Source organism: Tachypleus tridentatus, chromosome 8, assembly GCF_004210375.1.
Source record: "Tachypleus tridentatus isolate NWPU-2018 chromosome 8, ASM421037v1, whole genome shotgun sequence".
Taxonomy (NCBI): Eukaryota; Metazoa; Arthropoda; class Merostomata; order Xiphosura; family Limulidae; genus Tachypleus; species Tachypleus tridentatus.
In genome coordinates, this window is record NC_134832.1 from 24,551,286 (window position 1) to 24,695,464 (window position 144,179).

General features: G+C 33.0%; 2 protein-coding genes and 1 long non-coding RNA gene across 9 annotated transcripts in view; 2 read left to right on the top strand and 1 right to left on the bottom strand.

Moving 5' to 3' along the window:
- The first annotated feature begins 15,055 nt into the window (after positions 1 to 15,055).
- LOC143258690 (hyccin-like) lies at positions 15,056 to 92,013 on the top strand. 6 transcript variants are annotated; one of them, XM_076518111.1, is made up of 13 exons: positions 35,288 to 35,392; positions 40,083 to 40,163; positions 41,183 to 41,290; positions 43,315 to 43,449; positions 44,050 to 44,094; positions 45,390 to 45,470; positions 64,436 to 64,557; positions 65,888 to 65,983; positions 67,377 to 67,535; positions 69,693 to 69,780; positions 82,321 to 82,480; positions 84,171 to 84,694; positions 91,821 to 92,013. In XM_076518111.1, exons 2-13 carry the CDS (start codon positions 40,122 to 40,124, stop codon positions 91,860 to 91,862), a joined length of 1,602 nt encoding a protein of 533 aa, XP_076374226.1. In that variant the 5' UTR covers positions 35,288 to 35,392; positions 40,083 to 40,121; the 3' UTR covers positions 91,863 to 92,013. The 6 variants fall into 6 exon arrangements, with proteins under 6 accessions (XP_076374222.1, XP_076374226.1, XP_076374221.1 ...); XM_076518107.1 differs by lacking the exons at positions 35,288 to 35,392; positions 91,821 to 92,013 and adding an exon at positions 15,056 to 15,211 and having other exon boundaries at positions 84,171 to 87,708; XM_076518106.1 differs by lacking the exon at positions 91,821 to 92,013 and having other exon boundaries at positions 84,171 to 87,708.
- On the bottom strand, positions 88,453 to 109,610 carry LOC143258691 (uncharacterized). Its single transcript, XR_013032457.1, has 3 exons — positions 109,416 to 109,610; positions 109,014 to 109,077; positions 88,453 to 106,425 (listed from the first exon to the last, which is right to left on the bottom strand). It is a non-coding gene; the product is annotated as an uncharacterized LOC143258691 (long non-coding RNA).
- Positions 109,611 to 142,012: 32,402 nt separating this feature from the next.
- The window catches only part of LOC143224112 (uncharacterized), a 10,486-nt gene continuing 8,319 nt past the window's right edge, over positions 142,013 to 144,179 (top strand). For both annotated transcript variants that reach the window (XM_076452570.1, XM_076452569.1), the window contains exon 1: positions 142,013 to 142,169. The gene's annotated coding sequence lies outside the window, so the exon portion shown is untranslated. The remainder of the gene's footprint in view (positions 142,170 to 144,179) is intronic.

Sequence of the window (144,179 nt, forward strand, 5' to 3'; positions counted from 1 at the left end):
GGGTTTTAAATCTACCAACTAATTCTGGCCATGTTGCCAATTATTCTTTCCACCAGACAGTTGACAAATGTACACCATATTCTAAAGCCACTACTTTCCTGTTCTACCATTTCGTTGTCATACAGATAACGTTCAGATCTTAAGATAAAACAGAGGTTGAGACTTGACAGGTCATACATGGTCTGACTTGAATAATATTTTGGTGCCTCAAACTATTATTTTGTTCTAAGCTAATGTAACCACTATGGTTTATGCTAGTATATAAACCAACGGACATGCTTAAGACTGCTTTGTGAAGTAACTAATACCATGCATATGTAGCGATTGTCTTTTAGAGTTTATAGGACTAAACCAGCAATATATAGAGCTATTCTCTCTAAAGAATAACAAACTATTCATTTGTTCACACCAGCACAAGACATACTGACTAATTCGTAACCAGAAAACTGATATGTAACACCATAATGTTCTCCAGGTTTTGTGACATGCAAAATCTAGAAAATGTCATGCCACAGAGCCTTGGAGACCACCATCTTCAATACACTTTGAGTGTTTTTTTCTCGGTAATTAATAAACAATGCTAGCAATCCTAATTGCACTTACAGTTACGACAGAAAGTGTTCGTAACCCTGCGTCATGAGTAGTTTTTTCCTCATAACTTACAAAGTATCGCGATTAGGATAATGAAAATATAGTATATCATAAATATTATACTAACACAGATCTACGTAAATTTTTAGGTTAATTGAACGACAAATAAACTGTTTATAAATAAATAACCAAACATAGGAGAGGCAGAAAGTGTTCGTGCGTCTACTTTAAAGGTCAGTTGTGTAGCCTTTCAGTTGAATTACTTGGCGCAATCTTTCCTCATAGCTCTCCATGATCGTTTGACAGTACTCGACTGGTATTTTCTTCCATTCTTTTTTACAGAAGGCCTCCAACTCTTGCAAGTTTTTCGGATGACGCTGATGAGTCCTGGTTTTCAACTCATACCAAACTTTTTCAATTGGATTGAGATCGGGTGACTGTGATGGCCACTTATATGGTTATTCTGCAACTAGAATTGCACATATTTCGATGTGTGCTTAGGATCATTGTCGTGCTGGAAGATCCAACAACGCCCAAGCCGCAAGTTTCGAGCATCATTCTTGATATAAGTGTCTAATATATCAACGTACTCTTCTTCTTTCAGGATTCCGTTGACGCAGTGAAGGCTGCTTACACCAGAAGAGCTGATGAAACCCCATAGCATGATCGAGTCACCTCCGTGTTTAACCGTAGGGACGGTGTTCTTTGGAAGATTTCGTTCCCCTTTCTTACGGAAAATATAGCGAACATCATTGTGGCCGAAAAGCTCGATTTTAGTCTCGTCTGATCAAAGAATACTCTTCCAATAGGTAAATGGTTTATCTACATGCTTTCTTGGATACCTCAATTGTGCTTGTAAATGAACAGGCTTTAAATATGGAGTTCTACGAGGACAGCATACTTTGAATTGAAAAGAGCGTGACATGTTCGTAACTGTAGAGGTGCTTACTTCAACCCCAGTTTCCCTTACTAGTTTCTGTATGTCATTACGTGTTAAAAGAGGGTTCCTACTAACTTCTCTGAGAACCTTCCTCTTGATTCTCTCTAGAAATTTAATGGGGCGTCCGGAACGAGGTAGGTTAGCAGTTGATCCTGCAAGCTTAAACTTGGCAATTATGTTTCGAACAGTAGATTTTGGCACATTAAGTTGCATAGCAATATCGGAAATAGACACACGAGACTTGTATTTTACAATAATTCGGTTTTTTAAATCACTGGACAGTTGTTTCCTGTTCGCCATGATGACCAAGCAGATAATGACGGAGACGGCGCTAAATTGCCGGAAGTAAATTTTTTGCTTGCTAAATTGCAATAATTATGAACCTAGTGTTTAGTTATGTAATGGTATAATGTAGTTTATTCGCCAAACTAAACAAAATTTTTACGAGAATATCAGTTTTTTCACACGTTCTGAACTGTACGAACACTTTCTGCTCTTCCTATTTTTGGTTATTTGTTTATAAACAGTTTAGTTGTTGTTTAATATATATAAAAATTGATGTAGATGTGTGTTGGTATAATATTTATAATATACTACACTTCTATTAGCCTAATCGTGATACTTTTTAAGTTATGGGCAAAAAACTACTCGGGACGCAGGGGTACGAACACTTTCTGTCGTAAGTGTATAAGTTATAATTGGTTGCATGAATCCCTGCTTTGCTTTTAGCCTGCATTGTGTATATTGCACCTGACTCTATAGCAGAACGTGAGATAAGAGTTTCAGTATCTATCCTCGGCAAAACCGTTGATTTTAAGATTTATTATTTTTATTTTATGAACAACACAGTTGTGATTGTAACTTCCACATGGTATCCAGAGTCAGAGCATTTCCTGAAAAAGCAAAGTCTCACCATGTAGCGAGATAATCCATTTGCATTTCTATGCTGTAGGTCTGGATAAAGAAATACGACCAAACATGTTCTTGCTATGTTTTTAGCCATTGCGCAATCCTCTTCTACAGATTTTTAGAGCTCATTTATCACTTCAGTGAACCATGATCTACTGATACGATAAATTTCCTAAGATACAAGTAGTGATAAAAGTGCTTTACGAAGACCAACACTGCAAGCAGTTCTTTCTTTACCATGCAGCACCAAGCTTCAGAAGCTGTTAATGTACAACTTGTATATGTGATAAGCGTGTTACTCTGTTATATCACTGTAAAAACACTGCTTCATTTCCTTTATCACTGATAAAACTCACAGTCCTGGTGAGAGTATGTCACGATTTTATCATTCACAAAAGCTATTTTAAGGAATTGGAAAGCTTGGTCATACTCTTCACTGTAATCAAACTCTGCTTCCAATTTTCTCAGGGATTAAAAAGGATGTGTTATCATTAAGAATTTGGAATTCAACTTGTTAACAATACAGAGCAAAACCGAGAAACTGTAAATGTGCAGTTAATCCCATTATTTGTTGGTAAAAGAGTAGCTCAAGACTTGGAGCTGAGTGGTGATGATTATCTGCCTTCCGTCTTGTTGTACACTATTACATTAGAAACGGCTAACGCATATGGCTTTCGTGTAGCTTTGCGCGAAATTAAAAAAGAAACAAACACAGTATCATAGTACCAAAATATCTCGGAAAAAACGACTTGCGTGAGGATTATTTAATTTGGCCTGCTCGTTGGAGGTTCAGAGAATATCATATTACAAAGTATAACGATCTCTCCAAGCCACAACTGTGATAATTTAGAAAACAAACTTCACATGAATAGTTCGATAAGTAAAAGCAAATTTTATTTACAAAAATACAAGTACAATACAATGACAAAAAGGGCAAGTGTTTATTTACGGATGTCTAGGCATTAGTGGAATTGTAACAGGTAGTGGACAGACCAAGGTTCTGTCAAAACATGTGGTATCTTCCTTGGCTAACTATTGTCATAGAAACTGTTATTACATAACCGTTACTAAAATATTTTGTTTTGAAAAATAATTAGGTTAGGGGAGCTTATCTAGAGTCCTGGTACAATTTTGGGAATTCAGACTGAGGGAAATCTCTCATTCAGGGGAGGGTTTATTTTTATTGTTTATTTTGAATTTCGCGCAAAGCCACTCGAGGGCTATCTGCGCTCAGGGGAGGGAAATCAAACCAGGAGAATAAATAGGAAAAATGTGTTGGAGAAAATATTTATTAAATTAGAAATTTAAATCAAAATTGGGAGATTTTATGTTTTCTTTAATTATATTCTAAGATATATTTAGATAATTTTACCTATTTCAACAGTGTGTGATGTAGTAGTCAATTGCAAATGCTTTAGTTTTAATCATAACTACCTCATTCGAAGTTAGAACAAGCAAACATTCGAATATAAGGAGTAATTTTATAACTGCGTAGTGGCATACTTGTGATTTCACATTAGAAGTATATTAACCCTATCAGGACCGCACAGGTGACCTTGTGTGACTTAAGATTATTTTGTTCTCATACCTAAATATATAAATTCATTGCATGAAATTTGGTACACACATCCTATAACCCCCAAGTGGCAGAGTGGTATGTCTGCAGACTTATAACGTTAAAAACCGGGTTTCGATGTCCGTGATGAACAGAGCACACATAGCCCATTGTGTAGTTTTGTGCTTACTTTAAAGCAACAATAACAACGCATTCAATATAATAGCTTTTGTGTTTACAAAATAATAATTTGCTTTAGTATTTGGGTTATATTTTAAGTTGTGAATTTTTAGACATTTTCTTGTGAAATGCTTTTTCTTATAAACAAAATATTTAATTTCGTCTTAGAGATTTTTGGTTTTGGTTATCGCGTGCCTGAAATTTCATACATGTATATATCAAAACATTTTTCGTTAAAACTATATTTTTTTTTTCGAGTTTGTTCTAGTGACAGTATAAAAATTTTCTCGTCTATGGACTTACAATGCTATAAACCGGGTTTCCATACCAGTAGTGGGCAGAGCATAGATAATCCTTTGTGTAGCTTTGTGCTTAACTTCAAATAAATATAAATATAATCTGAAGTATCTGAAAATATGTGATGGACATTTGAGATCCATAGATAAGTGGCTTTTGTTAACCATTTTAAAGGTTTTAGTCACTTCATCTCAAAACACCAAAAATGCAAATTATTTTGCATCTGGGCATCAAAATCCTAGGTAAATTTAACAAAATGTATTTTACATTAGGTTGGACTTGCTTCAATGCTTCTCTGTAAAAAATGAGTTACAAAAGCCCACATCTTGATGTCCAGTATTTCAGTGAGTGGCACATCCAACTTTTATAAGATATCCACATAGTCTCTACCGGCTTGGCTCAAAATCAATAGGCTTCTTCCTATAGAAAAGTTGCTTGTCTATACTAACTCTCATGATGGTTTGTTGAGACACTTTAGACATTTTATGGTGACAAAAAAAAAATCGAAGATATTCTTTGTGAATTTTGGGCTGGGTTCAAAATCAATAGACTTCTTCACACAGGATTATCAATTATCCATATTGAATATTTCATCTAGAAGGGTCCAAGAATTTCGGATTCCCTATCATTAGTTTCAATGCTCTCAGTTTCCCTTTCCCAACAAAAGAGCTAACCGGCTCACACCCAATGCATGAAAAAAGCCTATTTCTGTTTTGCAAACATCGCTTCCTAATGTGTTAGCTAGTTTCGTGATGATCTTCAACCCTGTCTCAAGAAGATCCTGTTGTTGATGCTCTAGCTCATCGCTATGCAAATAATGAAGACATCAGTGTCATTTGGTACAATAACTACAGTCGGAAAGTTATCTGCAGCGTGCTACAATACGACAGGAAACACGCGTCTTTATCTTCTTGGCGAGTTATCAGCACGTTAGTCCCACTCCACTTATTTAAAATATCCTACAAGGTAGGAAAACGTGACTGTAAATTCTCGTCAAACTTAATGGCATACTATTATTACTCTGAATACTGCAAAAGCCATGAGCTACGATGTTTTAGACAGAAATGTAACAATTGTACATTTTTGTTATTAGAATATTTTTCATAGCACCCTCCTTAAAATTTCAGTATAATTAATTGATCTTACTTGTGCATATTGTGCATCAACATGCACATTACTTACTCTTCCACGTGATTCGGTATGATTTGCTTTGGCAGTTCTCAGCGTCTGTCTTACATTGCCTGGTTTACAGTTTATTGGCGATATGCAGGCTGATTTAGATATACATTACGCAAAACTACCAGAAGGGAAGAAAAACGTTTTTGGACAAGGTTTGGCAACATTTGAGTACATAAAAATCAGCAGGACAGCGCGTTGGTATACCATTTAACTTCAAAATAAAAAGACGAATATGAAAATCACACATCACAATATTTATCATATTTCTGGGTTTTGTATTTGTACATACATCCACCGAAACATAATGCACACTGCAGAGAGAAAAATGAATATTACATACAAGTAACTATACACACGACACAGCATATGTTGAGTACGCAAGACTGTTTAGTGTAAGAGTTATTCCTTAGTTTATTTAGTTATGAGGGTCGCGGGATCGCATCCCCATCGCGCCAAACATGCTCGCCCTTTCAGCCGTGGGGGCGTTATAATGTGACGGTCAATCCCACTAGTCGTTGGTAAAAGAGTAGCCCAAGAGTTGGCGGTGGGTGGTGATGACTAGCTGCCTTTCCTCTAGTCTTACACTGCTAAATTAGGGACGGCTAGCACAGATAGCCCTCGAGTAGCTTTGTGCGAAATTCAAAAAACAAACAAACAAACATTTAGTTATGTAATATTTAATTATTATTTAGTTTTCATAACAGGACTGTTAAAAGTAATTATTTTAAAGGCTATAGTTATGTTAATAAAAGTGAATTGTTCATTTTGTTATGCACTTTAAGCGAAAGAGAAAAGTCCATAGATTGTTTCTGATTAAACAAAATATAGATGGAACACTTTTTAATTCAAAAACAAACAAACAAACTACAGGCCTCACTCTAGCCTAATCCGGCTTTGATTAGGCAGTATTGTCAAATACATTTGGGTCACGAAATCCATGTGTCAGCGCTTCTACAGTAAGCCAATATAAAGATCTATATAATGGTTTGTCAATATAAGGTTAACAGTTAAAGTATTACAGTAAAACCTGTCGGAGGCGGAATCGCACGGGACCGAGTAAAATTTCCGGTTTAGACACAGTGAACATACATTTCCTTAATCATATATAATTTTTGAGTGGAACGTTACACTTACTTAACTCAAGGGAAGTGAGACATTTGTGAATAAAGTTGTTACACTGTTTACGCCATATTTATTAGAATAAGAACAGACACAAACATTCAAAATATACATAAGTACACAGAATCTTAATCATATTTATTTGAAGAAAGTGTTCAATTTCAACTGTTTCGTTTTTTAATTGGCTTTCTCATGCGGTTAAAAGAGAATGCCAATTTTACGGCATTTTCATGAAGTTCATTTTTTCTCTTCATTGTTGCATACGATCTGATAGCGTTAATATAATTTAACACTTGCGATGAAGTAGGAATTTCTATTTCCTCACTATCTTTTCCATTTTGTTCATCTCATCTTCTGAATCTCTCACACTGTTACCATCTTGCGATTCTATTATAGATTTTAAATCAATTTCATCAATTTCTGTTAAAACATTCTTGTCAACGTTCACAAAACTTTCCGCGTTCTCAGAATCATCTGCATCAATATTCTCAATCAGAGTTTCGATTTTACTGGAATCGTCAAAACAAACAACTTCTCCACAATCTCCGCCATTATCAAGAATAAATCCATAGTTCGAAAGCACTTTATTACGCATTTTTAGCATTCAAATGCTAAAATGAAATGTTTCTATTAAATTTTCCCTATTAAATGCTAAGAAGGTTTTTTATTTTTATTTTGCCTTTTCTTATTGTCATCTTTCGAAGCTCTACTCAAATAAGTGGTTGAGTCTAACAACGCAACATGCATATTTTTCTTTATGTTCATTGGCCTTAAGATTTTGCTAGCAGTGTATGTTTTTCGAAAGCACCAGCGTACTTCTGGGTCAATTGAAATGTCTGGAACCTCGCTTTAATGTTTATAAAGCGACGCGTCAAGAGACAGTATCTATTGTTGGTTTACTACAGTTAGTATACTATAAATCTCGGAAGCTATAATTGTGATTAACGTTTACCAATCGTGAAACAACAGATATTTGACGAGGAACATTTATAGATTTCGAACATTACAAACCGTTTAGTTTCAGCAGATTACCATCAGACCTTAGTATTTCTATGAAGCTATTATATAACTTCAGTAGCGAAATCCCGACGTGCAATAAGTGGAGATGTAGAGCTAGCTAGTTCTCTGTTAAGAATTGTACCAATATCAACTCGAAATTAGTTCACACTTCAAGAACCGTCGATAAAATATTAAGTTCCAGACCAGTTAAAAGTATTCTTTGTAAATTTGTAAAACTTTTGTATATAAAATAATTATTTGTAATAACCGTTATTATAAATTGTATTATTGTTTATATATTAAAACATATTTGTTTTAAGAAAGAAAACTGTGTATCAGTCTGGTTGGTGAACATTACAAATTTGATAAATCTCTAAAGGCTCGTCTAAGATAAATAATAATAGGTTATAACAAGCAGTAGGATTAGATATTATTTCTCTTAAATTGCTTGGATACATTGAAGATATCTGTATCTTTGATTCTTCATTCTCAAAGGATTTGGATTTTGTTCAAGCAATGAGTTAAATTATTGCTGACAACGTAAGGAACAGTATTCAATATTTTGGACATATTGTATCAACTGCTTGTGTTGTGCAAATTGTTATTTTGTACAAGTGTTTAATCATTTGTGAGCTTATAAAATTCTTTGATAACTTGACATACATCACATAAATCGAAAAAATATATACAAGTCATCCAAACACAAAATCTGAAAATTTCGAGGTAAGGTTAGAGGAAGAAATGCGACAATGTGTTATAAAGTATTGCGTAGCTCATTTTGGCATTTCTCTTTCACTCTTTCACACATACACATAAAAGTATGCTTATACTTGCAAATACATATTGTTTGCTAAGTATCCATGTTACTCTTATCAGCTGATATACAAAGATAAAAGTGATTGAAAAAGCTAAAGTCAAGGAGAGAGGGAGAAGAAATTAAAGAAAGTAACAGCTAACACTAATAAGCTAACAGATTTACGAACTTCATCTTCTGCTTCCGAAACTCTCGCCAATCAACACAATGGAAACAACAATGTAGATATAAAATCTTTGAATGCCAATGATTGCCAACCTCATCAAGTTGAATTATGTCCCTACCAAAGGAATAAATCAATTATTGCAATGGTAATGAAGATACTAACCTATTATTTACGTTTAAAAGTAGGATTTAGAATCAAGTTCCTCACGAAATGAGATATTTTGTTTGTACATTGGAGATTATATCTTGCCAGTAAGTCGAAGCTGACTTCAGTGCATCTATGAAATCGGTTCCAAAATACAAGTATAAACATCAATGCTTAAAGATATTTATCACAAGCAATTGAATGGAGAAAAGGTTAAGAAGATACTGGTTTTGCTACTAACCATCGAAGGTTAACGTCTTATGTGCTATATACAAATTGTTATTAACAGCAGTTGAAACTTCTTTGCTAAGAATAGCTGTTTATTCTAGCTAGAAATATGCTGCAAATGACTTTGGTCGGCAAGAAACAAATTCGCTGCATGAAAGTTGCTTGTGAAAACTTAATGGATGAATGGACAAGACTCTAATAAAGCAAATGGAGTCAGAGAAATAATATACTGGCACCAGGTTTTAAGGCATATCTTCTCAGTCATAAAGTTTCTATTATCCAGCGGGCTACCATTCAGAAGAAGAGATAAAGTGGTTTATTTGGTGCCTAACAGCAATTACTTAGGAATACTGGAGCTATAAGCTGAGTATGGTATATTTCCACATAAACACATTAGAAAACGTAAAAAATAAGAGAAAACGTAATTTTCCTATTTATGCTCAACTGTTTGTGAAGAATTCGTAGACATCTTGCACAAAGAAGTTCTTACCAAAGTTACAAAGGAAATTAAAACATCCAAGCCTCATTTAATGTCTGTTGGTTCTACTTTAGACATATCCCATACAGATAACCTGGCTATAATTTTTAGATACTTTTCAGACGATGGACTTACGGAGAGATTTGTCACATTCTTGCACATAAACAACCATACAGGATAAAAGATTTTTTTGGACAATTTTACGATAATATGAGCAGAAAATATGTTGGCATGTAAATCTTGATCAAAAAGAAGAATCACTTTCGTAAACTTTGTTTCCCGTTATGCTCTGTTTCCCCATTTTCTTTAAACAATACATTATGGACCGCTATAGTGAAACTTGTATATTATTTGCCTTTTTGTGTTTTACTGAGCTTCAACACATTTGTGCTGGACCCTACATGATGTGCTTGAAAAATTAAGGTCTCCAATGACAAAGAGTACTCAGTTGGATTAAATCTGAGCCTTAAAGTGCAGTTTTTAATTTGCTAAGATCTTTCAAGACATTTGTGCATAAATTACCTGAATAAGAGATAAAAGGGCAAACGACTTGTTGAGATTATGTTGCTCAGTATAAAATTTGGACTTTCTTAACAATAACTGAAGCAATGTCAATTGCACCAGACAATAGAATAGTTGCATGAGTAAACGTCAGTTACGAATTTGGATTATATGAAACTTACAGCTCATGTCTTTACTACAAAAAGAGTTAGGAAGACAGTAGTTTAACCATGTACAGATGACACGGCGTAATACTACTGGTGGGCATACTATGTATGTATCGGTGTGACCTGAGCGTGTTTATGTGTTTGTGAACGTGCACGTGAATGCATAAGTTGTTGAGATTATGTATATGTGGATTTTTATTATAATTATGCTTTGTTGTCAAACGCAAATTTTTTTGTCTTAGAATACTACTTTTCCCACTGAAAAAAACCATCAAATATTGTTAATTAATTTTAGATGAGTCTTTTCAATTTGTGGGTATTGTTTCCATTGTCTCGAAAAGTAAAATATATTTTGAGTTGTTTTCTTTTAAATTAGTCTTTAGTCGCAATCATAATAGACCTGGTGGTGAAATGTAGCTGCAGGCCCATCTGGCTCTTAATCTGCCCCTGCAAAAGACATGTTACATATGAAAAAGAATGTGGTAGTTACATGTATTCATACCACAGGCGCTATAAATATGTTGTTACGAATAACGAAACATTCCTCAACTTGGAGATCTTGTAGTTAAGATCATCTTTTCACTGACATACTAAATATAAATAAAGATCGTGTCTATGATGTTTGGCAATAAACGTCAACAGCAAACAAAAGAAACATGATCCAGTCCATTTATTTTAAAATAATGTATTAAAACAAGTCAACTGTACATAAAATGTTCATTACAGTCTTGGTTATCATGGATGTATCCACAGCTTTAAAAAAATTTTCTTTAAGGAACCATTCTGAGCTGTTTTATTATGATTCTATGCAGGTTGATGATGCTTTGAAGTTTACCATTGAATATTCATCATCCACTGAGATTGATATTTATTACTAACATATAACACAAAACAAACATGTTCTCCATCATAGTATTCGTGCCATTTTGTTTTTAAGAAGACAAAGCTTGACATTTCATGGCAATATCGAAGATGTAAATTCTTCCTAAAATTCTGGTAATTCTCTGACCTTTCTGACACATTGAAAGCTTATTACTATCATCCCACAGGAAAAAATGTATATATTTATCTAACTATTCACATAGTGAATATCTTAGGATATAATTTAATTCGAGTAAACATAGGTGATGAAGTAAAAAAAAAAGCAGATTTCTGCTCTGTTCTTGTTGACGAAGTATTTACTCATTATGTGGAGCCTTTCAATGGCATAACTGTATGTTGTATTAGCAGTAAATGAATTGCGTAGTCAACGATATGATTCAGCATCCAGCATGGATGGCAAAAGAAATGGTTTGTTTGTTATGCACCAAATTACACAAAGGTCTATCTGGGCTGTGCTTACACCGGCTTTGGAAACCCGGTTTTTAATAGTATTAGTCCGCAGACATACCACTGTGTTCCCAAAGGAATTGTATCCAAAAACAAATTTGAGACATGCGAAGCAAGGCTTTTTACACTCATTGTTTAGATCGCTCGTTTAATATTGTTATTATTATTTCATGTTTAAGTTCCACCAATACGAAATTGTGTCAATGAAAAACAAATAACTGCTTGGATTCAGTCTTAATCTAAATATTTGGATGTTAGATTACACTAATGTTCATTTTTAATACGAGTGTATTATTTATTTTATATTGTGCGATCGTTCAAGAAAGTTGTTTTTAGAAGCGATAAATATCTGAGTTTTGCTTATGTAACTGTTTACTGATCATTTTGTTGCGTCATTCATTTGTTGTGAATTGATTCTATGTCACTCGAACTTTGTGAATTTTTCTCGTTGCAATTTTCTCGTAAGTATTGTCATCATAAAATCCTGTAATTTGAAGATCCTTCTAGGCTTTAGTCAGGCAAAACAAATGTATAGACGACCAAGTTAATGGAAGTTAAATTACTGAAAGTGAAGTTAGAATGTGTGTCAGTTTAGCTGTAACAGGTGATTTATAAAGTGAGTTTCACAGCTTGTATTTCACAAACAGATATAGAGAAGAACATATATCTCTTAAAAGTGTATTCTAGTATAATTTAATCTAAATGTTTTGAATATATATTATTTAAAACAAGTGAATTGTGTGCTGTCCGTTTATTGCTGAAATTTATGGTCAACCAGTCACGAAACCAACTATAGAGAATCGTGGCCCTATAAAACATGACTTTTAAGGTGATCTATCAAATGGACAATTTAAAATTAGTGATGTCAAACTTAGATGGTCCTTTTGCAGCTTTGTGTGGAGAACTGAAACAATCACACATAGAAGTAATAATTCTTAATGCTGAAAGCAAAACCGCTTAGGGAAAATTGTTTCCTGCAGTAAAACATATTGTATGTTGTGACTTATTCAATACTTTACGTATATATTTTGCCAAGCAATCGTTAAATTTGTGTTTTCCTATAATAAATCTCAACTGTATTTTCACTAGCTATCAGTTGAAATAAAAATTTGTTTTATATACACACAACTTTTTATATTTAGCATTTGTAAAATAATAACAAAGAAGGTATATAATTTCATCTATTGATATTTTAAAAGAAAATGCATGTATATGTATAATAAATATATTACAAGTATTTGTGCGAGCAATTTCGTCCTTATCTTTATAACTACGTAAACGCAAACTATTCACATGTGGGTATAGATAACACATACTTTCCTGTAGTTATTGTTTAGAATAAAAAAAGAAACTACATTTTCTCCCAAAATACTTTAAGAATCGATGGTGCATTAAAGATATTAAGTTAAATATATTCAGCTGCTTTTGCTTTTGAATTTCCAAAAATTATAAACATGACATTATAACCTATCATTCTGAAAAGGGTTCACTTACCAAATTTTTATCGGATTAAGAGTTGTATCGAGTTTATCGCCATCTCCAAAGTGTTTTATCTTATAGAAATGACCAAAACATTTATTTGGAGACATTATAGGTTAAAATATAAATTCTAAATCAACATATTACATTAAAAAAAAAAAGAAATAAGAGGGAAGCGAAAGTTACCAAGACACATGGTAGAATGTCATGCGTGCGAAATAACCTACAGGACACACTGTGTGTCATTATTAATAGGAATGATAATTTGTCAATTTTCCACTTTTTATAGCTTGGGCTGTGATAATCTAAACTATCGCATATTTTCAGTCGATGTGCTTTACAGGACCCTTAACTCACACACCAAATTTATTTCAATGTTATCCATTAAGAAATACACCAGATATAAAATTTCTCTAATTTCGATTGAATTTCGTCCTTTTTGTTTTCTTTGTCCGGCAAGTATGAAAACTTTATTTGATAAAAAACATACTTAACTTTTAAGGACTTTTTCTCCAAATTTGGTACAATAATAGATATTTACAATCTGCAATTAAGTGCTCGATTTGATTTAAATAAAAGCCACATGTACATAGTTATTTAATAAAAACTCAAGATTTTGACTAACATTTTTGCGCACGTGTGCCTTTGCAAAAAGAATCACACGAGTTATGGGTCTAAAATATTTATTACAGTTTTTAATAAAAGTAAAAGTGGAACTTTTTTTTGGTTTTTTTGTCATTCAGATTAAAGTTAGCTAATTTATAGCAGCACAACTATAGGATGAAAGCATGTGCAGATAATGATTAACCCAAGCAAACTAGATAGCAGTTTCTAGCTCAAATCTTCAAAAGAACCATACAGGTTGATGGTTATTATTCATTATTTATTTTCAATTTTTAGGTAAATTTGACTAATTTTTTTCGAAATTCTCCTAATAAAAGAGTCTTTAGCATCATGTGATATTAGTTAAAACAATCAGCGTAAATAATGATGGTTGATACACCTGTATATGGGTGATGTCAAGAAATTGTTAATTTAGTTTCCATGGCGTTACTATAAAGTAAATTATTAACACTGTGTTAGAGAGGAAAAAATACCATCGTATATTTTAAAGACTCTGGTCAGTTCTGTAAAATAGGGGTCTGTTCTGAATAGCAAGGTTGCGATCCTAAAACTAATGTTTGTTGCTACCGAGAGTCACTTTTTTTAGTTGTTTGGGTTTGTTGGTGTGTATTAACAAAATATCATGTTATCTTATGAAAAACACCTTAGCTGTGAAAAAAAAAAATGATATAAGTGTACTACCAGTTTGTCCGCTAATTTTAATTTCATTTCTTTAAATCGCGTATCCCCCAAGTAGCATAGCGGAATGTCTTCGGATTCACAATGCTAGAAACTGGGTTTTGATACCTGTGATGGGCAGACCACAGATAGATCATTGCATAGCTTTGTGCTTAATTACAAACAATAATATTCACCTTTAAGAGGAATGCTGGATCCTATTTTTGGCCTCATCTTTTTTCACACCTAAGGCGTTTTTCATTAGATTGTGTACAATAAAAATATGTATTAGCTAGATATAAATAACTTCAACATACTATTAATATTTGAAAACAGAAAAATAATTAACCTAACTATACTCATGTTACTAAAGTCCATAAATATGTTTGAAAAAAAGAACATATTTAGAAAAATAAACCAACAAAAACTTATGGCTTTCTACCAGATAAAGTTTGTATATGCTAATTTTGATGGAAGATATAGGAAACAAACTTTAAAATGAAAGCTGTAAAAGTCAAATTCACCATAATTAATTGTTTAATGCTTGAAACGTTTAGGTTATTTTTTCACCCATTGTTCAAGCCATTTTCTTCCGCCCAACAAAAGATACATGCCGCTAGAGGCTAGTCTATCTACGCGTATGATTATCGATCGTTTGCTATCGATTAGCACAAGGAAGGTTACAATGAGCGTGACTGTCTTGTAAACGGCAATGATATGGGTAACGTGATCTTGACATTGGTTCCTTACTTTAGCCTTTTTTTGACTTACAAAGTTCTAGAGCAGTGAGGTCTTATAGATATTTGGTAGCAGTGATAACTACATAAGAAGATTTCAGCTTACAATTTACAAATTGTAAGTATTAGATCATATGATTTCACGTAACCTTCCGAAAGTTGAAACTTGAAAAATGTTTTTGTTTTAATGTGATCAAAATGTTGCGACCTTTCTGACGGAAAGGTCATAATTAACTGATTTTTCACTTTGAATTTCATCCTGAGTACCATAATATTCAGATTAATCTATTCAAAATTATTTAACATTTTTTTCCAATAGAAGTATTTATACACTATCAACCGTTTCTATCGTGTAACCTGAAGGATATCGACATTTGACCCAATTTGCTATTCCACTAGTTCAAGCACCTTTAGTCTTTTGAATTGTATGATAGCGATGAATATAATCAAGTATTTTGAGATACAATTTATAGTTTTTAAGTGGTGATGTATATGTGAAAATGTATACCGATAAATAACTACTTTTAGAAGTGAGTATTTTGACATTGAGACAGATGTAAGGTTATAGGAAAAAATAGACATGAATAAGGAAATTTAAAAATATATTTAAAACGGAATTAGGTCACATTGATGTTTGTTTCGCTGTTTTAGGTGTGCTGTTTCTTATAGCAAAGGCACATCGGGCTATCTGTTGTGTCCACGGAGGGGAATCGAACCCCTGGTGTTAGCGTCATGAATCTGTATATTTATTGCTGTCTCAAGGGGAGACAGTTTTTTGATAATATTAACGATTTGCAGTAAATGAATATGACGATAATTTGCACTTTTTAATTTGCAAAGTGAACTGGATTTTCTGATTGCTAATTGTATGTTATATTTCATATGTTAATATATATGTAATGTACAGTAGTAATAATAATAAATTATTGTTTGAATTGATTCACTGGTTTAAATAGCGAACTGGGTTTTACAGTTCGACGTGTTTCACAACATGAAAAAGAAAAGAGACTGGTTACAACATCAATTACTATTTAGCACAACTGAGTTAAAATGTCTGTCTTAAAATAATTGTTCTGAACCAGATTTTCTAAACCAAATACCGCTTAATTCCCAAAATACAGCTTTCAATTAAGTTACAAAAATTTTATAACCGTTTGTAACTACAAATGAAGAAATGATTCTTTCTCGTATAAAATTACTTATTTCTCTAATTAATAATTAATTATGGGTTTATAAATGGTCTAGTTTATTTTTCTTGTGCAGATTACTTCTCCAAATTACTTCTCTTTCATACTTTTATTTTAGAGAATATCTGAATATAGTTGACGAATTTTAAAAGCTCTTAATTATTATTTTATTTTTCTTTGATTTTGATTGATTTTCGTTTTTTGTTTTCGCAATTCCCTTGACTAATATTGTTTCGACCTTTTGTCTTATAATCACCGTCTATACCCAGAATCTTTTAAACACAAGTCTTATGCGAGACTAATTGTTGTAAAATGAATAAAACCATTAAGTTTAAATATTAAGAGTACTGATTTTTTTACTTAGCAGTATAACTTTTATCACTTGTTAAAAAACAAAAAACGACCAGATCGTCACGAGGAAATAGTTCCTCATAAAATTGAGGTTTCGATCGGGATTTGTCTAATGGTCTAGTGTACAGGACTGTGTAAAAAGAGGTTAGATTTTTCTTGACGAGAAACCCACTTGAAATAAAAATGTATCTCAGAACGGCTAGTATGGGTATTCACAATTTTACTGTTAAAGCAGAGAACAACGTTTCGACCTTCGTAGGTCAGCTTCAGGTTAAGAAAGAGAGAGTTTGCAACTCGTACCTGAGACATGTGCTCGACCACGGACAGTTGAAAAGTCTTTTTGTTAACTTTAAGATAACCCAGGAAGGTCGAAACTCTGCTTTAACAGTATAAGGTAAAAGGTTTACGCCGCGATACCACTGAATTAACTCTGCATTTTTAGCTGCGAGTGCGTTAAAAGAGTGATAGGCAATCTTCATACTTGAACTAAAGCCAGACAAAGCTCTTTTTTTTGCATAAGATATTGTATGGTTAGTCTTTCCCAAACGACGTAATTTAATAATGTAGAACAAGAAAACTTTCGTATCTGATGCTTTTGAAGGCTCTATATATATTTTAAAAATGCTATGTACGTATTTTCGATTGAATGTCTCTTGGTTTTATACCATAAGGTGTAGTTACAAACTCATTATTGGAAAAAGCCAGGTGTTAAAATGTGTGAAATACAAAAATTTCGAGCGAAACAAATATGAATTGTCAGTTTTTGTTTAATAAATAAATAAGTTTATACGCAAAATGAATTTATATTGGGGTAAATAGGTGTACTTTTTAATAAGAAAGATGCTTTGTTGTGTTTATAATTTTTCAGACGTGCAGTTAAACTTAAATCAATATTACTTTGATTACTGTGGCCTGATATTTGTCTAAACATTAATGCTTATTATTACATTGAGACTCAGATTCATAAATCCTTTTATTATACTTGGGCTGTATCTTATTATATTTGATTTTTTACAGATGAATTACTTATAGTTCAAGCCTTTTTAACATCTTTCTCTCTCTCTCTCTCTCTCTGTGTGTGTGTACACCACACACACACACACACAATTTATTAAAATATGAAGGTGTTTGTACAGCTGTAGAATAACACACAATTTTTAGCAAGTTTTATTACCGAATTTATATATTCCGGAATCGTTATGTTTAACATAAACGTTCTCGAAGTTTGTACAGATATATATAAATCAGAATAGTAGTTATTAATTCAGCCAGTCGCTTTGCCGTTATCATTTTAATCCTGAAATCAAAATAAAAACACAAAGAATCATGTAATTAATAGTCAAGATTTGTGCTAAAATTGAAGACAACTTTTTCAAAGCCGTAATAGACTAACAATGAAGGCCTAACTTACGCTTATCAACCCCCTCCCACCTCATAATTGTATGATTATATTACGTGAATATATGACATTCTTTTATATTTTGTTCATCTGAAGAACTAGCTGCTAACAAAGTACAATTTCCTTGCATGAGACCTGCCCGAAGGCTCGGCACGGCCAGGTGATTAGGGCACTCGACTCGTAATCTCAGAGTAACGGGTTCGATTCCCTGTTACATCAAACATGCTCGCCCTTTTAGCCGTGGGGGCGTTATAATGTGACGGTCAATCTCACTATTCGTTGGCAAATGAGTAGCCCAAGAGTTGTGGCGGTGGGTGGTGGTGACTAACTGCCTTCCCTCTAGTTTTATACTGCAAAATTAGAGACGGCTAGCCCAGATAGCCCTCGTGTAGTTTTGCACGAAATTGAAAAACAAACAAACAAACATGACTTGCTCGTACATTCTACTTCTAGCAGAAATCCGAGCTTCTCAGGTCTTTTTATTAGAAAGCTCACGTCATGGGAAGTATCGTGTGGCTGCTGAAGCCTTAGTTTTGTTCCTGTTATATACTATTCTTAAAAGTGCTAATGCTTCATCGTAAACAGTTCACTAATCTCATTCCTGGAAGAGGATCTTTTAAAGCTTGCAATCCTCACAAATACTTAAACTGGTATCGATGCACAAATTAAAACCTATCTATCCAGCTATAATGATTTGTTTGTTTTTAAGACCTGTTCTTCCTATATTAACGCTGAGTCTCTCTATTTTACCATCTACGTCTGCTTTTATATATTTTCCCTCTTTATATATAATATATGTAATTGTAGTATGTTTGTTTTGAATTTCGCACAAAGATACACAAGGGCTATTTGCGCTACCTGTTCCTAGTTTAGCAGTAAAAGACTCGAGGGAAGGCAACTAGTCATCACCGCCGTCTCTTGGACTACTTTTTTTTCTCCAACGAATAGTGAAATTTACCGTCGCGTTATAACGCCCCCACGGCTGAAATGGCGAGCATGTCTGGTGAGACGAGGATTCGAACTCACGACCTTCAGGTTACGAGTCGAGCGCCATATCCACCTGGCTATGCGGGGCCAATAGTTTTCGTCCTAATCTATGCTGAGTAATAAATTAATCATTTAAACGTTAAACAAAACACTTTTTAATTTCAGTAACTAATATATAATGTATACATGTAGAATTGACTATTGAATATATTATGTATGATAATTTTGGTCTAATTGGTTATATTTAGAAGTTTGTAAACGTTTGTCAATTATTATAAAATTATTATAGCAACTAATGTTAAGTGTGTATATGACAATAACTAAATCGTATAATTCATTTTACTAAAAATTTTAGTCATTTGGTTCTTGGACTAACTATGTAGTATTGTGAAATGTTTGTTCATTCTCCATGAGTTGTAATCTTATTCAAATGTTAACGTTAAATAACGTTTTTGAAAACTTATTATAATCATGTCACTTATTGTATAATAGCAATTAATAATGTGAATATTGTGATATTATTCAAAAATTACACTAATATTTTAAACATTGTTCATATAAGGAAATCAACCCTTTTAAACTCATGTAAGATTAAGTAACGTAAAAATATTTTGTTATAAACTTGTGAAGGTAATTTGTGTAATAAACGTTTTATTGACGATGTAAAATGTATAAGGTATAGATTTTAATTATTGCATGATATCGCCCCTTTTCGGGTAATTTAAACATATAGTCATGTATTGTACGTGTCAGATTGAGTAAAATAGTCATTTTAGAACAGGAAATGAGTAAGTTTAATTATCGTATTATCCCTATAGGGATAATTAATGATAAGGAAATGTAATGTACCTTTTAGGATTCCGCCTTTGTAAAACGTGTTAATTATTTTATTGTATAAAGTCAAAGTTTTAAACATTGTATCATATTTTCCTTTGTCGGATGATATTAACTACAAATATGTATTGTGTGTGTGGTGAAATGCATACAATTATTATCAAGTTACGTCAAATAAGACAGGAAATTTAATTAACTAATAAATGAGCATTAAGCATTTGTTATGACGAATTAATTATAAATGAATTAGTTAAACCTATGTTTAGGATATATTGATTATAAATTATTTAATTAACTAATATAAATTATCTAATTAATCAGTGTTGAGAGTCATTTTTAGACCGAATTAATTACAAATGAATTAGTACTAAACGTATTTTTTATGAAAATTTCATTAATTAATTTTATTGTTTAGACATGCATTTGTGTGAGTCATGGCGACCTAAAACACGCTGTTACTTTTATGGTACTATTACGTAATCATCCATTATGACCGCCTGTCTGATATCGAATTCTAATTTCAGCCTTCCATAAGGAAGTTTGTACCCTCTGGTGACACTTTACTAAACTATGACATCATGGTCGCTTTTCTTGCTTTAACAGACGTTATGTAGGTCAGTTATTATTTATCCTCCGACATACCCCCAACAATCCCAGAAAGAGTTAAGACAACGTTTTGCAACTGACTTTCTGCCTGGATTTAATTCAAAGAACAGTTGCACTCTTTTCTTTTCAACAATGTGTTCAATATACTTCTACTTGGCCTCTGATGTAACACAGTGAGGAGGTCACTTTAAACTATTTTATTTTAGAAATCTCTGTATAATGTTTAAACAGTTGTGTAAATCTTTCAGGAAAATGATAAATTTAACAAATTTGTTATTTATGGTTACACTCTACTGCTTTTTCACCTCTTCTGTAGCCTATAAAAACCAATAAAGCTCTCTGATCGTCCGAGTGATTGCACGGTGGTGATATTCTTAAATCGACAGACATTTTGCATGGAGAGAAAATAAATTTTCCGTTACTTCTCGGAGGTAATACTCGAAGATAAATATTCCTCGGGGCTAAAACTTTAATAACTTCAAACTAATTATTTCAAGTAGAAAATTTGTAGCTATAATTTTTGGATGTCCAAGTAGTTATTTACAATATCTTAGTCTATGGATAAAAAGATGTGACATCTATAATAATTGAGTTTATCTCCTTTTACGTTGTATAAAATTCTTATAACATTAAGTTTTCCTCCATAGAAGGAGTCTTGAACATCCATGTGAGGAACTATTGTGTGGTCCCTAGGGAAATTCATTAAATCAGTGTCATTAATTTTCATTTGTTTGAATGAATGCTCCTATATTGTTAAGGCTTTGTATGCTAGACGTTCGAGTTATTTTTGTCTTTCAATAGTATGATTTCGTATAAACCACGTTGGTTTATTTAAAACTATAGTTTTAGTGGCAGTCACAACCATGGTAATAGCATTTGTAAAATTTTTAGATTGTTTTGTTCTATACAGAAGTCATCTACCCCATAATTCGGGATATGTTTCTCACATTCATTAAGTGTATGTTTAATTTTAACCCCCTGAGATTTTTGTACGTAGTCTAATCCTTGAATACGTACTTGACTGTAGTTGTTCGTCATAAAATATTCATGGTTAGGTATTACAACTATAAACCATGGTAGTATAAACCTACATCTGGAAACAGACATGCAGACAGCAGCGATTGTTGTACACCTAAATGGATATATGTCACAAATTGTAAGAAACTCTTCCTTGAACTGGAGATACCACAATCTAAGTAAGTCTATATCAGATCGGCAGGATCTAAGGAAGAAAATAAGAAATGATAAATATAACATTTAACAAAATATAATTAATAAGAATCAACAATGATAGTATTTTTAATTTTTTATACATCTCTTCTTGGGAATCAACAATGTACATTTTTTTCTCGTCACTAACAGTGCCAATCCAGGAGCTTTTGTCTTACGAATTCTGACATGGTTTTTGAAGAGATAAGTTCTCAATATTTTTGATTTGACTGGATGTTAAAAAGATGAGGGAAATATTTTTTCTGCAGCTTTTTCAACCTATATGTTTTTGAGAAAAACTACAAAAGACACGGGTATAAAATTATAAGTGTCAATTATCTTATTCTGAGATTTTGCTGGTCATGGTCATAATTTTTCTACCATTTTCAGTAATCTCAGGTTCCATCCTTTGACAAATAAGATAATTCAGTATAAAGTGACTGTCAAAACCTTTCATATTATGTGCTATCACTGTACAATTTTTGTTCTTTCAAAAATAAGAACTTACAGAATTCGTCACATGAATTATACTGTTTTATTACTGTTAAAACCAGGAACCACAAAGTAGTTAACCTCGTGAATTCCATTTTTCGGATCTGTTTGAAAATCAAAAATAAATATTTATTTGACGGATCTTTGACATCTTTGTCCTGGAGAAAACCTAAATGGTTGTTTAAGAGGTGTGATTAACATTTTAGACAAATGTTTTTAATACAATGATGAAATTCAGAATTCCGTTTTTCCTGGCTATAATGATAAAGCAATTCTTGTGCTGGTAAAATTTATCACACGAAGATCTCGTTTGTCTTCCATTCTTTGATTTACGTCGATCGTAATATTCTAGAGATTTACATATTTTTTTTACAATCAGAATAGACAGTAAATTGACCTTTCAAACATTCATTATAATAACAAATGTATAAATGTATAAAGTACTTTGAATAAACATGTTTATTTCAACTATCAAATTCTTTTTCGCATTCTGAACAATAACAAATTACCCCACGGAAACCCTTAATTGACGTTATTATGTCGAAATGGTCATCGTGATACTGTAAACAGATTTTCTCTGAGCATGAAGAATCTTTATATATTACACAGTTAAAGTTTTCCAACGAAACTATATGTATTTACACATTTAAATAAGTTAAAATGTACTAATATTTTCTATGCCGTGTGGTTCTTCTGGGACATTATCCAAAGAATGTAATTCTTTAGCCAGATTACTTTAGTCAGTAGTAGTTTTCGTTCATCTGTCATATAATCATATTTTTGATTTTTCTGAGATATGCTAAAGCCAAAACTATTATTTTAGCACGAGAAAGGTCGTTGTTGTTAATTATATAAATAACTGATTCTTTTCTTCAGTCTGTCAAGACTAATTTGATAATTTGCATCTGGTGCTACTTATTGGTAATTCTAATGTTGTAACTTCAACTTTAAATGATCCACCAAGTGATTCATCTTTTTTTTTACCATCAGTTACTTTTTCGACTGTAATTAAAATAATCTCCGGTGTGAAAATATCCTTATTTCGTAAATATGTGCTTTTTGGTTTATCGAAATAGTTTGAATAAACACGTACTCTTACTTTATCATTACTGTTTATATGTTTAATTGTATCTTGTAGTATGTTTTGAACAAATTGACTCTTAGGAGAAAAGAGTGAGAAATGGTCGTATGATATATTTATAGTGTACAAAATATTTGTAAATTCTTGTTTTAGGATTAAGTTAAACACTGTAAGTAGTATAAGCTACGTTATACTTTGACTTTTCTACTCAGGATAAATTGTCTTATTTCTGAGGACGTTTAGCAGATACCTGTAAAGGACAGATCATATTACTAAATGTAATTTGTGAAAAAAGAAATAGTTTCTGATATGTGAATTATAAGTTGTAAAATATTATATTGCCTTGCATGCTAGACGATTTCTTGACACTTTGGAAAGTCCGTTTATTTTCGTCAGTGGGTCTGTAAAATAAATTAGTGTTTAATCAATGTAAAACGTATGAAATAATCTTATAGTTCTTCAGTCTCTTGAACAGATAAAGGTGACATTAGAGAAGTAAATTATGTTTAATTGTTAGCACACGTTTTTCTAATTCGTTGAGATATTCAATTCTGATTGGTAGTGGGACCATCTCCCAAATAAATGTTTTTGTAACAGTGTTTATTTGGTATACGCTTCATTTAGTTCAGAAATATGTTGTATAGTCTATAACGTTAAATATCTATAAAACCGAGATTTTGGAGGATATTGATATCACAGATATTGCTGTTAGCCAGTTACAAACCACAACAGGCCTTGGAGAATGCAGTTTGGTTTTGGGTAACAACTTTTTTCTGCATGGGATAGCAGTAATAGCAAGACACAGTTCTGTTATCGTCTCCATTAGTCAATACGAAGGTAGTATTAAGCTTTAAATGTGATGGATTTGCGTATACTTTCTGATAAACTGCGTGTTTGAACAAAGTTTTGGTAACACCAATATCCTCCCAAATCTTGACTTCATATGCCTTTTGACTTTATAGACATGTAACAAGCTCAATTCAACCATGTAAAAAGGTGTAGTCTACCAATACATCTTCAGACATAAACACAATGCTACCTCCTCTAGATTAATAGTTCAGTTTTACTTTGGGCTCTGCCAGTTTACCAGACCAGAAGCAGTGACAGCTGTAGTTTATTAACAATCCTCTGGGTTTACAGCAGGATGTGGACAATTGCGATTTGTGTTAAACTGTCCACAATTAAAACAAATGTTCCATCTCTACTCGGACGTATGTCTCTAGGAATTTTCCTGGTGCAATTAAATGCTACTTTAACAGTACTAGGACTTGGGGTTGTTGGTTTTAAGAGACATTGCTACCTCAAAAACACATATTTCAGAAGGCTGTACTACAGTTATTACTGTAATTGGCTGCTTTTTATTCAGAACTTACTTGACGTAAAGACTGTCAAATTTATCCCACAAAAACATATTCAGTGTTGTTGTATTAATTTATTTGGCAAACCTTTATTAAATACCTAAAAAAAAAAGAACTTGCTCAGACGTGAACTTACATTTCAGTGCAGGTGAAATAGGCTACCTGATAAATAATTGCTTTCTAATCATTATAGGATTTTGTTCTACGACTTGGTTTGCATACAAATAATTAGTGACATTAAATGAGCTATGCTAACTAGGAGAATCGTTATTAGTTATAATCTATATAAACAGTTTGTCATGAACAGAATTTAATACTAATAATTTTTCTTTGGTGACACTTGTAATATATTAGTCACTGGTGACAATAAACATTGATAGAGTTTACTTGCAGTGATTAGCGAAAAACATGGTGTCTGGAAATATCTCCTCACGTATTTCCAGGATAGTTTGGTTTTGAATCAATGTATCAATGATACAGAGTCTGAAAAATGATTTTAACAGAAAGTTGAGAGTAAGTGCGTTGCATTAAAACTATTTGATTCGTTGGTGAGTTAATAAATTCCTGTAGGAATTGTAACGACTCAATATCTACTTTTGTTTCACCTTAATAAATATTTAGAAAATGCATGTAATGTAGATTGTGAAAGTCTCATCTATTCTCTAAATTTGTAGAAGATTCTCGAGCGTAAGAATCAAGAATGTACAATATCTGTATGTAAAATACTAGTAATCGTCAGCATTATTGCCAGCTGAATTTTCAAAAATCTCGCTTAATGAGAATAAAAGGTAGCCATCGCAACAAACGGCGAGACAGTTTTAATACTGTTGGCCTACTGTAGTCTCGGAGGCTATAAGTGTGATAAATGCTTATTAATCGGAAAACTACAGGTATTTGATCCAGTTTATGGATTTCGAAAATTATAAATTGATCAACCTCAGAGAATTAATTTGGGACGTTGGCAATTTCACAAAAACATAATGTATTCTTTTCGGTGAAAAGTGAGCTTGTAAACGGCATAAGTCCAGTAAAGAATAGAGCTAGCTAGCTTTCCCGTCAAGAGAAGTGCAACTGCATATCAACATAGAATGAATTTGTTCTCTGTAAATCGTCGATAAAAGATTCAGTTAATTTGCTCTCTGTGAATCGTCGATAGAAGATTCAGTTCCCGACCAGATAAAAGACTTAGTATTGTCTTTAAGTTTGTTAAACTGTTTTATATAAATCATTATTTGTAATAACAATTATTATAAATTGTTTTGTTTGTATAATAAAATATGCTTATGTTAAGAAAATTCTGTGTATCAATATTGTTGGTAAACATAATAAATTTTATACATATTGAGATTCAATTAACTTCTAAATTCAAATTCCAATTTTCGGTTATTAGAAATCGTAATATGTAACTTACACAACATGATAAATCGAAAACTCGTCTGAGATAAATTTTAATACATAACGTAATAAACTGGGGACTCGTGTTTAAGATTTGAATCAGAGACAAAATGCATTCTAAATTGAAATTCAAATCTTAATTCAATTTATATTTATCGGTGCCAACAAAATTTGATCATGTCTGATTATCAAGGTTTTCCTGAATTACCCTTCCTCAAACAACTAGAAAAATAAAACAAAAGCGAACTGCTCAAAACTGTCAAAATTTTAGAATTAGAAGTTATGAAATCAATGAGAAGAAAATGAAAAAAGCGTATTATTTATATACTGGTTGATGGGTCCAGCATGGTCAGATGGTTAATAAACATTCTTTGTAATCCTAAAATATATTTTTATTTTTAATAACACATTTTTATATTTCTTGCAAATGCTAAACTCTTGTAATTTTAAAGAATACATCTTAAATATAAGCCCTGCAAGTTCAGTCATTGTTATTCTATGTTTTCATTTTACCCAAAACGTTCACCCAACGTGGCCAGGTAGTTAGGGCACACGACTCGCAATCTGAGGGTCGTGGATTCGAATCCCTGTCGCATCAAAAATGCTCGCCTTTTGAGCCGTAGGGGTGTTGTGATGTACAGTTGGTAAGAGTGGCCCAAGAGTTCGCGATGGGTGGTGATGAATAATTGCCTTCCCCCTAGTCTTACACTGCTAAATTAGAAACAGCTAGCGCAGATAGCTCTCGTGATGATGATTTGTTGTTTGAGGAATTAAAATCAAGGGAACACTGTAGTATATCGATTAGCCAATCAGAGTTGAGTGATAAAGATAAATTAGAAATCCAGTTAATACTCAAACAAATCGAGCTTGAACAAGCCTGTATCGAAGCCGACAAAGAAGAGAGGCTGAAAAAATGGCAGTAAAGCTCATCTCCAATCGACCAAGGCAAAATGACACCTTTTAACTCAATTATACTAAAGTATCATCATTTATTGAAAGTGAAGTTGATAAAATTTCCAACATTTTGAGAAAGTTGCTTGAATCAAGGAATGGCCCACCGAAAAAATGCTCATTATTATCACAGTATGGTAAAGCGGAAGGAGCTAATGCCACTTTTTCTCTAAAAGACTGTAAGGATTATGACAAGGATAAAGTAGCTGTTCCCAAATTATATGAGTTAGTACCGATTGCTTTTCGCCAAAGGTTTCGAGGTTATCTCAAACAAGATAATCAAACTTTTATGCAATTCGCCTACGAAAAAAAAAAAAGAGGCTTATTTTGATCAATTGTGTAATTTTTTGTATAGTAGCAACAATTTTAATAAACTAAGACAATTATGTTTAATTGAGGAAGTTAAACGTTGTACAAGTGACCATAAAAACTTATTTGGATTGAAATAAAGTTGAAACATTCAGGAAGAAACTGCTCTTTTCAATGATTACACTTTAACCCGTAAAACCATTTTTCATAAAAAGAATTTCCTACCATTTCGGCAAAAAAACCTGTATCTGTTCACTCCAATAAATTTAAGAATTCTAAGTAATCCAGCTTCTCTAGTTCGAAATCTTATTACAGATTGGGATAAAACTTCATCAAAATCATCAACATCAAGGCCTGTCTGTCGTTTCTGTAAAAACCTGGTCACTGTTATGTCCAATTTTAGAGTTTGAAAAATAAAAAAAAGACAACACCCAGTGTGTTGACTGCATATGGATGTAGTTTCACAAGATTACCCAATGTTGTTGATTTGGCCATTGATATAAAGGCTGATGCAAATATGGAAGAATTTTTATATATACGATGTCTGTTCAAAAAATACGCGGACTGTTTGAATTGCGCGGCTCCAGTTGGTTCCAGGGGAATCCGCTTGGTGTCGCTAGGTTTGCACAGATCAGCTGATTACGACACCATTTCCCGATTGCAGATATCTTCATTTGTGTATTAGCTACGCGGTTTTAAGTGAAGTGCGATTTTTTTCGTTTGGCGGATTTCAGAATGAATGACCTGAAGGAGCAACGACTTGCTTGAAATTTTGTGTTAAACTTGGAAAATCTGCGACTGAAACTTTTGCTATACTTAACACGGCTTACGGTGATGTTGCTATGAAGCGTACGGTATGTTTCAAGTGGCATGAACGTTTAAAGGATGGTCGACAGTCCATTGAAGATGATGAGCGTCCTGGACGTCCTTCCACGTCAACTAACGACCCACACGTCGACAAAATCAACACCTTGGTGCGGGCAAATCGACGTCTGACTGTCAGGGAGCTTGCTGAAGAGTGTGGGATATCAGTTGGATCTTGTTACGAGATTTTGACCGAAAAATTGAAGATGCACCGCGTTGCTGCGAAATTTGTGCCTCAGAACTCGTGAGTTTTTGGCCAAACACTCGATCACTGTTCTTCCCCACCCCCCCCTACTCACCTGACCTTGCTCCTTGCGATTGTTTCTTGTTCCCCAAACTCAAAAGACCCTTGAAAGGAAGAAGATTTGAGACGATTCCCGAGATTAAGGCAAATGCGACGAAGGAGCTGGAGGACATTACAAAAGAAGCGTACCAGGACTGTTTCAACAAGTGGAAACACCGTTGGGATAAGTGTGTGCGTTGGGTAGGAGAGTACTTTGAAGGGGTCCCAGACCTGTAACTTCTAAATAAAGTACATTTTGTTTTATGACGTCAGTCCGCGTATTTTTTGAACAGCCCTCGTATATATATATATATATATATATATTTGGTTCTGTGTCTTTGACAAATTACACTGCTGTCCAATACCCATACATATTTTATATGATACTGGGGCCACTCAATATTGTTGTTAGAAGGAACACTGCCTTTAGATTCAAGTTCTCTTACTGGTGGGAGTGTTATTGCTCAGGGTATTTAGGAAGACTTTGTTAATATTCATGTTCATAACACTTACTTGGTATCAAACCAGTTGTTGTTGGAGAAAGACCTACTTTACCAATTAAGGGTGAATCATTATTGTGAGAAAACGATTTGGCTGGGGGAAAAGTTGTTGCCAGACCTAAGATGGTTAGTGAACTGATCACTCTTACATTTAAGAAGGATGTTGAGAATAATCCGGAAGTGTTTCCCTCGTGTGCTGTGGCTTGAGCGCAATCTGATAAATTAAGCCAAAAACAAATAATAGACTTTCATCCAGAGAACAGTATTTTCGATTTGTCTCAAACATTTTTTGGGATATAATGAGGATCTTGTGAATAACTGTCCCACTAACAATTCTTTAGAAAGTGAAACTGATAAACATTTAATGTATTATTCACAAGGTGTATGTATGTATGCCATATTGGTTGAAAATTGTCTAATGCCAATTATGTATTTAGAAATACATGTAACGTATATTGCTAAATGTGAATTGCGAAAGTCCCGCCTGTTCTCAAGATTTTCGAGCATAAGAATCAACAATGTATGGTGTGTGTATATAAAGTACCAGTGATTGCCTGTATTATTACTAGCTTAATTTTCAAAAGTCTCGCCTAATGAGTATAAAATAGTTTACTATTGTTGATCTGTTACAGTCAGTACGTTTTTAGTCTTGTTGGCAAATATCACAAATGTGATATATATTGATATTCAAATAACTTATAATTTCCAATTCCATTTTCCGGTTATTTGTAATTGTAATACGTAACGTAATATATCGAAAACTTCCCAAGATAAATTATAATACGTAACACACACCAACATGCAGCAAAGCACTGTACATCCAACGGGTGCCTTCCAGTAGCCTCTCACAAGCCTTCAGATCTTTTTATTTCATCAACAGCCATCTGTTCCTTTAAACATAAATCTTTTGTTTTCGAAATAGCTTTTATAAATTAATGAATTATAATACGCATTATAAGGTATCAATGGTTTACAGGAATGCAGAGAAATTCCATAATAACATATCCTGTTCGTAATAAGCTAGTCTACCCCATACGCGAAGTTGAAGTATGAGTCTAATAGCTAAGTTATCAAACCATAATAATGAGATATTGAACTGTTTGTAATTATCTGCCCACCACGGGTATCTAAACCTAATTTTAATGTTGTAATCCTGTAGACATACCGCTGTGTCACTGGGGGGAGGCGATATTTAACAGGATTTATTAAACAGAGTTCAAATGTACAAGGCTCGACTTACGAAATGTGAAGATTGATACAGATTTGTAAATGAAAATAACTGATTATTTACATAAACGATTGCATGTAATATCTCTAGACTAAAAAATATTTCTGTTTACAAAATTAACTACTTATGTAGAAACTGAATTTGGAGATGTTTAATTATGTTACAGAATGAAAATTAAAACTTTGTAGACGCCCTTTTCTATTTTGCTAGTTTCCTCCTGCATTTCTTCAAATTTGTTGTCATATTCCCTGTATACATTTCTTTAGCTTCGTCGATCTTGTCTGCAATATATTTTTTATTTTAAAACTTAATATATCATGTCTCTTTCTTTTAACACGTTTCTGTAAATTCCTTCTTGCTTTTCTTGTGTCTTCCTTCATAGCCTTCTTTTCCTTTATTGTAAATTTCTTTTGTTTTATACCCCTTTCTTATCGATCTTATATTTTATACATCTTTTTTATTGTTCTTTATGATTTCCTGTAAAGTTCTTCTTGGTTTTCTTTTAAATTTCTGTGTCACTCTTTCCGACCTTTAATTTTTTTTTTCTTTTGATCTCCCTCATTTTACTCTTTTGAACAGCAGTATCTTTAACCCGTTAAAAGTTAGTCAAATTATATTTCATTTTCATCAAGATATCCCAATTCTGACATTAAATGTTGTGATGGTTACTTTTTGTTGGTAATTTCTATTAAATTATCTCGCGAAAATGATTCAAAGTGCAGTCCATTTAAAAATCACAAATTCATTTGTTTCTTCGATAATGCTTTTACAAGCTTCTTTCACTTGTACAGTATTATAACTATGCAGACCTAATTAGTCTATAATTGAAGAAAAAAACATCAATTTGTACAAACTATATCAATATGCACGATTCTACAAACATAAGTACGCTGAGTGATTCACTCTACAGGTTTACTTACCTATTTAAAATCTTCTCAAAATCTTTTTAACTAACTTTCAATTCTCTTTTTTATCTCTATCAAATCTTTCGACGCTTCACAGAATTTTGTATTTATAATCTACATTTACACAAGGTATTACTAGGACTTGTTTTATCTTCATATCATTCACCCTCTTGTGAATATGTGAATTAAACAAATTGCAATATTGCATATTTAAAAACGGCTGGTATGTGTAGAGAAAGCACTATTACAGGAGCGAACAACGTTTCGACCTTCTTCGGTCATCATCAGATTCACAAAGAAAGAAAGGGTTACTGACCGGTAGCTGACCACATGTTTGAAGGCGATTCTGTAATTGAGTTTAAGAATGTAGAAAACGTGCTTAGATGTTGGATATATTTATTAATATAGAAATAAAGATGTTCATTTGTATTGGTTTATTTTGGGCTTCAGTTGTTGTTTTAGTAAGACTTCTTTGTTTATTTAGTATTTGGGTGTTTTAGTGCCAATAATTCAAAGTTCAATCCACTCTGGGATAGCAAATTAGTTTTATTCCTTACAGTTTCTACAGATTTATATACTGTTATAAATTTTAGGCCTATGTTTATAAATAACATTTAAACGTAAGTACTACGTAAACTGTGCTCTAATTAACATAAGAAATAATATCTCTTGAACAATTTCACAATTGCTCAATCAAGTAACTGCGTACATACGATGAAAATTATAGGAACTATAGAACTAACTAACTAAGTTAGCTAACAGCTAACTTAAAACATTGAAAATAAAGCCAACAACAGTGACTCATTTTTGAATTGTGAAGTTCTTGAGTAATTTCAATACAAAAATAAATCTATAATAAAATGTTCAATCACAGTCTTTTTTGTGGTTTTCTCTTGCAAGACTCGTGATAAACAGATGAGTTGATTTATTGTACCTTGTCATGAATGGTTATCCTGTTGTTAGAGGAGATCTTTCTAAGTGGGCGACCGAATAAAGTCACTAGCTTCTCCATCTTTGATGACATTATGTAGTTTGAATTTCCACTGACAAATTCTTCTATGGTATTTCTAAATTGGTCACTCTAAATAGTCTAATACAAACGTACACTGACCCCTTATTCAACCTCTTTGATGCTTCCCCACTTCTTCACTTTGGATTTCATTAATTTTGGGTACTATACTCTTGAATTTGGCAATGCACTTTTGTACTTTGCTGATGTCCTTCTGTATTTCTGTAAACTTATTGTTCTTGCAATCCATCTATATATCCCTTATACTTTCATCAATATTGTTTTTAATTAGATTTATTTTTATTTCAATGTTTCTTTGAGTTCAGTTAATGGTGTCAGTCAGTTTACTTTAACGTTTTGCAACCCCCTTTTTGGTGGATTGTGAGAAAACCAGGGGTACTCAGAAACATTACTTTCTCATCATTTCCGCAAGCAAGATTAGGTTATGTGTTTATGCGTTATGGTTTCTTGTCTGAATTTCATTATTTGTTTATACACACTTAGAGTGTCGGTACTCTTTAACTCCATTGAAGTTTAATATTTGCCCACGATACTTAGATTTTTAAAGCTTTACTACATCTGGTGTTGTTACAAGATAAATTGATTGATTTGTTATTTTTTATCACACTATTTGACTCAAATTATATTTGTACTGGAGGTAGTTATCACGTGTTGTGAAATATACTTAACCAACTTAGTTTAACTCTCGCAGGCATTGAGACGTTCTGCACAGTTATCGAAGTTGTTCCAAAATATAAATACCTAACGTCTTATGTGAGCAGTCGAGGCAAGAAATGTAATTCATTTGGTTGCTTTAAATACACTGCATTTCCTTTATACAGTCACGACAGAAAGTGTTTGTACCCCTGCGTCCCGAGTAGTTTTTTGCTCAAACGTTAAAAAGTATCACGATTAGGCTAATAGACGTTTGTTATATTATAAATATTATACTAACACACATTTACATAAATTTGTATGTATATTAAACAACAAATAAACTGTTTATAAACAAATAACCAAAAATAGGAAGAGCAGAAAGTGTTCGTACAGCTCAGAACGTGTGAAAAAACTAATATTCTCGTAAAAATTTTGTTTAGTTTGGCGAATAAACTACATTATACCATTACAGAACTAGACACTGGGTTCATAATTATTGCAATTTAGCAAGCACAAATTTACTTCCGGCAATTTAGCGCCGTCTCCGTCATTATCTGCTTGGTCATCATGGCGAACAGGAAACAACTGTCCAGTGTATCACTGTAGTGTTTCTCTTAACGCTGTGTATTAGATGTAAATATTGGTTTTATGGTATTTATATTTTGAAACTTTGTTTTGTTTTACCTTAATTCATTTTATGAATTTTACTAAATTCACCTTAATTTTAACTTTTTACTGGATGTTTGGCGCAGATAGCCTCGTTGCTTTATGCCATAAAACACCGAATCAACCAATCGACCTTTCTAGGTCATCTTCAGTTAAGAAAGGGGGAGTTTGCAAGTGACCGTTGCCGGACATATGTCTTATGGACGAGAGTATAAACGGGTTCGGGTATGTAGGGGGCGTAGCAGTTTGATGTTAGGTTATTAATTAGTATAGGTATAAAGGTGTTTCTTTATATTGGTTTTAGCTGCTGTATAAATAGGGCTTCTTTGATTTTGTGTTTGTTTATATTTGTTTATCTACTTAGTATCTGGGAGTTTTCTATGGTTGTGCTATGTTTATTTGAGTTGCAGTGTTGAAACATGTGTGAAGGTGTTTTTCTGTGTTCTTTGAATCTAGTTTCCATTTTATTGTTTTGTTTCTCCAATATAAAGATTGTGGCTGTTGTTGCATTGTATTTTATAAATTATTTTGGTGTTGTGCTTTACAGTGTAGTTTTTACACAGTGTGGACTTTATTTTTGTACCTAGTTTATGAATAAGTTTGGTGTTTACTGGAATGTTGTGTTTTGTTATAAATGTTTTTACAAAGGTTGGTTATAGTGTTGCTGATGTCAGGAACATATGATATGCAGCAGTACGAGGTTTTGTAGTTTGTTGTGTCTTGGGATTTATTGTTGTTGGTCTAGTGTGTGCGTGTAATTTTTCCACTGTTTTTTTTTTTTAAAAGAAATTTGATGTTAATGAAGGAACACCTTTGTATCTATACTGATCAATAACCTAAGATCCAAATGCATCGCCCCCTACAATCCCGTACCCGTTTATACTTTCGTCTATAAAACATGTGTCCGGAAACGGTCACTTGCAAACTCTTTCTTAGTGATGTCGAGAAAACCCACTTGTAGAGAAATATATATGCAGAAACGGCTCGTTTGGGTTGAGAAAATATTTTACATAGAAGAGCGAACAACGTTTCGACCTTCTTCGGTCATCGTCAGGTTCACAAAGGTCAGGTTCTTTCTTAGCTTGAAGATGACCAAGGAAGGTCGAAACGCTGTTTTCTGCTTTACTCAACCCAAAAGAGCCGTTTTTACATAATTATTTTTCTTGACATCACTGAGTCAATACCCTACCAGCCGTTCTGAAATACATTTTTATTTCAAGCGGGTTTCTCGTCATCAAAAATAAGCAATGATGTCATGTTTAGTCTTAGTAAGGAAATAAAAACAAATAAACTAAATGGAGATTGAAGTAGATAATCTAATACTACTATGTTCAAAATAAAATTATTTTGAAATATTGGTTACTAGCTGCTAATCATTCGGCATGGCCTTTATTCAATTTACGTAACTGATGGCGTGCGGCACTCGTAAGGCCGACTCGGAGGGTCGCGGGTTCGCGCCCGAGTCGCGCTAAACATGCTCGCCCTCCCAGCCGTGGGGGTGTATAATGTGATGGTCAATCCCACTATTCGTTGGTAAAAGAGTAGCCCAAGAGTTGGCGGTGGGTGGTGATGACTAGCTGCCTTCCCTATAGTCTTACACTGCTAAATTAGGGACGGCTAGCACAGATAGCCCTCGAGTAGCTTTGTGGGAAATTCCCAAACAAGCAAACAAACAAAGCATCCAATATAATTATTTTACGTATTGCTATCTAACCTATTGTATGATCTTATTTAAAATAGTAGCAATTCTGAGATATATTTTCGTATATTTGTTATTTGTATTATCAGTGGTATTTTATGTCCGTTCGCTTTACTTCACTACACAGCTTAATTAATCTAAATATGTAAATAATGTTATATTAGTTCTATAATGTTCTATATTTTTAACGGCATTTTCGATATTTTGTTGGTAGTAATATTACGTAAACCCCTAAGAAGTTTTAAAAAAAGAAACAAAGCGCCATCTATTAATGAGTCAAGTTTTTTTCTTTCTTTATACTGGTTGGAAATTTTGTTTTTATATTTGAGGTATGTTACGTTAATATTTTGTGACAGTGTGACTCATAATTTAAGAAATATATGTAGCTAACATTTATAAAACGGATAAAGAGTAGAGTTTAGAGTTTTAAATTGAAATATACTTAATCGTTGTAGTTTTCAACAACAGTTAACTTTAATTTCCTGTTTATAAATTAGGTAGTAAATGTGTTAATGTTTCTTGTAATAAAGTTTAATTTTATCAATAGTTTCTGAACTTTAACTATGTAAACAAAATAGGTAATAGCTACTTTACCTCTTAACCTCCACGTAGTTTAATTTGTGTAAGAGGATAAATCTTATGTATTGTTTAGTGATTTTTAAGGTGAAACTGAAAATCCAAGATATAATGTAATACACTGACTCAATACGAGTATGAATTCAGATTATGTTCCACAGTGTGCGACGCAGAGTTGTTGTATCATTTGTACTGTTGTATTTTGTACTGACTTGTAGTAGAGACTACCACCCTTATGTCATGGCTTACCTGAACTATTTCGATATTACTTACTAATTTTTGATAACAGCAAAGGATATATTATGGTTTAATGATCTAAAAAGGTTATATATTCTAAGCTTAATTTTTATATATTGAACTGTTAGGTTCTGAAGTTAGTTTTTATTAATATTTTCTGCTCTTTAAATTATTTAGCACAAACCATTAAAAACCTCGATTTTATCCTATTTTATTGTCAATGACCTTAAAAGAATCTATGAAATGAGGAGAGAACATCTCAAAATGTTTCTCATATTACATCAAAAAACAATGTTTTTACTCAGTGTTGTTTTCATCCCTTTAATCTGCTCATAATTACACATGTAGCTAGATTATGTATTACATATGTTTTGCATTTATTTAATACTAAAGGTCATGAATAGAGGAAAACCTTTTTTTTATTATTAAGTCAGTAAAATAACGTATACTAATGATATAGATAACAAGGAAGCATTTAATCTTCTAAGACCTTCCCTATGTAGCTATACACAAGAAATAATTAAAACTGTATTATTTTAGAGAATTTTGATACATGTTTTAAACTCTTGTAAAGTAAGTGATTATGGCAGCTTATTTAATAACCCAACCACTCAGTTAGAAAAATAAAACTGTCACAACTGATTATTAATGTGTCTTTTCAAATTTTAAAATTGTATATTCTAATCTTATTGTTTTCAAAATGTAACACAATGAAATAGAGGCCTGTATCGCCCAAATTATCTTGTCAGTTGCAGCAAGATGACCTTTTATTATTTTTTTGCTCAGGAGAAAAATAAGAACTCTTAACATAGTTCTACAAGATAATCTTTTCATCCAAGTATCCATCTTTTGATCACTTTAAATAAATATACTTTCTTAGATAAGAATATCAAAAGTGTAAACATTAATATAAGCAGAGATGTTGCTTTGAAGAGCTTTGAATCTTTTAAGCACTTAGTGATACTTTTGAATCCAAATGAAGCTTAATTAATTACTTATGTAAAGAAATGATTATCTCTTTTAACATGTAATAAGTTTGTTTATAAATACATCAAAAAATTGTGTTAGTTTTGTTACTTCCATCAAACACTGCATAGATGGTTTGAGTGACTTGTATATTGCAGTATCATTAATGTGAATAAGAAAAGTAAAACTGTGAGCAGTGATCCCAGAGGCACTCCACTTGCTACAAGGAACAGTTTGACTGTACTTCATTAATATGTAACATTTTTTGTATGTGATATCAAGCCATCTTATAATACAATTTACTTGTCATATTTTTCCCATCCTTACATTTTTATAAGAAAGTAACAGAATAGATAATTACTTTTACTGTGAAGTAAATTACTTTGAGCATATAATCTATGAAATTACCTTAATCTCTAATGTAGGTTTTTTTTTTTTCGAAAAGAAATTGATCAACCTTTAATTGAAATTACCCAACAGTAAGGCACATTTTATGTACTGAGGATATATGAACACAATACATGTATGAAGTTATGTTTAATTACTATTTGTTTGGGAAATTGTTCCTCACCATTTTGAGTAACTCCAAACACAGTGTGATTTATTTTAATATATGATCATTATTTGAATATACATCTTAAAAATTCTTTGGGATAAATATATAATATAGGTGGTTTTTTTAATGTATAAACTAGATCATCTTTTACTTATAATTAACTATTTTAACTTGGTACAAAGTGATTGAATCCTATAAGGTTTTACTCATATTATGCAAGTTATCACCAAACCACTGTAACAATAGAAAAAGAAAGTAGTTGGTTTAATAACATGAATAGAGTTAAGACAACAAGGTTACCATATAAAGTTCATTAGATCTGATAATAAAAAAGAATTTAGAGAAAGAGAAAAATTTTGTTCCAGTGATATAAACATAAAAGTAAAAGGATGCATTTTGGAATGTATAGAATGAAATGAGTAAACAGCTAAATTGTGAATATATATATATATATATTTGTTGAGGAATCACAGACTAATGGATTGAGAGATTAAAATGTAGTAGTTCCTTATTTTAAGATAATTCAAACTGCTTTTTTATTAAGTCAGTGATAGTACTAAAGAAATGCTGTATGTGCAGTGATTTTTCTTTATTTAACAAACAGAATTAAGAACTTGCAATTTGTATTGAGTAATGATTAGGAGTTTAGTGAAAATATATTTCATGAAACTTAGCATATTTGCTTCTGTGAGATTTGACACATTTGTGAGACTCTATACATCTTTCTATTCATATTAAACCTGGTATATATGTTAATGCTTTGTAATCAAACTTTTATACTGATTTGATTTTATTCTAAAAGGAAAGTTTGGTAGTTGTGTATTGTATATTTGAACCATTTAAGAGAAATGTTTTCAGAGAGAAGGAAATAAAAGTATACTGTCATGAGCTACTCACAGAATCCAAAGTGCCTTCCCATAGAATTAAGGATAATTCCAAAAGATTAATCAACTTATTGTCATTTGAAAAAGGAAGATGTTTTGGAAACTGCTGTTAGTTTTCATCAAATATTGTAGATATGGTTTAATTACAAAAGAGTGAAAATATACATTATTTTATTTGTGCTTCTATTAGTGTAAAGTGTTTATAAAAATGTTTTGTATATTATGTAATATACATGTTAGTCAAAAATGAAAAATGTTTATCATGGAATTTATTGATTGACAGATTATCTGTTACAGATGAAAATTATTTAATACAACATGTATTGAGCACATAAGACCAAGTTTCTGCCGTAATTAATGTGTCATGACAAGTTTGCTATGACATGGTAATTGTTGAAAATGTGCATTTTGTGTTGTATTGCCCAAATATTAAGAAGTGTGTCATAATACATTATAGAGTAGTATTTACAGAGTTGTAGGAGGTATTATTGTTGTTTTTTCTTATAATTTAGATAGATGAGCACAGGGAAACATAAATTAATCTGGAGTAATAATATGCACATTACAGTCACTACTGTTTGTAATGTTTCAAAACTTGAATATTCAAAATAGTGGATATTTGTTTACCAAGAATTGGATTTTATTAAACAGAGTTTGTGTGAACTTAAAAAGTCTTAAATTATTTTTAAATATTATTAAGGCCTTGAAGAGTCTTAAATATGTTGCTGAATGTCTTTAAAAATCTTAAATCAGCTATAGGCTAAAAAATGTTCATGCTGTCAGTAGATATATAAAATATCAATTATAATATGGTATGTATGTCTATTGAGAGCATGAATATTCTGTTTTGGCCTATGAATCAGTCACCTTGACAACTTTTTTAAAACTGTTGAACTACTAATATCTGGCATGCACACCCATGTAAGCTAGGATATGCAATGGATGTAATACAAATGGTGATTCTGTGTTTGTGTTAAGTATCTCATTCTATTAAGCTCAACATCAACTTTGAAAGGCTGTAGCATTTCATATAAACCAATACAATGATGCATGCTTAGTAACAAATGATGGGAGAATAACAACTATTGCAAGAGGTTGAAGCAAGATGAAACTTATTGTGTAGTGTGTGTAAAGTTCAAATTTGGAACAGTAAGTTTAAAGGCACTTGGTTCTCATACCATATCTGGCATGTCCAGTGCAACTGTGTCTACATGTTATAGTGCTAAGAAAACAATACATCAGTTACCAGGACAATAGAGGAGATATCTAACTCTAAACATTTGGAAGTAGAACTGGAAAATAAGATTGAAAAAGTTGAAGCATTTACTATAGACTTTAAACTCATAGAAAACAATCTGAAAAAGTAGGATTATTTAGACTTTAAACTTCTACCAAAAAACTGTATATGTATCTATGTGCAAGGCAGAAAGACGAAGAGTAACAAAACATCATGTTGGTAGATAAGAAACACAGTTTTGTTAAATACATTGGTAAACACATTAAAAGTTCAAATAAATAACTTTAATTAATGGAAAGTTACTTTATTATAAATATTTTAATTATTTCCAGTTTACTGGGAAAATAGGTCTGTCTGAAAAATTGCAATATCTTGATATGTTATTCTCATAAATGCCTAAATATAAAATAATGGCTTAAAGTTTCTAGCCCTAACATTTCCTTTAAATTAATGATTAAAAAAGAAAAGCAACATTATGTGCAGTATTATTAAAAATTCAGTTTTTTAAAATTAAAATGAAAAAATGAACTGTTTTCCTTTAGTGAAATTGATTTATTTTTCAGTTAAGATCTTCTTGTTAAACAAATAATGTTTCCTATGGAATGACGGATCTTATTGTTCGGGAATGGATAGGAGAATACCAGGTAAGTTTTATGAATATTGTAATTTTGTATACAAAATAGTGTTGCTTCATAATGAATAAGTACTTTAATGAGCATTTTATTTAAATGATTTTAGATAAAAAAATGTGTGCAAATTAACCATTTTGTAGAATTATTTTCTAAAGTGATAAGTTGTCTTAATACATGTAAACATTCTTAAAATAAAGTTTAATAGTAAAGAATTGTGTGAATGAAAAGAAATTATATAAAATGACATAATTATATTCTTTTTTTTTACACTTTTAAGGAAGTTGCTAAATATAGAGTAATTTTTAGAGCACAAGATGATTTTACTGAATTTTTAAATATCACTATATATTCTGAAAATGTTTTGAAGATGCAGAAATTGTAAAATGTATCTTGTGAATGAAAATGGCATAACATGGTCATTCAGATTAAATATTTGCAAATGCTTCATCTACTAATAAATATAATGTCATCTGATTGACCACACTGAAGACCAGTTACTGGTCAGTATTGGTCTATTCAGTGAAAGCTGTCTGAAAATAGTATTGTACATTGTATGTGAACCATAATGCCAGGTTTTTTTAATTGTGTGATGAAAGTTTTCATTATGTAGTCACTATATTTAGCAAGCATACACATTCAATCATCTGAATGTAGTTAAAAAGTGATTAACTATTTTATACCAAATTTCTTTTTATCAAAATACAAGTATTATGTTTCAGATCTAGCAAATAATCTGTGGACATCCTATAATACATTGAAGGAAGCATTTAAAATCTATTAAAAATTCTTTATTTTCATGTTTATTCCTTTCTTTTGTTCAAAACTAGCCAAAACACCTTGGAAACTAGTGTGCATATATGATATAAGTGAAAATATAGAAGAATAAGAAGTAGAAATGAAAATTTCAAGGATATTTCTATATTTATGAAGGTAAAAGCAACCTTGGAATAGGAAAATAGCACGCACACATGGAAGAATGAGATTTTGCTGGGATAATTGTTGTAGTCACAATAATATTGTTTTATTTGCAGGCACTAAGTTCATCAGAAGTTCACAGTTTTGCTGCTACCATAAGAGAAAATACAGAATTGATTCAGGCTGTTTTTACAGTTTTGGAAGAAAAGAAATATCATGTGGAGGTAATTTAACAGATAATGAAATATGTTCACAATAAGTAATATACAAATCTTGTATATCTATCATATTTTTACTGCAGATACATTTTACTTAAAAATTAAATTCAGCCTTATCTTGGATTTTTTAAATATGAAAATAACTTATTTGAAAAGAGTATTATATACTGTTATGTGATTTAATGGCAAGATGGATGTCACACAGTGTTGTTGTTTATGGCATATTCATAACATTTTCAAAAGAAAATTGTATTTGCTTTACATCGTAAATGTTTATTATTTTATTTTGTGTTGTATTCAGTAATAGTTTATTTTTATTTTGAGAGGTTCGATGTGTAATTGCCCACTGTCTTGTGTGATATATTCTTATCTAATAACTCAACCCAAGTGTTGTATTACTGGTCTTTTTATTAAATAGCAAATGCTACGTAATAAGCGGCCATCAACTATAACGAAGAAAAATAGCAATTGAAAGTATACAATATGATAAAACGTTTTAGTAGTATGATACACGACTTGAGCTGGTTAGCAAGAACAACATATCTTCCTATAGCTTATATCTAAAACACATAAAGGCCACATAAGACATACCAAAGTGCAGTAGACATAAATGCAGAATTTAATTGAAAATATGTCAATTTTTGAAGAATTCAGAATAGCATTGACACATACTTTCTCAGATTACTGTTCATTGAAGACAAAAGTATCATTTACAAACAAAATTGCAAATTCTATTATTAGATCCAAACCAATGGGGTGAATTGGGAAAATTCCCACAAAAATCAATATTTTTGTTTGTGATCAACAAAACTTAAACAGTTGCTTACTGATCTTGGGGTGAATTCAGTCATAATTTTAATACAAAAAACAGGGACAATCCAAATCTTGAAAGTTTCTCGTGTCTGCTTTCTGGAGGTGACAATATTTCTTGTAATATTCTCAATCTCATGTGGATCTGATCCAGCATATGGACACTCAACTCCTTTATACAATACTGTAGCACTACGCACAGCATTTGAATCGGTTTACAATCGGGATCTAACACTCATACATGAAAATACGTTCAAAGGATTATATCATTGATTAAACAGTAAGCCATAGAACATTGTTTATATTCAGATAAAACTGCATATAATGAAATCCAAAGTTATAACTAGTACTATTTTTAAATGCACAAGATTCTCATTCCACAAGAGTGATTTGGCTAGGGCTGCTTCTAACTGATACAAATTATCATTTGGAGCTGAAGATGCATGAAACATTGCACAATACAAAATAGATAAATAGTGTTAAGCAAAACTTTCATCAAAAACTTCACATGATTATTAAATCATGCTAAGTTCACTGTGTTGTCATATTACCAAGATAAATTCCATATCTCTGTTTAAAGTAAAGGTTTTTTTTTTCCAAATTTCATCCTGGTATACCCAGTTTTACATTTTTTTTATACAGAATCACTTTAAACCTTGTATTAAAACCATTTCAAGAAAAAATAAATCAAATCTGTTTGAAATTTAATTTCAAAAGGGTTATTTTGATTTGGAAATTTTGTTAAAAACTAAATATTATGTGTTCCAAATAAGGGGGAGTTTAATCTTGCCTGGAAGCAAGCACTGAAAATGTTTTTAATTTTTTATTTAAATTTAGCTTTATCAATTTACATTAACATTGTTCTTTCAAAACCATTTTTATGATTGCAGTAGTCACCACTTTCAGTTATTAATTGCAAAAAGTACCACATATCTGACAAATACTTGTTAGTACCATAAGGCCTGATCTTTTAAGTTTTGTTAAATCACACCAAGTAACATTGTTTTTGATAACTAAGTGTTACAAAATGACAAGATATTAATTATAAAATATTTTGTAGGAGAAAGTTACTGTAATAGGGCTTTGTCTGGAAAAGAGCAAACTGTTTAGTAGTTGTTTGTCATTTGCTTATAAATTCTGAGAATTGCAATTGGTTTGATTTTAGTAAAACAATACACATTACGCATAATGAATGTAAGAGATTTTGTTATTTTATGTAGTTTCTGGAGCAGGTCTGCCATCAACTGTTTAGTTTCTACAGGTCAAGAGAAGAAGAGCTACAGAGATTTACTCTGCAGTATATTCCTACTATTATTGGTGTCTACCTTTGTGCTGTAGCTAAAGCTGAACGTGTGGTAGGTGCACATTTATATTAGCAATTACAAACAACATCTGAACTTAAGTACAAAATTTGGAGAGGTCCTTGAAATCCTGAAGATATTTGTTTTTTTGCTGAAATTCTATGATTCAATTCCTCATCACTGTAATAATGTTTTTTAAGAAGTCATGATTAAGCAATGTTACAGAGTTCTTTTTTCTAGAATTTACTGTATTCTTGTGTCATATGTAATGTCTGAATTATTGACTTGTGGAAAACTTATCCTCTTAAATATCTGTATATGTGATAATTTTATCATATTGTTAAATTATAAGCTCAACTTTCAAACAAATATAAAGTCAAGTTGAAATGCTATTATTTGGAAACTTCAGTTTTTCATTTCACTAGCTTGCCATATGAAATAAGTATCTAATAAATATAGTGTACTTGGATGTAATTTGGAAATAACAGATGTTGGTAAAAGAAAATGTGTTATGTATAACTTGTTTTTAACTATGTCTTATAATGGGAAAAATCCACATCCAGTGGATACATATGCAGTATACACAAATAATATTTTAAAGTTTAAATTAGTTAAATGAAGTGTTTCAGCATTTCAACTTTTTGCTTTTTTTAGAGTTTTCATGTAGTGGAAGTGCTGTTATTGGGTATTTACAATTTGGTAAGTTTTTATGAATATTATTTTTTTTTTTTGGAAAAATTTAAAACTGTTTTTGACTTATAGCCAATTATAGCCCAGTGTTGTAAACTTTCTTTTACTTCTGTAGACTAATAAAATAAAAAAACAAGGAAGCTTCATGCATAAACATTAGTTTTGTGAATATGTACTGAAAGTTTAGCTGTTGTGTTTTATTTTTTTTTATGATTTAGCTACCTAACCATAAACTAAATTTCTCAAGTTACTTAATCAGTGATGACGAGAAACCCACTTGTTGAGAAATTTATATGCAAAAACGGCTCGTTTGGGCTGAGAAAACACTTTACATAGAAGAGCGAACAACGTTGTTCGCTCTTCTATGTAAAGTGTTTTCTCAGCCCAAACGAGCCGTTTTTGCATATAAATTTCTCAAGTTACTTGTTTCTACAATACTCTTAAATCCTTTCCTAATTTTAACAAAAATAAACACACCAAATATAGAATACCTTATCAAAACTAAATTTAAAATACAATATTCTCCTTCTTGTAAAATTAAACCCCTTAGAAGAAGGATTTTATCACACAGGTTGAGTTTTCTGCCTTAAAAGAACTTGTCAGTAACTGAAATGTTGTTATCAGGTGTGATAATGGTGCAGGTGTTGTCATTTTAAGCAAATCTGATTATGTCTCCAAAATGGAAGACATCTTAAATGAAAGAACAAAATTTAAAACCCCTTGATAATGATTAGCTTAAGCTTACTCTCAAGTGTGAGGAAAAGCTTAAGTGGATTACGATATTTTGAAAATTGTAAACACATCTCTGGCACCACTTTTTCAGAACTTTATCCTAAATATTACTGCCCTGGTTTTATATGTCTTACCAAAAATGCACAAAAATGGTTTGTGCCTCAGATTTATTCCATCTACTTTTGGTTTCTGTGCGTACAAACTTGCTAAAATTCTTGCACCTCCATTAAGCTCACTAACTAGGAATGTATTTACTGTTATGATATGTTTATTTCTACTCTTGAAGATATATCAATTTGTGCTGCAGCTAATTCACATGAGAAAATCTTATGAGGCATATTTTTATATTTTCTTTGTTTCCAGAGCCATACTTTATCATTTTTAACTATTTTTGGAATAAACTGGAATTGCTGTTTAATTATTATATTACTTAGCTGATCACTGATTTATAAAACAGAACAAACAGTATTATATTTGATTTTCAGAATATTGTGAAAATGCAAAACTTCAAGTGATAAGTTTTCTTTGTATTTTTGACACTTGAAAGTATCATTTGAAACCATTTTTACTAGGAAGTAATAAATAGTGAAGAGGAGCCGGCTGTACAAAACTTTCGTCTGCCATCTGTGTCCAAGCCTTCCATTTATCATGAGGTTTGTTTATAACCATACTTTTTGTTCTTTAAAGAAAAGATATTAAATAACAGAGTGTGAAGATACTTTTAGATCTAATTTGGGCACTATTTTGAATTGTTTTTTGTAAACACATACAGCTTTTAATGAAAATAGGAGTGAAGGCTGCTCTATATGACAGGTTAAAATGCAGTTTTAATGCTTCAGTAGGAGCTGTGTGGAATCCATGAATGTCGTACGTGCAACTGTTGATAGTAGAATTGGTTCAGATAGAAAAACACAAACTCTTCAAAAGTGATTTTGAGTAGCTCAGAGAATGCATTTTATGTGATACATAAGAATACAGTGGTGATCCTTCCAATAACCTAGCTGTAAGTACAGGAGTGAATATTACCTCCAAAAGTATTACTTATATTAGCATGAAATCAGGTTATTGGTTGTGGACCTGGTCCAAAACTACTACTTAGGAGAAATAACCAGACCAAAAGGCTAAAATTAACATAAAATTGTAAACAATTTAACCCACTATATATTTATCTTTACATTTTCTTTTATGAAACTACAATTTTTTCTATATATTCAGAAAAAATATCTTAAAAATATATACAAACTCATGCCTCACTTATTACATCCCATACTTTGAAAAATATCAGTAATTCTCTCTGATGTTTGCTATTAAACACCATAAGATAAAAATATTTTAATTCTAAACATAAACATAAATTTGCATTAAAACTAGTGTATGTAAATGTTGTATGTTGATCACGATATTAAGAAGTAATGCTAAGATGGATATTTCTAGTCTCTGAGTGTTTTCAAAATATAAACAAGAAAGTCAGATCCATGTTTTATGGTCCTTGTACTAATTTTGTGTGGACATTTGTTTTTTATGTCATGAGTAATTTTTTTTATTAGCATTATTTCATTTTCAATTTTCCTTTTTAACCTAATAAGTTTCTAATTTTTACAGTTTAGTTATTTCTATAAATATATCAATTGTTTATCTATTTATATTCTTACTATTATCACTACATGAAACAGGATTGACTGTAGTTTTATTTCTAACTATGCATGCAACAAAAGCAGTTAGAAATTTGTTCGAGCTAGCTGTTGTGATTGTTGTGGGAAACAAACTTGTATTATAAATGAAATTGATGCTTATCTATTTAGAATAGATAGTTGAAAGCCTTGGCTCACTATTGGTTATAGGTAAAATATTATTAAATAAAAGAGAGAACTATTTGTACACTTAACATTATAAACAAGAGTAGCCAAGTCAGAGAGTTAAAAGTACTCAACATAGAAATTATCTGTTTTTCTTTATAATTAGTTTCATTGCATCTTAATTCTCTCAATACAGGCTCGGTCAGTTTGTTTGACAACGTAACCTCTTGTACTTGTTTAAAGTATTTATAGATTTAATACTACTAACTTTCAATATAGAGTGTATATCTTCACAAAATTTGTCAGTTTTTCAGTTAATATTATTATAGTTTTTTTATTATCTTTTGGATACAAAAAAAATCATATTTTTAGTGAAGTATTTTTAATAAACTAAAATAAACATTCTTCCATGAATGTGTTGAATATTTGTTATGAATAATTCTGTATGAAAAGGCATTTTTATGTTAAAATTAAAAACCTGTTAAATATATTTAAATTATTTCAGTAAAACTTTATATTTTCTGTTATTTTTGATACTCTTCTATCTCAAAATGGGATTGGTCACTTTGATTGATCTCATAACCACAAAAGAAAAATTGAAACAATTCTAAATTACCCTTTTTTATTCTTTCAAGAATGACTTCAAGTTGTAACATGAAACTATATTTGTTTATTTTACATAGCTTTAAGCTTGCAACAGTATACATCTATTTATAATTACGTTTGATTGTTTTGTTTCCCTTTTGACTGCCCTTTGAATCTTGTCTATCTATTACCTGCACTATAATAAGTTGTAAATCACTCTGAGCATATACAGTTCACCTTACCCTCTTGAATTAAATTACCTGCAAGCTAATACAAGCTACTTACATTGCATGCTTCATGAAACATTTTCATTACATATTTTACTTAATATAATTCTAACTAACCTAAAATGATCCTTATTTTTACATTTGTGATAGTAAATAAAGAATAAACATGAAAAAAAAAAGAAATAAAGTACTTACTTACTCAAACTTCTCTTTTCTTGCTGTTGGTTATTGGTGAAACTTAAGCCTATTTTATTTATACTAACAGTAGTAATGTATTAAATAACTTTTATTTAATTAAATAATATACCAAAGAACATAGACTAATATGTAAAAAACAGTTAATTTCCCTTAACAGTTTTTTAGCTTTCTAATTATGTGACAAAAACCTTTACTAATTCACTCAAGCTTGCCATTCTGATTCCTGTAGGAACTGAAATTGTATTATAAGTTAAATTGATGTTTATCTATTCAGAACACAACATAATACAATGTCATTTTATAAATGAAAATCTTGACTTTTTATTGGTTATAGGTAGTTTATAATACAATTTCATAGACTAATATGTAAAAAACAGTTAATTTCCCTTAACAGTTTTTTTAGCTTTCTAATTATGTGACAAAAACCTTTACTAATTCACTCAAGCTTGCCATTCTGATTCCTGTAGGAACTGAAATTGTATTATAAGTTAAATTGATGTTTATCTATTCAGAACACAACATAATACAATGTCATTTTATAAATGAAAATCTTGACTTTTTATTGGTTATAGGTAGTTTATAATTAAATGTAAGGGAGAACTATTAACAAATTCTGAAAGAGAAGATGTTCTATATTTGAAGTTCTATAACCAAACAAAATTGAAAGCTACAAAAATAGTATAGTTTGCTTGAGCAATGACAATTTTATAGTGAGTAAATTATGTTAAATTCTGTATTTTTTGAAGGAGTGCTTGATAAAGTAGAGAAGAGAAGAAGCCTAGAGAAAATATGTCATGTGTGAAACAAGGGAAAGTCAGTTTTTATTTTTAAGTATTGCCTTATAGAATTAAGAACTTAAAACTTGTATACTATTGAAATATTGGTTATTGGCTAAGATCCCATGCTGTGTTAATTAGTATAACATAAACAAAAAGTACTTTAATAAAATTTGGAATGTAAGATAATAAAATGTTGCTCGTGTGCAGTAAAGGATACTTGAGACAAGAGGGTTAATATCAGTTAATTTACAGATTGATATACACTATTCTTAGTGTAAAGCAATTTTCACATTATGAGTAAAAATATTTTTTGGCCTTATGGTTTCCATATTTCATTTGCATAACTGCTAGAATATTCTAAATGAATATTCAATGGTTTTTTCCAATAAAATGTATATTTTCTGCCAGTAACTTGAGAATGTATCTCAGAACAGCTGGTTTGGGTATTAACACTTTTACTGATAGGGAGAGAACAATGTTTCAACCTTGTTGATCTGAAGATAACCTAGAAAAGTCAAAATGTTCTCTCCTTATCAGTAAAAGTGTTAATACCCATAGCAGCAGTCCTGAGATACATTTTTATTTCAAGTGAATTTCTCATAATAAAGAATAACTTGAAATAGGCAGTTTTGGGTATAATGTAATTTCTGAGGTGATTCCTCACCTATCTGCACAGAATAGCTATATCCCTTATGCATCTGCCTAATAGATTAACATCCCATGAGCCTTGAGTTAATCCCCACATAAAATTTACTTGTTTAACTGTCTCATTGCAGGCTTGGTGGATTTTACTGACCATGAGACGACTTTGTACTTGTTTATAAAGTTTTTATAGGTTTCATACTACTAACTTTTAATATAGTATGTATAACTTTACAAAATTTGCAGGTCTTTCAGTACCTGGTGTAAATCTTTCACATACATATGTTTTCAGTGAAATATTTTTAATAAACTAAAATAAAGATTTGTCCATGAATATATCAAGCATTTGTTTTGAATAGTCTGTGTGCAAGGTGATTTTCATCTTTAGATTAAAAATACATTACTTCATCCCAAAAATCTAAAATTTCATTTGTGCAGTCTCTAAAGCCTCTTATATACATTTTAAATGCTTGTTTTCAGTAAATCTTTATATTTTGTTTGTTATTTTCTCTACCCTAACTCTATCCAAGCTTGGTCAGTTAGACATACCTCATAACCACTAAGAAACAATCAAAATAAATCGAAATTTCTTTTTTTTTCTTTCTAGAATGACTTCAAATTGTAAAATTAAACTCATTTATCCCAGGTAGTTTTAAACTAATAACAGTTTACATCTATTTATAATTAAATTTTATTGTTTTATTGCCCTTTGAACTGTGTCTAACTAGTATTCGTGCCATTATAAGTTGTAAATCACTTGGGGAACATGCAGCTTATGTTATATTATAAAATTAGGTTACAAGCTACTTGCATGTGTGCCTCTTGGAACATTTTTATTATATTATTATTTATTTGTTTTTACCTAATCTAACCTTAACAAACCTAGATCCCTATTTCTACATTTTAGTTTGTTTTATAATAATAAAGAATAAACATCAAAAACAAGAAAAATATCTTTTGTTTTTTTGATGTTGATGTCACTTATCCCTTTTTTTATACTGATTGGAGTGATGCATAAATAGTTTATTTAATTAAATAACACATCAAAGAACATAGAATAATAATCTGCAAAAACTAGATAATTTTTCTGAGTATCAATTTTTCAGGCTTGCTAATTATGAGACAAGAGCTGTCACAAGTTCATTCAAACTTGTCATTATTTTTCATAGGGGAATGAAACTTCTATTAACATATAAATTAACAATTCTCTGTTCAGAAAACAATGTAATATAATATGTCATGTAATAGATGAAAACCTTAGATTTCTATTGGTTGTAGATAATACAGAATTAAAAGTAAGAGATCTATAAAGAACTCCTGAAAGAGAGGGTGTGACAGGTGGGTGTGGCAAGATGGGTCTGATTTTCTATTTGATGGCTCTGTAACCAAACAAAATTAAAAGCTATAAACACTATGGTTTGTTTGAGCAATGACTATTTTATAGTGAGTAATTTACTTTAAAATTCTTACTTATTTTAGGGGTTATGAAAGAAATAGAGAAAATTGGAAGGCTACAAAAAATGTGCCACCTTTTTTATACCAGAGGAAAACCCAGGATTTTTAAAATATTGCCCTGTAGAATTAAGAACTTAAAACTTTTATACTCTTAAATTATGGATTATTTGCTATGATGTTTTACTTATTGGTGTAACACACAACAATATGTAGTTTAATATAATTTTGAACATAAGCATGTCATAGGTTCTTTTATATATATTTGGCTTCTTATCCTGTTCCTTAGGCTAATCTTTATTGTATAGTTTTGAATGACCAGAAGGACAATGAAATTAATTGACTTTTTCTCTCCCATCTTGGATTTGCTTTATGTACTGCTTTACCAGTCTGGGAGAGTCCTCAACCTTTCAAGCTCTTTCTGAATATAATTTCTCTTAATTTTTAGCATGTATCTTTTATTTCTTTCCATTTTTTTTACTCCATGAAACCCATTGATGTGCCTCACACACCTTGAATGTTTTACTCTTTAGTCCTGACTTCCAGCAATTCTCTTGCTTCTTTTCTAGATTCCTAGTCTTTGGAATCTTGTGCTTGCTTGGGGAGCAGACTCCATGTCCTCTCTTACATTATCTTGTTTTCTGTTTTCACTTTTTTTTCTTGCCACCCTCATGCATTCTGTTTCCTTCCTTCAACTTTTTTCTAAGGCACATTGCAGAGGGATCTGTTCTCTTCTATTAATAATTATGGCTTGTATCACTTCTATGCTTTGGACCTCCTTACTTGATTCTTTTGCTGTTGGGACTTGTTGTGTCAGAAAGAGCTCTTCAGAAATGTGTGAAAGCCTTCCTTTATATCAATGTGATCCTTCTTGGACTCCCTTACTTCACCCACATCTATTTAATGGTATTTTGGTTTCTTTGAAGACCAAGATTGAAGTCATCAGTCCTTTCTCTCTTTTCTGGATTCTCATCTTTCTCAACCTTGCACTTTGACTTATGATTCTATCCCTGTTCTTTCCATTCCTTTAGAAGCCTTCTGCTTCTTGTTCTATGACACAACTCAGTGTTTTGTTCATTTCTCATCTTATCTAGTTAGACTCTGTTGGTGCCCTTCTGTCTCGCTTCACCTGCCTTTGTTACTTTTCTACTTACATAGGGGTTTTTCATATTTACATCCACATCTCTCTCCACCTGTCTTCTTCTCTCATCATCCTGTTCCTATATCTGTCTTGTAGATTCAGTCTTGGATCTTTTGAGAAAACACGTCATTTAGAGGATATACGTCCCTTCTTATGGTATTTTACGTCTTGAGGGTTATCAAATTTACCTGGGAAGGGTGCCTCATTTATTGAGTTATGATTTCTTAAGTGGTTTTGGTCATTCCATGGATCTGGGTTGGAAATTTCTTTCCTATTCACTGGTCTTTTTCACATGTTCTGTGGACAATTATAGTTATTGTTTTTGACACTATTTTATATTTCATGATTACTCCATCTTCTTAAAAATGTTTTACATCCTTCAGAAATGAGTCTTTCAATTATGTGGTTTCCTTTGACATGGCCCCTTTGGCCCCTTATGTTGTCCTTTGAGTCATGTGGGCCTTCAAGAAAAATCCATTAAAATATTAATGATTAGTAAAATTTTATGCTATGCTAATTGGTATACCATAAATAAAAGGTACTTTAATCAAATTTTGAATGTAAGTCACTAAAATCTTGTGTAATGCACAATAAATGTTTTCTGGACGAAAGGGTTAATCATAATCCAATATGAAATTTTCACTGTTATTTCTTATAATACCCATTGAAAGGGCATCTGTACCAGGACATTTTGCTTTTGAACATTGGACATTCATTTTTAGGTTCTTTCCCATTTATTTTGTTTTTTCTTGCTTGTACTATACCAATGGCTTTGAAAATGTTGGCAACTTACCTCTCTCAGCCAGCCTGCATTATGCTGACAGTATAGTCTCTTCATCCCTGAGATTTTTGTGTTGATTCTACTCTTGTTTGGATATGTCTGTTGTGGATGCCTCTGCCTTTTCTCTCAACTACAAACTTTCTCACTTCTGTTCTTTTGTTCCTTATCTTTTAGCTCTATCCTTAACCCTGTGATGCCTGACTTCTCTATCAGAGAGAATGTAGCTTTGCTGTTGTCACATTTTATTACAAAAATTAAACTAGTGGTTGAAAGTGTTTGAAATTTTACAGAAACATTCTTAAATGTATGTAGTTTCAGAACAAATAAAACATTAAATTTTTACTTTTATTACAATTTATAAAAAATTATTTATTTCAGTTATTTGTCCTAATATTATGAATAGTTCACTTACAAGATTATTTTTATATTTTCTAGAATGATTGCAGTTTATAACATGGAACTATACTGAGCAGTATTAAAAAGCAACAAGTAATAAAATAAGTTGTTTCATACAGGTTAAGCAATAATGTGTTTTGCTTAACCTTTAAGCAAAAGTTATCTTGCTTATTTTGTTAACATAATAATTAAGAGTTAATTAACATAAAAATTAATCCATGAGGAAAACTCATGGTTTTAATCATGAGTATTCTCTGAAAACAATTCAGTAATTCTGATCATTTTAATCAGCACGATCATGTGTCAGTATTTAAACTAGTCAAAACTTACCTATCCCTTGCTGTTGTACATAATGTGAGAGTGTGGAAAACTTTGGTATGCAGTATACACTGTTCTTTCAGTCTAAAAAATGTTGGGTTTTAAAAGTTTAATTTCACCACAAAGAAAGATGCCATGGTTGACACAAGAAAGCAGAGACCAGGTGGTCAAGATGTTTATGACAGGGATGATACCAGCCAGGTTTGTGGCACACTTTGGGGTACACCTTCATGCACGACAATGCATGTCTGCACACGGCAAGGGTGTGTACATATTGTTTGAATATTCTGTACTGGCCTCCATATTCACCCAATATGAATCCCATTGAGCATCTCTGGGACATTCTGGATTAGTGCATCCATCATCGGGATCCTGGCTGAGTGGGACATTATCCCCAAGAGGCAGATTGACAATCTGGTGATATCTGTGCCATGCAGAATCCAGGCTCTTCTGGCAACGAATGGAGGACATACCCGTTATTAGTGTTCTGGACATTGAAATCCTGATTAAATTTTTTTTGTGTGCAGTTTCTAATCAAATTTGAATATTGTATAGTGCAAAGATATGATGATTTTATGGTATGTAGATTCAAAACTTATGTTTAACCTAGCGTATTAAAATTTTTTAACTGTATGTACGTTATTGCATTTTTTATGCCACTCAGTACAGAATTGCTTATTCTAAATATCTTCAAGCTTATAACAGTAGTCATTTGTTTATACTTATACTTTATGTTATTGTTTTATTGCCCTTTAACCTATGTTTAAGTTGTAATCCTGTCACACAAGCTGTAAATCGCATGGTGAATGCATATATCACACTATTGTGTGGAATAACATAATGCACAAGCTGCTTGATACATCACACTCTACTGTATGGAATGACAAAATGCACAAGCTGCTTGATACCTCATGAAGAAATTTTAATTATTTGCTTAGAGTATTCATCTGTTGGATGGTAGGAAATAAAACCTCATTTATAATATTTATAATTCTTTATTTTAGTATAATCGTTAAAAGTATGATGGGAAAACATAAATGTACTAATACTGAAAAGAAAGACATACTGCTTTCAAGAATTCTAACAATGTTGTGGACAAATCTCCCAGTCAGAGGCTGAGTCTCAGTAGATCATAGTGTTGTGGCTGCTCTACTTAGTACAACACCCTCACCAATACCTATGTCGTCTATGGACGATTTGGTGCTCCTACATTTCACCATGTGGTTCAATATCGAAAGCAACGGGTTCCATTTGCCTTTGCACCTGTCAGATACTCTTTTTTAAAGGGCTTTTTTGATGAGGTTGATTCCCTATGAGGAGACTTTGATCACTGTCTAGGGTCGCCTTCAAGCATAGGGGACACAAATGGTATCATTGCAGTGACTAGATGGGATTCTGACTTAGAGGTGTTCAGTCATAATCCTGGATGGTAACTTCTCACCACTGGTTGCTTGCCTAAGCATATATACTAGGTGTCCAAACCTGCAGTTCCTCTCTTCCCAGTACTGAAAAGAAAGACATACTGCTTTTAAGAATTCTAACAATAATGGTTACATAGCTCATTCTACTGCTGAGGGATATACAAAATTCGTAGATTTTCTAAAATTGGATATGATATTACTTTCCTCATGCCCCTCAGTGTGGATTCCTGTACATGGTGAGGGGACCTCCCAGGGAAGGTTCTGTTCTTTCAGTTTACCTCCTCTGGTATCTAAACATCTACCCAGGTATTTGCCGTGCATGGCAACGCATGAATGGGAGGAGAAGATCTTGGTGGTTGAGGGGTTTAACCCTAACACACCAAGTTGTCCTTGAATTCCTGTAGACAGGTAGCCTTGGGGTGGACCTCCTTGGGTCAATTGGCTGGTCCACTTGGGCTAGAGTCAACCAAGTACTAGTGTTGGATGTTCTCAACAGGTGTTGTAGACATTGCATCTGATGCTGTTGTTTGGGTACAGTGCTTGCAAAACCCTGGCATTGCTGCAGTGTTCTTGTTTGACACTTTAGTGTATCTTCTCATAGAACTCCGTGGTGGGTTGGGTCAACACCTGTAACACCTGTTGTACCTAACTTTCTTATCCTACATTCTCTTTCAGACAAATCTTTAGAGCAAATGTCTCTGTTTTTCATTCAGAAAGGACTAGAGAGACTTGCTGGTTCTCCAAGGTCAGTAACGAAGCTTCGATCTGGTGATATATTGGTGGAAACATCCATACCTCAACACACTGAATTCTTCTTGCATTCAAAGGCAATTGGGGATATACCTATTGAGGTTACACCTCATGTTACTTTGAATTCATCATAAGGAATTATTGTTGAGAGGGATTTGAAGAACATCTCAGAGTCAGAGATTCTTGCTGGTTTCTCCAGTCAGAGTTTCTGCAGTGAGGCATATCTCCACCAGCAAAGATGAAATTACCATGCCAACCAATATCCTCATTCTGACGTTTACATCACCAAGTTCAAGTGCCACCATCAAGGCAAGTTATCTTAATTGCAAGGTATGGCCATACATTCCAAACCCTCTCCAATGTTTCCAGTGTGAGCAGTTCAGTCATTCAAAGATGTCATGTCATAGTTCCTTGATGTGTGCTCGTTGCAGTGGCAAGGACCATGATGCCAGTGAGTGTTAAATGAACTCTCATTGTGTGAATTGCAATGGCTCTCACTCATCGTACTTTCGTTTTTGCCCTAAATGGTTGCAAGAAAAAGAGGTGCAGCGTTTGAAAACAACTCATAACATTACTTATCCTGATGCTTGAAAGTTGCTGTTTACCACTTGATCTTGGATGTATACTGCTGCACTGCATTCCACTACTACAGTGGGAGTGCAGACAGATCTCTCTGTGCCTCCAAAAGAATCGTTCTCAAACCAAATGAAAAGTCTTTTAACCTCTATGGTTAAAAAAGTTAATGAATCAACTCCAACACCCATCTCTGTCCCTTACATACATTCCAGCAAATCCCAATATCCACGTTCTTTGGTTCTGAGTACAGGCACTACCTCAGATACATCTTTTTTTCCCACCCCAAGATGCAAAACAATCATTCATTTACATCCTCAGTCACTGGAATTTTCTTCCAACAGCAAAGACCTGCCCAATCGACCCAGGGCAGGATCCATGGAGGTCGATAAAGACAGTAAAGAAAAAAAGACGTGGTCATAAATAGAAGGGTTCTCTACCCAATTTGCCTACACATAAGTAAAATGGCCACCTTGATACAATGGAACTGTTGAGATTTACGTTCTAATCTGGATGACATCAAAACACTGATTGCTTCTTACCATCCTGTATGTCTTTCCTTACAGGAAACATTTCTGAAACCTGCTGATACAGTCACCTTTTGTCAGTTTTCTTTGTACAGAAATAACAGGCTGTGTGATGGATGAGTACATGGAGGGCTGGCACTGTTGGTTGATGAGCATGTTCCAACCCTGTTTTTGCCACTGAACACACCTTTGGGGGCTGTAGCCATCCATGTTTCCTTGGGTCATACCATCACTGTTTGTTTTCTCTACCCATTGTCTGGAGAGAATATGATCTATTGGACCTTGGTGCTCTCATTGAAAAGTTGCCATCTCCATTTTTAATCCTAGGGGACTTTAATGGACATCATCCTCTCTGGGGAAGTGCTGATATTGATAATAGGGGTCACTCTGTAGAGCACATGCTTTCTGATCACAACCTTTCCTTTCTCAATACTGGTTCTTCTGCTTATTTTCATGCACCTAGTTAGTCCTTCACTGCTATTGATCTCTCAATTTGCTCCCCTTCACTATTCTCCCATTTTTCTTGGAGGTTTGACAATAATCCTCAAGACAATGATCATTTTTGTATAATTTTGAGAGAGACTGGCCATGGTAAATGCCACCTGTCTTGCATGCCCTGGTGGAAGCTGGATCATACAAACTGGCCCTGTTTCACTGCTCTTGCAGAACTTGACCCTGCCATCGTCTGTAACCCATCAATAGACGACTGTGTGGCAGCAGTAACTGACTGTATAATATAAGCACCTGCTCAATGTATTCCTAAAAACCTTGTCAAATTTTCTATGATATCACCGTCCATGGTGGAATCCTGCCTGCTGCATGGCACGAAAGACTAAAAAATGGGCCTGGGATACTTTCCTCAGATATCCCACACTCTTGAACAGCATTGCTTTCCAGCAGGCCTGTGGACATGATTGGTAGGTAAGATGTCAAAGCCAGAAGGAATCTTTGATTAAGTTCACAACCAGCATATCTTCTACTACCAGTTCCAAATTCATATGGGACAAGATCAAAAGGTCAGTGGGCAATATAATTCTGTACCCCTCTTGATCTTGCTCTCTGATGGCCAGGAAGTAGCTGATACTCGGAGCATCGCCAAAACTCTAGGTGAAAGCTTTTGCCAGGTATCTAGCACTTCTGCTTCTCACTCCACCTTCTTAGTCATCAAGACTTGGGAAAAGTGATCACCTCTTTCCTTTTGAGCTGATTGTTTCTGTGACAATAATTGTCCCTTTACACTGGTGGAACTCAAACTGGCCCTTCATTGGTCTGGCAGTACATCAGTTGGACCTGATGATATACACTGTGAAATGCTGTGTCATCTATCTCCTGCTTCTCTTACTATTCTTCTAATTGTTTTTAACCAGATCTGGCAGGAGATTGTATTTCCTGATGCCTGGTGCCAGGCTGTTGTTCCTACCTTTCTCTGTGCCTGGGAAGGATCCAAATATTCCTTTAAACTACCATCCAATTGCTTTGATAAGCTGTCTCTATAAGACCTTAGGGAGGATGGTTAATGCTCATCTTATTTGGTTCCTTGAATCAAACATCTTTCTCTTGCCCACGTAGTGTGGGTTCCAATGACAGCTCTCCACTGTGGATCACCTGATTTGACTTGAAATGTCCATAAGAGAAGCATTTTTCAAATGACAACATCTTGTATCAATATTCTTTGACATTGAGAAGACTTATGATACAACATGGAGATATGGCACATTTGGGTTACATGCCCATTTGGTCATTTTTATTAAACTTTTTTAATGGACAGGAGATTCCAAGCTTATGTGGATTCAACACTTTCCCCTTCTTTTCTACAGGAACTTGGAGTCCTTCAGGGCTGTGTTTTGAGTGCCACTCTTTTCAGTATAAAGATTAATGCCATCTTCTCATTGTTGCAAATGGGCTCTATGTCGATGACTTTCACATATCATGTCAGTTGTTGAACTTGAGGTGTATTGAGCAGCAGCTACAGACTGCCCTTATTTGTTTACTGAAGTGCACCACAGCAAATGGCTTTAACTTCTCTCTCTCCAAAACTCTTTGCATGCATTTTGCCACCAATGGAGTATTCACCCTAATCCTGAACTCTATATCAGTGAAGTTGTGTTGCCTGTGGTCCCTGAGACAAAGTTCTGGGGGCTAAACTTTGACTGTAAGCTGACCTTTATACCACACATCAAGCAGTTATGGGCCAAATGTACAAGAACACTCAACATCCTCCGTGTTCTCTCTTCCACCACTTGGGGAGCTGATCAATGTTCTATTCTAAAGATGTATTGTATCATTCTCTTATTTATTGACAACTCGACTATGGATCACTGGTCTATGGCTGTGCAAGAACCTCTGCCTTAAAGGTGCTGGAACCCATTCATCATCAAGGGCTTTGGCTCTGCACTGGGGCTTTCTGCACTTCCCCAGTTCAGAGTTTATACACAGAGTCTCATGAGCCTTTTTTGCACCTCCACCATTTGTAACTGCCTTTACTATATACTTTGAGACTTCGTTCCTTACCAAAGCATCCCACCTGGGGTTGTGTTTTTCTTCATCGGTGGGCCATACTTTTTCAGAACAGACAATCTGCCATTGCTCCTTTTGGCCTTTGTATCCAGGTGCAGTTGGATGAATTGGGTCTGCCCTTGGATAACATTGCTGTATCCACTGGTCAACCTATCCCACCATGGCTTTTTACAGTCCCCAAATGTGGCCTATCTTTAAATAATCTGAGAAAAGCAAACACTCCTAATTGGAAATACTGTCTCTTATTTGCTGAACATCTTTCAAACCATCCTTCCATTCCTATTTATACAGATGGTTTGAAATCAGGTGACTGTGTGGGCTCTGCTATGGTTTGTCGTGGTTCAGTGGTTGCACACAGAATCCCCTTTACAGCTTCTGTGTTCACTGCTGAACTTACACCATTTCTCTTGCCCTGGATCACATAGAAGCTAAACAGTACTCAAACTGCACTATTTATACTGATTTGCTTAGTTCTCTACTGGCTCTGAAATTGCTTCACATAAGTTCACATCCTGTTCTCACCAATATTCAAATCTGACAGGCCCATTTCTCTTTAACATCTACTTCTATTCAGTTTTTTTAGATACTGGGCCATATTGGCATTTATGGGAACAAGCTCTTTCTAACACTGCAGCTAAATCTATCTGCTATGGCACTATCACTGCTGTGCCTGTTCCATACATGGACTATGGTCCTGTATTCAAAGCTCGGCTCCATACCAGCTGGCAGTTGACTTGGGGTGAGCAACGTGAAAACAAGCTTTTCCAAAAAAAATTTTATATATTGGACTTTGGCGGTCTTGCTTTTGTAAGGATTTGAAAGAGGAAGTTGTTCTAATTAGACTAATGCATTGGTCACAGTTTTTTAACTCATTGTTTTCTTTTATCTGGAACTGATGCACCAGGTCACAATAAGCCACATTTTACTTTCTTGCCATTGTTACAAGTCTTTTAAAACTTTTATTACTTTACTTTTTGAAAATGGCCATAACGTCAAATAACTCAGAACCAGGACTGGAAAGGCCAACTTAAAGTGAGTGATGGTGGTTTTTGTGCTTAACTGTTGGTCTTCCTGGTGAGTAATGATAATTATGATTATGCTAGAGAAAGTCTTTTACAACTTGTATTATTGCAGTTTTTCTTTTAATGTTGTAGACTAGATGTAAACATTGGTTTTATACTGTTTGTTTTTTTAAACTTTGTTTTCTTTTACCTTAATTTTCTTTTATAAACTTTACTAAATTTACTTTAATTTTAACTTTTTACCAGATGTTTGGTGCAAATAGCCTAGCTGTTTTGTGCCATAAAACACCAAATCAACCAACTAACCCACTCCTTATGTCATTCTGTATTACTGTTTCAGGTTTGGTGCTGATTGATCAAGAATTCATTTAATTTTTGTTGCTTTGAAACTGCATGTGTTAAAATCTTTTTATTACAGCAGGAAAGCTTTGTTTTAACAATGGATTAAGTTACCAGCACACATGCTTTAATTATAATCACACCTTGCATGTTGTTTTGTGTCATGTATGTGCTGTCATGTATAATTTTTTCTTTAAATTTTCAGATATAACTTAATATGTCTAATTTTTTCAGTTTAGATACTTTTATAAGTATATACATATAAAAAGCAAGAAATTTAACACTTGCTTTGTTTGTGCTGATGAAGATGATGCACCTTAACCTCATTTTATTGTAACAATTTTGATGTACCATAAAAAACATTTTTCTAGATTCAAATATCCATTTTGTAACACAAATTATTATTATACAGAAGAAATGTACTCTAATTTAACAGACTTTCTATTTAAGTTACAAAAGGGTTAAAATACATTTAGCTGATTGAGCTGAACTCCACACTGTCAAACAATAAAACCCAGACCAAATATTTCAAACCCTGTTGACTGAGCAAGCTAGCCTATAGGAAATTCAACAAAGTAGAACCTTTTTTTATTACTATTATAAGTAATCCAGTAGCATATGTCAAAGAGAATTATTAACATTTTTGGAAAACTGATTATGGCAGGAGGAGCCTGACACATGAGTTTGGTTTTGTTTATGTCTTGGCAAACCAAAACACTTGAAGAATAAAAATTTACAGTGTGACTCATTATTTATCTATAGTATAAGTATATAATTTTTGCCAATCTTAGAAGATCATATAAAGGTAGAAGGAAAATGTAAAATAAACAATTTAGAACAGTAAATTTGCTTTATTAAATTTTGAATGTAACTATAAAATGATTGTCATGCACATGTTGATCTCATCATATACCTAGGGGTAAATGGAACAAAAGGATGGTTCTCTTTGCAGAAGAAGCCAAATTTAATTTTTTTTTTGGCAAAATTTAATATTTTATTCAAAGGCAGATAGGAGAATGTTACTGTGGCCAACATACAATATCTTCATCTAGGCATGCTGGGGGACTAATACATTTGTGAGTTACATCTCTGTTTATAGTATTAGAAATCTATATAAAATTGATGGCACAATGAGTGGGGAGTTTTCTAAAATGATACCTAGAAGAAACAGAAAGCCATTGGAACACTACTCTCTAAGATATGTTTAAAGAAGTTCCTGATATGAATGTTTGTGTGGGCTTATATGGAAGTTAAAATGGTCAAACAGTAAACAAACAAGTTTGTATTAGTTGATGGGAATATTACAGGACATTTGGAACAGTGTTCCTCAATTATATTATATACACTTATGCTAGTATAGAAACAGATTGTACTTCTGTTTAAAAAAAAATACAAAATATTAATGTGTTGTATTAATGATAACTTGGCCATTTACTTACAGTTTCTCATTGATTGTAACTCATGCACTTATATCACTTCTGTATTTCTACAACTGTTTCCAGTTATGTGTGCCAGATTTGATGTTGAAAGTAATGAATCTAGTTGAGAAAAGGCATTGATTTTGGAAAAACCTCAATACATTTTGACAAAAATCATATTGGAATTCTATCTTATAATAGGATCTAACAAATCAATAATGAAAAATTATTCATTTGTACGTATGGATGAATCAAAACACTGTAATTATTTTTAGTGAGAGATGGCCATACAAACACAAATATTAAATTTAACATTATAGACAGTGAAACAATGAATTAAAGTTACTCACAGATTAATAAGGAGCTCATTACTACTGTTCTGTTAGGATATTTATTAAAATGACGTACATTATTATGTTTTTAAAATATTCATTAGAATGACATACATGATTGTGTTGTTAGAATATTTATTAGAATGATATACATAATTATATGAAAGTGCTCCTTCTCTACTGTTTATCAAATGTTTTTAACTGTAAACTTGGATATGAAAACTTATGACTGCATTACTTGCTAGTAATATTCTTTATTACAAATTGCACAATACTAACTGTAGCAACTGTGTACTAAAGTTTTCCCTTCTCTGTATTGTTAAAGAATAGTTCATTTTCAAAGAAAGACAAACAGAAAATATTAGTACAAGGCATTGAGTAATTCTGGACAAATGTTTGTGTTAGTAATTACTAATCATAGTATATTTAATGCATTAAAAATTTAGAAAAAGTTAACATTTTTAAATTTTCTTTTTTGCTGGGAAGTTCTGCACAAGAAAAGTGTCCGAATTGTACTCTTTAGTCATATACAATTCATTGCATCAAAATGATGAAATGTACAGAACTCCAAATTTTAATAAATTTTATTGATATAAACTGTATTATATTTTTATATATCAAAAGCTGTACCATTAATTGAAAGAAAACACAATAGTTTTTAAAAACTCCAGTTTCTCAGTACTACATTTGTAAAGTTATCTTAATTATGTAATCGAACCTTTACATACAGCTCTAGTTAGGCCTGGCATGGCCAGTTGGTTAAGGCACTCGACTCTTAATCCGAGGGTCACAGGCTTGAATCCCCATCACACCAAATATGCTTGCCCTTTCAGCTGTGGGGGTGTTATTATGTGATGGTCAATCCTACTATTCGTTGGTAAAAGAGTAGCCCAAGAGCTGGCATTGGGTGGTGATGACTAGCTGCTTTCTGTCTACTCTTAGAATGTAAAATTAGAGACGTTTAGTGCAGGTAGCTGTTGTTTAACTTTGTGCAAAATTCAAAACAAACCAAACCAGTTCTAGTTGAAGTTGTGTTCTTGTTGTGACAAGAGCACTTCTGTTTAAAATTGTGTTCTGTTGTAACAGAATGGCTGTTGTACATGCAATAATTGTTCTTTTAATTATCTGAATCTTGAATATTGAAAGTGTAAATTTTTTTTTATGGTTGGTGGTGCTATTCAGTAGATACCAAAGGAGTTTTGGCTACATACATTGGTACTGACATACATGTCATATACATTATAACAAGAATGATTCATTAGTCAGGTATTCTCAAAGCTAACAGTATTTTTGGCTGTAATTTTAATAATTCCTAAGCTTAGAATGGAGAAATAATACTTTAAAGGGTAATATATATAGGTGTTTTATTATTATAAACATTATAGCAAGCAAAGTATAATGAAAATAATTACAATGAAAAATAGATCATTACTTACAAAATACATAAATTTTTCAGTCAGTTACTTACATGGCTTATTGATAAACAAAAAGGATTGTGTATGTAATAGTGTACATCCAATATAATAAAGAAATGCTGCCAATCCAGAGAATGAATAGTACTCAAAATAGGAAATAATGTTTCACAAGTTTTTCCATAAAGAGAGTTTTTATGTACTAATTTTTTTTAATTGTAGACTTTATTGTAAAAAAACAACAACCAGTGAATACATACTTGTATAAATTAAGGTTTAAAATTTCATTACTAATCTTTTTTAATTGTAACGTTAAAGTCATAATGGAAATTGTGTGTGGAGGTAACACCCAAAAGTGTTGGGGATATCCCTTCTATCAGGCAAAATCCAAACACAGGTGAAAAACTAGTTAGCAGTCATGTAACTAATAATATATCTGAAGCTAGGTTTTTTTACATATGTACACACATATACAGTTAAAAAGAATATTATAGTAAACTTTATTTCAAAAGGCAGAAGACTTTCAAAATGTCACCTCTACACTTGTGTCTCCACAACAGGCAGTTGCTATCCATTCTACAAAGTTTCATTATATTAAATTTATTTTTTTATTGTCAAAAGTGTAATCTTTTAAAGGATGGAAAATATTTTCTTTTTTATTAAATACAAGTTGGTTTGAGGATAAACCTTTAAGATTTTCATAAATATGTAAATGGGATAATTTACAAGGTCATTAATAGAATGTTCTCTGAACATTAAACAAAATTATTATTGAAATATAATTAAATGATACTGAGATTACATTTGTAACAGGTTAGAACTACTATAGTTTTGATTTTCTCTTTACAGATGCTAATAATCAGGATTTTTAAACACTTTTTACCAAATAGTTGGATTTATTGTAATTTTAATCAAAGGTTGTAATTTTTCTCAAAGCCAGTTTTAATGCAACTTATAAGTTTTGGTTGTGTTTGCATTTTTTGATATATTAGTCCATTAGTTTACCACGTTCTGTGCTTACTGAACACGCTTTGTCTAAACTGGAACAAGGAGATAAACGTACAGTTTTTCTTGGTCCCTTTTCTCCAGTGGAGAAAATAACAGCAAGCAACAGGTGAGTAGGCACAAGCTGATCTGTTAAAACTGATAGTAAATTAATATTTGAACATTTGAGAAAATTGTAACATGAGCATCAGATCATGTGATTGAGTTTTTTTATATTGTGAAAGTTCACTAAATATAAAAAGCAAGTTACAGATAAAGTATTGAATGTGGAAATGTATACAGAATAACTTTTATTAGTTCTTAAAGTTTGATTTATTAAATGAGAAAGAAAGCTTAATGGACTATTTTCAGCTAAACAGGTATTTTTTAAATTTTAATTACACAAACATTTATGTTAATTTCCCAAAGAAATACCTAATGCAGTATTTCCCTAAGTGTGGGAGACACAAATAATATCTTTGGGGGCGTGAGCAGTCGGGGTAGAGTCAACAGTGCAATAATACAAAATTAAATATTTTGTTATGCTTTTATTAAATGAAAATAATAAATTATTAGCTACTGCTCACAAAACATTTCTGGTATTTTTTGTGCCTTCTACTTGAATTTCTCTTATTCGATTGTTTTCATTTTATGAGATGAAACATAGAAGCTCAAAAACCAAAGAATAAAACATGTAGTAAAGAAAAAAGTAGATAAAAGGCATCTATAGTAGCATGTGGAACAAACTGAAACTAAGTTGTTGCACAGTATAAAGTGAATGCCACGTTGTATTGAAGGCAGACTTAGCTAAGTATGCAGAAACATCTTAATGCATGTTCACCAGGTGATAAGTATTTGGTTTTGAATGAACTGCACATATTTTAAACCTAAGTAAGTCAAGAAAACCCATATCAATTACATTTAATGTACTAGTAATCCACTTAGTAAATTACATGCACTTTAAATGTTGATTGTGTGAAATACATCACAAGTAAAAAAAGAAGTTGAAATTGAAGCCATTCATCATGTAATGAATGACAATGACAGTATGCCATTGTGTGCCAAGTATGTTGCATGTAAAAGTTTGATTAAGCAAAATCAGGTAAGGTTATTTGAAAAACCAACATGCTGTCTAGATTCCTCAGATAAAGATCATTCTAACAATATCAGATTTTCAGCATTTGATGAGATGTTTTTGAGGAAAGTTCCAGACAGACAAATGCTTGCATATTATTTATATAGATTACTACAATTGGAAAATGCTGAACTAATGTAAGGATAATATTTCCAGAGGCATGCATATATTGTTGAAATAAACACTATTTAAGCATTACGCTGATATTTTGATGAATTAAATTATGTATATGAGAGCAGTATTGAAATATAAACATCTAATTCTAGGTACTACATTAAATTACCAATATGTACATGAAGGTATTGTTTAAATGCTCTTCTGTTAGATTACAGATAATGAGGGTATTGCTGAAACTATACAACTACCACATCAGTTTGATGCCAAGGTTGTCTCATTTTTCCGTGTGCAGAATGTGTTCTAAGTAAGTTTCTCAAAATCTTTCTACATGTGTTCTTTCAGTATTGAATAGCAGAATATAATTAAACATAAAGTAAGTGTACTGAATGTTGTTTAACTTACTTGCTATACATATACAGTAAAGGTTTTGTAAAGTAGAAAATTGAAATTTTCAAACAGTATTGGTTCAAAAGATTTTCGAGGTATTTGTGATACAGGAAGGGGAAGCAATCCAGAGAAAAGATTCATTGCAATTTTTGTTACAGTAAAGATTTATCTGACCAAACTTACTATTTTTCTTAATTTTATACTTGATCTCCTAGTTTATAAGAGTCAATGTTAATTCAGCATTGTACACCTACATATGTGGATTTTGTGTTTGCATTGTGTTCTAGAAACAAATGAGGTGATGCTGTTCCATCCCATCATAGGCCAAACATTATATATGCAAAAACGGCTCATTTGGGTTGAGAAAATATTTTACATAGAAGAGCGAACAACGTTTTGACCTTCTTCGGTCATTGTCAGGTTCACAAAATATTTTCTCAACCCAAACGAGCCGTTTTTGCATATATATTTCTCTACAAGTGAGTTTTCTCAACATCACTGATTAGGCCAAACATTGATTTTATTAACATGACAGTTGACCATATTTTCTGTAGTTTCCAATACATAATGGAAGATCTTGTAAATAAGAATCCCATTTCTAACTATTCCCAAACTTAAAAGGAAAATTAGATTCATTATGATATCACCCATTGTTTGGTTTGCCCTTTTGTGAGTATTTATGGCTGAAAATATAAGAGGTAGCTGGAATTGTTTTGGCCTTGACTTGAAAAAAAAACAAAACTATAACAGACTGCCATGTTTGTGTAAATGAGTATTCACAGACAAGATTTCTCAGTAAATGTCTCTATACCTTTGAAAAAACTTAAGTAAACATTTTGTTTCCTTCATATAAATGTTATGAGTTTTCTTTAAGGAAATCATAACTAAATATATTTATGTTTCAAATAAAAAGAAAATAATGTAAAGACATATTTTTAAAACATTAAAGATTAGCCCTTAATTCCCCATCTACCAACAGTTCTACTCCAAAACAGCTGGATCCTGACTGCTTAGGTTCGGTTTTTTAATGTGAAATTGTTACTGTTGTAAAATTAGCTATATGTTATGTTTTATGCATAGAGATATCTTGAAATTATTAAATTTGTGTACTTTTGTAAGGTATGGACTGGAATTTTAAAGTAGATTCTATACCTAACTGAAGAGTAGATAATTATGTTCATTGTTTCTTTTTTGGTGATATCCAATCATTTATTAAAACTTGTAAAATTTGAACTTTTGATGATAAACTATAGTTTGGTTTTCTCAAAAGATGAATCAGAAAACTGTATTAGAACTGCTTATTTTTTCAGGCTAGTCAAGCAAGGGTTTCAGAGACTTGTTATTAGCCAACGTTCATCATTTGGCTCAGAAGGAGGTAGCTTTGCTAATCCACACCCACGATCTTCTCCCAGAATTCCTCTGTCTGCAGGTTTTTTGCTTGAACTGCTTCATTCTGTGTATTTTTGCATGTATGTTTGAAGATCTTTATACATGTACAGTTACATATTTTATATGAATTCTAAAATTGATAAAATTATTTTTAGACTAATTATTTCTATAGGAAATAATTAATGGAATTTGCTATTTTTAACATGTATTTGTAAAGCGAAGTCTTAGATATTTTTTATTTTACAGTTAAGCTCTCTTGATATGTGTGTGAAAATTAATTGTATGGATTCTGAATATTTTCTCAGTAGTTCTATTTGATAGTTAAATAATACTATTTTCAGTTGCACAGATTATGGAATAATTTCAATAAATAATTTATATTTTTTTATAAATTTAAATATGTAGATAAAGAAATTTTATGTGCTCTCAAGCATTCATTATACTTAGTTTAAAAAATTATAGTTTTTAACTGTGCTTGTGAAAAAAAATGTGTGTATCTGTTAGTGTGAAGAAACTGCATAAGATTATTATCATATCTAAAAATTATCTTTTTAAAACTGTCAATTTGTACTTTTTGTAAAACTTGTGTTTGGTTTTCTTTTGGCACATCTCTTAAAAATAAATGAAGCTAGCACTGAGACATTTGGTGATAAAATACACATTAAATATTAAAATTTAATGAAGGAAGTTGTTTAAAAAAAGGTTAAGATGAAAAGTAAGAACAATATTTAAAATGCACAATAAAAAACTTTGTATGATTAATAGTAAATATTAAAATATTACATTTCAGAAATTTTATAAGGAAAAGGTTTAACTCGCTATAAATTTCAAGGATGGTAAAATTATTATATGTAAGAAATTAATATTATTTTTTTCCAAGGCTGTGTATTAACATCAGCTAGCTCTTTATTTCCAGTTAGTAAAGAATATTTTGATTTGTAACACAAAATGTGTATTGGCTCATTAACCCTTATACAGGGGCCATCATCAATTGATGCTGCTACCTACAACATTCTTGCAGTTTAATAGTTTAATATTCAATTCACTTTAGTAATAGGTTCATTTAAAACTATAGTTTTTGCCATTATATCAAATCATCTGTTTTAACCATGTGTTTTGCAAGTAAAGAAAAGACATGTATAACTTTTGTGTTCATTAAGATGAAATTTCAGGTTGTGATTAAATTAACCAATGTATTTTTTATTGCATTCACACCTAGTTTGATATACATTGTTTTATCCAAGATATTTTTAATCTTTAGTATCAGGAAATATTTTTTAAGTTTGTTAATTGGTTTAAAAATGTACATAATCTTATGTGCTAAACTGTATTGATTTAGCTAATTTCACTTTCTTTATATATGATATTACTGTATTATTAATTTTATTATTGTATACAGTTTAATTTAATGTATTGCTTAATAAAACTTGAATTATAGTTTTACTGCATTATGTATTCAGTGGTGTCAATGTTATAATTTATATCATTAGCAATGCTTTTACTTAATTCATTCTTCAAATATATTTTCTTAGAACAAATGTTAAATGTTCTGTGTGCATAAATAAGAAAAGATGTTAGGTTTTGAGGAAGTGGGTCACTATTTTTTATTTGGCAGCATGGAGACCTAATGTGGTTTCTGATGAACAAATTATAGTTCTGTAGTTATTTCTTTTTAATTAGACTGCATTAATTTTTAAATGAAAAGAACGTTTTAGGGCCTTCAAAACAAAAAAAGGCCAAGTCAGACATTCATGTTAGAAGTTATCCATTGTTAAGTAGAAGGGAACAATATTATATAGTGTATATGTAGAGTTAAACATCATTGTGCAATACTAGAGAGAAAACAGAAGTACAGTTATGGATACCTTTTTGCTGTTGACCAAAATCCTTTATCAGTAAATACATATGTGACTCATTCAGTAATGTTCAATGTTCATATTAAATTTTCAAATTACAGAAACATATTCTGAATATTTCTTGGTAAAGTAATGCTACTGACTAATTCACTATAGACCACTTTTTGGAGTTTTCAAACTTATTAAACATTTCAAAAATTACAAAGTGTGCTATTAATGCCAGCATAAGTTATTCTTGAAGAATTAAAAGTTATTTACAGTCATTTCACAAAGGTTAAGACTCAATGTAAACAAAGAATATGGCATTGAACTCAACACCAAACAAGGTAAAAACTTTTGTTATTACAGTGACAGTAAGATAATGCTATTTATTTTTTGTAGGTTCAATGGAATAGCTTCATTTGGAATTCAAGCTATAGAAGATATAAATTTTCGTGCTATTCATGAAGTTTTTCCTGAAGTCATTCTAGTAAGTACATTGTTATATAACCTTGAAAGAAACAGGTAAAAATGTAATAATTCTCGTGTAACTAATACCAAATGTGTTCTTCAAATCTAAGCTTTAACACAGTATTAGCAAGAAAGATGTTTAATTTTGGAACAAAGTTCAGGGAAAGTATTTGCAATATTGTTATAACTACTTCCAGTTATGTTATACTTTTCACTATGAATTCCAAAATTCATGTTTCCGCTTTGGGGTTACACTCATAACTGGAGTTCTTCTTCAAGCCTGAGGGTATTGAAAAATCAGACTTATATCAGTCTTTTTGTTGCTCAGGTATGTAATGTTTTATCCCTTTCTCCTACATCTTATGAGCAATGCCCTTCCTTACACTGTGATCAGTTTTCCCACTATGTTTTTTATTTTACTTTTTGCTCCTGATATTTGGGTTCATGCTGATCTATTTGCCTCACAACTGAACAATGGAGTTAGCATGCCTTTTCTTGTTAGTTTCCACATTTCTTGTTTTGGAGCCAGCTCTCAAATCACCTGTCAGTCTGACCCACACCTAGCATTTTAGTCTGCCTTTTACCCTTATAACTCTTTTATATTATTTTTCTTCTCTACACCTCTCTTTGACGGGTTTTCTGAGGATACCCTTTCCCTTCTTCCCTCCACACCAGCTTGTTTGTCTTCTTCAGTTTTGGCTTTGCACATGTGGTTTCTCTGTTGTTGAGATCTTCTACATTGTAATTTGGGCACAGGTCCATTTACAATCGACTTATTTTCAGGTTTACATATGGCCTCATTTCTGTGCTGATACATTTTTGATATGATCCCTGAAATACTAGAGGCATGGGTGGAATCGGTTCAACAGCAGTGTACCCTTTTCACTATTTTAGCATGTTTATCTTAGTTGGGGCCCCATATAACATCTATTACCATATCTCATCCTTTCCCCTTGTAACCTTTATCTATCCCTTCAGCTCAGGATGTTTCTTATATATTTTTTTTTCCGATGACACATCTCACATTGCCAACAGTACCAGTGTCTACCTAGTGGGATATGATCTGGTGCAATCTCAACTTGTTTATATTCTTCATTGCTGGTGTTCCTTTATCAGGGATCAATGGGTTCTTCAGGTTTTATCAGAAGAATTTGTGAACCCCTTTCTTTCCCCACCTCCCATTTAACCTTGATTCCTTCCATCCTTCTCAGGATCCAGTGACCACACAGCATCTATCAGAAGCAGTTTGGGAATTGCTATCATAGCAGACCATTGAACCTGTTATCCATCCTTCAACTGGCTTTTTTCCCCAACTTTTTGTTGCTCCCAAAGAAACTGGGGGCTGAAGGCTGATCATAGATTTTAACTTGCTTCAACCACTTCATTTACCTGTCATGGTGTACCATGGAGCCTTCTCTTTCTCTGAGATTGATGTTTCCTCAGATTTATGGATAACCAAAATTGATGTTACTAATGCTTATCTCCATATACCTATATTAATTTGGTCTTATCCTTACCTTTGGTTTCTCCACCTTGAGGTGCTTTACCAGTTTCAAGCCCTATCATTTGGGCTTGCTTTGGCTCTATGTATTATTGTCTGGTAGACTGGGTATTTACTAAACATTTTCATGTTTTGGAGGTGAGTTTTCACTATTACATGGACAACTGGTTCATTCTGAACTGGAATCAGTCAGCACACTCAACATCAACTTTCAGTGGCTGCTTGAATAGGCTGGTTAATCATACTGGAGAAGTCCTTCCTCAGACCTAGTCGATATCTTGTCCATTTGGAGATCCTAATTGACACTTGTGTTAGTCAGGCCCATTACTTTCCTTTAATACTTCATTCTGTGGAATTGTTAGTTCACCATGCCCTCTCAGTTTCAGCATTTACTGTTAACAAGGTTCAGTCACTTGCAGGGATGTGATCTTTTATGACATCACTGGTCTATCTCAATCATGCCCATATGAGATCCCTTCATTGGGCTATTCATGATCAATGGAATATTACGCAGGATCTTCTTTCTACTCCAGTTACCCTATAAGACAATCTACTTTAGTGGTTTACAAGGCACATACATCAGTGGATATGACACTTCCTTCCCTGTATATGAATCTACATATTTTCACATGGTCAACTGCCAGGAATCTTTGGACCATTGATGTGTGGACAAAAGTGCTTTGCATATCAATGTTCTCTAACATTTAGTTGTATGTTGGGCATTAAATCACTACCTTCTTATCTGACAATTTTATAGTGGTGGCCCTTATCAATCATCTAGGGAACACATGGTTGAGATATCTATGTTATTGGATATTAGATGTTTTTATACTGGGCAGATATGCAACACACTCATTTCACTTTGTGTCATGAGCTTACTGTGATTTAGGCAGCAGAATATCTCACTTGGCTCTTTGACTTGAAGTCATTGGTCTACTCAATCATAGTTAATTGAGGAGGAAGCTTTATCCCATACCTTTCATTTTTCCCAATACCATAGAGTTTTTACTTCACCTGTCCTTATCATTCTCATGTGCTTCTTCAGGATGCATCGCCCTCTCAGATGACCTCCTTTTCTGAATTAGAATGTAAATGTACTACTTCCTTACTTTCACAATTATTAGTTCACCTTTTTTTAAAACATATTTCTTTCTCCTCTTAGACTGTAGATGTTCATGGTCAGATTTGCTTGTCATTGATATTTCATGTACACTTAATCACACTACTTACTTTTCTTTTATCTGGATCTTTTCTTCCTCCCAAAAAACTTGGCAGCTTGGATGGATTGCACCTCCCTTTTGCCTATTTCCTTTTCTTCAGCATTCTTTGTTGTTATATTGTCCAATATGGCTTCTTTATGTGGTACCTGTTTCTGGTAGTCTTCCTTCCTTTGTAATCTTTCACCTTCAATCCTTACTGAGTGGATCCAACTTTTGGTTTATTCCTTCTAACTTCTTACTCACAGAATTTGTTCTGGGTATCTTCCCATAAAATTATACACCTCACCTTTACCTTTGCTTCTCAACTTCATTATCTGTTGGAGGATATTTTGCAATAAAGGATGTAGACCATGCCCAATATGCCCCATTACCTGCATTGTATCATAACTTCTTCTTCATCAGGTTTTCATCTTCCATCTGTGTCCATTCTTCAGACTTTAGTGTCACTTTGAATGGTAAGTTTCAATGCATACATTTTTTTTTCAGGAGTCTTCTCTTCATTCATCATTATATGGATCTTGCTCTGTTTGCAAGTGATGTCTGTTCTGGTATTCTTTAACTGGAAATCTGCACTGTAGAATCACGTTAGCTTCCATTTTATATTCTATGGCTGTGCAATGCTTGTTGAGATGTGGTGACTACTGGATTGCTTGTAGGTGAATAGCCTCACAATATTTTGCTTCATAACTGTGCATGTTCCAAACCATATCACCAATGGACTGCATGGGTAAAACAGAAGGGGATAGCTGCCCATCCATGTTGTGAATAGCTTGGTATGGTCTGCTTTTCTAAATTGGGTTTTGTGATCACCCACTGCACTGCCTCAGGTGATGACTTCTCCACTTCCTCTTCACTCTCCTTTATTATAGTAAGTATAATAGTCTTTATCATTTCATTCTCCACTGCCCTACTCTGCAATGAATGATTACAGCCATCTTTGTATGGAACTCATTTAGGGGGATGCCTACGTGGTCGACCACCCTAGCAGATTGGAACTGGAGAATGAAGTGAGCTTTATAGTGAGACTTTACATGTAAAATGTTAATCTGTAGATACTATCTAATGCATCAAATAAATTTAAAGTAATACTATATATCCAAACAGAAAATAGGCAGTATGTTTGCATTTATTTTAATATGACACAAACATGTTTCATGTAACCTTTTGTGTCCATAAAATATTGGTCAGTCTAGAATGTTCTCCTTTTTACAATATACAATTATGAAAGAGTGATATGTCTAAAAAATCCAATTTGCCCCTACACTAATGTTGGTACCCTGAGGCTGGGTATTGGATTTGAGTAGAACCAAACAACATAAGTTCTCACATTTCTGGTTGTCTATCTTCCTCTCACAATTTCTTCTGTCTGTGTTGTAGGACATAAAAGTTGTATGTGGTATTATTACGCTTCTGATCTTTTGGCTTCCTAGTCCTAACTTAATAAGTGAATGTTATTGCCTTATGGGTAGTTCCAGTCATTTCTCAGTTGGGATGTTGATTGCACGTGATAGACATTCTTTCAGTACCAGATGTCAGGTCCCTTGATTGACATATCAGTGGTGATAATTGTAACATACCTGGGAGATGGAGTGATTTTTGATCCCCTGGTCTCTTGGGTTTCCCCCTCGGTGTGGATTCCTGTACGTGGTGAGGGGACCTCTCAGTGAAGGTTCTGTTCTTTCAGTTTACCTCCTCTGGGATCTAAACATCCACCCATGTGTTTGCCGTGCGTAGCGACCCATGAAGGGGAGGAGAGGATCCAGGTGGTTGAGGGGTCCAACCCTACCACATCACTTTGGCCTTGAATTCCTGTAGACAGATGGCCTTGTGGTGGTCCTCCTTGGGTCAATTGGCTGGTCCACTTGGGCTAGGGTCAACCAAGTACTAATGTTGGAAGTTCTCAATGGGTGTTGTGGACATTGTGTCTGATGCTGGTGTTTGGGTATAGTGCTCACAAAACCCTGGCATTGCTGCAATGTCCTTGCATGACATTGTAGTGCATCTCCTCGTATGGCTCCATGGTGGGTAAGGTCAGTGGGTACCGAAATTTTCCTTTTTTCTTATGGATCCTCCAACAAAAAATTTTAATAAAATAGTGAAAAAACAGTCAATAGGTAAACGATCACGTCTTGAAGACTCTGAGCACCAATCTTCAACATCTGTAACACCTGTACCCAATTTTTTTATATTACATTCTCTTTCAGAAAAAACCTTTAGGGCAAATGTCCCCCTTTTTTACTCAGAAGGGACTAGAGGGACTTGCTGGCTCTCCAAAGTCAGTAAAGAAGCTTTGATCTGGAGACACATTGGTTGAAGCATCCACTTCCCAACACAGTGAACTCCTCTTGAATTCAAAGACAATTGGGGATGTACCTATTGAGGTTACCCCTCATGCTACCTTGAATTCATCATGAGGAGTTATTGTTGAGAGGGATTTGAAGAACATCCTTGAGTCAGAGATTCTCGCTGGTTTCTCCACTAGAGTTTTTGCAGTGAGGCGCATCTCCACTCACAAAGACGGAGTTACACTGCTGACAGATATGTTCGTTTTGACATTTACATCACCACGTGCACCTGCCACCATCAAGGCAGGTTGTCTAATTTGCAGGGTATGGCCGTACATTCCAAACCCTCTTTAATGTTTCCAATGTCAGAGGTTCGGCCACTCAATGATGTCCTGTCGTGATTTCCTGATATGTGCTCGTTGTGGTGGCAAGGACCACGATGCCTATGAGTGTCACAAGGACCCACATTGTGTCAACTGAAATGGTTCCCACCCTTCCTACTTTTGTTCTTGCCCAAAATGGTTGGACAAAAAAGAGGTGCAGTGTTTGAAAACGACTCATTACATTAGTTATCCTAAGGCTCGGAAATTGCTGTCTGCCACTCCATCTCAGACATATGTTGCTGCATTTCGTTCCACAACTACAGTGGGAGTGCAGACAGATCTCTCTGTGCCTCCAAGATAATCGTTTTCAAAACAAATGAAAAGCCTTTTGACCTCCATGGTTAAAATGGTTGATGAATCGACTTCTACACCCATCTCTGTTCCTCCCATACATTCCAACAAATCTCAAGATCCACATCCCTGGGTTTCAAATACAGGCATTTCTTCTGATACATTTTTTTCTCCCACCCCATGATGCAAAACAATCATTTGTTCATGTCCTCAGTCACTGGAATCCACTTCCAACAACAAAGGCCTGCCCAATCGACCCAGGGCAGGATCCATGGAGGTCAATAGGCCTCCTCTGATTAACGACAGTAAGGAAAAAAGACATGGTCGTAAACAGAAGGGTTCTCCAGCCACTTCGCTTACCCATCATTAAAAATTGGCCACCTTGATACAATGGAACTGTCGAGGTTTACATTCTAATCTGGATGATATCAAAACACTGATTGCTTCCTACCATCCTGTATATCTTTCCTTACAAGAAGCATATACAGTCACTATTCACCAGTTTTCTCTGTACAGAAATGACAGGCTGTGTGATGGACGAGTACATGGAGGGGTGGTACTATTGGTTGATCAGCATGTGCCCACCCTGTCTTTATCACTCAACACACCCTTGGAGGCCATAGCCAACTGTGTTTCCTTGGGTCATACCATCACTATTTGTTCTCTCTACTTGTCCCCTGGAGAGACATATGATCAATCAGACCTTGATGCTCTCATTGAACAGTTGGCATCTCCATTTTTAATCCTGGGGGACTTTAATGGATATCATCCCCTCTGGGGAAGTGCTGTTATTGGTAGGAGGGGTTGCTCTGTAGAGCGTATGCTCTCTGATCACAATATTTCTCTTTTCAATACTGGTTCTTCCACTTATTTTCACGCACCTAGTTAGTCCTTTACTGCTATTGATCTCTCAGTTTGCTCCCCTTCATTATTTTCCCATTTTTCATGGAGGGTTGACAATCATCCACTAGGCAGAGATCATTTTCCTGTAATCTTGACAGAGACTGGCCATGGTTGATGCCACCCTACCCACATGCCCCGGTGGAAGCTGGATCAGGCAGACTGGTCCACTTTCACTGCTCTCGCAGAACTTGATCCTGCCATCGTGAATCAGCCATTAATAGACAACTGTGTGGCAGCGGTAACTGACTGTATTATGCAAGCAGCTGCTCAGTGTATTCCTAAAATCTCGACACATTTTCCACGATATCCTCGTCTGTGGTGGAATCCTGCTTGCCACTTGGCATGGAAGGCTCAAAAACGGGCCTGGGATACTTTCCGTAGATATCCCACACTTTCGAACCGCATCTCTTTCCAACGGGCCCGTGCACATGCTACATGGGTAAGATGTCAAAGCCAGAAGGAATCTTGGATTAAGTTAACAACTAGCATATCTTCTACCACCAGTTCCAAGGTCATTTGGGACAGGATTCGAAAGGTCAGTGGACACTACAATTCTGTCCCCCTCTCCATCTTACTCTCTGATAGCCAAGAGGTAGCTGATGTCCAGAGCATTGCCGATACTCCAGGTGAAAGCTTTTGCCGGGTATCTAGCACTTCTGCTTGTTCCTCCACCTTCTTGGTCATCGAGACTCAGGCAGAGCGTTCACCTCTTTCACTTTGAACTGTCTCTTTGATTATAATTGTCCCTTTACACTGGTGGAACTGAAAATGGCCCTTCATCAGTCTGGCATTACATCTGTTGGACCTGATGATGTACACTATGACATGCTTCTCTTGTTATTTTTCTAATTGTTTTTAACCAGATCTGACAGGAGAATGTTTTTCCTGATGCCTGGCACCAGGCTATTATCTTACCTTTCTCTAAGCCTGGGAAAGATCCCAAGATTCCTTCAAACTACCATCCAATTGCTTTGACAAGCTGTCTCTGTAAGACCTTTAGAGAGGATGGTTAATGCTCATCTTGTTTGGTTCCTCGAATCAAACAACCTCCTCTCTCCCACCCAGTGTGAGTTCCGAAGACAGCATTCCATCACGGACCACCTAATTCGACTTGAAACATCAATCAGAGAAGCCTTTCTCAAAGGCCAACATCTTGTTTCAATATTCTTTGACATTGAGAAGGCTTATGACACAACATGAAGGTATGGCTTTTTGCGAGACCTCCATAAAAATTGGTTACGTGGCCATTTACCCATGTTTAATACAAATTCTTTAATGGACAGGAGATTCCAAGTTCATGTGGGTTCGACACTTTTTCATTCTTTTGTACAGGAACTTGGGGTCCCTCAGGGCTATGTTTTGAGTGTCACACTTTTCAGTATAAAGATAAATGCCATTACTGAACAACTCCCTCTCACTGTTGCAAACGGGCTCTATATCGATGACTTTCACATCTCGCGTCAGTCATCGAACATGAGATATATTGAGCGGCAACTACAAACTGCCCTCAATCGAGACTCAGACTGAAGTGGACTATGGTGAACGGCTTTAATTTTTTTCTCTCTAAAACCGTTTGCATGCACTTTTGCCGCCAACGTGGTATCCACCCTGATCCTGAACTCCGTAACGGTGAAGTTTTGCTGCCAGTGTTCCCTGAGACCAAGTTCTTGGGGCTTATCTTTGACCGTAAGCTGACCTTTATACCACACTTAAAGCAGCTATGTGTCAAATGCACAAAGAGCACTGAACATCCTTCATGTCCTCTCTGCTGTTAGTTGGGGAGCGGATCGATGTTCTGTGTTAAAGATATATCATGGTCTTATTCATTCAAAACTCGACTATGGATCAATGGTCTATGGCTCTACCAGACCCTCGGCCTTAGAGATGCTGGGCCCCATTCATCATCAAGGACTTTGACTCTGCAATGGGGCTTTCTGCACCTCCCCAGTTCAGAGCTTATATGTGGAATCTCACAAACCTTTTCTGCACCTTCGCCATTTGCAACTGTCTTTACTGTATTTTTCGAAACTTCGCTCCTTACCAAAGCATCCCACTTAGGGATGTGTTTTCCTTCCTCAGTGGGCCTTACTTTTTCAAAACAGACAATCTGCCATTGCTCCTTTTGGCTTTCGCATCCAGGTGCAATTGGATGAATTGGGTCTGTCCTTGGATAACATTGCAGAATCCACTTAAGTCATCTGAAAAAGGCAGATACTCCTGATTGAAAGTACCGTCTTTTATTTACTGAACATCTTTCAAACAATCATTCCATTCCAATTTATACGGATGGTTTGAAATCGGGTAATTCTGTTGGTTCTGCCATGGTTTGTTGTGGTTTGGTGGTTGCTTGCAGAATCCCCTCTACAGCTTCTGTGTTCACTGATGAACCGTATGCCATATCTCTTGCCCTGGATCATATTGAAGCTGAGCAGTACTCCGACTGCACTATTTATACTGACTCCCTTAGTTCTCTGCTGGCCTTGGAATCACTTTACTTTGGCTCACACCCTGTTCTCGCTGATATTCAAAACCGACTGGCCCATTTCTCATTAACATCTACTTCTATCCAGTTTTTCTGGATACCAGGCCACGTTGGTATTCGCAGGAATGTGCTTACAGACATGGCAGCTAAATCTATCTGCTCTGGCACTATCACCAATGTGCTTATTCTGTACATGAACTATGGTCCTGTATTCAAGGCTCGGCTCTGTGCCAGCTGGCAGTCCACTTGGAGTGAGCAACGTGACAACAAGCTTTTTCAAATAAAACCCTATATTGGGCTTTGGCCGTCTAGCTTCCATAAGGTTCGGAAGGAGGAAGTTGTTCCAACTAGACTACGCATTGGTCACAGTTTTTAACTCATCGTTTTCTTTTATCTGGAACTGATGCACCAGTGTGTAGTTTCTGTAACAGTCAAATCACCGTAAGCCACATTTTACTTTCTTGCCATCGTTACGACTCTCAACAATGGCACTATTTTAAACATGTTCTGTCCCAGGGTTTATCTGTAACATTGGACAGTGTTATTGGTGATGGTGACACTGTCCACCTTGATAAAGTTTTTAGTTTTTTAATGGCCATTTATCTTTTTAACCTCATTTAAGTGTTTGATATTTATTCATTACACCTTTTTAATTGTGGTTCCCTTTTCAGAGTCTCAAGCTCTCTAGTTCAATTTGACATTGGAAAATGGACAGAACATTAAATAACTCGACACCAGGACTGGAAAGGCCAACTTCAGGTGACTAATGCTGCTGTTTGAACTACCCATTAGTCATCCTGGCTAGTTGTTATTACAATTTTGCTGCATGTGTTTTAACACTTTTATTACTTTACCTTTTGGTACTGGCCATAATGACACATAACCTGGAACTAAGACTGGAAAGACCAACTTCAGGTGACTGATGGTGGTTCTTGTACTTACCTGTTAGTCTTCCTGGTGGGTTAGGATCATTACCATTCTGCTACAGGAAGTCCTTTACAACTTTGTAGACTGGATGTCAACATTGGTTTTACGCCATTTTATGTTTTGTTTATACCTTTGTTTCCTTTTACGAATTTTACCTTTTTACAGGACATTTGGCTAATTTTTATTACGATTTTGCTATATCTCTTTCAACACTTTTCTTTTTTTACCTTTTGATAATGGCTGTTATGACAACATAACCCAGAACCAGGACTGGAAAAGCCAACTTCAGGTGACTGACGGTAGTTCTTATACTTATCTGTTAGTCTTCCTGGTGGGTTATGATCATTACCATTTTGCTAGAGAATGTCCTTTACAACTTCTCTTACTCTGCTTTCTCTCTTCATATTGTTGACTCGGTGTCAACATTGGTTTTATGCTTTTTCTGTTTTTCAATGATGTTTTGGTTTACCTTCATTTCCTTTTATGTATTTTACTACATTTAATTTATTTTTACCTTTTTACTGGACATTTGACGCAGATAGCCTAGCTGCTTTGTGCCATAAAACACTAAATCAATCAATCAACTCTTGGGTTTTAGGTGAAGATGGTATGATCCTCATCCCTAAGGGGTAATCCATTGTTTTATCCACTTTTCTATTCATGGGACTGAGTTATATTTATATGGATTGGACATGATCCTAACATTGTTTTCTCCCACTTAGTTGTGCTCCACTCCTTTACCACATTTATCTTCTCCACATTTCACAGTGGGGCAAAGAGTATACCTGGTATAGATGTGGTGTGGTTACCATCATCTGATCATTGGATCTGATTCTCTCATTTTCATTTCCAGTGGTATCCATCAGACACTTTCAGGGGGTATTTCTGTCATTTCCTCACATCAGTCCCTTATTTAATGTGGGATTCTAGCTAATTTTGTGTGTAAAAGTAAGTATCAGACAGGAAGTTATAATTTTCGTGTACTGAAAATGTATTTCCAATATTTACTTACCTCCTATCACATTTCCTACCCATTCTCCCCAATATAATCTGGTGCTTATGTTTTCTGCCAAGCTTCAAATTGATAGTTCAGTATAGGAATAGAGAATAAGTTGTGTCATATAAGCATGTCATGCTCCTATTGGTAGAGAAGTGATGTATGACAATTTGCCTGAAAGACTTAATCTATCAATTCCAATAGGAGGGGGGAGAAGAAGGCCCTTGGCATGCATAGAGGAAAAGTTTGCATATAGTAGGCAGCAATGAACAAGAATAGCTAATTTTGTGATGGAAGTTAAGTACCTATCAGAAATAAATTTTTAGTGTAGGATAATTATAACATTATAACAATAAATAAAAAAACAAACAAATATGAAATATAGTACTTATATTTGTTCCTCTTCTGTTGTTTGCTGGTGAAATTTAAGCCTACATTTCTCTATAATGATAGTATTAGTACACTTAATTTTTTTTTCACTTATATAATGCACCTGATGCTAAAAATATCCAATAACTTAAATTAACTAGCTTTCTAACTAAGACAAAAGTGGCTTAAATTAATTCTCTTAGTTGCTTGATATGAACATTACAAGGTAACCTTTCAAACTTGAGATGATATTGGCAATATTTTGTAGTAGAAACAACATTAAAAGTCATTTGATAAATCAAAATTTTACCTTTCTGTTGAATGTAAATTATATAGTATAAAACATCAGAGAGAACTATTTGCAATTTGTGGAAATGAGGATATGACAGGTGGAGATGGCAAGTGGTCTGATTTTTCTATTTTCTTACTGCATTAACAAATAACATTCTATATTATAATGAATAATTTATATTAAATTCCATATTTGAGAGATGAGTGATAAATAAATTAAAGAATGAGGAAGACCTCTAACCAAATGTCACAATGTTCATACTAAGAAAGATTGAAGATTTTTTAAAATATTTACTTATAAACTTAAAAACTTGTATTAAAATTGTATTTATTAACTACATTTTGATACCAAGTTTATTCATATACATTGATAATAAAGCAATTTAATTAAAGTTTCAATGTGACTATAAAAGGTCATGACATGCAGTTTGATCAACCCGTTTGTGAGAATGTTAAAGCTTAAACAAAATTCATAACTATTAGTATATTGCTTACACTGGTAGTTTAGAAAAATAAATCCCATAAAAGAAAAAGTTGATGGTTAATATGTTAATTTTTGGTAAATAATTTAGAGAAAACTTCTGCGATTTTCTCTTTCAAATTTTCATGCTATTAGTGAATATTTTCCTGAAGCTATTTAAATAAGTAATTTGTTATATCAAAAGTTACTATTCATAACCATGAAAGAAATAGTAAAAATGTTATATTTTTCTTATAACTAATACTAAAAGATATTTCTCTAAATAATGGAAAAACAGGAACAAAAAATACTTTCTGAAATTCCTAGATTGATATAACATTTTGAAACATACATGCATTTTGTTTTTAACACTAATGAATTAAAGAGAAATGAACTTGTGATGATACTGTATTAAAACAGTTTAATAAGTAATTTTTTCACTGTTTTCAGGTTACCAATGCCATAAAAAATTCTCTAAAGGTCAATCCATCTGGTCAACCTAAAGATGGTCCTATGGGTATCAGTGTTGCTCTTTCACCATCATCAAATCAATCCACATTGTGTAAAGGTGCTGTTACCAATGCCTCATTTAGAACAAGAAAATTGCCAGGTAAATTATCAAAATTTTAAAATTTTTATATTAATAATGTGCCTCTTTGAAAGGATGTATATAAAATGAAGTGTGTTTTTTCCATAAAAAAAAGAAAAAGGACTTAGCCTTATGAGAAGAAGTAAACTACAGATATTTAGGGATTATGTGATAAAAGTTTTAACAAACCTTCTTCTTAATCTATTTCTCAGAGGGTTGATTATATTAAAACAATTTTGGAGCCTCATCTTGTTGCCATGTCTGTTTATAATTATACATCTTGGTTATAGGTCTGCAGCACAGTTTCCATTGCAAAAGGCTCTGTTACAAGGATTGCTATGTTCTAGGTACACCATTTCTTCCTAGAGTAAAATTTACAGTTTTATGGTAATCATTTCAACAGCTCAATCATACAGAAACTAGTACATCTTTGTATTGTGTGAATATCCATGATATTCTCCAGCTGCTTGAGTTATGTGATAATTGAATGGGAGGTATGACTGGCAGCCTTATCTTGGTAAACCCATATTCTATTAGCTTTTATTTCTGCATCATACAAGTGTTCCAAATATTGGTCTGTAAGCAGAGTTTACCTTGGACTTTGTATCTATTTTCCTGATTATGAATCTTTTCAAAAACCTTTTGCAACATACCATGTACCAAATTTTTTTATATTGGCATGTATAAGTATTCTTCAAGTGTCACTACACACTTATATTTTTCTCAAGCTATATACCATTCATTGAGATTTATATAGTTGACTTTCCTTCCTTTGATGTATATGTGTACATATGATTTGTGTTACCCTTTTAGATGGAGATCCTTCTTGATTATGTTGTGTACTGTTGTCATATATTGATAGCTTTTGTGTTATGGATTCTCACCTGTTACAAGCTGATGTACTTTGTTTATAACAACTGAGATGTATGACTTGTTGCAGGTTTCTGTCTTGATGATACTGTTGTCTAAAGTTGATCCACATCCCTTTGTTTGTCATTGCAATTAAGTACAAGGGTTGAGTAGAGGTAACATTGTGTTGCATTCTAAAATGTTATAAAATATAATAGTAGTCATACTATTTCGTAAGATCGGATGGTGACAGGTACATATGAAGAGAATGCAAATGATATTTTAATAAGTTTAGCATGAGATATATAAATCACAAACCAAACCCTCTAATGTATAATCTAAATATTTTATTGGATAATATTTCAATATTTCAGTACTGGTTGACACCATATTCTTTTCTTTTCTAATATCATTAATGACAAGGGAAATATCTATCAATTTTAAACTCCTTTGGTTTGAACATATCTTTATAATCTGAGTGTACAAATATTTTGTGTTAGAAAGGGTGGTTATACAGACTCTTCTGAGATGTGGCATTACACTACTTTCAAAACACCATCAGTGTCAAAAGGTTGTTCTGATACATTCCATTCTATCACAACTTTATTATGGTTTTGATTGCCCCATGATTTACTGACTTGCACAGTAAAAATCATTTTTATATAACTTTTTTAACATCTGTAGATTAATTTGGATCTCAGTTGTAATATTTCAGGCTTCACAAAAACTTAATTGCAACTATCAGAATTAATTTTAATTATGGAGTGTATAATATCAATGTTGATGAAATACAATGCCTCCTTAGCAGAAAGATTTGTAACATTAGTTGCATTGTAATTGTGATGTTAATATTTCATTTCAGATGACATTCCAGTACAATCTCCTCAGCAGGAAGAAACTCCTCAAAGCATTATTCAACATCTTGCTTCAATTACTGAAGAGCAGGAGGAAACTCATATGACCAAAGAAAGTTCTTCTCTAACAACAAAGTCTCAGCAGGACAGAAGTATTGTTAGCAGCAAGTTACCTGTTTTAGCACTGTTGAAAGACAGAGCTAAAGCCAAAAGGGATAAGGAGTCAGCCATCATTGATCCTAATGTAACACCTTCAATTAAGAAAGAACAGGACAGAAAAACAGCTGGACTCAATCCAAGCCGATCAATTTCACATCAAAATGGTTTCAGTGACATAAACAGCAGCAGTTCTTATCCTTCCTTCTCCTCAGACCTCAACACTTTCACTTTACAGAACAAAATGAATATGGTTAAGTCAGAAAAAGATATTACTGCTGCTTCAGGTCAGAAAGTTACTACAGCAGTCTGGAATTCCAAAGAAGTCAAATCTCTTCCTAGTGCCCAACTTGATGGAGTAGATAGTAACAGTCAGGTGAGGCGTAGCGAATTGGAGATTAATTCTCGAGTCAATTTCTTATGGGATGTGGATTCAGAGAATTTCAAGTCATACCAAACACTAGTCTGATTGGTTGTATTTTCTAATAATATGTGAATAAATAACTTGATTGAGGAATCTTAAGAATTTGGTGTAACCCAAACAATAAGATCTCTATTTATTCTGTTTTAAAATTATTATTTGTAAAGGAACAAAACAATGTTTCCCTTAGAAGACCAGTTACAAAATTTAATTAGGTAGTGATAGCCTTAAATTTTGAAGACCTGTTATCATTCAATTGACAAGTGTCCTGTGTAACTAAATGTAGCAGTTTTTATGTTGTCTTTCATTTAAAGTTAATGCTTAGTAAATAAGCATTCCCATGCAGATAACTAAAATCTTTATATTTGACAACATTAAGAATGATAGGTGGTCACTGTTTGATTTGTCTCATAACTGTTAACATTCAAACTGTACCTCAAAACACTTGATATGATTTTAACCTGCTGAATAAGTTCAGTTGTATTGTTTAACTAAAATTGCAACTTCTCTACTTACTTGGATTCTTGCTGCAGACATTCTATCAACTGCAATTTTAGTCTTTGAAATTGTCACAGTAATTTTTACTTGGAAATGAACTATTGATTGATTCAGCAAGGGTTAGATTATACAGGGTGGCACAAATGTTACACCTCATAGGAATTTTGAATACCAATAAAGTAATTACTTTGAAGCATCTATTGATTTCATTGTAGTTAAGGGCCAGTAATTTCAACATTTATTTTCTTTTATTTTTATTCAAAATCCTTATGGGGCTTGACTTTTGCAACATCCTGCACATTCACCAAAAAATGAAAGCTTGAACAAGAAAAGTACCAGTAAAATGATTGTTTCATAACATTAATTCACTTTTCACACTAGGCCTAGTTATTAGTAATTAAATAGATGTACAGAAACATGATTCATCATACCATGTTTAAAAATATGGAGGATGGTGGCTAACAAATATATTTATCTTCTCTAATGTCTATTTTGAGTGAACAAGTCATTTTCTCTATAAAATAAAGCAAATTCTTTTATAAGGTTATAAGGTTTGCATTGCAAATAATTAGTGTTTTACAAAATGTTTACAGCTTCAGAAACACAGTCTGCTACATTATGCTATTCTTTTTCTAGAAAATCAGTATTTTCTTTTAAAATGGCTGTTATCTTCATTAATAAGATGTTATTAAGCAATAATATCAAGAAAGTCTGAGTTTGTAAATCCATCTTGTAGCTTGAAACTGTCTACACAATTCGGTATGTTATTCTGGAAGTATTCATAAATTTCTTTTATCTGAAAGAGAATTCCAATCTGTTTTCAGACAGTAAACACTGTCACTTCAGTAACTAACATGAAGCTTTATACAACAGTGTGTTATAATTAATATGCTGTTATTCAGAATCTTGAGATGATTAATTTTCAGGTGTTTTATTATACCCAGATATATATTAATTATATCAATACAGTTTTGTTTTGTTTTTTAGATATATAATGATCTTTTCATGCTTTTCACTTGTTTTGGGACTAGTTTTTTATGTTTGTGAATTTGGTTATTCTCTAATAACTATTGAAGAAAATTGTACTCGTACATTAAATTTACACTAACAGAAGTATTTTAAAATGCTCTACCTTTTTTTTGTGCTTCAAACTTTCCCAAACATCTATAATGCAGTTGAAATTGCCATGTCCAAACACCATGGTTCTCACAACAGAAGCTTTAAGTTACAAAACAGTATCTCTTACAGTACATTTTATCTTCTTGTATGCATTTGCATCTGGAAAATTAACTGTTATTTGTGTGTGTGAGGAAATCTATTGTGTTGGTAGACTTTCAGAATTTTGTCTTTATCCTTCTGTAACAAAGTAAGTTTTTCTGAAATTTCATTCTCTTTAGGCTGTGTTACATTGCTTTTTATGATAACATTAATAAAATGCAACCCTTGTTTGAATAGTTAGAACGTTTTTGTTATTCACAGTAGAAATGACCCAACAGATAAAAGTTTACATTAATGTACTGATAAACTGGTATATGGGAATGCCAATGCCATAAAATGCAAGTCAAAAACTTGCATGCAGGTGTTTGTCATGTGTTATTGAAAGTAGGAAGAATAGTCCTCAGTCAAAAACAGGTTTCTGCATGGTGCAAAGGAAACTTTGTTCATCTGAATTAACACTTACATGAATCGAGGTATCTTTGCATTTTCATCATAGGAATACAAGTGTGGATCAGTTTAATACTAATCAACTATATTGTACAAACTGAGGGAATACAAGTTAATAAGGTTTAACTGTATTTTGGTATTATTATAAAAACTTGAGATTTCAAAAACATAATGACTGAACAGAGTTATACATAATTGTGAAACAATATTATATTATATAGAATTATATATTTGTGTGTTGACAAGTAAAGCTATCTTTGGTTAACAGGACCATAAAGTGATTTAACAGCATAAACATTTGAATTTGTTCTTGGTAATTCTTAATAAAGGGACTAAGTAGCTCACTCACTAAACACTTGTTTTATCAAAATGCACTATTAATCCAATGGAGAACTGGCAATAATAACAATAGCATTAGCTCAATGAAACAGGTTAAAGATATAAAAAAATATTAGGTTACAGCTTGTTTAACAAGATTAAAAGTTTAAGAATATATGATAAATATTAAAATGATGGCTAAGAATGCACAGCACTTATCTTAATGATGAAAAGAAGGAAACCAACACAGAATTCTGTTATAAATGAACATTTAATTATTCTTTTATCACAATATAAGGAAATGCATTTGTGTTATTTTATATGGTCTGTGTCATTTTAATGTTACCTATTTATTATTTGTCACAAATAGCATCTGTGTTTTTGTTGACTTGTCTATATAGCTTTAGTAATTAAATTCCATAAGGATGTTTATTGTTGGTCCTAAAAATAATAAAGTGATTGCTGAATTTTATTTCAGCCTTATGAAATCAGTATTTAATGACTCCTTTACTGTGATGTGTATATTTAATTTTATATATTTTATTAAATGTAGATAATTATATTTTTATTTCACTGAGATCATTTTATATTTTTTCTTTGGTCCAATGAATAGTAAGCACAATTTTTAATTTTGAGTTGACAGAATAAAAACAACTTCTGGTCATCATTTTTGCATCAACTTTTCTATGCTTTAGTCTAATTATTTGCAGTGAATTGGATTTGAATGAATAAATTCATTATTTAAAATTCCAAACAGTTCTCTCAGTGAACTGTTGTTTCAAATTTTATGTTTGTTTATAATGGATTAACATCTCAAACTGCAAAAAAAATTTCTGAACTGAGTTATTGACTAAAGTTTAACATAGTATTACAAATGGTGTTGCAGCTTTGAATCCTGTATAAGGAGTTTAATCTATGCATAAATGTACTTAAGAGATCAAGAGAAGTTATATATCTATTAAAACAAATAAAAACATTATGTACTTTGTCATATTCACTAAGAACAGAAAATTAGAATTCCTTATGAAAGCAAATATTTGTTTAATCTTTAGATTCTAGCACTTTACAAAGGTTTGAAAACAATAAATATGCACTATTCTTACTCAAACTAACAGTAAGAAATGGTAATTAAAGTTTACAATTTACTTGAAAGATTTTTCAGGCTCAAAAAAAGTAACTACAACTTCTGGAATCACTTACTTAAAAACTTAAGAATGAGAAAATTCAATCACTTTCTTTAATTGTTTATTCTTTGATTTTCACAACAAGTTATACAGTTTTCACACTGTTTGTTTATTATTACAGGGAGATTCACCAAGCTTATGTGTATAGGAAAACTTGGAACATTAAAACCAAATTAATATATTCAACAGCAATAACTTAAAAAAATTTCTATACAAAATTGTTTTTTGTTTTTTTTAATATTAAAGAATACAATACATTGTTTAACTGCCTTTCATTAATACTACTTCAATGTAACAATGAGGGTAAGTGTGTTACTTGTTATGTTTATGACGTGACCAAAAGTTAATATTATCAAACAAAGAAATTTCTATATAAAATATGTTTTAGATATCTAATAAAGGAATTAGTACATAAATATTTAAGTTAGAAAATGGGTAACATGATAAAATAAGTTAATTACTTTCAAATAACACCTATTACAAAAAATGATAGGTACCATTATAAGTTCTCCCATACATGTTTAATTAAAGATTTAGTATTTTCAAGGATTAAAAAGTTGCATTTACCAAAAATACAAACACTTGGATCTTAATTTACATGTAGACAAGTTCTGCATGTAGACTGTTATTATGATGTTAAATTATTTTAAATAGAGCATATATACTCAATATACTTTTATATGTTGTTTTTTTTTGCAAGATGATATATTTAGAAACAAAATTTGAAAATCTTTAAAAATACCATTTGTTTTTGTTAAATGGAAAAAAACTCCACAACATAAAACACTTTAGCACTACTGTTATTTACAGTTGCAGTATTTTTAACTAGTTAGTCACCATTGTTTAGACAAACTTTGAAATTACTGCTCTATACCTGGAAACAGAAATTTGTTTTTCAGAAAGAAACACCAAATGCCTTCCATGTTTGATAACTGCAAAAAAAGGAAAATAATATACTCTTCAAAAAAAGAAACGCAAAAGGCAAAATTTGAGACAAATTGTTAACAAGTTTATTCTGGGTAGTTATGTATGACATGTGTGAAACTTTGCACATTCACTGCTGAACATCCAAAGTCTGCAAAGGCGAAGTCCACGCTCACTAGGTGAAGTTTAACGTAACTCAACGTCAATAACGAGTATTCCCCCCGTAAGCATCAATAACTGCTTGGCATCTCCTGCCCATGGAAGCAATGAGATGACGAATCACATCCTGTGGAATGGCTGTCCACTCAGCCTGTAAAGCTGCTGCAAGCTGAGGTAGAGTCTGCAGTTGAGGTTGTCGCCGTTGCAGACGTCGGTCCAACTCGTCCCAAAGGTGTTCGATGGGGTTTAAATCTGGTGATCTGGAGGGCCAGGGAAGAACGTTGATGTTGTGGTGGCTCAAGAAGACAGTGGTGAGTCAGGCTGTGTGAGGACGGGCGTTGTCATGATGAAAAACGTTGTTGACGTTTACCATGATGGGTTGCACATGGGGCCTAAGAATCTCGTAGACGGTTGCGTACGGTCTGATCGGAAATCTTACGCAGCCTTGGTATGGTTGAGGCAGTAGATGTCGCAGTGGTGGTCCTATCCCGAAGGTGATGTAACCGGATTTAGCGATCTTGTGCGGGCGTGGTCACACGAGGTCTGCCAGATCGTGGACGGTCACGAGTTGATCCATGTCGTTGGTGACGATTCCATAGCCTTGTGATGGTTCTTGGGTGGACATTCACAGCTCTGGCAACATGTGATCGAGATTCGCCTGCTTCCAAGCGACCAATGGTGTTGTTCTTCAGTCAGTCTTGGCGTAACTGTATTGCGTGTCGGTGGCTTAACACTGAGCTATGGAAACCGAGAACCCGCCACTTTTATAGGGATTTTGCACATGTTGCACTTGCAGAACATGCAGATCTCTCAAACAAATTTATTGGACACGCATGCGTTTTGGCGAAAAATCCGATGTTTTCCTCCGTTTTCAAAGTGCACAACTTTTATTGTCATTTTGGTCTGACAATCAGTTCCTTAACACGAGTAACATCACATACTCTGAGCTTGTAACGTTATTACATATATTTCTCTTTAAAATAACAAAAATATACCTTTTGCATTTCTTGTTTTGAAGAGTATAATTATAAAGCTTTAATTTTTTTTATTTATCTTTTATATTAATTGTGATGCAAAAAGAAGCTCAGCCAACATAATTCCACAAGCTGCACATTATATGTCAAAGAGCCATTTGTAGTTCGCAGGGAACAGTTTGGCCACCCCTGCTATATAGTGATATAGGAGGGGTACTTTCATTTGTTTTAGATAGGAACAATACACAAAGATTTTTTTTCATGTCAATTCTAACTTCCAAACAAGAAAAAAACAGATTCTGTAACCAGTTGTAGAAGAGCTGCAGGTGTTACAAACAATATTAACTTTGATTAAAACAAATCTCTAGACACATTGTACATATTTGGAAAAAGGCAAGACATGGTAATTTACCATGGCAACTTGTAATTGATATTCATATTGTTCTATTAGGTTAGAAATAATCAATTACTGGCTAAGGATTCAGCTGAATTACTGTAGACTCTATCTGTGTTGAATTCACAAAAAAAAAGATACCTTTATAGTAAGTAATATCCGAATCAAATAAAAATGCATCTATTTTCTTTTTTGAGACTATATGAGAGCTTGAATACATTTGTTTTTATTGGCTTGTGAATATAATGGAGGGATAGGTTAAATAGTTATTAATTTTAGAAAAATGGAAGGGGTAAGCCATTTAAATCTGCATATTCTTATACAATTTTATAGAATACAGCTATTATTTGATACAGCTTAGATACAAAAGTAGTTATTATGAAGCAAGAACTTACAGTTGTTACAATTAGTTCACCATGGCTAGGACTATGGATATGTTGTAGGAGTGCTAATAAGAGAAAGGCAACATCAGATGGAACTGTTACATATCAGTTACTGTTTGGTTGAATGTTTAAATACAGCATTTTACTTTTTCAGTAGATATACTATGGTTTTGTTGAAGTGTTTGTCAGAATGAGTTATTTTATTACATTCACCAAATAAAATTATTAATCAAATTAGATAAGTACTATTTTTAGTATAAGTACTATATTTAGTGAATATCGTAGGTGACTCCAAAACCATCTGGTTTTCAAATGAGACCCAAAATTTGAGTGCTTTTGAATAGTTCACTATTCTTCTTTGGGAGAATAAAGGGTTATGTTTAATGAGTTTAATAAAATATGTAGGCATGGATATCAACATCATGTAAGTGGAATGTTCAATATGAGTTAATCATAAGAACTAGCCAATCACAACTTACAGTGTTTGGTGTATGGTTTAGTTTGTACTTAGGAGGTGTGTACAATGTACAGTACATAATAATCTGTGCAAAATAATCTGACAACATAAAACCTTGTTCACAGAAGTACACTGACAGAAAACCTGAAGAAGCTCTTTTCAAATAACTAGAACCACAGATGAATAGGGACAAAGGGTGATGTTACAATTATTTTCTCATCTTTTGTTATTTCAGTCTGTAAATTGAATATAACTTTTGTTTACTGTAACTAGCATTAATTATTTCAACAATACATTTCTTTCAGTTATAAGCTTTACTACTTAACATGTCAAACACAAGCAGTAGAAATGCAAACTACATATTCAGTTAGAAATGTTAAACTGTAAGTTATGGTTTGTGTTGTAATATTCCCAAAGAAGCTGTAAAGCAAAACTTTAAGTGTCTAGTTAAAGCAAAGTAACAAATTTAGTTCTACTTTTATATTATCATGTTATTGTAGAGTTACTTTGTGAATATATTATAGACTATGTACAAATTTTTATTTCACACAGTTTGAATTCAAGAAGAATATAATACGGCATGCTTTGAACCCAGAAGAGCATAACATATTCATAACTGTAAAGGTGCTTACTTCAACCCCAGTTTCTGTATGTCATTACGTGTTAAAAGAGGGTTCCTACTAACTTCTCTGAGAATCTTCCTCTTGGTTCTCTCTGGAATTATGGTGGGGCACCCAAAACGAGAGAGGTTAGCAATTGATCCTGTAAGCTTAAACTTAGCAATTATGCTTTGAATAGTAGATTTCGGCACATTAGGTTGTGTTGCAATACCAGAAAGAGACACACGAGACTTGTATTTTACAATAATTCAGAGTTTTTTTAAATCACTGGACAGTTGTTTCCTGTTCGTCATGATGACCAAGCAGATAATGATGGAGACGGCGCTAAATTGCTGGAAGTAAATTTTTTTCTGGCTAAATTCCAATAATTATGAACCAAGTGTCTAGTTCTGGAATGGTATAATGTAGTTTATTCGCCAAATTAAACAAAATTTTTATGGGAATATCAGTTTTTCACACGTTCTGAAATGTACGAACACTTTCTGCTCCTCCTACTTTTGGTTATTTTTGTATAAACAGTTTATTTCTCGTTTAATTTATATAAAAATTTATGTAGATGTGTGTTGGTATAATATTTATAATATATCACATGCCTATTAGCCTAATCATGATACCTTTTAAGTTATGAGCAAAAGACTACTTGGGACGCAGGGGTATGAACACTTTCTGTCGTAACTGTATCTACTGGAAATACATTTTTAGATAAGGAAAATGTTAACTTCTGAGATGATATCACATCTCTGCACAGAGTTTAGCTAGGATCCCACAATGAATTTAATGCAAAGTTTTTACCTTGATGAGCTCAAAAGCATGCAAAGAAAACCACTAGGAGCTCCACAGGGATGAGACCATATCTTAGCTTGTCTGAGGTATATTCTTCACATAGGAAAAAAGGGGGATAAGGTAAATAAGCCCATTGTGTCAGCAATGGAAAGAACAGGATCAGTGCCATTGGAGTACTTTTACACAAGACTGGAGAGACAATATGTCCAGAGTAGTTTAGGCATGCACATATCATACTTTTTTGTATTTTCCACAACTCTACCATCAGACTCTAGTGGTCCAACACTGCAGAGGGAAGTGTACATTTGACATGCCACAGAGATTTATATCACTGGCCACAGGAGAAGGGTACAGAATTGAGATGTGAGCTCACCTCAACTTTAATGAATGGACTCATGACTTCATAAGGAGGGTAAAAATGATGTGTTATACATATACTTATATGAAGGGTGACCTATGCTACAAATATAGTGTCACTACCACCCCACTTTTCATCATATTGGTGCTCAATTCTACACTGCTACAGCATACAAGTCTACTCAGTGAAGGTTTTCCATGGTCTACTACCCCAGCAATTAGAAATTGCTAAGTGGCAAGTATCTCCTGTGCTCCACCCAATGGGGAAGAGTGATGGATTTGAAATGAGAAGATGCAGAGTAAATGCCTAGATCCCCATCAGTCCCTATTTTGAAAAGCCAGCAAGTGAGCAAAAATTCTACTGGTGCTGGATCCTTCCATGATAATCCATGGAATAGGTACGTTCTGGATCACACAAAGAAGTAAATATATACAGATATACCACGAAGATAGCTCAAGTTGTATTGTGGAACAACCCATGTCACAATGGGTATATATGCAGTTAGGGTAGACGATATGAGAGCTTTCCATTATCCCGTTTTAATTAAGTGAGATTCTATAAATGAAAGTAAAAAGGAAATACCAAATATACCCACCATTTTAAAGAACCTTCTGCAGATGGGACAGCTAGATGATGAAAATAATGGGCAACAGAGGTGTGTGAAGTAGTTTACATGCCTACCTGAAGGACCTCATCTAGAGGTCATCAAAAATGAGGAGGGATCAGAAATAAGAACATAAACAATAGACCACCAGAAGCTTGAGTGCATCCATGTGGAAACAGCACTTGTTCTGGATCAAAGTGACAGATGTGAGATTGTCATTTAGAGATGCTCCCTGACCAAAAAGGCAAGCATCAGTGAAGCGATGAAGGTCCAGTGTGAGTGAAGGTAATGAGAAACTAATAGTGGTATTGGGTTGGTTTAGCCAATAAGACAGATTCTCACATAGAGATAGAAATGGGTGAGCCACTAAGGTCAACAGATTCCATATTTGGTTCCACTGGTTGCTCAAGAACCACTGGAGGAGGAGCATATGAACACTACTCAATAGGGTAAGTTGTTCCAGTAAAGCTATGTTCCCCAAAAGCAATAGAACATCTTATGCAATATGAGCAGGAGAGACCAGTAGTTCCTGAGCTTGCAAGCATATGGGAGAGGATTGACCTCAGCTGTAAAAGGAATTGAAGAAAACTTTCAGATGAGCAAGATAGTATGTGAGAGGAAAGAATGACTTGGGAATGTTGATGAGTCATCAAAGGTTTGTCTGTGTAGAAACAGAATCACAGCCTCAGTCCATACACAAAAAGACTGAATGCCCTCACAACATAGTTGAAGATGTAAGAGGCCAGTGTTATGCCAAACAGAAAAGCTCAAAACTGGAAGGTATAATCTTAGTGGATGAAGCAAATAAAATGTTGGGAGGATGCAACAAATAGAATATGTACTAATGTATCTAAAACATCAACCTCAATCACCTACAGTATGAATGAAAATGAAGAACAGACAGAAAAGAAAATTTCAATTCAAAAGTGTGAGATGATCATGAAGTAATTAAGGAAGGAAAAGTTGATAACTGGACACTACACATTGCCCTTTGGCAGACCACAAAAAAAATAAGAGTAAAACTCTTTAACTCTATCACCATGGGTGTTCTTCATTGCACGTGATACAATGATTAACTTTCTTTCATTCAAAATTTCATTGAGCTACATTTTTGTTTATGTTACACCAATTAGTACAGCATAAAATCTTAGCTAATAATCCATTTGTTAATGGTATTTAAGTTCTACATTCTTAATTCTATAAGACTATATTTTAAAAATCCTGAATTTCTCCTACTGTGACACATGGCACATTTTGTCTAAGTATCTTCTCTATTATACCCACAACTTCTTCTCTACCTTACTCACCACCCCTCCAGTAACGATGAGATAAAATGTAAATTACTCACCACAAAATCATCATATTTTACACAAACCATAATTTTTATAGCCTTCAATTTTCTTCAGTTATGAGTTATCAAATAGAAAATCAGACCCTTCCTGTACACCCTCTCTTTCAGAATTTGTTAATAGTTTTCTCTTTCATTTAATTATATATCACCTATAACCAATACAATGCCAAAATTTCATCTGTCAAATGATGTATTGTATAACATTGTGTTCTGAACAGATAACTGTCAATTTCATTCAGAGTAGAAGCTTTGTTACCACTGGAAAGTTAATGTCTAGCTTGGATGAATTTGTAATGGTTTTCATCACAATTACAAAGCAAGAAAAACTGTAACAGTTAAGAGAAATTGTCTACTTACTGCATGTTAGTCTATTCTTTGGTGCATTATTTAATTAATCCCTTCATTACAGGTCAGAGTACAAAATCATGTTATTGCACTTGTTGACTTGCATTGAACATTTTATTAAACTACTATTTTATTAATCTATGCCAATAAATTTGGAATCAAATTTTAGATTGTAATTCCAAATTCAATATTATATACAAGTTAATTTCTTAATTTAAAAGTAAATATTAAAAGAACACATTTAAATTCAGATTTAAAGTGAGTCACATGATATGTTGAAGAAGTACTGTTTAAAATTAGATATTTGTGATGTCAAATTATCAAGTTACTAATACTGACAAGCTAGAATATAAAACAAGAACCTCATATCTTTATATTTTGCTGAGATATGGCTTATGTATTGAATCAAACATAAGCTTTTATGGCTTTTACATTCTTTTGATTCAAGTTTTTAAGAAGGTAAGTTGTGCCTAAATCTAGTCTGTTTGAAGTTTCATATAAAATTAAAAAAAAACTTCAGTAAGTAAGGTTAATAAATCACAGTGGAATTCTATGGTATTAGTGTAGTTATTTATGATTTTTGATTATTCAACCGTATATATAAAATCTAAAATAAATTTTATTTGGTATTCTCCACATGGGAAAGTTTAAAAGGCTTAACAACATATTTTCAGCAACAACCGAGTACAAAGGTTGTAGTGGGAAAATTATTTGCTTTACTTCATGATTTATTGCTCTATATTTTAAGAAAAATAAGTTTAATATTTTATCTCGAAATAGTGGTGATATAAAATACATAATTTAAATGTGATTGTATATTACAAAATACTAGTTCACTAACACACAGACAAGATCAGGAAGACTGTAGGGCAGTTTTTATATTACTGGATATTGTGACATGAGATCACATGCACCAAATCAACATAAGCTGCTTAACATTAGGTAGGCATGATTGGTAGGTCAATATAATAAAAAATATAAATGTTCATATATACAGTATTACGAGACTTAAGTTCCTTAGTCTAAACATTTGTATTTTTGAATCATAATATCTAGTCATTCTAGCAGGAAAAAAGCATAATTTATATTTCCAAATTTTGGGAATCAAGAGTAATTTTGTTTTTATAATCATATCATGAAATCACTTTAAGTGTACATTATATCAAGCTAACTGTGAAAGGGTTAAATAAAAATTATTTAATGCATTACTACCATTAGTATAAAAAAAGGAGGGTTACGTGTCATTGGAAATAAGCTTATAGAAAAAAGATTTGGTATGTACTTTATTTCTGTTCATGTTTTTTTTTCATTAGTATAAAAAAGGAAAGTTATGTGTCATTGATAATAAACCTTCAGAAAAAAGATTTGGTAGGAACTTTATTTCTTGTTTTTTTCCTTTTTTATCATTATAAAAGACTACAATTTAAATACAGGGACCTTTTTAGGCTAGTTTAGATTAATTAAAATATTATATGTAATAATATAATAGAAATATTTTACAAGACATGCATCCGAGCAACTCATGGGTAATGAAAGCTGCATGTGCCCCAAGTGAGTTACAATTTATAATGGTACAGACAGTACATAAACAATTACTTAATTATAAATAGATGTATACTGTTACAAGCTTAAAGCTACTCAGAATAAATATAGTTTCATGCTACAATTTTAAGTCATTCTAGAAAGAAAAAAGGGTAATTTAAATTTATTTCAATTTTGGTTTTGGTGATTACAAGGTTGGTCAAATTGACTGATCCATATTGAGTTAGGGTAGAGTAAATGATAGATAAGATATAAAGTTTTACCAGAAAAAAAAAACGTTTGAAATGTATTTAGAAAGTTTTAGAGATTACAAAAAGGAAACTTAAGATTTTTTAGATGAAGACAACTATTTTTAGTTTTAACACTTTACACATTATTCAAATGAAATATACAATATATTCATGAACAGAGATCTGTATTTTAGCTTACTAAAAATGCTTTACTAAAAATATATATTTTGTACATGAAATATTGCCAAACCAGGAAGAGATACATACTATAAAGCTAGAAGTATTAAATGTATAAAGACTTCAAATGAATACAATAAGGTCATATGGTAAGTCAAATTGACCCAGCACATGATGGCTTGTTCATCCAACAAATCAGACACCAGTCTCTTGAGGCATTGAAGACAGAGTCAGGTAGAGGAAGAAAGAAAACAGGATAAGACCTAAAAGGGGGATGAGAAGATAACTGCAGTGAAAGTCCATGGGAAGGAGCTTGAGCAATCCACCTTCTGGCAGGAAAGTAAAACCACAGGTTTTATTACCTTGAAGTAGAACAATTAGAAGAGGAAGATCAGGAAGTGAGAATTAAACATGAAGAAGCACAGGGTCTTAGATGAGACACAAAGTGCATCAGGGTTGAGTCAATTGGGAAACTAAAGACAAAAGAAAGATTTGATAACAAGCACCCTCAACCTCTGATTTTGTGAAATTATGAATACATATCAAACAACAGGAAAAAAGGAAGGGCTAGACTAAGATCTCATAGAAAGAAAGGTAGTAAAACCTGGGAAAGGAAAGTATCTTTACTCAACAAGTCCCACCAACAGAGGATCCAGGTGAGCATAAAAAGGGCAGAAGAAAAATGATTTCTCAAGAAATCACTTGGAGCATGATGGAATGCCTCAGACAATAAAGAAGAGGTAACATGGTAAGGTAAGCAGGATCAGGTAAAGAAAAGAAGTACTGGGCATTAGACAGCATAACAAATTACAATGGGTCTGTCCCCCCATCCCCAAATAGGGAAGAGACATTTCAAGTTCTCAATGGTTATAAGCCATGATATAAGAATCATACAAATAAAGAAGATGAGGCATATGGTCACAGGAACATAGTATATCAAGAAACAAACCAACATAAATGATAAAGTCAGGAGAAAGTGGAAAATCAAAAAAGTGCTAGTGTTAGAATTATAAATTAGATAATGTGAAGAGTGATCTAACAAAAGATAAAGAATGGTGCATAACTTGACATGATAATGCAAGAAAATTTAAGGGTTCTCCTTCAATTCAAAAAAAAAAAAAAGATGCCAAATCAAAAAAGCAGGAGGTGTAAATGATTGGTTGGTTGGCATTTTATGGTGCAAAGCAACTAGGCTACCTGTGTCAAACAACTGGTAAAAAATAAAAGTATAATTATTAAAATTTGTAAAAAAGAATAATGTTAAAAGAAAACAAAATTCAATTTTTGATTCAAAAACGTAAATAGCATTAAAAAGGCCAATGGTCCTTAAATATTAAAAACATTTGTAAGGTGAATAATGTTACTACCACCGATGGCACTGTCCAGCATTAGGGGTAAACATATGGATAAAAACATGTCTAAAATGGTGCCATCGTTACAACTCTGAACAATGGCATCGACATGACAGTAAAATGTGGGCTATTATGACTTGAGTGTTTCACAGATCACACATTGTTGCATCAGTCCCAGATAAAAGAAAACAGTGAGTTAAAAAACTGTGACCAATGCATAGTCTATTTAAGACAACTTCTTTCCAGTCCTTCCAAAAACAAGACAGCCAAAGTCCAGTAGAGTGTTTTATGTGGAAGAGCTTGTTTTCATATTGCTCACTCCAAGTCCACTGCCAACTAGCAAATAGCCAAGCCTTGAACACAGGACCATAGCAGTCCATGTATGGAACAGGCATGGCAATGACAGCACCAGAGCAGACAGACTTAGCTGCAGTGTCTGTGAGCTTATTCCCACGAATACCAACATGGCCTGATATTCAGAAGAAATGGATAGAAGTAGATGTTCAAAATAAATGGACCAGTTGGTTTTGAATATCAGTGAGAACAGGGTGAGAACTAAAGTGAAGTGATTCCAGGGCCAGTAGAGAAGTAAGCAAGTCAGTATTAATAGTACAATTCAAATACTGCTTAGCTTCAATGTGATCCAGGGATAGGGACATGGTGTACAATTTGGCAGTGAACATAGAAACTGTAGAAGGGATTCTGTGTGCAACCACCAAACCACAGCAAATCATGGCAGAGTCCACAGAGTCACCTAATTTTGAACCATCCATATATATGGAAATGGAAGGTTGACTTAAAAGATGTTTAGCAAATAGAAGATGGTACTTCTAACCAGGAGTATCTGCCATTTTCAGATGACTCAAAGAAAGGTCACACTTGGGGATGGTAATAAGTCATGGTGGGATGGCCTGACCAGCAGACAGAGCAAAGTCATTCAAAACAGACCCAATTTATCTAACTGCACCTGGATATGAAAGCTAAATGGAACAATGGCAGACCATCTATTCTGAAAAAAATATGGCCTATTGCAGAAGGAAAACACAACTCCAGGTGGGATGCTGTGGTAAGGATTGAAGTCTTATAGCATACAGTAAAGACAGTTGCAAACAGCAGAGGTGTAGATGAGGTTCACGAGACTGTGTACAAACTCTTGACTAGGTAAGTGCAGAAAGCTCTCCTGCAGAGAGGCCAAGGTCCTGGCAGAGCCATAGACCTGAGACCTATAGTCCAGTTTTGATTAAATGAGGGTATCATAGATCTTTAGCATAGAACATTGATCCACTCCCCAAGAGGTGGAAGAGAGGACATGGTGGGTGTTCAGTTCCCTTGTACACTTGACTTGTAGCTGCTTGATGTGTAATATAAAGGTCACCTTACAATCAAAGATAAGCCTCAAGAACTTTGCATCAGGGTCCACGGGAAGCACAACTTCACCAACACGGAGTTCAGGATCAGGGTGAATACCTTTTGGTGGCAAAAGCACATGCAAATGGTTTTAGAGAGAAAGAAGTTAAAACCATTTGCTGTGGTCCAATTCAGTAAATAATTTAGGGTGCAGTCTGTAGCTGCTGCTAAATAATCTCATGTTTGATGACTGACACGAGCCTGTTTGCAACAGTAGAAGGGAGTAGTCCAGTGATGGCATTAATCTTTATATTGAAAAGTGTGACACTCAAGACCCAACCCTGAGGAACTTTAAGTTCTTGTAGGAAAGAATAGGATAGTGTCAAACAAACACACATGAACTTGGAATTGCCAGTCCATTAAAATTTTTTAATAAGAACGAGCAAATAACCATGCAACCCATAAGAATGGAGGGTTTTGCAAAATGCTGTACCTCCATGTTGTATTGTAAGCCTTCTCAAGGTCAAGGAATACTGACACAAGTTTCTCTGATCGATGTTTCAAGTTGAATCAGGTGGTCCATGATGGACCACTGTCACTGGAACCCACTCTGGGTGGGTGAAGAGGTTCTTTGATTCAAGGGACCAAAATCAGACGAGCTTTAACCATCCTCTCCTGAGTCTTACAGAGACATATTGTCAAAGCATGGAGACAGTGATTTAAAGAAATCTTGAGATCCTTCAAAGGCTTAAAAAAACAGAGTACAATAGCCTGGTGCCAAGCATCAAGAATAGTATTCTCTTGCCATATCTGGTTAAATACAACCAGAATAATAGCAAGAGAAGCAGGAAAGAAATGGCACAGCATCTTGTAATGTATATCATTAAGTCCAAATGATGTACTGCCAGATAGATGAAGTTGAAGATGAAAAGCGAGCTTGAGTTCCACCAGTGTAAAGGGGTGATTACAGTCATAGAGGAAATCAGCCCAAAAGGAAAGAAGTAATTGCTGTTTCTGAGTCTTGATGGCTAAGAAGTTAGAGGATGAAGCAGAAATGATAGATACTCAGGATAAACTTTTGTTGAAAGTATCAGCAATATTCTCAGCATCAGCAACTTGCTGGATATCAGATAGCAAGATCAAAATGGGGACAGAATTATACTACCTGCTAAACTTCCAAATATTGTCCCATGTGACTTTGGAACTGATGGTAGAAGAGATGCTGTTTGCAAACTTAATCCAAGGTTTCTTCTGGCTTTAATGTCTTACCTGCTGAAAATGTGCACAAACACACTTAAATGTGATGCAGTTCAAAAGTGTAGGATACATATGAAAGGTATTCACGTCCATTTTTAATCCTTCTGTACCACATGGCAAGTAGGATTCCACCATGGATGAGGATACTGTGGAAAATGTGTCGAGGTTTTAGGAATATACTGAGCAGTTGCCTGGGTAATACAGTTGGTCACTGCCACCATGCAGTCATCTAATGATGGCTTACAGATGATGGGAGAATCAAGTTCAAAGAGAGCAGTGAAAGAGGGGTAGTTGGCTTGATCTAGTTTCCACTAGAGTACACAGGTCAGGTGGCATCGATCATGGCCAGTCTTCTCTCAAAATGATAGGAAAATGATCACTGTCCTATGGCAAGCCACTGTCAACCCTCTATGAGAAGTAGGTGAAAAGTGAAGTGGAGCAGAGCAAGAAATCAACAGCAATAAAAGATTGACTAGGTGTTTGAATGTAAGTATAAACACCTGTATTGAAGAGAGAAAGGTTGTGATCTGAGAGCATACGCTTTATGGAGGGACCTCTCCCATCAATATCTGCACCTCCCCAGATGGGATTATGTCTATTAAAGTCCCCCAGAATTAAAAAGGGAGGTGGCAACTGTTCAACAAGAGCATCAAGATCTGATTGATCATATGTCTCTTCAGGAGACAGATAGAGAGAACAAACAGTGATGGTATGACCCAAGAAAACATGGACTGCTATGGCCTCCAAGGGTGTGTCAAGTGACAAAGACAGGGTGGCCATATGTTGACTGACCAGCAGTGCCACCTCTCCATGCACTAATCCATCACAAAAGCTGTCATTTCTGTACAAAGAAAACTGCTGAAAGGTGATTGTATCGACAAGTTTTAGAAATGTTTCCTGTAAGAAAAGACACACAGGATGATAGGAATTAATCAATGCCTTGATGTAATCTAAATTAGAATGACAACCTCAATAGTTCCACTGTATCAATGTGTGAGTGTGTGTTTTTCTTATAGCCACATTAGGCTATCTGCTGAGTCCATCGAGGGGAATCTACTGTATCAATGTGACCATTTTTATTTACATGGAAGAGAATTGGGCATGTCTCTTCTCTTTATTCTCCTTACTGAAAGGAGGTCTATCAACCTCCATTGATCTTGGCCTGGATCGAGTGGGTAGGTCTTTGTCATTAGAAAAAGATTTCATTGGCTGAAGGCATGAGCAAATAACTGTTCTGAATCTCGGAGCCAAAGAAGAAGATGGACCTGAGGAAATGCTAAAATCTGAAGCCAATGGATAAAGTGATGAAGAAGGCATGGAGAGATCTGTCTTTATACCCACTGTAGCAGTAGATTGAAATGCAGCAGCATATGTCTGAGATGGAATGGGGAAAAATAATTTTTGAGCTTCTAGATAAGATATTATTTACAGTCATCAAACGTTGTACCTCTTTCTCTTCTATTCACTGAGGTCAAGAACAAAAGTATGAGGGGAGTGAACCAATAAAAACATCAGAGAGGGCTTGGAATATATGGCCTGACCTTACAACTTAAGTTTCCTGCTTTGATAGTGGCAGATGGACGTGGCAACATGAATGTCAAAATAATTACATTTATAGGTATCATTATTCCATCTTTGCAAGTGGAGATTTGATACACAGCAGAAACACCTTGACTGGAGAAACCAGAGTATCTCTGACTTGGGAATGTTCTTTAAATTACTGTAAACTATAATTTAAATTTGCAGTCAGGAGGAGTATAGTATGTTGTGGTGAAGATGTTTCCACCAAAATGTCTCCAGATCTCATAACTTCCTTACTGAATAAAAAATGGAGATATTTGTCTTAAGAATTTCTCAGATAAGGAGTTCATGATTAGAAATCGAGTTACAGAATCAGACTGACTATACATGGGTGGTTGTTTTCTGATAATCTGTTTTTTTTTCTTAATGTTTTCATTTTCATTTTTTTTTCATGGATGAGGGTATCCATAATAAGGGAAAACATTTCAGTGCCAACTCTCCCCATCTACCACAGAGCCCAATGAGGGATGCACTACAATACCAAACAAGGACAATGCAGCAAAATCAGAGTTTTGTGAGCAGTATATCCAAACACAACATCCATTGAGAATGTCCAACACTGGTATTTGGTTGACCTTAGCCTAAGTGGACCAGCCAACTGACCCTGGGGAAGCCACCCCAAGGATGCCCATCTACAGGAATTTAAGGCCAAACTGGTGTCTTTGAGTTGGACCACCAACCATCACTATGCAGGGCAAACACATGAATAAATGTTTAGATCCCAGAGGAGGTAAACTGAAAGAACAGAATCTTTGCCGGGATGTTCCCTCACCATGTACAGGAATCCACACCAAGGAGAGGTGTATATAAATGATCAAATTTATCATCTTCATTCTCTAGAGACCACCAGTATGAGGGGAAAAAACAGAAACTAAAGGTTCTGACTGCATAAGGGAACCCACATGCTGATACATAACAGCTGTCAGTTCTTGCTCAGTTAGTGTACCTTTCTGAAGCAACACTAGAAAAATAAGTCGTGCAAAGTAATTCTGCATCACAGAAATAGAAGTCAATGTCACATTAAAACACAAGTTAATTTTGGAGAAAGAGTGGAAATCTAAGTTTCATAGGTTGCACAAATCTCATTCAAAGAAAAGAAGTTGTCTCATGCAAATGGAGGTGTGTTATCCTTCTCTTGGTGGAGAGCTTTTGCTGTCAAATGACATCATTAATCAGTTGCACAATTCATATGAAATCTCATGAGATTAGGTGAGCATTCACTAAAAGCTAGTGGCATGTAAATCTCTAAAGTAGATGCAGGGAGAAGACAGTTAAACTGTATGCAAAGATGTGGTATTATTTTTTCACATACAAAAATATAATTGTTCAAAATTCTGTGATCCCAAATAATCAAACACTTGAACAAATTAATTTTAAAAGCAACATGTGTGATATTATCAAAATTTGCCCATAATCTTAAAAGTACTGTTTCATAATAAACTACTTTGTTCATTAGATATTAAGATATCTAAAAATAGTAATGTTGAATCATATCCTTGTTTGACAGTGAACTTAATACTTATATGTTTAGTATTCAAATAATGTCTTTGTAACTGAAAAATTACAAGAGTAAACATCTGTAATAAAGTGGAAAATACTACATGTCAGTCTCCCACCTCTTCCTCACAATAATTTTAAAATGGATTAGCAATATTAATTGCTAATTAATATTATGTGATCATAAATAGTTTATTTAAATATAAAATGAGACTTAAAATTAAAAGATGTAGATTAATAAACTTTTGTTATGATTTACCATTAACAAATTTCTGAAGAAAAAAATTAAACTGGCATGTAGATCAATAGTTTCTTCCAAAATGATAATATGTACAAAAACAACCTATATATGCACAATGATAAAATTCTTGGTTCTGCACAAACTCAAAACAAGTTTTAACCATATATTTATAAAGAAATTTATCCAATCACAATGACAAACTATAGCCTCAAGAGCCACTGTTTGGCACTTTTAATCTTATAGAGTTTAGGCATAACATTACAAAATCTCTACATGGAATCCACAAGTAGAATTTGTTTTAAACATCTTTCCAATATAATGTGATATTTTTTATAAATGTTATGATATAATTTGGTTTCTGTTTATAATATTCACAACATTATCTGAATGTTAAGATCCTTTATTTATTACTAAGTATAAAACTTGTGACAGGTTTCTTCTAAAAGGTTTGTTCATATTGATATGAATGAAGTTTATGTAACTGGTAAGCTCTAATTTAAGCTAATATAATATTACTATTTTTATATAAAGATATCAAATAAAAAAACACAATTTAGTCAATTTTTTACCTTCAATAACTTATTTGAGCTTACTTTTTAAGCTTTCCAAAGATGTAATAATATTTAATTTTACATGAAGGAAAAAAGTTGAAATAGCATAATTATTACTATTATTTCTGAACAAGACAGAACTCTGTAAATAATAAAATTTTTTGCAGTGTGTGATAAAAATTAATAAATATGTTCAATAATAATAATAACTATGGACTAATACATGAGCTTCTGTTGCCCTATATACAGATAGATAAATAACAAAACAACAAATCCTATTTGGTAAAAGGACACACATTATTTTACAATAGCAGAATATATTTTATTTTGGTGCCCATAGTACCATTATAGTTTTAATTCAAATTTTATAAACCTTCAAACAATTAAAATTCTGAGCACATATCATACAGCATTCACTGAGAACCACCTTATTCACAAAGTTTTTTCTGTTAAAATTGCAAAAAAAGCCAATGAAACAAACTGAGGCTGAATTGTCTTATGCTTTTACAGACTTACATTAAAAATTTAATTAAACTATTTATTAAAGTATATAAATGAATTTGGCATCTGAACATAATTAATAAACCAAATCTTTATATTATATCTGTCTTAAGTTCCAATTATATAAGGAAACATTAAAATATTCTTCAATCTTCTCTAGTATGAGAATTTTGGTATTTGCTTTCTAAGTTTTCCCTATTCTATAATTTATGTATCACCCCCTCTGAAAAGTAAGGAATTTAATGTAAATTATTCACTATAAAATAGAAATTACTGAGGCAAAAACAATTTTTACAGCCTTCCATCTTATTTGTTTATGCAGCCATAAAATAGAAAATAAGACACTTACCACATTTTTTTCTTCCAGACTACTTTCTTCAAGATGCTTTTAAACTATATTTGTCATAACCAATAGAAAGCCAAAGGCTTAATCATCAAATAATGTATTATGTTGTTTACTGTACATGGTATATTTCATTGTTCAGTTTTAAATGTATTATAACATGAATCGATGAGCTTATCTGAATTTTTAAAGGTTCTTATATCATAGTTAGATAGCCAGAAATACTTTGACAGTCACAGAAATGTATTTGATTTTACATGTTGCTATTCCACATTGATAAGTACATTATTTGATTAAGTAAAAAATGTAGTGTAATAGTACCACTGATATAAAAATGTAGATGAAACATCAACAGTTAACAGAAAAAAAAGTCCCAAGTTTTTTAGGTGTATTCTTTACTTACTATTCTAAAATTAAGTGAGGTATGAAAATTAGAAACTTATTATGTTAGACTAGGCAAGATCATGACAAAAAAATATAAAATTCTCAACATGGTATGCTTGCAAGGAGCTTGTGTGTTACATAATTTGACATGGTATCATCAGTTGCATCTACTGGGTGATTTGTAACTTGAATGGCAAGATTATTAGTTAGAAACTGATCAAAGAGAAATAAACAATGAAACTGAATATAAACATATGTATGCTGTTGAAACTTTAAGCTTTTACAGAAATTTCATGTTATAATTTCCAGTCAAAAATTAGAGTTAGATTACACAAAATATAAAAATTCAATGAAAAAATGGTTTTGACATTTCTTTAGAAGGTTTTATGAATTTTACAAATGAATCATAATTTTCAGATTGGGAAAATTATTTTTAGTCTTAACATAAAAATCACTGTGCACTTGGAGCAGTCAACACTCTGACTTCTCACATTCACAAACAAATTTTTAGTGAAAAACTCTGCATACAGAAATCCAAGTTTTTGTGTACAAAACACGTGTAATGTTTACTAAAAGCCTTAAAAACAAAAAAAATAATTTTTTTGTGTACAAAACATATGTAATGCTACTAAAAATCTGCCAAATTTCATGAAGATAGAGTAAGTACTTTCAGAGTTCTAGTATGTATACCTTCATGGTTTCATGGTGGATGTGAAGTCATGTAAAATAAAAGAACTAATTAATAAAATACTTTAAAAGTTATTTTTCTAAACAGAACTAGATTTAATTATGAGTACTATTTATAAGTTAGTACACACTGTGATTCCTGAATCACAAAAAACAGTAGAAGACAGTGCAAATACAAATGTGGCTTGCTGTTGTCTAAGAACAGGCCATTATTTTACACAAGTAAATGTTTAATTATCCTTACAACAATGATGCTATATCAGAAATAAAACAGGATAAAAGTTGGATATACCTGATGATATAATTCCAATTTCAAAACTGGTAAAAGTTTGAGTCAGTATGATTTAAACAGATTTCAAATAAAACACCACAAAAAGGTAGAAACTTCTATCAATTTCTGTTTGTAAATGTATATACACACACACACATGCAATATTTTAAATACGTTTTATTCACAACTTAAATAATTTGTACTGAAAATCCAAAGAAACATTATGATGCAAAAAATTTCAGTTGGAAGAATGATATAAGCTTTTGCTTTACTCAAAGTTAAAACAATATAAATGTAAGTATTAAATTTAAATTTATTCATTATTATTTTAAAGAGGATATATGTGTGATAAATGAAACAGAAAAATTGCAACTGTTAATTTACTTCATTTTCTTACAGCAATTTGTGATTTAAACTATATTGACATTACTATGTTTTTTAACCTTCATCAGTACACATTAAAATATCCACCTTTCAGTACACCTGGGATACATACCTTGCATGTATTTTATGATCATACTGTTGAAGCTATTTTTCTAGATATTAAAAAGTTAGCATACTGGCTTATCATAGCATTGTGCATATAAACTCTAAGAAAGACTGAGTACCATAAGTATATAATATGAGATTTATTATTACAAAATATGAAATTTACTTATATTCATTTTCTCATATTTAGACAAAAAATTGTCATCATTGACACATATTTCAAGAATATAGGGCCACTTCTTCTCTAATTAACATCATACAATTAAAACTAATAAAATATTGAATGAAAAATCAGATCTCCCAAATATGTAACAAAAATCACCAAATTGCACGGGGATTTTGGACATGTCACTGAAGTATATAGTGTGCATTACTTTACTTCAGGAGAGATCTAAATACATAATCATTGTTTATCAAAATTGATAACCTCTGTGAGTCCATACACACAATGTCTGATGAAGACAGAACTCCAAATGTATATATTACTTGGGGTCCATGAGGACACAATGCAACTTTTTATATGTAAATGTTATTCGACTGCAAAAAATCGTAGGTTTAACTATTTTTGTGCCAGAGGATGATAGTGTGACAATTACATAAAAATAAATAAAAATATAGCTGGCCAATGACAACATATTTATCATCGAGGTCCAAATGGACCCCAGGTGTACTGATAAAGGTTATATGATAACATTTTTATCAAAATTAAAGTACCAGTTACCTGTGTTCCATAAATAAATCTAATATTACCAAGTACTAAAAGAAATATTGTAATACAAAAAATATATTGAAGAAATATTTTCTAACCTTTGACCTAGCAGGTTTGAAGATAATGCTTCCTTCATCCTTCAGTCCTGTGTTAGCTATGTCTCTAAATATTGAAATTAGAAAGACATACAATAGTTTAGATAAACATCACATATCTTTTGACGTACTTGCATGCAGAGATTGAAGAAATTCTATTCAATAAAATTGGCTGTAGGAGATGTAAGCATGCTTTTTGTAACTATTTCCCTCTAAAACTTAGTTTTTTTAAATCTATTTTCCTATAAAACACCCAAAAATCTGTCACTGAAATTATTTTGATAATAATTTTCATGGCTTCAATATTTCCAATAAAAATTTCTTCATAACTGAATGATATGTAACATATATGTACGACACAACAAAAAAAGAAAAAAAAACAATAAAAAAGAATGTTGAACATACACACATATACGAGGTCTGTTCCAAGTTTGACTGTGTGGGTATTCGGGTATTGATGTTGTTAAATACCCAGGAGAGTCAGGTACATTTGACCTCTTCCTCCCTCCCAAACGATTATAGCGTCTGTCTTTAGGGGTTGTTTTTTTTTTTTTTTTTTTTTTAAAGCTTTGGGCCAGAGTAAAAGTATAACATCATACTCAGGTCCATTTCAGGGCTCAGTCCATGCATGGATGAACAAGAAGTTTTTTTTTTCTTCATTTAATTTTTTCCATATATATTTTTTTTGTATTTTCATATATATATATTTTTTTTGTATTTTTCTCCTTTTTCTCGATTGAGAGAATGCTACTACTACTTGTAGTAACACAAACACACACACAGAAAAGAAAGTAATAATAATTATTATTATTCAATACTTGAATAATAATTCAAAAAGAGAAAAAAAATAATGATTAAAAAGAAAATAATAATTATAAAAATAAAAAGAAACAAGGACTAAGTGTCTAGTGCATAGTGGCCAGCTTGTGTTACATTTCTTAAATATATGTTAAAAGGGGAGAGGTATTTAGGACCATTTACATCATGTACGTGGTATCTGTCGAGATCACACATTAAGTCATTTTTATGCCAATTCTTACTGAAATATTTTAGAGAATTATGCAAGAGTCTTTCAGCTATTGTATCTATGTTTGCATACTTGTGCATGAATGTGGTTGAAGTGCTACGTGGTACTTTATATGCTGAAGTTAGTACAGAATTTTGTATACGTTGAAGTTTCTGTACATGTGTGGGTGCTATGTTAATCCAGGCAGGTGATGCATATTCTATTGTTGGTCTAATGTACGTTTTGTAGATTTTAAGTATGTTGTCTGGTGATGTTCCTTGGATTTTACCTGAAAGACTTCTTGCATAGTTTGCTCTTTTCCAGATTCGTATCAGTACATTTTTAATATGTGGTAGCCACATTAATTTTGAGTCATAGGTTAGACCTAGAAATTTAGCAGAAGTAGCAGTTAGTAAAAGTGATCCATTCATATAGAGTTTTGGTGGATCTTTTTTCAGCTTATTCAGTCTGCTGAATACTATGACTTGGGTTTTTGGATGTTATTTAGGACTGGTTGTAGGTTCGTTGCTGCTATTGACGGAGTGGGGGCACTTTCCCAGACTGCTACATCGTTAGCGAACTGTGATGCATAACCTAAATTTAGGTCCGACAGAGGCATATTACTCACGTACATGATAAATAATATAGAGCTAACAACCCCTCCCTGCGGGACTCCTGCTTCGGGTGAAAAGGACCCTGAGTGGGCCCCATTTACATTTACTTTACACATTCTGTTATCCAGGAAGTTGGACAGCCAGCGAATAGTTTCCTGGGGTTATGCCATTTCAAGCAATATATATCGTAAGCCGTTATGCCACACTGTGTCAAATGCTTTCTCAATGTCGAGAAAGCAAGCTACAGTGCATTCTTTTTTGTTGAAGCTGTCGGTAATTGATTCTGTAAGTCGAATCAGGTGGTCTGTAGTTTGGCGGTTTTTTCGAAATCCGTTTTGAATTTCTGGTAATTTTGAATTTTCTTCTAAGTAAACTGACAGACGATCACTAATTATCCTCTCTAATACTTTGCCAATACAACTGGTTAAGCTAATCGGGCGGTAGTTGTTTGGTTTATTCGCTGGCTTTCCTTCTTTCTGGAACATTAATATTATTGCTTCCTTCAAAGAAACGGGGATATATCCAGCTGATAGTGAGAGATTAAATAACGCTGTTAGGTGTTCATATAATCTCTGAGTGCCTTGTTTTAGGAGGATAGCTTGAATACCATCTTCTCCAGGGGCTTTGTTTTTGTGTTGTTAATAGCAGTTACGACTTCTGTTACAGTGATATGTTTTACCAGTTGATGAGTGCTCCAGTCTTTTGTTTTTCTTGGTGTGTAATAGTGTTGACTGGAAATTTAGGTGTAAAAATGCTTCTGTTTTGATCAATATAGTTTGTGACTGTATTATAAAAGTATCTGTTCATGTCTGGTTCATGATGTGTTTTGAACGTGTTTTCTAGGTTTTTTTTAAATATCTCGGCTTTTTCTGTGTTAGCGTATGCTGTTTCTCCATCCAGTTCCAGTGGTGGATATACTGTGTTTGTTGTTCCTGTGTTTGTAAATCTTTTCAAATGTGTCCAGAATTGTTTAAGATCAGTTTTGTGATTTATATCGGAACAGAAGATGTCCCAGTTTTCTTGTTTCTGTTGTCTGATTAAGTTTCGTATTTTATTCCTTATTGTGTTTATTTGAGTTTTAAGTGTGGGGTTGCGATTTTGAATGTACTGTCTGCGGAGTATACGTCTGTTTTTAATTAAGTGTATTATATCTTTATGTGGTTGCCATGAATGAGTTGTTGTGAAGTGTCTTTGTTTCGGTATCGAACTGTTGGCTGCATGTTTTAGACACTCAGAGATGATATGACAGTATGCATCTATATCTGATGCGTCCGCGGCAATATGTAGTACTTCTGGAGGTAAGGTTTCATTTAATATAGTTTGGAAAACTGGCCAATTAGCTTTTTTGTAGTTCAGTTGGTCTCTCACTATGATTTTATTTAAGTGGGGGGTGAGATTGAAGATACACCAAACTGGGAGGTGGTCACTATCTATATCGTGACCAACATGAAAATTTACGAAATTGCGACTCATATTTGACGAACACAGGCATAGGTTTAGTATTTCACTGGTGCCGTGTGCGTACGAGATATGTGTCGGTGTTGCATCGTTTAATAAAGTCATGTTTGATTCGTCCAAAAATTGAAAAAGTAAATTGCCATTTGCGTTTGAACAACGACAGTTGAATGCTATATGTTTACTGTTTAGGTCGCCGATAATAATAAGATTACAGTTGCTATTATACAATATATTCAATAGATTTACATCTAACACTGTACTAGGCGAGCAGTAGATGCCCGCCACAGTAACGTCTGTCTGATTTTGCGTTTTTACATTAATAACTATAGATTCATTACTGGAAGGGATAGTAAGTTCCTGAACTATAAGTTCAGTCTTATACAATAATAAAAGACCTCTGTTTGGATCTCTATTATCCTTCCTGTCATGTCTAATAGTAGAGTAGCCGTTTAATTTAAATCTATGGTAATTATATAGGACAGTTTCACTAATTATAATTACATCAGGTTTTATGGAGTTTGTTGTATCTTCAATCTCATGTTTCTTGGAAGCAAGAGCACCCTGGATATTGATGTGTAGAACTGTGAAGTTATCCATGTTTAGTAGAGTTTATGATGGAGGTTAAAATTTGCGGCAAGAACTTGTGTATGTTTTACAATATGATTTTAACAATTATGTCTGTGAGACTGTTGGTGTTTGTGGGATTTGTATATTCTGCCATTATTTCCGAGAAAGTGGAAGTTATGGCAGATGTCAGTGTTGTTTCAATTGTTGTTGGTTGTGTATTTTGAGGTGGTTTTGGTATTTCCTCTTCACTTGGTAATGGTTTTTCCTGTCGGGATGATGAATTTTTAACCACTGCAGCGTAAGTGTTTGTCTGTGTAGTTGTACTTTGTGGTGCTGGAGTGGTAGGTGTGGGTTCCTTAATTGTTCGTGGTGGTGGCGGCTTGTTCATGTTGGGATTTTTTAATTTCGTATAAGTGTGTTTTAATGGATTTATATTTCTGACAACCTTTATAATTTGCCGTGTGTTCTTCCCCACAATTGCAGCATTTGGGTTTGGGGTTCTGTTTTGTACACTGTGTAATGTGGTGATTCTCCCCACAGCCCACACAACGCGCATTTGCTTGGCATGCTGCTGCTACATGTCCAAACCTTTGGCATTGGTAGCACTGTGTGACAACCACTGCTGGTGTTTTTGTTTGTTCTACTGTGTATTTTTGATACCACATAGTGATACCATTATTAATGAATTGTGTAATATCCTGGCTGTTGTCTGTGACTACTTTGATTAGGTTTGTGGGTCTTTTAATAATATTTGAAATTATACGGTCAACTGAAATATGTTTTATGTTTTGTGTACTTAACTCTTCCTTAATGTCTTCTATGTCTATTGAATTATGTACACCTCGTATCACAAAAGATTTCGGTGTTGGTTTAGTTCCTGGTAGGTGTATTGTAATGTTTCCTGTTTTGAACGCGTCTGCAGGCCAAGCTTTTAGTAGACTTTTATATGCAAAAACGGCTCGTTTGGGCTGAGAAAACACTTTACATAGAAGAGCGAACAACGTTTCGACCTTCTTCGGTCATCGTCAGGTTCACAAAGAAAGAGGTAACTGACCGGAAGCTGACCACATGTTTGAAAGGGGTTGTGTAACTGTGTGTCGAAATGTAGAGGGCGGTATTAGATGTTTGAATATATAATTTTATTTATTATATTAATATAGGTATAAAGGCGTTCCTTTATATTGGTTTATTTTGGGTTTAAGTTGTTGTATAAGTAAGGCTTCTTTAATTTTACGTTTGTTCATGTTTGTTTCTTTTTTTAGTATTTGAGTGTTTTCTATGGTTATGTTGTGTTTATTTGACTTGCAGTGTTCGAAAACGTGTGAAGGTGACTTTTTATGTTCTTTGAATCTGGTTTCCATTTTTCTACTTGTTTCTCAATATAGAAGTCGTGGCAGTTATCACATTGTATTTTATAAATAATGTTGGTGTGGTGTTTGTCAGTGTAGTTTTACATAGTATAGACCCTCAGTTTTGTGCCGGGTTTTGAATAAATTTGGTATTAATTGAATGTCATATTTTGTTACTAATTTTGCCAAATGTTGGTTATTTGTTTGCTGATGTCGGGAATATATGGTATACAGCAGTATATGGTTTCGTGGTTTTTTGATTCGTGAGCTGTATTTACTTTAGTTGGTTGATTTTCCTTTCTGTGTAGGTGTATGCGTATAATGTTTTCTACGGTTTGTGGAGGAAACTTATTGATGTTGGTGAAGTATTGTTTTATTTTGTCTAATTCATCGTTAATTTTATCTGGTGAGCATAGATTTATGGCTGTGTTTATTTGGTTTCTTAGTATGTTGAGTTTTTGTTTTGTTTCATGTGCTGAGTCCCAAGAAATGTATAGTCCAGTATGGGTGATTTTTCGGTGGATTTCTGTTTGAAATTGTGTATCAGTTCTTGTAATTTTGAGGTTAAGAAATGATATTTGATTGTTTTCTTCCTGTTCACATGTGAAGTTGATGTTGGGATGTATAGAGTTAATGTGATTGAAAAATTAAGTATGTGTTCTGTAGATTTGAATCCCGCTACCGTGTCATCTACATATCTATACCAGTATAGTGGTGGATGTAATGCTGTGTTAATTGCTTGTGTTTCAACTTGTGTCATAAAAATATTGGCTAGAACTGGTGATACTGGGTTGCCCATGCTTAGGCCGTTTGTTTGTATATAGTTTTGGTTGTTGAACATGAAGTTTGTCTTTATCGTGGTGAATTCTATGAGGGTTGCTAACTGGTTACTGGGAATTTCTATAGTTGGGTTAGGGTCTCGGATATAGAGTTCTAAGGCTATCTTGCAGGCTTCAGTGGTTGGAACTTCTGTAAAGAGGGATATAACATCGAAACTGGCCATTAAGGCTTTATGATTAAGTTGATTTAGATTAGACTTGAAATTAAAAGTCTTTGATAAATGAGCTGGCTGATGTTACATATTTGGAGAATGCCCATGCTATGTATTTACCAAGGTTGTAATTAAACGATTCATATGTGGACATTATTGGTCGTAATGGACAATCTGGTTTATGAGGTTTGGGGATGCCGTATATTTGCGGTGTGCGTGAGTCGGTTTTACGTAGGTAGGAATAAAGTGTTTGTGAAATTGTGTTGGCTTTTTTCATTTGTAGTAGTAATTTGTTCAGTTGCGTCTCGTGTGTCTTTGTTGGATTTGTGTGTATTGGTTTAAATTTGTTCGTGTCTGATAGGATGTTATTCATTCGTGTTCATTATGACTATAGCGTTACCTTTATCTGCTTTTAGAATTTTATGTTTTGTCTTGTTTTAGGTTTTATGCAATTAATGTCTCTTTTGTAAGGTTGTTTTTCAGTTTTCTGTTTTGTGAAATTATGTTGATGGTTTTGTGAGAAAATTCTTTGAAAAAATCGTTTAAGATGTTGTTTTAGGTGTTTCTGAAAATATAAATTTGTAATTTTACCTGGGAAGGTTGGCTGTTGGATGTCAATAAAATTATCTAAGTTGTCTTCTTTCTGTTGGTTGTTTTTTGGTTGTTTCCTTGTTTTTTGTTCTCTGTAGAAAGTATCACAAGTCTCCTGGCTAGGTCTTCTAAACATGTTTTGATTTCTATGGTTGAATGTACCTAGGTGCTATAGCGAAGTTGAGTCCTTTGTTAAGTAGATGTATCTCGTCTGTGTTTAATTGACGGTCGGATCTGTTAATTATGAGGTTAGTCAACGGTTTGTCGTTTTGGTGTCTTTCTGTTGTTTGCATCTTAGTTTTTCTAGTTTTTTGTTGTGGCAGATCTTTTGTCTCTGTCGTTTTAGTATTGATTTGGTTTATGTTTCGTTGTACAAGTCCGTAAATCTCTGGTTTAATGCAGCATGCCAGTTGATGGTCTAGATTCATTTTTTGTTTTGTAAGTCATGTAGTTCTTTGTATTTTGTGTTCAACATGGCTTTCAGTAGTTTTTTCTGTAAATTTTGGATAATGTTTGTGTATGTATTAAAATTTTTTGAAAGTTTTACCTTTACAAAATTAGGGGTTAGTTGTTCTTTTCTACATTGTTGAATAAAATAAATGTCATTTCTTCTATTAATAATTCGTTGGTTTAAATTCCTTAGTTTCTTAACGATCGTGTGAGCGTGTACTGTTAATAGTGGTGTACGGTATGCTAGTTCAGACATAATGGTAACAGGTAAGTACAAATACACTGAGAAAAACACAAAAAACTTACACTTCTCGTACAGTCGCCGTGATGAAATAATAATCAGTGATGACGAGAAACCCACTTGTTGAGAAATTTATTGGAGAAACAAGTAGAAAAATGGAAACCAGATTCAAAGAACATAAAAAGTCACTTTCACACGTTTTCGAACACTGCAAGTCAAATAAACACAACATAACCATAGAAAACACTCAAATACTAAAAAAAGAAACAAACATAAACAAACGTAAAATTAAAGAAGCCTTACTTATACAACAACTTAAACCCAAAATAAACCAATATAAAGGAACGCCTTTATACCTATATTAATATAATAAATAAAATTATATATTCAAACATCTAATACCGCCCTCTACATTTCGACACACAGTTACACAACCCCTTTCAAACATGTGGTCAGCTTCCGGTCAGTTACCTCTTTCTTTGTGAACCTGACGATGACCGAAGAAGGTCGAAACGTTGTTCGCTCTTCTATGTAAAGTGTTTTCTCAGCCCAAACGAGCCGTTTTTGCATATAAATTTCTCAACAAGTGGGTTTCTCGTCATCACTGACTTTTAGTAGACTGTTTAAGTCAGCGGGTTCCTGTCCTTGAACCAGAACACCGCCTCTGGGGAGACGCTTAATATTAGTAATCTTTGTGTTAGGTTTGCACCTGTATATTTCTTTGGCCAATTGTGGTTGGTTGTAACTACCAGGAACTCCTTGGATTATAACTGCGTGCTTAGGTGATTTTGGTGCGAGTTGTGTATGTGTGTCTGTGGTGGTTGTTTTTTGTTTAATTTGTTTTTTCTGACTTCGAGTCTGCACAAGCGTGAAGCCTTCGTCGTCAGAAAGAACTTCGTCTTTGTCTGAACTTGTTTGTTGTGGAATATCCAGGGTGGGGTTTGGGTTGCTAGAACTGCTAGTTTTTGGCATATTATAGTCTATAACCGTAGTCTTAGGTACATTGTCTTCAGATGCTGAAATCATAATATCTTTTACTAGTTTTCTTTTTTTTTCTAGTCCTTACAGTATTTTCTTTAACAGGCGTTAACTTTGCTTTTAGTTCTTTTTCGGCTATGAACATTAAAGATTTTAATTTTAAATTATCATTATCTGTTTGGCCACAGTCACTAGACTTACTTTTTGTCCCTGAAACAGACGGGCTTGCTCCCTCAGTCTCAGACGCTACATCGCTTTCCCTGGTCTCCGACTCCCTGGCCGACATGTCGCCTCGTTGTTTAGCGAAGTTGAACTTCCTGTCTTGGGCTAATTCAAATGGTAATAAGGTCTTCTGTCTACTGGCGTAAAACTCGAAGTGAAAAGTAAAAAACAAAATATGAAGCAAAATATAACACGTAGAAATGTAGAGCCTTTCAGAGGTATGTCCTTCCTTTACCCTGTCCAAGCGCAGAATTCTACGAGGTCTGTTCAAAAAATACGCGGACTGTTTGAATTGCGCGGCTCCAGTTGGTTCCAGGGGAATCCGCTTGGTGTCGCTAGGTTTGCACAGATCAGCTGATTACGACCCCATTTCCCGATCGCAGATATCTTCATTTGTGTATTAGCTACGCGGTTTTAAGTGAAGTGCGATTTTTTCGTTTGGCGGATTTCAGAATGAATGACCTGAAGGAGCAATGATTACTGTGAAATTTTGTGTTAAACTTGGAAAATCTGCAACTGAAACTTTTGCTATGCTTAACACGGCTTACGGTGATGTTGCTATGAAGCGTATGGCATGTTTCAAGTGGCATGAACGTTTTAAGGATGGTCGACAGTCCATTGAAGATGATGAGCATCCTGGACGTCCTTCCACGTCAACTGACGAGCCACACGTCGACAAAATCAACACCCTGGTGCGGGCAAATCGACGTCTGACTGTCAGGGAGCTTGCTGAAGAGTGTGGGATATCAGTTGGATCTTGTTACGAGATTTTGACCGAAAAATTGAAGATGCACCGCGTTGCTGCGAAATTCAGCCCTCAGAACACGTGAGTTTTTGGCCAAACACTCGATCATTCAGTGATGACGAGAAACCCACTTGTTGAGAAATTTATATGCAAAAAACGGCTCGTTTGGGCTGAGAAAACACTTTACATAGAAGAGCGAACAACGTTTCGACCTTCTTCGGTCATCGTCAGGTTCACAAAGAAAGAGGTAACTGACCGGAAGCTGACCACATGTTTGAAAGGGGTTGTGTAACTGTGTGTCGAAATGTAGAGGGCGGTATTAGATGTTTGAATATATAATTTTATTTATTATATTAATATAGGTATAAAGGCGTTCCTTTATATTGGTTTATTTTGGGTTTAAGTTGTTGTATAAGTAAGGCTTCTTTAATTTTACGTTTGTTTATGTTTGTTTCTTTATTTAGTATTTGAGTGTTTTCTATGGTTATGTTATGTTTATTTGACTTGCAGTGTTCGAAAACGTGTGAAGGTGACTTTTATGTTCTTTGAATCTGGTTTCCATTTTTCTACTTGTTTCTCCAATATAGAAGTCGTGGCAGTTATCACATTGTATTTTATAAATAATGTTGGTGTGGTGTTTGTCAGTGTAGTTTTACATAGTATAGACCTCAGTTTTGTGCCGGGTGTTTGAATAAATTTGGTATTAATTGGAATGTCATATTTTGTTACTAATTTTGCCAAATGTTGGTTATTTGTTTGCTGATGTCGGGAATATATGGTATACAGCAGTATATGGTTTCGTGGTTTTGATTCGTGAGCTGTATTTACTTTAGTTGGTTGATTTTGCTTTCTGTCGAGGTGTGTGCGTATAATGTTTTCTACGGTTTGTGGAGGAAACTTATTGATGTTGGTGAAGTATTGTTTTATTTTGTCTAATTCATCGTTAATTTTATCTGGTGAGCATAGTTTTATGGCTGTGTTTATTTGGTTTCTTAGTATGTTGAGTTTTGTTTTGTTTCATGTGCTGAGTCCCAAGGAATGTATAGTCCAGTATGGGTGATTTTTCGGTGGATTTCTGTTTGAAATTGTGTATCAGTTCTTGTAATTTTGAGGTTAAGAAATGATATTTGATTGTTTTCTTCCTGTTCACATGTGAAGTTGATGTTGGGATGTATAGAGTTAATGTGATTGAAAAATTAAGTATGTGTTCTGTAGATTTGAATCCCGCTACCGTGTCATCTACATATCTATACCAGTATAGTGGTGGATGTAATGCTGTGTTAATTGCTTGTGTTTCAACTTGTGTCATAAAAATATTGGCTAGAACTGGTGATACTGGGTTGCCCATGCTTAGGCTGTTTGTTTGTATATAGTTTTGGTTGTTGAACATGAAGTTTGTCTTTATCGTGGTGAATTCTATGAGGGTTGCTAACTGGTTACTGGGAATTTCTATAGTTGGGTTAGGGTCTCGGATATAGAGTTCTAAGGCTATCTTGCAGGCTTCAGTGGTTGGAACTTCTGTAAAGAGGGATATAACATCGAAACTGGCCATTAAGGCTTTATGATTAAGTTGATTTAGATTAGACTTGAAATTAAAAGAGTCTTTGATAAATGAGCTGGCTGATGTTACATATTTGGAGAATGCCCATGCTATGTATTTACCAAGGTTGTAATTAAACGATTCATATGTGGACATTATTGGTCGTAATGGACAATCTGGTTTATGAGGTTTGGGGATGCCGTATATTTGCGGTGTGCGTGAGTCGGTTTTACGTAGGTAGGAATAAAGTGTTTGTGAAATTGTGTTGGCTTTTTTCATTTGTAGTAGTAATTTGTTCAGTTGCGTCTCGTGTGTCTTTGTTGGATTTGTGTGTATTGGTTTAAATTTGTTCGTGTCTGATAGGATGTTATTCATTCGTGTTCATTATGACTATAGCGTTACCTTTATCTGCTTTTAGAATTTTTATGTTTTTTGTCTTGTTTTAGGTTTTTTATGCAATTAATGTCTCTTTTTGTAAGGTTGTTTTTCAGTTTTCTGTTTTGTGAAATTATGTTGATGGTTTTGTGAGAAAATTCTTTGAAAAAATCGTTTAAGATGTTGATCACTGTTCTTCCCCACTCCCCCCTACTCACCTGACCTTGCTCCTTGCGATTTTTTCTTGTTCCCCAAACTCAAAAGACCCTTGAAAGGAAGATTTGAGACGATTCCCGAGGTTAAGGCAAATGCGACGAAGGAGCTGGAGGACATTACAAAAGAAGCGTACCAGGACTGTTTCAACAAGTGGAAACACCGTTGGAATAAGTGTGTGCGTTGGGGAGGAGAGTACTTTGAATGGGTCCCAGACCTGTAACTTCTAAATAAAGTACATTTTGTTTTATGACGTCAGTCCGCGTATTTTTTGAACAGACCTCGTATATATATATATATATATAATTTATATGTGCACTTCATATGAATGAACATACACAGGGCTGCAAAATTTGGTAACATTCATGCACAAGTTTTCCATAATGCATTTTGTTTTAACCACACCACATAAAGATACTGCATATATTAGATATCCAACAATCTGTAAGGAGGATGTTGTTGTTGCATGGACTTATTCTAATTTACTGTCTCATTGCCAGTATACATGAGAATGACTAGATGACTAGTTGGGTAAAAAAGGTAACAGCCAGTAACAGTAGTCTACTGCTTTTCACAAACATAAGGCAAATCTAACAGACTCTTGTGGCCACACACAAGCCAATGATAGAACGAAAAACAAGATCAGTGCTTAAAATAAACCATAACAATTTTATAAGATCCATAGCCAAAACTAATAGGTTACACATTTCAGCACCTTTAAGCTACCATTATCATAAGTAAAACCTATAAAATAAGCAGACAGTTTTATAGAGAAAAGTTTGAATTATTGTGATCTATGTTGGTGTTATGAATATTATACATAAGTAGTCAATATTCCTTTCAAACACTGTGAATTTAACACCGGCTAATATTCATCTCCATTTCACAAAAAAAATTAAGTGAAAGTATAAAATTTCTATTAATTCTCAAATATTCATTTCAGTTTGAGCATCAGGTTCATTTAATATTATTGTTTCACAATACAGCTTTAACAGTGTTCAGCAAGGAGAAATTAGCATACTTTTATCATGTACATAATACATAATAAGAAGTATTGTTTCAATTTGATAAATGGTTTAAAAATTAGAATAAAATTATGTGTTTTTAATACACTGTGGACTGAGCTAGTTATACCTTGTTCATATGGTATTATTACTGTGTGATTAATTTTATTATCATAAACACTGCTTATTGTAATACACTGTTTAATAAAAATTGAATTATGTTTTTGTATTATAGATTTAATGAGATTAATATTATAATCTATATCATTAGCAATGGTTTTTATACAATTCAATGTTTTTCAAATTAGTAGAATAAAAAAATTATATACTCAATCTATATAAGTATGAAATGCTGCTAAGTTTTAAGAAAATGAGTGACATGATCTGTCATGTGGTAGCATAGAGACTGAATATGGTTTCTAACGAATAGTTGTGGAAATAGTTCCAATATTATTTCTCTTAACATGTACATCTAAAAAGGCAGACTATTCTTCTGTTCAATCTCTCATGTAAACTGAATAGGTTTGAATGATTAACATTGTTTACATAAAGAGCAAATGATTTTAACTCAATACCTTTATGCTGCCAAACCAAAAAGTGCCATAAAGAAATCTAATCCAACAATTAGGTTTAAAATCAGCATTATCAAAACTATCCTTATAAAGGTCACAGAGGGAAACTCATAGCTAATCCAGTAATTTGCTCATGATACTTTTGATAAACTTTGTAAAACATTTCAATACACACTATTTGAATTACTAAGGTGAACAACTTCAACTGGAAAATGGCAGCTTGAACTAATCTAGCATGAAATCAATTAATAGCATCTTCTATTTGGATTATAAACATTAATCCTACTTTTAATTTTAAAATTTATTGTGCCTTAACTGAATCTTCACAAACTTCATTTGTTAGTTACTCTGAGTCAAATAGGTTGGTGCCTTCAGTTTCATTGTATTATACATCAAATATTTAAAACTAAAAAAAAACATTACATAAAATCAATTTACTTTTAGTTTCTCAACTCTAATTGACTGGCTCTCCTCTTTCATTTTTCATAATCATACTTGGGGTACAATTTGTAAAATATAATGTGCAACAAGTTTTATAATTGTGTCATTTATTGCCACTGATAATAATAGGGCTTATATTAGAAAACTTTTTTTTTTTTGTTTATGGTTTCACACAGTTGATAATTCATCACTTTGGACATAAAACCCAAATGTCACTGCTGTTTATTCTTGCAGAATATTCTGGAAACATACATACAATATAACAGATAGCTAGCTAGTTGAAAATTTAGCTGGGTAATAAAGTTCTAGAAATGCTTTGATATCATTGACATAAAACTGATACAACTTTCATTTACATATCCATGAATAAAATTTAATGAGCCACTGAATCTGAATTCAACATTTATGAAACACACTCATACGTTTGTGTTGTTTTAGAGTCAGACAACTTGTACAAAATGTCCTTGTTAGTGCAGTTATGCTTTTCTTTTCATCAACACAATAAGCTTGAGATAATGTTACTTGGTATCTGCTTATACTTACTGGTAGTAGTAATACATTACAGAAAGATGTCATGAAATCTGTTTAATATTTTTATACCTTTTAATGATGAAAATACACCTTTGATTGTGACTTCAACTTTTAGAAGGCTTTTGACAAAATGAATCACAAAAAGTTTATTTTTAGATATATAATGTCCTCAAATTGATAATAATTGACTCACCTTACTTAAACAAAGGATAATTGTAAATGACTGATTTTCAGGCTGGGTGTGATTAAACAGTCACATTCCACAAAAATAAATCTTAGAAATACTGAAATAAACAGTCATAAGATGACCTAAAATATTCTTAGACAACCAACTTAAACCCATACAAGTAATTTAAGTCTACTGTCCACATACACACTACACACAAAATACTGACTCTGATACTTGAATGAAATCATCAGCAAATTCCATAACTTTGAAAATTTGAACCCCCACAAAAATATGTTTTGGTTGTTTTATTTGTTTTGTTTTAAAAAGATTGTACTTTTTTTTACAAAAGAAATGTTGGTACAATCCACCAAAAAAGGCTAAAAATGGTAAGAAAAGTTCACTTTTGTGATTAGCTGATAATACTGTTTTAATCATTAAACTGTGCTACTTTATGCATGTAAATTTTGTATGAAGTTCAATCTAGCACAAATGGCTGTGAGTGGTAACAAAATACAGTGTATGCAGTGCAGTTAATTACATCATCATTTAATGTATTGCATGATGTTTGTATGCATATATGGACAGATGGGAATTCACAATGAAAACAAACACTGACAGCACAGATATTTAATGAGACTTAATTTCTAATACAGATACTTACAACAATAAAATTAACACTACTATATCAGCTTTTTACTGATAAACCTTTAATAAGATCTAAAACCATTAAATTTACAAAATCAAACTCAGAATTTTTATCATTAATCATCACAATTGAAACACTAACCTCCCTAATTATTACACATGTATATATCTACAACTAACATTAAACAGACACAACTAATGGAGTCTATGAAATACAGAAGGCTTAGCTACCATGTGAAAAGTGGGAAAATCCGCAAATTAAACACAACAACAAAACAATGAGAGCTGCACACAAACTTTTATGAAAGTTTTGACCAGTATAAAACAGAAGAACAATAAATAACTAAAGCTAGCTTTGCCTTTCTCTCAAGAACAATACATATTACTAATATGAAAAATAAACAAGTCAATGGTGTGTGTGTGTGTGTACATTGGCAGCACTGAGACACAGTATGCATATTATGTATAGTAGTATGTGTGCGAGTCTGATGCAAGTCAAATGTTACTACAGGCTGTACTTTACAGAACTTGGCAGAAGGCCAAGCTGGTTAGAAAGAAAACGCTGAACATGATTGGCTGAAACTGCTGTTCTCTTTAAGACTTTACAGGTCAATGAGTGTTTGTTTCCTTAAGATACTATGTAACATTAGCTTGGTTTGGGCTTATTTTTTTAATGTAATAAAACTTCCCAGGAAATAAGTTGAAAAAATTACACATATTCCAATTGTTATGACTGGGACAGTGTTATAAATTCATGGCATCAGTCTTTAAAATAGGTAAGAAGACCCTTTCAGGAACATTATGATACTAGAAAGGAGGAGAAAAATCCAGCTGAATAAAGATGCAAAACTGCAAATAAATATTAATTGTACTAAAGTAGGAAACATATGAGTGAATTCTCCAAATGAATGAGGAATTCTGGTATAGCCAAAGTCCTTGAAAGAAAATAACTTCTTGTGCAGGAAGAGAATGAAAAATGTTAAATCTGGTGACAAGATATCCCATAGCCTGCATGCATAGAGAAGAAGGCTGAATCCTTTTGAGACAAGAGGAAGAAAATGCACAGAAATACCAAATATTGAGCAGGCATGAGAATGATAACAGATAGGGTAAAAGACAGGCTAAAAAAATGGAAAGAAGAGATGAGAATAAGAGTAAGAAAAGAGATCAAAGAGAAATGAAAAACAACTGTAAGCAGAAAATGAGATCAACAGCAGCAGAGGAGATGGACACCCACAGAATGAGTGTTTGGAAGTCACTGATAAGAAGAGTGACAAACTATACTTTTGGTAGAGGGAAGACAAGAAAAAGAGGTAGGCCTGGAATCCTGAATGGGAAGATTAGGAGTGGACTGATCTAAATGAGAAATAGGAAGAAAGAGACAGAGGAATTTACTCAAAAAAATAACAATGACAGAAGCTGCATAACATCAGTCTAGAACAACAGGGAGAAAAGAACCCCACTACAAATATGTGGATAAAGAAGGGGAACCAGATGAATAATACATACACAAGAAGAAGGAAGAAGTATGGTAAAAAGGGAAAGTAGTATGACCCAAAAAGTTCCAATAACAGGGAAATAAAGTACAGAGGAATATGGTATAAGAAGTGGAGAATGCCAAAGAAAGTACAGAATGAATGTTTATAGAAGCATATCTGAAGCAGGAAGAATTGCTTCAAGTAAAAAATTGAGTTAGGAAAGAATACAAGAGGGTAGAGAAAAAAAATATGGAAACACTGAAATGGAAAATCAGAAAGTGATATAGGTGGTAAGGCCAAACAGATATCAACGATAAGGAATCTAAAAAAGGAAGACAGTCTAAAACTTAGGAGGGGAGCATGAACATGACAGGGATGAGGTCTGTGGACATGTGAAAGGAGCTGTCAGAGAAAGGAAGCACTATAAATCTTAATAACAAGCAAGAAGAAAAGAATCATGGATCAGAAAGTAAACAAATAAAAAATGATAAAGAACAAGCAGAAAGTAAATGAACATATATAATAATGAAAACCAAAGAATTGTAAAGGTTAATTTCATTTCACTTATTATAAAGTATTACCCAAAACAGATCAGGTGAAGGTCATAGTTCAATACATCATTTACAACTAAGGAGAAAGCAATTTGGCTGACATGAAGAGAGTAGAAAGCCCAGTAAATGTGGTAATCCACAACACATTTAACAACGGCTGAAAGACCTTGACAGTTAACAATTTCTGAAATCCATAATAGAAATAAGACCTAAGTGTGAAACAGTGTCACTCACTCAGGAATAAGTATAAATCACTATAATTTGAGAATTCAAAAAATAAATCTTTTTAAACAAAAGCCACAGAAAAAAAATCCAAGTTTTGTTAACAGTGCAAATATCAATAAACTGAACTCAAAAGGGAAATTTAAACACATCTATTCCATACAATATTGAGGAGAAGAATGAGGTTACCATGAGCACAAATGCAGAGGAAGAGCTATTACACAAGGAGGTTCAACAGTCTCGTATTGGTAGTGAGTTTTTGTCACATAATGACATTATCATGTATTGGCAAAATCATGTGTAATTAGGGAGAGTTGTGTTAAGGCTAGTGGCACGTTACTCTCTCTTACAGAAGGGCAAGGAAGATAGTTAAATTATGTCCAGAAGCAAGTTTTTATCTCAAAAGTGCAGTTTCAATTTACTGAATGATGTATAATGCTACACCGTTACCAGTAGAAATTTTTAGTCATTTCACAATCATATTCAAAATTGCTGTTACCAAATTTAAATTGAGTAACTAAGGATATTATTTTTTAGTTATGCCTTGTATAAAAAGCTAGTTAAATTATAAGCTAAATGAAATTGTTTGCTTTGTGTTGTTATGTGAATGCTTTAAATAAATAAAAATTATTTAATATACTAGAACCATTACTTCAAAAAAGTAGGCTTAAGTTAAGTGATGAGCTGATGGCAAAAATTCAAGTGGATTAGCACTGTAGATATGAAGTCAAAATAGAGATTTATAGCTTGAGAAAATAGTGAAGACACTATTTCCAACCTAGTTGTTTATATATATATAGATAGTCCCTAGTTGTAAGCTTGAAAATATAATCTTTGCATTTTGATTCAACTTGTCTGTACTTCTTTTTGATAATCCCTACACCCCTTTTAAACTTAATGATAAATTAATTCATTATCTTGTTCATGTTACTTTTAGAATCAGTTAACAAGAAATAATTGTTTGTGTGTGTATGTGGTAACATACAGGTTTCTGTCAAGACAAGTATATAAATCATTCCAGTTAATACAGCAAACAATGCAGATAATACATATTTTGTGTACAAGTAAAACAGCCATGATAGTGATAAGCTGCCCCAGCTACCTATAAAATTTTCAAATGTGTGTTTTTAATCTCTTATTATTTAAAGTAATGTATATGAATACAAACAGCCCAAAGAAACCTATAACCACAAAATCCAATATTTTCTTGCTTTTCCTACTGGATAACATATATGTGTCTTACCTTTCTGTGCTATATCCTAACTTTCTTATTAGACCTGTTAATTTCCACACTAGTTTATACTCCATTATCTAAGTTTACGAAAGTCTCTGGTTATATTTGATGAAAATGTGCTATCAAGTATACATTTTAGAAATATCCTTTGTTTATAATGTGACTTCTCATATTTTAAAAACATTTTGTACCAGTACCTCTCGTTCCTACATACCCTGTTACAATAAAAAAATTGACAGTCATCTCAAAGGTCCATAGCCACTTTTCTAAACACTTCATATTGAGGCTGAGCTCTACGAGAGAAATACAATATTCCTGCCCTTGTACTTTCCTATTAAAAGATCTAATCTTCTTATCAGTATCTTTTTTTTTTAAATCTGTGATTTAGGTATGCATCTAGATCTATCTGAAAACTAAGTTCTGTGTATAAAAGGATTGCAATGTTTTAAAATGCAGACATCTAAGGAAGCTAAGCTTTAAATTCTCAAAGAGCCCTTAATTATAATAAAACTTTTATCAGTTATGATATTATAATAACTATACTGACTCTTTTATTCTACTTGATTTCATTATAAGCACTTTAATATTCAATACACAGCTTTTATATCAAAAGCAGTATATATTATTTTATAGCACCTTCTGTACAATACTGGTAACAAATTATAAATTACTGCAAGATGTGGGAAATTATGTTCACCAGCTACATTAATGTACAAATCAGTTACTTTATGCAAAATTAAGTTTCCACTTTAGAATAGTATTCTGTTCACTTTTATCATGAAATTGGTTGAGTACAAAAATAGAATGAAAAATCTGATTCTAAAAAAAACCTACTGTAATGTTATCAAAATCCTTTTGCTCCTTTATTTCAACAACAAGGTCTTTTAAGAGGTCTTGAATGAATTGTGTAATGGTAGTTACTGACCGCTGACCCCTCTATTCCCTTTTCATCAGTTTCCCATTCCTTACCAGTTTTAGTGTTGGGTATTTTGTTATATGAAATCTAGCTGCAATGTGAGCTTTATTAAAAACAAATTTGAGCGAGTATGTAGTTAGAAAATAGTTACAAAATGAATCAGTTTAAAAATTAAATGTACAACAACCTTAAATATACAGTGACAATATATTTTTATGAGAAGACATTAATTCTTTTAGATTTCACGTTATGAGAGCTAAACTAACTATATAATTACAACCAATACAAAAAGAATCAGAAAGGAAGATAGAACAAGTTCTGATGTAATCTTGTAATAATGAGGTCTAAATCACGTGTAGTGTAAAGAATATTTACTAAACCATGCACAGTATTATATAAAAAAAAATGTTGTTTTTTTTAAGTAGAATTAATACTTACTTTCTGTAACACAGTCTACCTTTCCAAAATATATTTTACCAGATTCCTGAAAACAAAGATATTTCATTTTTTTAAAGCTGCTGCTATCATTAAATATATTTTTATGAAATGTTAAAAAATCTTCGGACAGATATTTTTATTTGAAAAGTGCATTTTCTTTGTAGCTTTAAAATGTGGTTAAATAAAAATATTCCTAAAAACATGGAAACAAGTTTTACAAACTTACTTGATCTTCTTTTGTTATACAGTCTGTAGCCTCATTGAACGTTGGTGCTAAGATGTGGCTGAACTTGCACCAATTAGCATAAAAATTAAGATATATTAATTCATGGCTTACTGCAACATAAAACCAAAATAAGATTTAAGTTGTTATATATACATTTTCACAAATACAGTAAAAACAATACAGTACATAATGTACTAGGCATTTATTGTTTACTGGCTTTTTAAAAAATATGCAGAGTTGCAGTGTACAAATATTCAACTGCAAAATTTGGTGGGGAATTAATAGTTTTATTATTACTGTTGCTTCAGCATCATTACAATACTGATTGGATTCACCTGTTAGCATACAAATGTCAATTGTTTAGTGTTTATGAAATTATATTGTGTAACTCATTTTAATGCACTAATAAACAGTTTCCAGGTTTACTCAACTGTGTTATAAATGGATTAGCCAAGGGTATTCTTTACGACCAAATTGTACACATTATGGGACAAGACCATCGTAATATACAAATTAGTGACCAAAAAATGTACAACTATCAATGCAATCTTATATGCTCTACTTCAATGAAGTAATTGTAACATGTACAATTAATAATGAAAATGCAAAATCATACATAAGTGCAATAACAATATCAATCCTTCTTTCCATGTTAAAGTAATACTTGAAAGTATTCTTGCTCTACATTATACATTTACCATAATAATTCTACTAATACTAATCCATTACTCACAAGCATATCTGTCAAAGTTGTGTGATGTTAACTTCACTGCCTCACCATTGATATTGTTGAATATAAAAAACTGAAAAATAAGGATTAAAATACATAGTATGTATTAGAAATGCTAATTACACACTCCTCTTTACACATGTTTAAACACACACATACAATATATATATATATGTATATACATTGCAGTACAAAGTGACTAAGCTTTAGCTACTTACTTTTCATTTTGTAATCAATCAACAGTGAATGGGTTAATAGCTGCTGGATTTTCTATGTACTTTACATGGAAAATTTGCAATTTCACCTTTTATTTTGTTCAGTTTTTTACATCATGTGTTGCAACAGACAAAAACATAGAAGTAATAGAAGTACTCCACACAGTGGGTGATAAGTAAGCAAATCAGTAACCTGAAGGTTATATTATAAACCTAATTTAACTTTTCTATTAGAGAAATTTCAGTTACATTTCAGGATTCTGTAATCTGCATAGAATGTGTACAAATATATGTATACATAATAGATTTTTTATGCAGCAGTACATCATTCCAACTTACATGTGTGTATGGCTTCTTATGGGAAATTCTAAATATACTTTCTTGTTCAGTAATATACATGTATTTTATTATTTTTTATATTTAGCATAATGTTTTGTCTCACAGAAATATTCTTCAATTTTTGAGGAAATAATGTGAAAAATTTGAAGCTTTTATTATATAAATATGTACCTAGCTTTGACGATATTGAAATTAGATATTGATTAGGGAAATTCTAAGTAATGATAGAAAAATGAGATTTAAACCAGAGAATGCTTAATTGGAATAATGAATTATTTTGAAATGAGTTATCTATTTAAACATCTTAAAAACTGAATCTCAGGGCTTTTAAACTAGAGTGGATTATAATTTGAATTTTTCTCTAATAAATAAATCTATTTTAAGAAGTTTGATTTATCTGTAAATATAAAAATTATATAAAAATAAAACAGGTCAAATACTGAACATTTAATGTACATAAATGTAATGTGTGTACATGTATACATATATTGTGAGAGATGGGGAAAGAGTATAATGAAGAGTTGGTTGTAAACCTAAAAATATTGTGCATTAAATGATTTTAATACTCACAAATTTAAAAGGAAGTAACAGTAAACTTATAACATATAAGAGTCAATAAATCCCTTAAATTTGCCGATGATATTCAGGTCTTGGGTACTTCGGGTTGTGATGATGTTGTTGCTGCTTTACAAAAATACTTAGATAATTTTACTTTTCTAACAAGGTTGTTGGGCTTTAGAATGAATTGCCATCAAATATGGTGAAGTTAATGAAAGGCATAAGTTGTTATGTGATCAGGACAGCATTTAAGCATTTCTTTGTTTGTTCTAATATGGGGAGGTCAGCCCTGAAATACCAGTAAGCCCCTTGCAAATTTAAACAAAAGTAAGCAAATAATAAAACGCTAGTAAGTGGACTCTATGAATAACAAATTATTGCCTTCCCTCACTCTGCTACTCTACAATCCAGTTATTTAATTTTTCTCTAGCACCCAGTGATATGGCTTTTATTCTATGTGGCATCTTATCAAAAGCTAGTTTGACAAGTCTTTCCATGATCATTTGTGACATATTTTGTACACGAATTTACACTTCTTTTAGCGTTGCTAGACTTAACCACTTATTTGAGTAGAGCTTCGAAAGATGAAAATAAGAAAAGGGAAAATAAAAGTAAAAACCTTTTTTTAGCATTTAATAGGGAAAATGTGAATGCTACGAAATTAGCCTAAATAATAGCTGGTTAAAAGTTTAAGACCACACTGAAACGAAGCGTTGATCAGTAAACACGTAACGAAATTTAGACATTTGTGTTCAAGCATTAGCGTTGTCAACATCTCCCATTGACATTTCCTGTGTTACATTGGGTAAAAACAAGGCGAAGGCTAAAAAGTTGACAGAGTTTGAACGTGGCAGAATTGTCAAGCTGCAAAAGCAAGGTCTCTCTCAACGTGCCATCGCTGGTGAGATTGGGCGGAGTAAAACTGTTGTTGCAAATTTCTTAAAAGACCCTGAGGAATATGGAACGAGAATTTCAAGTGGTTGGCCCAAGAAAATTTCGCCGGCGTTGAGCAGAAGAATTCGACGGGTCGTCCGGCAGCCGATCTTCGAACCAGATTAAGGCCCTTACGGACGCAGAATGCACCTCAAGAACAATAAGACGGCATCTACGAGAGAAAGGCTTTAAAAACCGTAAACGTTTTTAAAGGCCACGCCTCCCTCCACACCACGAAACAGCTTGGTTAAATTTTGCTGAGAAGCACCAAACATGGGATGTAGAAAAGTGGACGAAGGTTTAGTTCTTTGATGAAAAAAAATGTAACCTGGATGGTCCAGATGGCTTTTAACATTACTGGCATGATAAGGATATCCCACCGCAAACATTTTCTACACGACACAGTGGAGGAGGTTCCATCATGATCTGGAGTGCTTTCTCCTTCCATGGAGAAATGAAGCTTCAGGTTATACAGGGACGTTAAACAGGAGCTGGTTACATTGGCATGTTGGAGAGAGCATCCTTATTGATTGAAGGCCTTCGCTAGTGTGGAAATGACTGGATCTTTCTGCAGGACAACGCTACAATCCACAATGCCCACAGGACAAATGACTTTCATGGCGAATAACATGATTCTTTTGGACCATTGAAAATGTTTGGGGGTGGATGGCAAGGGAAGTCTTTAGAAATGGACGTCAATTCTAAACAGTGCATGATCTTTGTGAAACCATCTTCACTACATGGAATAACATTCCAGCCAGACTTCTGCAAACGCTTATATAGACCATGCCAAAGCGAATGTTTGCAGTTATTCGTAATGACGGCCGTGCAACTCACTACTGAGACCTCTTCTTGGGCATTTCCTACCTTGTTTAGAACTTCTTTTTGGTATGGCTTTAAAGTTTTGATCAGCTAGTATTTAGGATAATTTCATAATGTTCACATTTTCCCTATTAAATGCTAAAAAGCTTTTTATTTTTATTTTCCATTTTCTTATTTTCATCTTTCAAAGCTCTACTCAAATAATTGGTTGAGTCTAACAACGCAGAATGCATATTTTTCTTTATGTTCATTGGCCTTAAGATTTTGGCCAGCAGCGTATACATGTACAAAGTTCTATGAGATTATAATTTTGATCACTGATCTACATATATCGATTATGGTAGGTACATAGTGCCTAAAACAGTTACATGACAGTTGAAATTTAAAATATGTTAGATGTGACAATACAAACTCATTTTTAGAAAATAGTGACAGCCACCCTCCAATTTTACTTTTATGTAAACTGGGCATGTGATGATTCGTCATTTAAATTGAAATGTGAATTTTTGGTCACTAAGGCTGCATTTATGAAAGGGTATTTGACAGAAATTGCTTCATGTCAATGTAGTTTATGACATTTAACTTCAGTAAAGAACATGATTGCTATAAACAACAAATTTGAGCCAGGTTCCAATGTTGTATTCTTAAAATTGTGGTGTTGATAAGGTCTTGAAGAATCTTAGATTAATTCACTAAAGCAGTTGCTTTTAGTGCAGCTTCAGTGTGGGTGGAGACACTTGAAATGGTGTAACACGCCTTTTAAAAGTATGAATGGGGCTAGAGTCACGTAATAGAGTGTGGTCAATTACCTTTTCCTTCAGAAATGGCATCTAGTCTGGTAGAGTGAAGAAAGATGTTACGCAAGGATAGTAGGAAGTGATCCGTAATGTGTCGCATTAATAGTGTTATTTTTCTTGATATAGAGGTCAGTACATATACTAGTTCTTAACTCTGCCCATATCCCATTCCTGTTGCTTCCGTACATGCCATTTTATAGAGAGTAAATGATGCTAGATTTGGATAAAGAGTACAGCACCTGTGAAACTTTAGAGTAATGCCTTTTACATCACTACTATTCTGTAAATGTAATACATCTTACTGGGCATTTAGCATACAAGTCTGTTTCTAACAATTTGCATGTTAAACCAGCGCCCATCTATTGCTACAAACATTTAATCAAACAACGGAGCAGATGCATTAAAATCAGAATGAACAAGAATTGATATATACTTGTAGATGGTAGTCTTTCTTGTTCATGTGTGCGAACAACCATACAATTAGTTTGGAAGCAGATTCGCAGTCTACTAACAACACTTTGAGATACGTGCAACCAGTTCTTAAAGCCTGCTGTGATTGACTGGTTTCCTTTCTTCTGACAAAAACTCCATAGTGATAATTCAAAGTAACAACTGAGACAAGATTTTATGAAATATCCATGTGTGTATGTGTGTAGCAGAGACTGAAAAACAATCATTTACTTTTCAAATCACATCAGGTATATTCACACGTATAATCTGCATAAAAATGATTCATTATAGATAACCAACATTATTTTGCAACAATGTATTTCCCATATCATGGTTTTAATGTTATGAGTTTATGTTATCTTTAAATTTTCTTCGGCAGTGCAGTTTGGAACCATAGTGCTCAGCCCGGCAAGGCCAGGTTGTTCAGGCGCTAGACACGTAATCTGAGGGTCAATCTAATATTCGTTGGAAAAGGAATAGTCCCAAGAGTTGGTGGTGGGTGGTGATGACTATCTGCCTTTCCTCTAGTCTTACACTACTAAATTAGGGACGGCTATCGCAGATATCCCTCGTGTAGCTCTGCGCGAAATTAAAAATAAAGCAAACCAAAACAATGTTAAAACTCGGTCAAACAGAGCGCAGGTGGCCTGTTATGTGACTTTATGTTAAAACAAACAATCCGAAATTCTAGTGGTTCAGTAGTAAGCTTGGGGATTTCTAACGCCAAGAATCGGGGTTCGATACCCAAGGTGAGGATAAGTTAGAAAGTCCAAAAATAAACTGTACTTGAGTGAGGATGCATATTATTCTAATATAATAATAAATCGGTAAACAACAATATACTTTCTATTTGTTGTATTTAATTATTGTTACACTGAATCCTTTCTCATGATAGCACTTTGAAAATTGTACTTTACCTCATGCCTAATTATTTAGGGTCTCGTATAAAAGCCAATAATATAACGTTATTAAAACTGCAGCTTACATTTCTGTATATATATATTCTTCAATATTAGTATTGATTACACACACACACATATATATACGTATATTCTTTAATGCGAATACTCTGTTGATGAGATATTGTTTAACGAAGAGCAGTCTCCACGTTTCCATTATTTTTACTAAGTAGTTTCGGAATATTACAGTATTTGGATTGTGTCTTGTTGAGCAGTTGCCAACGGATATCGAAATTACTGTATAAGGCAACTTCACATAGAACTCATTCTTTAACTACTACTTTTTTATCTGTGCTGTAAGAAACTGTTATTGTACGACACAACACAAAGCTTTATGAAAATGGGGTTCTTGAACTCTGCTCTAGAAAGTTTGTAAATGCACACACACACATGATCATGAAAATGTACTACAAAATAACACTGAAAATATTGGTATGAAAACAGATTCTGCTAACAATGTGAGAAACAAAAACTATTAAATACTCATGAATTATATCGATTTCCTCAAAAGAAAGAAATGGATTTCTGTAAATATATTTTAACAGAATCTAAGCAATTACGAGGAAAGAAATTACACTTTTTATATCATTGGAAACTTTTTTTCTTTTTCTTACACAGACGTGAAAATAGAATCATTTCATTTTTATATCAAGCAACGCTACCCTGGCAACATTCTCTCTGGTGGCAGACAACTTCATTTTCTCAAATAGGACCCTAGCTTCTTTTCAGCTTCTAAGTTAATTAAACATACTCATTTTAACACTTACTTCATAAAGGAAACATTATATCGCTAAACATATTTAACTTTTAAGATTAATTAAAATCTTATAATTAAAAACTTTCCTTCGTAGCATATATAAGTCTCAACAGCTGACAGAAACAGTGGTTGTGGTCACAGTAAAAACAAAGTAAAAGTTTCAGAGCTAAAATACAACAGTTTCTACGTATCTGCGCCTTTCATTAAAATGACTTTTAAGAACACACTATGTACAAATGAACGCACAAATGAAGATGTAATTAAACTGAATTGAGAGAGTATTTAAATTACAATATTGTTATGATTTCCACTAGGTTGAATCTTTTATTTTTAATTTAAAGTGTATACTAAGTAAAATTTCACGAATAATTGTGACTGGAAACCTGAAACATAAAGAAATGCAAGTAGTTAACATATGGTCTCTAAATTGTCTTCTTATTGTAAATGTCATAACTTTTTGTTAAATATATGTTATTTTTTCTGAGCAGTTATTATTATTTTCTCAACATTTTGTACGAGTTTGCAAATGAATATCATAATATCATACTTTCAGGATGTGACAATCCTGTAATCTTGAAAATAATTTAGTACCGTAGATAAGTAGTTGAATCATTGGGAGATAATGTTTACGTGGACGTTATTAAGATAAGACAAATCTGTAACAGTTGTAACCAGATATCAATGGAAGTCTTGCGCAAAACTGAAGCTATAATGACAATTATTTTCTTTTTCTGAAATAACCGAGTTCGTTCAAACAATGCTGGAAATCTCTAGATAATTTAAAATGAACAAAGAAAAATTACTTTAATACCAGAAGAACACAAGAAAAGAAGTGAAAGTTGTATTTAGTGCAAGATAAGGTATAAGAAGAGTGTTATCATGTTTACCGCTAATGTATTTCGGAACTAAATATATTATCAAAAGTAAGTAGGTTAAACAAGATGATCAGATTATTTAAAAATATATGCAAAACATAAATTAAATATTAAAGTTAGAAAAAAAATGCCAGCAATACAAGGCGTAGATATTAATCGTTATTTTTTTAGTAATGAAACAAAGAATTAAAAAGTTATTTTTTGTAGAACGAATCCGTATAATGTTTGGCACAAGAGGAATTCTTTGACCGTTGAATGTGTGTGTTTTCTTTTAGCAAAGCCACAAAGGCTATCTGCCCAGCCCACCGAGGGGAATCGAACCGCTGATTTTAACGTTGTAAATCCGGAGACATACCGCTGTACTAGCAGTGGGCTGACCGTTGAAGACAAACAATTTATTTTTGACTATTATGTTCGTGAATGTAATACGCAGAGATAAATATACGAAAATTATCTTATATTATAATCCATTAAAAATTATTTTCTCTAAACGGTGCATTAGAAAACGATTATAAGCGATTCATGAAGATTGTATTCTCATAACACAACATTTTTATATAAACAAATTTATTTAGTTTACTATCCTGAATAAAAGAACAAAACGTAATCAAATTATTATATATTTATTATCGTTGTAAAGTACTTAGAACAAAAGCTGCAATATGAGACTAACACTTCATTCAATTTCCAATTGCAGGAAGTATTATTGTGTTTTATAAGTAACGAACCCAATTTCTTTGTGAAGATAATCAATAACAAAAAGAAACACAACATTTTCGATTAACTGCATTTTTTAAACTATATAAAATTAAATAACAAGTTTTATTATTTTTTGTGGGCCTGGAAAATGAGTGACAGAATTAGGAGGTTTGGATCCATTATATTCACTTGACAGAAGTTTTTTTTTCTTCTTTCTTTTGATATTTATATTTTATCCTTTATCAAAAGCAGGTGATTTGTTTGAAAATAATCGGAATTTCAACTAAGTCTCTCTCATTCTTGAAACTTCAAAATACTATTAAAATAGTTTTAATTTTTAATAGCTTAAACGGGCTTGAATAGTTGTGTCTTACTCTATGCTATATAAAAACACAGATAAGGGAAACCTCCTTAAATTTTCCTCTGCTATATCAAGTTGATTTTACTCTGATTGTAGCTATAATAAACATTACTAAATGTTATTGTAAATCTATTGATCAGGAAAAAGATTAAGTCTTTTATACATGTATGAAAAACTATTCATAATGAAATATTCACATTAATTTACATTTTTTACTTTAAGTTACTGAATGAATACATCCAAAAAATGAAGAACACGAACGAATATAAACTAATACACACGAATCCAACAAAGACACACGAAAGGCAACTAAACAAAATACTACTAAAAATGAAAAAAGCCAACACAATTTCACAAACACTTTATTCCTACCTTCGCAAAACCGACTCACGCACACCACAAATTTACGGCATCTCTAAACCTCATAAACCAGATTTTCCACTACGATCTATAATGTCCACATATGAATCGTTTAGTTACAATCTTAGTAAATACATAGCATGGGCACTAACATCAGCCAGCTCATTCATAAAAGACTCTTTTAATTTCAAATCTAATCTTAATCAACTTAATCATAAAGCCTTAACGGCCAGTTTCGATGTCATACACCTCTTTACAGAAGTCCTGACCGCTGAAACCTGCAAGATAGCCTTAGAACTCTATATCCGAGACCCTAACCCATGAATAGACATTCCCAGCAACCAATTACCAACCTTCATAGAATTCACTACGATGAAGACAAAATTTATGTTCAACAACCACAACTATATACAAACAAATGGCCTAAGCATGGGCAACTCAGTATCACCAGTTCTAGCCAATATTTTTATGACACAAGTTGAAACACAAGCAATTAACACAGCATTACATCCACCACTATACTGGTATAGATATGTAGATGACACGGTAGCGGGATTCAAATCTAAAAAACACACACTTAATTTTTTCAATCACATTAACTCTATACATCCCAACATTAACTTCACATGTGAACAGGAAGAAAGCAATCAAATATCATTTCTTAACCTCAAAATTACAAGAACCAATACACAATTTAAAATAGAAATCCACCGAAAAATCACCCATACTGGACTATACATTCCTTGGGACTCAGCACATGAAACAAAACAAAAACTCAACATAATAAGAAACCAAATAAACACAGCCATAAAACTATGCTCACCAGATAAAATTAACGATGAATTAGACAAAATAAAACAATACTTCATCAACACCAATAAGTTTCCTCCACAAACCGTAGAAAACATTATACGCACACACCTAGACAGAAAGCAAAATCAACTAACAAAAGTAAATATGTCTCACGAATCAAAAAATCTCGAAACCATATACTGCTACATACCATATATTCCTGACATCAGCAGAAAAATAACCAATATTTGGCAAAAACGAGCAACAGAATATGAAATTTCAGTTAATACCAAATTTATTCAAAAACCAGGCACAAAACTAAGGTCCATACTATGTAAGAACTAAACTAACAAACACACCACCAACATTATTTAGAAAATACAATGTGATAATTCCCACGACTTCTCTATTGAAGAAACAAGTAGGAAAATGGAAACCAGATTCAAAGAACACAAAAGTCACCTTCACACCTCTTCGTACACTGCAAATCAAATAAACACAACATAACCATAAAAAACACCCAAATACCAAATAAAAAATATAAACAAAGAAGCCTTACTTATACAGCAACTCAAGCACAAAATAAACCAATACAAAGAAATACCTTTATACCTATATTAATAAATATAATCAAACATCTAAGCACGTCCTCTACATTCCTACACTCAATTATACAACCGCCTTCAAACATGTGGTTTTAATGCAGAGGTACAAAAAGGACAGTTACCAATAACAGTCTCTAATTTTGAATTTATACTCTAGGGGAAAAGCTTTGTTTGTTTTTTGTTTAATTTTTCGCGCAAAGCTGCACGAGGGCTATCTGAGTTAGCCGTTTCTAATTTAGCAGTGTAAAACTAGAAGGAAGGTAGCCAGATATCACCACCCACTGCCAACTCTTGGGTTACTCTTTTACCAATGAATAGTGGGATTCACCGTAACATTATAACGCCCCCACGGCTAAAAGGACGAGCATGTTTGGTGCGACCGGGATTCGAACCGACAGATCCAGATTACGAGTCGAGTTCCCTAACCACCTGACTATGCCGGGCAGGGGAAAAGCACGTAGTCAATAACACGTACTGCAAACTAAGAACTACTCTTGTCTAACCACATAAATGTATTTTACAGTCATTCTTATAGCATACTCACAACCCCAAAGTACAAAGCACTGCGATTCGAACTATAAACCCTCGGATTTATGGTCTGTGCAGGCTAACTACGAAGCTACTACGACCAATCTTCACGAGCTGGATTGTTAGAGTTTCTCAGACAAATGTATTATTACCATTTAATTGTACTGACAAGGTTTAATTCTTGTTTTGTTTGTTTTTTTGGAATTTCGCACAAAGCTACTCGAGGGCTATCTGTGCTAACCGTCCCTAATTTAGCAGTGTAAAACTAGAGGGAAGGCAGCTAGTCATCACCACCCACCGCCAACTCTTGGGCTACTCTTTTACCAACGAATAGTGGGATTGACCGTCACATTATACACTTCCACGGCTGGGAGGGCGAGCATGTTTAGCGCGACGCGGGCGCGAACCTGCGTTCCTCGGATTACGAGTCGCACGCCTTACGCGCTTGGCCATGCCGGGCCAACAAGTTTTAATAAAGTAACGTTTACAATGTTTTTACAGAGCCTGGAGTATCCTGATCAGCCAAAACTTTGATTTCTACACATTTGTGTTGTGGTATTTCAGTTCCTGGAATGATAACTGGAGTTACACTACTACTAATGGGCACACTATGACTGCACATACTTTTTGAAAGTTTTATCTTTTACTGATGTGGCATTTTCTGATTTGTTGGATGAAAACCAATCAATGTAAACGTTCAACACGTAACTTAACCTGGTGTTGTTAATTTTCGCACAATACAGAGGTGGCATTCCTAAAGCATTTGTCTTTTATGCCCAGTTCTATAATTATTTCTAGTGCAGTATGTATATTATTATTTCTAAGCAAAATTTATCTCTTTATATATGTATATATATATATAAATATAATTCAAGCATGAACATTATCTTAGGAATTAGGTTATTATTTACATAAAAAAGGAAGGACTACGGATACAAACACTAAGACCAAACCTATGATAAAATGAAGCCTTTGCCACAAAAGCTGTACGAACAGAGTCATCAGGGCCAGGTTATAATGTGGAGTGTAAGATTTATCCTACTGGTTAGGGGTGACTGCGATAGTAGGACCCAAATAAATGTAGCTATACGTCATCTTTCAGTTTGTGGCGATCATTCTTCATATGGAACCATACAAGTGTAAAGCATCTCTATAGCATGTTCATTTACGATCATAAATTGAATGACCGATTAGTTGCAGCTCAGATGACAGGACATAACATCAGGTTCCTGATTATATAAAACTGAACTAAAGATATGTGTGTGTCTATAATGAGGCATTATTTTTTACAGTAACTTTGTTTTATCGTGACAAAGGAATTAGAAAATTCAGTTTTTCTGTCATCGTTTCACGCAACACAGTGAACACCTTTTTAAGATATCATGTTTATGTAAACAATTAAAATTGAAATAACTTATCAAAATTAGTGAATCAAGTACATATTCAGGTGTCTTTATAATACAACAATAAAACTGTTTAATTAAATAACTTTGAGAACATTGTCTGATTTCAATTCGAAGCAAAACTAAAGTGATCATTTTGGTGTGTATTTCCAAAGTTTACATCGGGAATACTTGACAAATAAAAGTGTAAATTTAAAATTGCCAGAAAGAAAATACAGAATTACGTCCAAATAAATTATATTCTATATGCAAAGATTAATTATGGACAATTTGAATTAAACTTCAGTTAAGTGAATAATCACATAGCACTTTCTGTAATCGTCATACCAGCTTAAGTTAGATGTATTTTAATTTTTTCACGTGTTCATATGAACGAAAAAGAACACTTTGTTATTAGATTATTTATAAGCTACCAGAGAATGCTCGGCATAATCAGGTGGTTAGGGCATTCGAGTCGCAATTTGAAGGTTGCGAGTTCGAATTCCCGTCACACCACACACGCTCACCCTTTTAGCCGTGGGAACGTTATAAAGTGATAGTCAATCCCAGTTTTCATTTGTAAAAGAGTAACTTAAGAGTTGAAGGTGAATGATGATAACTAGCTGCTCTTCCTCTAGTCTTACATTGCTAAATTATGAACGGCTAGTCCTCGTGTACCTTTGCACGAAATTATAAAACAAACAAACAAACAAACTACCAAGAGAATGTACCGAGTATACTTAGAGGGATGATAAGCAAAATGGTCTCGATTTTCTAAAAGTTGTATTTTGGAACATTTCTACGAAATAACATCTTTCAAAATTGCATTATTTCCTGTCATTTCTTTTAATAACATGAAACTAATAAAATGCTGGTTGGAAAAATATATAAAAATAATTTATTTCACTGTCATAGCGAACAAACTATTTATCTCTCGCTTCTTACCTTTCACAGAAGTTGCTATCTATCCGATGTCTGCCTTCCAAACTCCTCTACTCCCACTTGTATCTTATCAACCAATAGAAAATACTGCTGACTTTTCACTTTCTCAGTTGTGCGCGTGTAACTTGCCCCAAGCCATTACAAAAGATACAGACAGGGAATAGATGATCTTATAAATTCATCATCAGTCACAAGGCTAAGCCAATCAACATAGTTCGAGAGAACACAATTACTTGCGTTGAAGAATACGACACTCATCAGACGGTTTCAGTGTAGAGATTCCTCCGGGTAAGCTCTCTCTATAAATCGTTTTTTGTTTTAATTTTTACAATAATGTTGTATTTATATTATTTATAGTATAAGTGAATATAAGCGTTATATTTTAGCTTTAGAGGTTTACTTTAAATGAGTCTAATTACTGGCAATTGGCAAGTAAAATAACCCCTTTAGACTTTTAAACTGGCTCATTTCAAATTTATTTTATTTTATTAATATTAAACGAACATAGCTAATTTAAAATTTCCCCTCGTTTTTCAGAAAAATGTCTTCAGAAATGTATATATGTTTTTCTGTTTGGAGTATTCCTAATGATTATTATATGAAATCATATAGTTGGACCTCTTAGAAATACTTTTTATAAAATTATACTTTTTACTTACATAAAAAATTTTCGTTGACTAAAACTGATAAATTGGTAAAATTCTGTGAAAGTCATTCTGAAGTACGAATTTGTTTTTTTTTATACTTTGATTAGGAAAAATTAGTGTAACATTCTGGGCATTCCAGAAAGCAGTTTTAATTTTGGTAACGCCATAGATAGTGTAATATTGATATTGTTCAAAGTGTGGCCACTAGCTATTACTAAGTACAGCAGTGGAAATGTATTTTCAAAATCTATAAACGCTTATTTTCCTAGATATGGAACAAGAAGTCTTTAGAAATTAGATATTTTAGATAAGGAAACTTTTCATTTTTCAGATACGAATGAATACAAATTGAAAATAGTTTATTTCAATCCTAATTAACAAAGAAAACTTCAACATTCTCGTTACATCTAATTAGACAAAGCGATAGATATTGTTAGAAAAAACATCGTATTATGAAAAAGTTACTGGAGCAAGAAAAGCAATGAAAACACGAACCAAGAATTTCATGGTTTAATGGAGTATTAAATCGAACATTTTCAAATCTCGTATCATGAATACCCTGCACAGTCACTTATTTTTTGCTATTATTAGATAACAAAATTTAAATGAAGAAACTTTACAATTTTTTTTATGATACTGTTTTCCCATATCAGATCTTCATGTTGTTTCAGTTGAATGACTTATAACGTATTCATGCACATGACTCGTACTGAAACAATAGTGCTGTCTTTTACTGGTTTCTTTAAATGAAATTACATTATATCGAATGTGCTGTATCATAATAATTTGAGTGGAGATAGAGGAAAAATCAACATAAGAGAAATTTTATTCCTTCGTATCTTCGGACATAGGTTAAAAGTTTTCAAAGTCTTAGCTTACGTAATGTTGATTAAATTATTTTACTATATAAGATTAGAGCAGTTTTTTCGAACAGATTTGTTTTTCATAGGCTACAAATATGAAAAGACTAGTCATGATATATTTTGTAGAAGCATTTTTCAATTTTAATGTTACAAAGCTTATATTAATTTAATGATTTAAGAAATTTGTAAAATTAATTTTTTCATGATTTTGTATGTCAAAGGAAGCTTCAATCAGTCTATAAATCTAATCTTGGGGTGACATCTATTGTTACATGTGAGAATAATAGTAAATTTAAGAAAAAAACTCAAGTATAAAAATTAGATCAGGGGCAGGACAAACTACATTATCTTCAAGAATGAAATCCAGATAACCAGAAAACACATGTAGCACAGGTTACTATATAACGCTGTTTTTACATTCTACTGACCAGACCAGCATCAGGAAGACATTGTATCAGAAATTACCAGATGATGCTTTTTATATAGCATAAAAAAACCAGAATATCTGTTAAGGTAAAAATTCATTATTTATAATGCTAGCTCTGTCTATTTCCTTCTCATGGTACGAAATATTTTCCAAACATTTTCATTGTCGACTTAGAAACGACGAATATTTACTTACATATCAGAGACAAGAACGACAGGCTTTTATTTACCTGTTAGAGATAAGAATGACGTGTTCTTTGTTGTTGTTGTTTTTAAATTACGATTTCCTGATACATTTCAGTAGTAAGTTATAAGTTTCATCCCAGGAATTGCATTAATATTTGTCGTTTTATTCACATAAG

Bases quoted from the DNA above. Each gene is read 5' to 3' on its own strand.
- LOC143258690 (XM_076518107.1), top strand. From the start codon at position 40,122: ATGACGGATCTTATTGTTCGGGAATGGATAGGAGAATACCAG. The intron at 45,471-64,435 runs GTTTGTTTATAA...TTGATATATTAG, and splicing joins AGCCTTCCATTTATCATGAG to TCCATTAGTTTACCACGTTC. The intron at 69,781-82,320 runs GTAAGTACATTG...CACTGTTTTCAG, and splicing joins TTTTTCCTGAAGTCATTCTA to GTTACCAATGCCATAAAAAA.